This window comes from Episyrphus balteatus, chromosome 1 (genome assembly GCF_945859705.1).
Source record: "Episyrphus balteatus chromosome 1, idEpiBalt1.1, whole genome shotgun sequence".
Taxonomy (NCBI): domain Eukaryota; kingdom Metazoa; phylum Arthropoda; class Insecta; order Diptera; family Syrphidae; genus Episyrphus; species Episyrphus balteatus.
The window spans coordinates 117,702,166-117,846,344 of NC_079134.1; the positions used below are offsets into that span (position 1 = coordinate 117,702,166).

Consider the following 144,179-nt stretch of genomic DNA (forward strand, 5'->3'; position numbering starts at 1 on the left):
TTTTGTTGATAGGCAAAGAAGGAAAGGCTCATACTGTCGGTGAGGATTTGATATTACCGGCAGCAAAAGTATTGGTGGCAACAATGCTAGGTGAGAAAGAGTCACGAAATTTAGACTTAGTTTCTCTGTCGAATGATACCGTGAAGAGAAGAATTGTTGATATGTCCTGCGATCTCAAGACACAGCTTATAGAAATAAAATGCACGACTGGGTCGCACGAACTTGCTCTTAGTGTTAAAGTTTCTTAAATTTTTAAGACTTTTTATATAGAAATTTGAAAAAAAAATAAAATTCGTTTTAAAAAAAAATAAAATAAAATCTGAAATCAAATTGCCCTCCAAAACAAGTATGCAGTTTTGATTGATAGGTATATTAAGGTGCATATAAATTATTTTTTGGAAAACAGTTTTAAAATAAAATTGGTATGCCATTTTGTAGAAATTACTAATCAAAATCTAAAAACAAAATTAAAAAAAAATTCAATATCCCGTTTTCGAAAATTTGATTTTTCAAAAAAAAAAATATTCAAATTTTTTCTAAAAATCCAAAAATTTTTTTTTGGAAATTTAATTTTTGGTTTATATTTAAATTACATAAATGCTTCTTCACAAAGAGTTTCGTTGAAATCGAATAAGCAGTTTCGGAGATAATCGGATTTGAAAAAAAACGGCATGTACCGCTAATAAAGATTTTCAAAAACAAATTTTTTCATTGAAAGATAGATACTAACACTTGAATTTTTTAAACAAAATCGTTGGAGCCGTTTTCGAGATATTTCAATTTTACTAAAATCTGTATATGACCCTCTGGAGAGTCGCCAAATAACGCTACATACCAAGTTTGACATTAATCGGTCCATCAGTTTAGGCTGTAGCTCCTTATACAGACTGACTGACTTCCGGGACCCACTTTTTTGGCATTGTCTATCATCGTAATGTCATGGAAAAATGTTATCTCAACTTTTTTTTTTTGGACGAATGCATAACTTGATATAATAGTACCTATATCGCAAGTAAAAATAAAGGTGAGTTCCTATTTTGCTCTGAAAGCACTGACATATCAAACAATGCCAATCTGATGACGTTTGTGCGGTACGAATTTCAAAACTCTATTCATGATGATGATTTCTTGTTTTGTCTGCCTCCTCCTGACCATACGACCGAAGAAGCAATTTTTAATTTTTGAAATGAATTTATAACATCAAATGAGATAAACGGGAAAAAATGTGTAGGGGTTTACACTGGATGGCAGTGTTGCCACTTTGCCAGAGAATTTTAGAGGCAAGGAGCCGAATTTTATAAACCAAAAATCGCCAATTTCAAAAATTGTTCATAAAAACTCATATAGCTATGTTTATCATTTTTTTTTCCAACTTCAAATTAACTTAGATTTATGATAATATATAAACAAAAAAGAAATAATTACACTGTGCAAGTCGAAATTCTTGACAGGTTCGCGAATAACTGTTTCGCCCTATTTCGGACCCGAGAAATCCATTGGCATCATTAGTTTTTCGATTTATCGGTACGACTTCGAACAAAATTTAGTTTGAAAGTTTTTTCAATTATTTTGAGAGTTTCCCACTGTTTTTAGTCATTTTTAAACCAAAAACAATATTTATATTGCTAATAATTCTGCTCAAACGTTATTTGCCACCAGTAGAAAGAAATTATAAACAATTTTGAACAATTTATTTGAAAATTTAGTGATTTTTTTTTGAAAAAATTAAAAAAAAATCGAAATTTTTTACATTGTTTATCGTTTTTTCGCTGGTTTGTTCTCTTTTGCACAAATACATTGCATGTTTTCCATTTAAAAATAATTTAACTGTTAATTTAGTGTTGGTTAAACTTCGACAGTCTATCGATAGCATCGATAACAAAAAAAAATATCGATTATATCGATACTTCACAAAATTATCGATAGTTTCAATACTTCCAAATTATTTTACCACAAGGCTACCGAAATTCTATATCAGATTAAATATATTTTTTAATATTTTATAAACAGTATTTTCAAAAACTATTTCTATTTAAGTTTGATAAAGTATTTTCTCAATATATAATACAGTAAATAATTAATCAAATATGTATATACATAATGGCTATATGGCTATTACAATACTTTGTATTAAATTTATCAGACTTCAAGTCTTTCTTTTTTATTTGATATAAAACGAAACCCTTAATTTTTAATTAATTTAATTAAATATTCAACCTAAAAAGAAGTGGACTTGACCTATTATTATTCTGTATGTCTCATATGAATGAAAATGGAAGTATGTACATTCACAATTGCGCTTTACAGCAAGACGTCAGATTCTACTTAGAAGAAGTTTAGTTCTACTTCGAAGACTTTTAAGGAGTAATCATAATAAAATATAAATAATAGAGTTCTTTTATTATAAACGTTTTTAATTTTAAAGGAGCCAAAAATCGCCAAATTGAAAACTTAAGGAGCCAAATTTTGATAAATCGGAAATCAGAATTTAAAGGAGCCGGAGAAAACTGGAAGGAGCCGATTTGGCTATAAATAGCCGGTCCTGGCAACACTGCTGGATGGTGCAAGAGCAATGTCTGGATGTAAGAGTAGTCTACGCGCTTTTGTTAAAAATGTTTCACCCGAATCTACATGGCAACACTGTTGCATTATATCGAGAGGCATTGGTGGCAAAACGAATACCAGCTGAATTAAAAGTAGTTCTCGATGAAGTTGTGAAAATTATCAATTTTATAAAGTCAAGGCCGCTAAACCACCGTATCTTTAATAAAATATGTAATGATATGGCATATGGTGAGCATCCACAGTCAGCTATTTCTCCATACTGAGGTTCGTTGGCTATCTCGAGGAAAAATTCTAAAACGATTTTTCGAGCTTCGAGAAGAAATTCGCATGTTTTTCCTCAAAGAAAGTAATATGTTATTTAATTGCCCGACAATTTTAATGATTTTACGTGGTGCGCACAAGTTGCATATCTTTGTGATGTTTTTGGCTATTTAAATGAGCTAAACATGGATTTGCAAAACTCAAAAAATACAGTAGGTAACTGTATACCAATTTGAAGACAAAATCGAATCAACATTTACAAAAATTGAAATGTGGCAAAGACGATTTGAAAAAACGGATTATTCATCGTTTGCAACACTGAATGAATTTTTAACAACTGCCGACTATATTTTATCAGAAACAATTTTTCAAAGATTTCTCAAACATTTCACGGAATTGAAAAAAAGTTTTAGAGAATACTTCCCAATATCAGCAAATTATGGATTCAAAATCCATTTTCAGTTGACTTGAGTGAAATAAGCGGTTTATCAGCCCTAGAAGAGAACCAGCTTATTGATATTTCTTGCGATTCAGCCCTACAACTTTTATTTAAAAACATCAGTCTTTTTAATTCTGGATAAGTGCTAGGAAGCAATATCCTTTAATATCCGAAAGAGCTATGAAAGTATTAATTCCCTTTTCATCGTCATATTTATGTGAAAAAGCCTTATCAACTCTGGTTTATACGAAAAATAAATATAGAAATAAGTTAGATGTAGAACCTGATTTAAGAATTCAATTATTTTCTTTTGACCCAAACATATGTACCTAAATAATTTGGGAGCAAAAAAACAGCACCAGCAGCCCTCGCATTGATTGTATTACTTACTCCTTACATACTTTTGTACTTTCAACATTTCAATAAAAGATATTTTTATGAAAACAACATGTTTTCAACTTTCTGGGTGTAACGTTAATTTAAAGATTATACATATATAATTATACATTAAATATTTTCTTAAGAGGGGTCCGCCGAGTGATAAATTCGTTGCTAGGGGTCCGTACACTCTTAAATGTTGAGAACCGTTGCACAACGGGCCCAAAGGACCATTTGCGTCTCAAAAATAGTTTTTATTAAATTTTAATTTTTGGTAATTTCTTTACGGAAATGAATCAAGGGAAAGTCAATCTACATATATGTTTTCATTGAAATTTGATTTTTAAAATGAGTTTCTCTATTAAAAAATTGTATCTGAAGTCTCCACTTGAAAATACTTTGTTTGAGTAACAAAATAAAGCAAATCTTCACTATACGTTTTCAAAACTATATTTGAATAAATTATAGCTGCGTTCCTTTGGAAATATTTATCTACTTTTTAGTACTTAAAACTACTTTGATCTACTTTGCTATACTGAAAAAGTAGTTCAAAGCAGCTTTAAGTACTAAAAAGTAGATAAATATTTCCAAAGGAACGCAGCTTATATAAGCTTTTCACAATTTTGTTCTTTGGTTTATGTACTAAAAGATACAAAAAGAATTGGCTGCTTTTATCTGCTTTTCTTTGATAGAGAACGATATATCTGTCGAAAGACATAGTTCTATTGATCGCACTGTCAAGATTGATGTCTTTCTTCAGGCTTTGGGGGAATGACAGAGCATCAGGCCTTAGGTATATTCAGAATGTGATTTTGTGTTAATTTAGCCTACTCACATTAGTTGGAAAACTCGTGATATTTAACCCCTCGGAAACCATATTAAGCCGCGATTTAAAGCTGCCAGACTTTTAAATTCGTTATTAAAACGCATAAGGCTATAAAACTGCATACTCACATTTTGGTTATACCTCCACTCCCAAAATTTGCTGTGGGCTCTTAGACTTAGTATATGCACCCGAAATTGAAGATATTTGTACTATTAGAAAAAGTCTAAGGTAGCAGAAAAATGTTACAATTTAATATTGTTAATGTTGAAAAAAATTTCATCTATGGAAAAAGTTACATAAAGATTTAATTTACTGATTTTGATTTTACTCGAAGATTTTCAAAAGAGCCGGTTAAAGTATTTAATTAAGAAGGATTTTGGTGAAAATTGACAGCAAGTTTTTTTTTTTTGTGATTTATTTTTTTGCTCTTTTCTCAAAAGCGTAGTTTTTCGACTATTTCACTTTGCCTTACAAACGACTTTATTTAAAATGAGTATAATCAATATTTTTCTTATAATTTTTCAATAAAATAGCTTTAATTTCAAATAACGTAACACAAACAAACTACATTGAAATGTATTTTAACTTTATTTTATACTCATAAAAATAATTAAGTAATTTTAAGACACGAAAGGAAGGCCTTTATAAAATTAAGAAACCAGTTTTATCTTATTTTGCAAAATTTGAGAAAATAATCTTTTAAGGTACAAAAGTTACAGAATTTTGAGACGTTCTAGCCTAGTCAAAATCATATTTTTTTTAGCTTTGAATAAACGTTTAATACTTAAATAAAAATATTAGCTAAAAAAACAGTGTGTCAAATAATTTATTAAACATTTCAGGTAATATGTTCCTAATTTGAGTTCATTATTTTCAGACTCGAAGAAATGACAGATTTTTGGAACGCCATAGTCGAGCCAAAATTGTACTTTTCGAACTTTGCCTAACTTTTCAAAGCTCAAAAATAATTTGCATTTAAAAAAAACTACGCTCAATGATTTCTGATACATTAAAGATTATATGTTCCAAATTTGGTTTAATTATTTCAGGAGACAAAAAAGTTACAGATATTTTTAAATACCCAAATCAAGCGAAAATCGTACTTTTTGAACTTTGACTAATTTTTAAAAGCTTAAAATCAATTTTAATTTCAAAAAAAATGAAGTTGAATGATTCGTTATATATCAAAGGCATTATATTCCAAATTTGAAGCAATTATTAGTCCAGTAAATAAAGGAGTTTTACCCTACAAAAGGTCCGGTAGTTCTAAATTTTTGATATGTTGTTAGGTATGGTTAGTAGATAGAAAAACCAAATTTCCACAACCACGCCCCCTTCGCCCCCTTCAGCATCACCGAAAAACCATAGAAATCTGGCACTTTTTTCACTTTTATGCCCATAACTTTCTTCTGGTGCATTTTATTGAAAAAAAGTTGTTGGTAGACTTGTAGAAAACATAATTTCCTACGAAAATGACCTAGGTAGTATTTTTATACATCCAAAAACAACGAAGTTATGAAGCTTCCAAAAACATGTAAAATTTCGGATTTTGCAATATTTTCAGTTTCTTGTCACTTAACAGTGCTATAACTCTTTAACAATTGACTTTTACGCAAAAGTCTTCATAATCAATCTTATAGACAATTTAATTACCTAAAATAAAATGTAACCCACTTTGATTTTGTGAATCAAATAACCGAGTTAGGGCTAAAATAGTAAAAAAGTATTTTTGGTAGTTTTAGAAAATTTTTTAATTATCCATTAAATGAAGGATTTGAATCCCACAAAAAGTCGGGTGGTTCTTATTCTATATTTAATCAGGTTCTAATGGTAGATTGAAAAAAAAATTCATAGCCACGCCCCCTCCGCCCCCTTAACCATACCCCAAAAACCAATTCTGCATTTTTTCAGTTTTATGCCCATAGCTTCCTTCTGGTCATTTAAATGTGAAAAATTAATGTGCAAAATTGTAGAACACAAAATTTTCTACAACTTGCACATCCAATATCCACCAAACTAAGAATTTTCAAAAAAAAGTTACAATTTCCGTTTTTCTTTATTTTCAGTTTCTTACCTGTTTACAGCGCTATAACTTCCCAATTTTTAATTTTTAGCCAAAAATCCTTTTGTAGGGAATTCATTTGCATAACTTTATTATTTTGATAAGAACCAGGTAATAGTAAGTGTTTTTATTTAATAAAAGTCGTATTTCTTAATAACCTAGTTTAATATCTCATGCGCTTATAAAGCGGTGGGCTATGAGTGGACGAAGGTAAAAGAATTGCGTTATGAGGGGAAGGGGTAGCAGGTGGGGAAATATAGAAGTAATAGGTGGAGTTGAAGATGGTGAATTATGAGAAAAGTTGGCTTCGTTGAATTTTTCTTCAAATTGATCGATGATATCTGATCTTCTTCGTCGACATCTTCATAAAAAATTCAAGTGGACGATTTTGACAGGATTGTCCACAGCAAAAATTACAGAATGTGGAACATTTAAGTCCCTCTTTCCTGCATCTGCCAGCTCCCATGCATCTAGGCACATAGGTATTTGCATGACACAGCTTTCATCAATTTTTGGGGAGCAGGATCTTGCACAGTTTTAATGGGTTGCAATACGTGGCATCCTCTCGTCCAGCCCCATTTCAGAGGTTTTTCTCAATACCCATCCACGCCATGATCTGGTGATAAGTCCGGAGGAAATGAAAGTGTGCTGGATCTGTTGTACGCGGTAGTTTGCACAAATTAAGTTAGTTGAACTGCTCATAAATTTGAAATATCGAAGAGAGCTTAGAGATATGACTACTGTCCTCTCCATATAAAGCCAACAAGATATGTTCTTCCGCCTCCGATACTTTCTGATCTCTGGCATTTGGGTCCTTAGCTTCTCTGCAGCTTCAAGAGCAGAGGGGTTTTTGAAACATTTTGCAAAATTTGTTTTTTTCCGAAAACAAAGATGTTTGAGGTGGTGTCACATTCACTTATGGCATGAATGAGACGTTCTCCATAGAATTGAATGTGAAAAATGGAGAATTCATCAGATAAATTGATCCTCCCAGGTTTTCGAAGGTACATACACGTTCTCTGCCCTAGGTATAGTAAGTCGATGTCTTCCTCAAAAATCTTTGAAACTCTATGGTACCTGCTTTAGATACTAATTCTGGCGCAACTGGAAGAAAGCATCCTTACGTTCGAGTTGAATCAGGGGTGGTTGTGGTTGCATGATAGTAGAAACTTAAAGTAGCTGCGCCTCGTGGTGATTTGATGAAAAGCCAAGGGATGTAATCATATAAATGAGAAGCTCAGGACCTTCCTATACATATACACTTATTCTTGTTTGAAGGGGGAAAGGAAGGATCGGGGACGAGCAGCAGCTTTAACAGCATGGGATAAGGCCAAACATTTCCTTTTCCATTTATCCAAAGGGCCACTCTTATTCTTCAGTATTACAGTTTCAAAAAATAGAGGATGGGTAAGGGTACTCATCTGTATTGTAAACTTTAGACCGAATGACTTCCAAAACTGTGCCTGCGGCTGCTTTGACTACTCTCAACCTTTTAACCTTCTCCATACTTCTTAGGCAAACAGGATTTGACTGTTTTATTATCCATTTTATAATCACCCGTATTGTGATTTACAACTGTCAATCGATTGTTGATAAATACTGTAATTTTGGGTTTTTAAACCAAAATTATAGGAAAACTGGTCAACTGGAATTTTGTAATTAGATTTCTTTATAACGACTAGGACCATTCTCTGCTTTCAAAACTTTTTTTAATTAAGTAATAAGATATTAAAATTAAATTTGTATCAACTTCCGATTGATAGTTGTATATTAGGGTGGTCCTTATTTTACTCTTTTTCGAAAATTGAGTGCGACGCCCCCTAGATTGGTTCCAAATCAGGAAAAAAAATACCCTATTTTTTTTTAAATTTTTATCTCTGACCCTTCCTGGCCCTATTTTGATAAGAAGTTACTATAGCAAGGGCGATATTCTGTGTCCAGTGTTGGGTAAATGGCGGATTTTTGATATAAACTTCTTAATTAAATATGGTCAGGAAGGGTTAGGAATACAAATTTGAAAAAATTAGGGCTTTTTTTTCCTGATTTGGAACCACTCTAGGGGACGTCCCCAATTTTTTGTTCCTAAGGACCACCCTGTTGTATATAGCAATAAAGCTGAACCTCCTTCAATCGTACTTGTCAACTCATCAACTCATATATGAAACTTCATAAAACTGAAAAAAATGCAGAATTGGTTTTTGGAGTATGGTTAAGGGGGCGGAGGGGGCGTGGCTATGAATTTTTTTTTCAATCTACCATTAGAACCTGATTAAATATAGAATAAGAACCACCCGACTTTTTGTGGGATTCAAATCCTTCATTTAATGGATAATTAAAAAATTTTCTAAAACTATCAAAAATACTTTTTTACTATTTTAGCCCTAACTCGGTTATTTGATTCACAAAATCAAAGTGGGTTACATTTTATTTTAGGTAATTAAATTGTCTATAAGATTGATTATGAAGACTTTTGCGTAAAAGTCAATTGTTAAAGAGTTATAGCACTGTTAAGTGACAAGAAACTGAAAATATTGCAAAATCCGAAATTTTACATGTTTTTGGAAGCTTCATAACTTCGTTGTTTTTGGATGTATAAAAATACTACCAAGGTCATTTTCATAGGAAATTATGTTTTCTACAAGTCTACCAACAACTTTTTTTCAGTAAAATGCACCAGAAGAAAGTTATGGGCATAAAAGTGAAAAAAGTGCCAGATTTCTATGGTTTTTCGGTGATGCTGAAGGGGGCGGAGGGGGCGTGGTTGTGGAAATTTGGTTTTTCTATCTACTAACCATACCTAACAACATATCAAAAATTTAGAACTACCGGACCTTTTGTAGGGTAACCCCCTTTTTTTTAGCTTCATTTATTGGACTATATCACAAAAGACAACAAAGTTACAGATTTTTGAGACGCCTAAGGCCATATGGGCCCACTGTGCGTTGGTCTAGGGAATCACCCAAAACTATTAACAAACAAAAGGATATGTTTTTCGACTATTTTCATTCATAAACCTATGCTAAAACGTGGTCTACCTTTATAGTGTTATTTAAGCTTGTTTATCTTTTAAAAAAAATCAGCACTTTACAACTTCTAAAAACGCAAATTCAGTTCTGAAAGTGTAAAAAATTAATAACAAAAAGTCAGATTTCTTAAGAAATATATTTTTATTTCCGTTATTTATGGAACATTCTCAACAATGTAATACCATTTTGAAAAGAAAATTGCCGAAATTTCGTAGTACATTTTTTTTTCACTACGGTTCTTTGAATTAGGGTCTTGTAAAATTTTTGTTTACTTAGTTGGGCAAAAAAGTGAAATTTGCTTTAAAACTGATGCAGCTCAGTTAAAATTTTGTATTGCACTTGTTAGCAGGGTTATTCAAGGTTCCCTAGCCAAAGAAAAAATTGAGAAAACTTAAGATTTGTAGTCACGGCACATGAACTACCGTCACAGGTTGACCATTTTTTCGAATGCCTATAACTCCCAAAATATATGGCTGCGATTTTTTATTTTTTTTTACCGACTTCCAAAAAAGAGGAAGTATTCAATTTGTCTGTATTCTTTTTTTTTTTTTGTTTGTTACCTCATAACTTTGGACTAAGTGAACCAATTTTGATAATTCTTTTTTGTATTAGAAAGCTGGTGTCTGCAATTTAGACTTCGTCCAGTTATTGCTGTAGAAACTATGAGAAAAACCATAAAACCCAGTTTTGATCCATGGAAGTCGGTTTTGTTTTTTTTTTGATAAAAATGATTATTCTGATAACAGTCACCACCTAACCTATCTACCGTTTTTATATTATATTTATTTCTACTTCTACCGTAGGATTCATAAAATTTTAATAGTTTTTTTTATTGCTTGTTTTCACAAAAGCCTAAATGAGAAAATTTCTCAAATTACTTAAAAACTGTTTTCACTACAAAAAATATCGTTTTGACTATCAAGCTAGTATCAGAGCTCTAATTTAAATTTCACAATCCCTTACCGCAACCTGAATATATGTAGAAATTAAAAAAATTAAAAAAATATTTTTTTAAGTTTAATTTGTGCTTTATTTTTACCAATAACTTTATCTTACAAATTTAGACGTATTGGGGAATAAACGTAGATAGGGCTTTAAGGTATTTTAAAAGAAAAATTTTAAAAGCCCTATCTACACCGATTTATTTATTTTGAATAAAATAAAATTTAAAAAACCAATGATACATACATTTTAGTTAAGAATACGTATTCATTTATTCATAAAAATAATTCAGTCAAATAAGGGTTTAACCTCGAAATGAATGTTAGTAGAAATTTTTTTTGCTCAATATCTTCCTTTTGCTATTCTATAACATATCTCAAAAGTCTAGAATAATCTCATGTCCGCTTGTCGCAATTTCAAGGTCAAATCGCGAAATGGAGATTTTCAAAATTAGCAAAAATAGGCTATGGTATTTTTACACATATGATACATGATTTCAAGGTATTTTGTAATGCTGATTCCAAAAAATCTAAAATCAAGACAATCTGACGTCTGAAAACTTACTGCCGAAAAACCCTTAAAAGTTATGGTAGATGAACCAAATTTTGCATGAAGATTTTAGAATCCATCATTATTAAAAATCAAAACAATCCATTACAAAAAATATATATACCTACGAAATAATGGTATTTTTTGATGGAGGGGCACATTTTAGGATATGCACTAAAGAAGATTCTTGTTCATCTTAGGAATAAGTGCTAATAGGCTAATTTTTTCATTTTAATCTTTGTTTGGATATTCTTTAACTACCCTCAAAAATCTAAAAAATCTCATGTCCGCAAGTCCTAATTTTCTTGGTTTGAAAATAAGGTGCAGATTTTAAAAAATTGAAAAACTATACTTCAGATATTTGTGTCAGATCAACATGAATAAGGTGCATTACTTTTCAGGGATGGTCATGTTGACTTGTTTGTGAGTTTTGTTGGAATAAGTGTTAAAAAATACCTTTAAATCATGTCGCTTATGTTGGTATACATATAAAAATTTAAACTTTTCTTATTAATTTTTTAAAATCTGCACCTTATTTTCAAACCAAGAAAATTATTTTTTTTAAATTTTTGAGGGTAGTTAAAGAATATCCAAACAAAGATTAAAATGAAAAAATTAGCCTATTTATTATTATTATATTATTCCTAAGATGAACAAGAATCTTCTTTAGTGCATATCCTAAAATTTGCCCCTCCATAAAAAAATACCATTATTTCGTAGGTATATATATTTTTTTGTAATGAATTGTTTTGATTTTTAATAATGATGGATTCTAAAATCTTCATGAAAAATTTGGTTCATCTACCATAACTTTTAAGGGTTTTTCGGCAGTAAGTAAAATACCTTGAAATCATGTATCATATGTGTAATAATACCATAGCCTATTTTTGCTAATTTTGAAAATCTCCATTTCGCGATTTGACCTTGAAATCGCGACAAGCAGACATGAGATTTTTCTACACTTTTGAGATATGTTATAGAATGGCAAAAGGAAGATATTGAGAAAAAAAAATTTCTATTAACATTCATTCCGAGATTTACCCCTTTTTTCTCCTTATTTGACTGTATTAAAATATTTTTATAACAGTTTATACTTAAAACTAGTCTAAATTTGCTTCAACCTCGGTGACAGGAAGAAAATTTTTCTATTTTCAGGAAACAACTGGAAAAGATTTGTTTCAATAAAATTTTTTCGTTCAAGAGATATTTCTCTTGGCTGAGTGCGAACATGATGATGGTTGAACAAAACCTGACTTTATGTATTGACTTTTTATAATGTTTAGTTCTATGAACTCAGTATCGAATTATTTCTTGTAAAATAAGTAGTTAATTCTTCTCTCAACTTTTAAGCACGTAATATCGTGCAAATATGGTCTTGGTGTCATTATATTGATTTTGTAAATAGAGACGCAATCAGGCCAGTCGTAAAAATCAGATGATATTTCCTTTACCATAACCTTGCCAAAATTAGATGTTTGTACACATTCAAAAAAATCATGAAAAGTTGTAAAAATCGAACCAAAATAGTTTTTTTTTTTTTGTAAGAGACCTTGCCAATTTATGATTGTTACTTGCTTTTTTTCTTAACGTTAAGATTTTAAATGTATGTGAACTATTTTAATGTGCAATTTGACAAGGTCTCTTAAGAATGCATGTTGTTTTTGAAAACCTGCTTAATATCTTACCTGTTGTTGTTGTAATTGGTGTTGTAATTGTAATTTCTTTAACATTTTCTGTTGAAGCTGAAGATTGTGATTTTTAAAACCTGGCTACTTAGAGAAAAACCGTTGAAATTAAAAAAAATTAAATTTGTAAATTTGCTACTTAGAGAAAAACCGCTGAAAATTTAAAAACCGACTTGAAAGACATATTGCTTTGAAATTCTGTATTGTTAATTTTAAAGGAAAAATTACACTATAAAATTCATAAAAAGCCCTAACTGTCACATAGGGCTTTTCAAAAAAAATGTCTTTGGTCTATTTTGTCCAAGCAGTTGTTTATAAAAAGCCCTATGTGGTAGTTAGGGCTTTTTAAAATTTTTGTCTTCATGATTTGTACTTAGGGCTTTTAGAAATTTGAATTTTCTGGCTTATTTGAAGACCTAGGCTAAAAAAAACAAATAAGAATAAATCAGAACTCCAAATATGCAATAAAATCAAAATCGAGAATTTTGTAGTTAGGGCCTTTACGAGATTATGGGCAGTATAATTGAAAGTGGTTTGAGTCACATTTTGCTTGATTTTCAAAAAAATATCAATTTTTTTAATCAAACGTAGATACATAATTTTAAAAAAGAGTAAAAAGAAGAAACAAAATATCAAAAAGAGGGATTTTTGAAACTTTTTAAAAAGTGGAGGGAAAGTGGATTGGATGAAAAAAAGAGGAAAAACGCCTCTTTAGAGGTGCAGATGCAGAGGTAACTCTGCCTAAGTATGCATCTCATTTACTTTACAGTACAACGGTCATTCAGAAGGGGAACCCACGGAGCAGCATTTTTATTCTGAAAAAATAAATAAAATTCTTGTAATCACTCAAAACATATTAATTCACAACCTAAGAATTTACGGGTTGGGGTCAAAATTCTTTTGTCAAAATTCTGCTTTCAAAATTCTGCTTCACAAAATTCTGCTTTCAAAATTCTGCTTTTCAAAATTCTGTTTTTCAAAATTCTGTTTTTCAAAATTCTGCTTTTCAAAATTCTGTTTTTCAAAATTCTGCAAAAAATTAAAAAAGGGTTTGAAAAATGTTAAAAAGCGCGCGCTTTTTAACATTTTTTTCGAAAGAAAGTCAGTCTATGCATTTTAAAAAATATTTCCGACACTTAAACAAAAAAAAATTAGGAAAGTACCTATGTTGAATTACATTAATGAGGTGTATTTTACTTTAGTCAGCACATATGCTATAAAAAAAAACAGAATTGGCAGAATTTTTTTGTTTAAGTATAATGCTGGCAGAATTTTGAAAAGCAGAATTTTAAAAAGCAGAATTTTGAAAAGCAGAATAGAAAAAAAGCAGAATTTTGAAAAACAGAATTTTCGTTAAAAAAGCAGAATTTTGAAAAGCAGAATTTTGAAGCCAGAATTTTGACCCGATCCCGAATTTACCTATAATTAGCAGTTAAATTTGTTATTTTTACCTTTAAAAATGAAATTCCCTTGGATGCCATTTGTTATGAAATCTCTGCGAAGATGTGGCTTGTTTTATCGAGTACGAATTTTCATAGACTCTGCAGCCACAACCCGCACAGAGAGTCTTTCGGTTCTGGCATCCTTTTTATCTCTTGTGGGTTATATTTTATTCAGGTTAATATGTATTGATATGTTTTTAATTAATTAATTTATACAATAAGTTAGAGAATTTTAAAATATTTTATTCGTGTTAATCCTCAGAACCGTTATCGGAATCAGATTTTTGGACGTTTAGACGCCTCATTTTATTTGGTCATTCGCATTCAGGCATAGTTGGAGCTGAACTTTGGAAATAATTCCCTTACTGGTTACTGGTAATCGGACATAAATCTGTAATTTAAATAATAAAATAATTAATTAAGTACAATTGGTTAACTTTAGTTCCTTTGGCAAAAAAATTACTCCAACATCCAAAAAATTTAATAATGTCGAAACCTTGCGAACAAAGAAAATAAAAATCCCAGAACAAATGAAGTACAATCGTGGCTTCTAGGCCAATTGGAACTTTATTTTTTTTGTTTCGATGAGCCACTTACTCTCTTGTCTTGTGTTATGAACCGAATCCTATTAAAATGGTTTAATAACTGTCATCGTGTGATGAAGAAGCAAATGTCAACCCATCATTAAACAAAAACAAGCATGATTGAATTTTATAATGCAAGTAAAGGTGATGTGGATAAACATTTTATATAATATAATAATAATATCGACATTTATTATACAAATATCATGCTTGCCATGTTTGAGGCATTATTTTAATAAACGGCTTAAGGTATAAGACATTTATCTGATTAGCTGAAAATTTTAAAGTTGAATTTTAATCAAATGAAAACAAACTTTAAAATCTCTCCCAGATCTTAGTTAAACATAACCAATAAACAGATGGACAGTACTTGATCATATTATCATATAAAGATTAATTAATTATCAGAATTGTACCCTGAATTTATTTTGGATTGTTAAGACCCCTAATTTTTTATTGGGTACTTCACATTCAGGCATATTTGGTGCTGAACGCTTTGTTGCTGTGCGTCCGCTAACAATACCCTTACTGGTACTAGGACCATTGATATCAGTGTCTTTAGAACTTTTGTTCCAGCGGATTTCTTTGCTGTTTATCATTGATGCTTTCTCATACTTTGATATGTTTCCAATCTAATTAAGCTTTTGAAAAGGGATGTATAATGTATTATGCTCAATCAGCCAAAAACATGTCTTCCGGTTCCTGAAGAGAAAAAGCTGTGGTTTATGTCAATACAAAAAAATACGCATAACAAGGAGTTCTTGCAAATATGCAAACTTCCGAATTGCGAACATACTGTTGATTTTTGCCTAGGTTAAACCGAGTATATTCAATTTTTGTTTATTTCAATGTTTATTTGGATGTTTATTTTATTTTTTATTTTTAATAATAGTTCCTTACCTCATCCCATACGATTTTCTTTTTTTTTGTCATTTTAAATACCTACCTACAAAAAATCTGATCTATGGAAAAAACAGGATATTTTTTTTAACATCAAAACAGATCATACATTAGGTCTGTTTGGGTACTGCCTAAAACAGAAATATTTCAACTTTTTTCAACATTTCCAGCCCAATTCCTGTTTGGGTACTCTGAAATTGTGCATTTTTTCACAAAAAAGATGGCCGCGAGAGAGAAAAAAATTTCCCCTTCGTGCGAATTTCTGCCCCAAAAATTTCTTCCGACAAAAATCTGAAATCTGTCAAAAGGTAGTGCTTTCTCTTTTTTTCTTATTTGGTCTTGTCGCACAACAAAAATAAAACAAACTACAAACATGGCAGTGTGGCTTTGTGCTGTGTTTTTATTTTTATTTATCGCGTTTTAGTGGTGTAATAATCAAATTAAATAAGTGTATTTATGAAAAAAAATAATAAAAAAGTGTTTCAAAAATAATACCTACAAAGTTGTTTTAAATTTTTTTTCTTTATTTATTTTTTTCAATTGGTGTTGTGGTTTACATTTGTTGTTGCTAAAAAAAAGCAGAAAATTTTGTCAAAAAGTGTTTGGGTACTTTTGCTCAATTTTTTTTTCTCTGAGAGGATTTCATCCCCACTCCTCAAAATTTGACAGGTTTCATATTTTTGTCCAAAAAGAACCCAAACAGACCTATTATTAACAAAAAATATCAAACAAAAACAAGTCATTCAAAGAAAAAAATAAACAAACAAATCAAGTTTAAAAATTTTTTGGGAAGAAAAATGTATGCATTTCGAACGAAAGAATTAAAAACGAGTAATAAGTGTGGAACTATAAACATATTTTACATAGTAACAACCTGAAGAAAAACCAATTTTGGAATGAAAACTCAAACGTCATGACTCATGAATATAGAATTCCAACCAGCCAGCGACGCCTTTTTCATATGGTAAAGTTTCATATTATTATATTATTAGAACCGTGATTGCATATAGTTATTCATATTCGGCTATTTAAGGGGAAGTTATAAGGAAATGGAACAACCTAAAATAATATTTTAACACTGAAAGCCAAAAACTTTTCAAGACTCAAAGAAGTGGAGCTAGGAAATTTGGGGTATAGTAAGTTTAAAAATAAACAGAATTTTTTACAATCGATTGTAGATCAAATACCTTCAGTAAAGATGTTTAATAAACCTTTGAACTGCATTAAATCCTGTTCACTAAGTATTCATATGCGATATACCTACATTAGTAGACCCATTAGTACAGCCCATTTAGTAGGTAAGTATACGACTTTAAATAACAAGATCCAAATTGTCAGGATTCGAGTGACAGAGTTAGTTTTCTTGCAAAGCTAATCCTAAAACTTTATATTGATGTTTCGACAGGATTAAACAAACAATTTTTTTTCTTCCTTACTAGGGTGATGGCACTAGTAGTCAGCCCTTTAACTTTTTTTTGTGTTCAACTAGGCCTTAAAAATATAATATTAAATTGTTGAATATAGTATGTTAATTATATGATTAGTTCATATGTGCGGATTATAAAATTCTATACATATTCACGAATTTTCTATTCAAAACAAATTACAAACCATTATATAGATTTAAGTGTGATTTTGGAGTAGTCAACTCGGGGGAGTTTCTGATTTCGGCCACTTTAGTATCCAGTAGTCAGCCCCAACTTGTAAATTAATTTGTATATGTACCTAATACAAATGGTAATCATTGTTAAAAGTATCAACAAGTCTTTCTTTCGGAATTAAATGAATTATAAAGAAATATTAAGTAAAAGAGGAACTTTTATTTCAGTCAAATCTTATTCAAGAGATAAATAATCTACTAACCAATGTAACATTGGAATAAGTTATAGTCATAAAATTAAAAATAAGTATAAAAATAAATCAATAAAAAGTACCAAGGTATTTAAGTATGTAAAAAAGATACTTAGGTACATATCTACAAGTTAATAAAACAAAATAAAATAAATTTCATAATGTATGCTTTAAAATATAGTTGACATGGTCAGGTGCGACTTGTGGCCATCGACGAGGAACAATACTGGTCGTTTTATATTTTTTTCTGTAAACCATCCATCAAAACTATTGGCTACATACGCGAAGAATGTTTCTGACCGAATTTTACCACTTTCGGATCTACCAAGAATCCATTAATCCATTTCTTCCAAATATGCCCTCAGATCCCGGAACCACTTCCTGAACGACTCTTCTGTCACTACAGCCCGACCTTTTTTTTTTTACTTCAGATTCATTGATGTAGTAAGCTTAGAACAAGCTTTTATCTACGATCAGATAATTACGAACAAATTTACAAGTTATAAAATTACTAGCTGACCCGGCGGACTTCGTTCCGCCATTTCTTGTATTTATTTCTAATTTTCGACTCTGTAATTAGTTAATTTTCAAATGAGAAAGAGGATCAAAATTTGAAAAGTTCATAAAATGAGTTTAAAAATGTTAACTTTTGAACTTTTAGCAAAAGTGCCTATGCAAAATACTTAGGCATGCGCATAAATAAAACCTATATTTTCTATTAGTTTGAGATTTTTTGCAGGCTTTTCAAAATTCAAAAAAAATTAAAAAAATGAAGTGCCTATGAAAAAAATCCGTTTGAGACACCTAATTTTTTTTTAAGTATCGTTCCAATGGTGTAACTCTTATTTCTGTAAAAAAATTTCCCTACCTGTAATAAGACTTTTGTCGAAGGTCTACCACATGTTTTCACTGCAAAATACCCTTCACAACTTAATTTTGAATTTTTTTAGAATTTTTTCAATTCGTTTTTCAACCTAAAAATAAATTTATCTGTCATTAAAAAAAAAATTCAACTCTTCTTCTTTACCGTTTAGAAAATAGCCTCTTTTTTTAATATCGTGTAACCCCTTTTTACCCTATAAAATCATTAATTTTTTAGCCTTAAGCCTTCTACTGTTATTCCCCTTTGATAAAAAAAAAAATAAGGAAAATAAGTCAGCCGGTTTTGCCGGTTTATATACCTATAAGATAGCAAGACCCCCGACCGATTCGCAGGGCGTTAAAAAACTTTTTAAATTTGTATATGTATGTATTTTATTGATTATTTTTTACTCTAATGCTTTTTTATAAACTATATTTTTGGTTTTTCCTTGGTTGGTCGTATAAATGAATAAGGCTGATGGCTTACCAACACGTGAACAACCAACATAAAGTTGACCATGGGAGAAAACTGGATGTTCCAAATGTATACCACAGATTTCAAGGGTTTTGAGATTTATTTACGGTCATACCAAAAGCAACACGAACAGGCAACTGCAAACGCTTAAATTCAAAAGACAAATCAGATGGAATCATTGGTATTCGTGGTATTAAAACATGTTCTCCCTTAAATTTAACAGTTAAAATTGTTGCTTCTATAAGATTATTCATTAAACGTTTCACTACCAATCTGGTGCCATTGCATAATCTTGGATGATTAAGATTTCTTACCATAATAATTGGATTACCAACTTTTAATTGCAAATAATGTGGCGGAATTCCTGGTAGATCCAATGAATTTAAAAATTCAATTGGATAGTTTACGACTTCATCCGGATTCGTGACGGTATCGATAGATTTGTAAGTTACAATTTCACCTGGTATTTTGTTCAGAATTTCCTCATTGATACTAACAACATCCTTATTTGTACATGCCAATATACATCTTTGACTTAACCAATCATAGTTTTGATAGTTATTTACAATATTAGGAAACACACTTTGTATTAACGCAGCATTCGATTCTGATAACGAACAAAAATTATTTGGGAATGTTATTTGACCATCAATATCAAGAGGCAGTTCACCATTTTCAATAATTGCTTGGAAAATTCTGCCGCTCTTGGATCATTTTGCAATAACACTCTTACATTTTCGTTGAGAGAAAGTGTTTTCACATACTTCCACAATGTTGAAGATTTCAAGCTAGCATTTAATTCGTCAGCAGCAGTAGATCGAGGAATAACCAGGAGTGTTTGCCTGAAATCTCCAGCAAATAACACCAATGCACCACCAAAAAGACGATTATTACCTCTCAAATCTTGTAATGTACGATTGAATGCTTCTAAAGATTTTTTGTGCGCCATGGTACATTCGTCCCAGATAATAAGTTTACACTGCTGCAATACTTTTGCCATTCCGGATCTCTTTGAAATGTTACATGTTGGCAATTCCAAAATATGAACATTTAAAGGCAATTTTAGAGCCGAATGAGCTGTTCGACCACCATCCAATAATGTTGCTGCAATTCCAGACGATGCAAGCGCTAACGCTATGTCTTTATTCATTCTCACAGCAGCCAAAAACAATGATAGTAAAAATGTTTTACCGGTTCCACCAGGAGCATCCAAAAAATAAAATCCACCATTTCCGGCACTAACTTCGTCCATGATTTTAAAGTAAGCTTCATTTTTTTTTTCATTCAATAATGGAACATTTCTTTGAACATATTAATCTAATGTATTTGCATCATAATTTCGTTCACGATCTAAATCCAAATTGAAAGTGCCATGCATTGCACGGTCAGGTGAAATCATACCTACTTGTGATAGAAGTTTATTTGACATTGCTAAACACAAATCTTCAATCATAATTAATGCTTCGTTATGAATTTCTGGTGTAAAATCCAATTGTGGATTCATTCTTAGACGACGAACTGTATGTAAAATATCTTCTGACAAATGATCACAATGATTTGCCCATAGCTCTCGTGGATTCGACGGACTACATGCAGATATTATAATTGCAAATAAAGTACGCATTTGATATTTATTTGCCTCAAGAGCCGCATCTTGTAATGTATTATTCCAATGTTGGTCATCTTCCAGTAAAATTAAACGCCGGCATGCTTCACGATATGTAGGGCATAAATACCCATCAACTGTTCGTAAATCTGCAAAAGATGTTGGCCCACGAACATTTATTAATAGTAAACGCAAAAAATAACATTCCTCAGTATTTGGATGGACCGTATAAATGCGGCCAATAGCATCCGTTTGAAATATATCAATGTGACCATCAACTCGATTTCCTTGTTTACGTTTTTTAAAATTTGTATTTGATGCTTTGCCAGGTATAATATTGAGGAACCTCTGAATATAATAATGTTCTTGCAAATTGATCAGATGAACTTAAATTAAAAAATGCGGTTAAAGTTGTTTCGGGTGGGCTTTCTGGTCTTACTTCCGCATTTTCAGGAGTGTAATAGACTCGTTGCCCATTTTCAAGATGGACAGACAAATGAAGAATAGTTGGATGCCTATCATGAATCGGAAATGAAAAAATATACCATACTGCTTCATTACTACTAATATATCTGCCCATTTGATATTGAGTAATTTCATTATTTTTGTTCTGATTTGGAACACCAAAAACGGCCATATCGCTTCCCTTGTTTATACAGGGTGTCCGGTAGAAAATGGATAAACCTGAAATGGCTGATAGGTGCACATATGACTGCTCTGAAACCGAAAAGAATAAAAATCTATCTCAACCAGTTCATAAAATATTAGCTTTTTTTCGTTCAGTGTATTTTTAATTTCATCACTTCACCTTTTCGTTCACCACAACCACGAATGAAAGAATTTTATCATTTTTTTTTTTTTTAATTTTCTACAATAATTGGATCATTGGATAAGCAGTTTAAAAATTTCTTAACTATTGCACTTTTTCTTAAAAAAAAAATTGAAATTTGATTTTCTATGCAAAATGTGGAAAAAAATATTTTTTGAAAATTTTTAAACACCTGTGGTATAAAAAAATGTATAGGAATGTAGGTGGCCAACTTTTTTTAAAAATATGCGCATCTAATGTAAATTGCAAAATAGTTATCGTTTTTGTCCAATCTGGAGTAGTTAGACGGTTATTGGTACCAATATGCGAAAAGGGAGTATTGATTTAATAAATGAATTTTACTGTAATATCTTACGGTTAATCACACCACAGCCACAAATGAATGAATTTCATGGTTTTTTTTCTTCAAAGAGTAGATTTGACCAAAGAATTTTTAAATCCGACAAATCTTTGTCTTGAACTCTACTTGGCCTTAACTTGACCTTAAAGTTTATAAGAAAAAAAAAAAAAAAAAACAAAACTTAAAACGAGGTAATTTTTTGTGTTTATTTTAAAGCAAATGCTCAAATTGTTTTTCACCTGCTCTGATGCAGGATCTGCATCTGCGGATAAAAGATCTCTTAATAGATCTCGTATAATGTTGACCACTTATTTCCATAGCTGCTGCCTCTACACAACTACGCAACTCTTCCAATGACCTGATAGGTTTTTTGTAGACAATTTTTTTTATACAGCCCCAATAAAAGAAATCGAGGACATTTAGGTCCGGTGATCGTGGGGGCCATAAAATTGGTCCCAGGCGGCCTATCCATCTGCCTGGGTATCTTGTATTTAGGAATTGTCGCACAGACAACGCATAGTGGGCAGGGCACCCATCATTTTGGAGCCAATATGCTTCCCGTATTTCTTGAGGAACTTCTTCCATTAATATTGGCAGATCATTTTGAAGGAACTCCAAATATCTTTGAGCGGTTAAGTTTCCGGGAAGTTCAAAAGGGCCAATAATTTGTCCATTTATTATCCCAGTCCAATAATTTAACTTAAATTAAAACTGGGATCTATCTTCCCTTATCATATGCGGGTTTTGTAGGGACCAACTATGCAGATTGTGTAAATTGGTGTAGCCATCATTTTTAAATGTGGACTCATCACTCCACAAAATTTTATTAAAAAACTGGGAGTCTTCATCTATCTTCGCCAACATTTGTCGGCAAAGGTTAGCCTTGAAATGAAGTCCCTTGGCTGCAGAGTTTGGACGCGTGTTAGATGATAAGGGTGAAAGCGGTGATTCTTCAAAATATCGTGTGCAGTCGATTTTGGGATACCAGTCCGTCGTGCAATTTCCCTCACGGACACTGAAGAATCTTCCTTTATCTCATCGAGCACGATGTCCTCGATTCCTTCCCGAGGAGTTCTTCCAATCCCAGATCCTCCTACACCATTTCCAGGAAATCTTCACTCTGCGAAGCAATTGTGCACCCTTATAAATACCAGAGATACCCAAAGGAGATGGGAAACTTTCGTACGTTTTACCCCCCAAAACCCATTTGTTTATTTCGTGTTGTTGTAATCTCTTTTGTATTCGTGAATAAATGTGAAAAACACACATAGTGTAGCCACGGTGTTTTTACGCACACCTAAGCAAAAATCTACGATTTTTCACGTATACTTAGCCAAAAATGTATATTTTTTCACGCATACTTATCCAAAAATGTCTAAAGCAGCTTGTAGGCAAACCCGTATGACGTCAGAAGTTTCTCATCTCTTTTGGGTATCTCTGATAAATACTCTATAGTCTGGGTGACGCAGATTGGGATAACGCTCCCTATAGATAGCTGCAGCTTGGTTTGAATTGCCCCTACATTCACCATAAATAAAATGCATATTTGCATATTCTTGAGCGCTGTATCGAATGCGGGGCATTTTTTCACGTAGAAAAAAAAATCCGGAAAAAGTCACAATAATCCAAAATTATTCAAATCTTCAAAACTTTTTTTTTCGTAAGGTTCCCGTAAGGTTTCGTGGTAAGGTTCCCTTTAAAATAACAATTTACAATAAATTTAAAGCAAAATTGAAAAAAAAAAACTTACGCTTTAATGCTTCCTCAGGGTCTCAGAATTGAACAATGGTCAAATAAAAATTATCAACCAAAGCTAATTTATTGTTATAAAAAAGTAACAAATTAACTATAGCAACCAAGAAATGAAGGGCTTTTTAAAGCGAAATTGAAAAGTAATGAATTGTGTTTGAAAATACTGCAAGTTGTTTTTCATTTTTATTGTTTTTCAAAAACTTGCATGGTCCTCTGGGTTGAAAATCTGGATTTATGCCAGCCAACATTATAAGCAAATAATGCATTTTTAGATGTACCCAAAGGTGCTATGTTCGTGTTCACTCGACTTATTTTGAAAATATGATTTTAAGTTCAATTAACTGTTTCTGAGCATTGCTACCAATTATTTCGTACTCACTCTGAATAGTAACAAAATTATAGCATTTTGAAATCTACATTAAGCACGAATATTTTTCAATAACTAAAGTTTCTATAGACATTTGTTTTACCAGACATGCTTAAACTTAACAAATAAAAAAATATTTCTTACTTTGCATTAAAAAAAAAATGTTAAATGATTTCTTTTATAACCAATATTCAATAGGTATGATATTTTTTTTTATGGTAATGTATCGTTGCAATTATTGGTAGATATAACTTAAGAAAAAACGAATGAAATTCATTCATTTGTGGCTGTGGTGTGATTAACCGTAAGATATTACAGTAAAATTCATTTATTAAATCAATACTCCCTTTTCGCATATTGGTACCAATAACCGTCTAACTACTCCAGATTGGACAAAAACGATAACTATTTTGCAATTCACATTAGATGCGCATATTTTTAAAAAAGTTGGCCACCTACATTCCTATACGTTTTTTTTATACCACAGGTGTTTAAAAATTTTCAAAAAATATTTTTTTCCACATTTTGCATAGAAAATCAAATTTCAATTTTTTTTTTTAAGAAAAAGTGCAATAGTTAAGAAATTTTTAAACTGCTTATCCAATGATCCAATTATTGTAGAAAATTAAAAAAAAAAAAAAAATGATAAAATTCTTTCATTCGTGGTTGTGGTGAACGAAAAGGTTAAGTGATGAAATTAAAAATACACTGAACGAAAAAAAGCTAATATTTTATGAACTGGTTGAGATAGATTTTTTTCTTTTCGGTTTCAGAGCAGTCATATGTGCACCTATCAGCCATTTCAGGTTTATCTATTTTCTACCGGACACCCTGTATATTTACAAATATATTTTATAGATTTTACAGAATTACAAATTTCAACATTTATATGCGCCTTAAATGTTTTAGACAACAGAGGCGAATATGGTACAATCCAATGATTATCAATTTCGATTTCTTGATTATTAACTCTCAAACGAAATGATTTTCCACTGTCATTTATTGCGCGACGACGATATAATAGATAACAGTCATGACCAGTGATTGTTTGTTGAACCAATTCTTTAGGAAATCGCTTAGAACATTTGCCATCAATCATTTACTGTGATTGAGGGTTTAACCACATGGTCCATGGATCATGTTCTTAGTCACATTTTCAAACAATTCAGGGTCAAGGGTTTTATCCGGAATTTCAGCAGATACAATAATATCAATTTGATCTGTTGTGATTTTTGTGACAAACCATATCAAAATATGGGCATGAGGCAAACCTCTCTTTTGCCATTCAATAGAGTACATCCAGCAACGAACACCACCAAAAACTTTATGTTTAACGATCTTAGCTTTTGTCTAAACACACGCGCTGTTATATCATGTCGATCACAATCGGTCTTTGCCCTAAAAGCAAATGGTCTCTTATTTCTTTCCATTGCGGATTGCAAGTATATGTTATAAATAAATCTGGCCGACCATCACGTCGTACATAAGTCATACCATCCTGGGCGTATTCATGCATGTGACGTGGGCTACCGATGTGTGATGATGGCAAAATAACTAATTGGCCAATATCATTTAAATTTCCATCATTGTGGACAGCATCACGTAAATGAATATATTCTTCACGGCGCAATTTTTGCTGATTAAATCTGAGGTAATTTAAACCAAAGATTATAGAATATTCTATAATCTTTGCTATAATCTTTGGAATTAGTTTGAGTCGCATTTAACAAATTCACATCGAGTTCTAGTGGTTAGATGTCAAACAATTCAGCTACGAAAAAAAATATAATTATTCCAAGACTGGAATAATAATTTTCATAAGAAATAAGTTATTTACCAAGCGAAGATATATAAGATATATCTTGAGTTGAAGTAGATGGTTCGATATTTATTTCATCAACATGTGCATTGGATGTTGATGCAACAGTTTCTTCAGCACTCGCATTGCTCCTTCCCTTCTTCAGCTCTACAATCAATAAATACTCGTACAAAAGCCGTTTTTTATTGGTAACTCAGTACATAGCTCAGTAAAATTTTACACGGGAAACAACAACAAAAGATTTTTATTTGTTCGTTTAAAGAGAACATTTTTTTCTGAACTCATAAATTTTTGACCCTTCAAAAATAAGGATTATTAATAAATAAATAAAAATAATCAATTTTTGTTGTTTACAGCATAAAATGTTTACTTTGTAAACATACTGAGTACCAATAAAACACGGCTAAAATAATCAAGAAAGAAATTACATTTGAATAACTTTACCTTCTACTTCTCTGAGTAGAGAATCTCTTTCTTCAATCAAGTTATTAACAATACCCTTCATTTTTTATTTAAGAGCATGAACTTTTTCTTTAATCATTATTTGCCTCTTCGTTATTCATCTACAAAAAATTTCATTTTAAAGCAATTAGAATAACAGAATAAAATAAAAAATAATATAATAATAATTTTTTCTCTATTTATTCAAACAAAAAAAAAGCACTTAGGTATTTGGTTATGTTATTATTTCTATTCACTACAAAAAAAATCCTATTTTTGCCTGGTTATAAAAATCAAAAAGAAATTAAATTTGGTCATGTTGTTTTCATTTCGACACACCCACAGACACAAGAATTTGGTTAGGTTTAACGTTTGGTGCCTATTCGAACATTCACTTTTAGTTGTATAGGTATGTACTTTTTTTTTACTGAGAAAATTAAAAAAAAAATGCACAACTGCACTCACTTTTATCACGGCCAACTAAATAATCAAACACGAAAAATCAAGGAATTATAATATAAACGAAGCGTCAAAAAACGAATTAATTCAACCGGTTTACTGTCCTAAAAAAAGTTTCGTTTTCTTTTTTTCTTGTGCCTTAGGGTAAAGGCACCAGTATCCGGACAGTGTTAGTATCCGGACACTGTGATTTTTTTGCGATTAATAGGTAAATCATCCTAATAAATTCGAATATAACCACAAATATACTTTCTCTGATGTATTTCACATATAAATGCAAAGTTTCAAGCAGATAACCTGAATGGTTTAAGAGATATACTTAAGTTAAGTGTCCGACATCAGGGGTGAGGTTGTGAAAATGATTTTTTGTAAGAAAAAAAAAAAAAATAGTGGAAGCATTTGCAAAAACTAAGAAAATTGAGACCTGTTCATTAATTTTATTATAAAAAAAAATTGTTAGTTTTGAGTAAATATGATACATTTTGATAATTAATTAAAAAAATAGTCAAAAAGTTTTTATTTTATTATAATTTTTAGTGTCCGGAAACTAAAACTAAAAATTAAGACTTTTTTTACTTCCCGGACACAGTGTCCGGATACTGAAAATATGAGGTAAAAGGAAAAATCGCTTTTTTAGGCTTTTAAATTGTAGTTTGGAACTTATTTTGGGTTTTAATGCAAGAGAATTACATTTTTCTCTCAATGCTTCAGTATTCGGACAGGGTTACCTAAGTTTAAATATGTGTGTCCGGGTACTGAAAAACGAAATTCAGTTTCCGGACACAATTGTTTTTAATGAAATTTTAAGTGTTTTTGTGCCTTTAAACTTACTATCTTATGAGGAATGAATTCAGAAAACATATCAAAGACCATAAAGGATACAAGGATTTATATAAATCCAATTCTAGCTTTGAGAGAAGCTGAAAACATTGGTTGGCAAGGAACAGCAGTTTTTAGACAAGAAAGCATTATAAAATGGTTTGAATAGCTCTAAAATTATTTGAAAAGTATTGGCCAGGAACATATTTCCATTTATGATTCAAGTAAATACTAAATGGCGATAAAACCAGGGATAACTTTACTTCTGGTATATTTGATCATAATATAGTTAAATATATTAGAAATTAGTTAAATGTACCAGAAATAAAGTTAAATATACCAGCGAAACCTTTTTTGATTATGTTACAAACTGCGGACACAAACGTAGCTTGATGACAAAGTGGACAAAAGTCACATTTAACACTAAAGTTGAGTGAATTTTGTTCCAAAAATCTAATTATTTTGTACGCATTGCCACCGAAAACAACCCACATTATCATGTCGGCTGATGTAAGTGTCTTTAAACCCCCCTTATCTGATTGGGTGATAACAGTTCATGATTAAGATGCAAAAAATGTATTCCAAGCGCTCCCAAACTGAATTTTTTACCACTTCTAAATAAGAACCATCGTTTTAACATAAATGTACTAATAAATGTATAATTATTGTTTTAACAACAAGTTTACTAAGAAAAGTGGATTGTTACCCTAATTGAATCATTTATTTGCAAAACATGATAAGTCCATGATTTTTCTTTTGATATGCGTAGCAAAATTTATAAAAAATATATTCTGTAGGACTCTTGCCTAGCTACAAAATACCGTTTCGTTTTTAATTTTTGGAGCGATAGTTCAAAAGATAAAAAATAAAAACGCTGTTGGACTTATCATACTTTGAAAATAAACGGATGTGAAATTACATTTAAAATGGATATACAATTTTGCTTTTAGCCCCAGTCTATCAAACAATTGTATTAGAGATTAAAATACAATGTCCGGAGTCCGGACAACTTATTTAACTTTAAAGTAGCTCTAAACTTAAGATTTTCAATCATTAGTCGAATATAGCATTTCCACAAAAAGAAGCTGTTGTTTATTTTCAAAAGATGATAAGTCCGGGACTTATTCTGTTTTTGATACTAAAAAAATATTTCGCGTAGCTGTAAAATCGGATACAGATGGAGTAGATACTTCATATTTTGAAGACAGACGTGGTTATCCCTGGAGTACAAATTTAGTCAAAAAAACGAATTTTGAAAAAAAGTGGACTTATCATGTTTTGAAAATAAATGATTCAATTATAAGAACTATTTTTCGTTTGTTTTTAAACTGAAATGAATTATTATTAACTCTTTTTACAAATATAAGCTGTAAGTGTGTCCTTGTTGTTAATTGCTTAGTGATAACTTTTATTAAAAACAATTCTAACCTTTAGAAGTACATACCAAACTATTTTTTTTTTCAACTAATAATTGTTTTAGTAAATTTTTTGTATATTAAAGTTTCAAAAACAAAGATTTTTTATTTCATAAAAACGAAAAAAGAACCATAATTTCATACAAAGTTATCGTGTCCGGATAATAAAATAAATTTGTCCGGAAACTAAATTTTGCGTCCGGACACTAGTGCAAATCGAACTGCTTTTATTATTTTTATTTTTAAATATCATAATGTTTTATTTTAAAATTATGTAAATGTAGCATTATTGCAAAAATGCCAAACTTTAAGAAACTACCAAAATATTTGCTACAGCTTGAATAGCAATAAAACTATTCGACGTCAAAGTTCAAAAGTACCTTAACTGTCTGGATACTAGTGCCTTTACCCGTTTCAGCACAAAACAGATTTCACGAACAGGTTCGAAGGATTGTGATAAGACTGGGTGTCAAAAAACAATGAACTCAAATCCACCCCTATTGCGATCGTGTAAATATTAATTGATAGGGGTAGGCATGGTAGGTGTCAGTTGTTATCATAAGAACTTTTTTTTATCGATTTGTATATATGTAGGTGTACCAAACGTTGTCTTTGAAAAAAAAAAAAAAAACAAAAAAAAAAAAAGATCGGTTGTTTAACTTAACGTGATGAAGTCATATGCAAATAGGTTGTGTGCTTTAGATAAAAAAATATGATTTTAAAAGTTATTTGAAAGAAAAAAAAGTATTCGGCTTTAATGGGCTTCGAACCTCGGACCTCAAGTGCAAAAGACAACATTCCACCGCCTAACCAACTCGGCTATTGACTGGATACACAGTACTTCGTCTTAAGTTAGTTTTGGGTTCATATGGCTTGGTCTTTAAGATGAAATTGCAATCTATACCACAATCTTGAATCGATATACATTTTTATATGTGTGTGATTCTGAATAATTTGAAACGTAAAAATGCAAAAAATACAATAAAAAAAATTATTAAAAAAGCCTTATGCCTATCTCTTCTTAAGAATAATATCATATTCAAATCTACTCGTTACGTAAGAGGTATTCTAAAAAATATAAAAAGTACATAGCTTGATATTTAAGCCAGTGGCGTATTGAGGGGGGGGGCTCAGGGGGCTCAAGCCCCCCCAAGCCTTCAAGATCATGTTTTTATTTAGCTGATTTCATCATAATGTACATGATTAACAGAAACTTGTTCGTAAATCTTAGAGATTTAGAGGCAGCACAGATGCTAGAGCCCCCTCCAATTTCTGAAATGGCTGTTTGGGTTTGTTTGAGTAAGAGCCTTAGCTGACGATGAGGATTGTGATAATTTTTTTTTCCGGATTTCAGCCCAATTCCGAATTCTTTAGATAATTTTTTTAGTATTTTGACGTCCAATTACATCACAATTTTTGTAATTTTTGTATTTGATCAAATATTTACTTTTTTTTAATAATATTTTTCTCAAAGATATTGGAAATAGAAATTTTTGATATCTCAAAATCTAAGTGGTCAACAGGTTTCTTTAAGAAAATTGCAGTATTGTGCTTCCGATTTGGATTAAAGAGCAACATAATACGAAAAAGCATATAGATTTCGGATTAAACATCAAAAAGAATTTCATTTAAAATTAGTTTTTGTGACTTTCACGTTCTGCATTTCACTTTTTGCGTATTCACTTGCCGAAAGTGAAATAGGTGTTCCGCATTTTTTCACTCATGAGATTTTTTTTAGATTTTTGAGGGTAGTTAAAGAATATCCAAACAAAGATTAAAATGAAAAAATTAGCCTATTAGCACTTATTCCTAAGATGAACAAGAATCTTCTTTAATGCATATCCTAAAATTTGCCCCTTCATCAAAAAATACCATTATTTCGTAGGTATATATATTTTTTGTAATGGATTGTTTTGATTTTTAATAATGATGGATTCTAAAATTTTCATGCAAAATTTGGTTCATCTACCATAACTTTTAAGGGTTTTTCGGCAGTAAGTTTGCAACTGTTATAATAATATGAGTTGACAGATGAAAAACAGGTATAACTTTTTCCAGAGACGTCAGATTGACTTGATTTTAGATTTTTTGGAATCAGCATTAAAAAATACCTTGAAATCATGTATCATATGTGTATATAATACCATAGCCTATTTTTGCTAATTTTGAAAATCTCCATTTCGCGATTTGACCTTGAAATCGCGACAAGCGGACATGAGATTTTTATAGACTTTTGAGATATGTTATAGAATGGCAAAAGGAAGATATTGAGCAAAAAAAATTTCTACTAACATTCATTCCGAGATTTACCCCTTTTTTCTCCTTATTTGACTGTATTATATATATTTCAAATGTATTACAAGATTGTAGTAACTCAAAATAAAATTTCTCGCTGTATCAGCGAAAAACTGTTTTTACAAACTGTTCCAAAATAAGAAAAAATATTTTTTTTATCAAGTTCATTTATAAAAGTAATGCAATCAGGTTTTTAGCAATTAGCCGAAATATTAGTTATTGTGTATAATATGGGTGAAATCTCAAGCAAAAAAAAATTGAGTTACAACAGTATTGTAATACTAATGCCAATGCGTTATGCAAGCTGGTTGTTCTACCTAATAAATCTGTAATTTAATGAAATAAGTTAGTTGTTTTCCATGTCTATATTTTTTTTTTTAGTAAAATATTTTTAGCCAAACAAAATAGGATTTGCTTTATGAAAATTATACTTTGTATAAGAATTCAATTGATTTATTGGTAAAATTTGATTTCATATAATAAAAAAAGCTTTTAAGATAAGTGACCTAAAATAATGATAAATTCATTTTTAACCCTAGAAAGCTAACCTTCCTGCACTACCATGAAAAGCTAATCATTCGACTTTTTGACGAACATTTAAAAACTTTTTTTTTTAGTAAGTTAATACTTTTTATTCAATATTATAGTATTTATATATAAAAGGGGATATAAATAAAAAGAAATTAAAGTTAAAATAAATATTTACTTCATTTTGTAATACTAAAATCACATTTTTCATAGCACATGTTTTTTTGAGATCAAAAAGGCACTTTCATTCTAAGAATAAGTAAGAAACTATTGTTAACAAAAAACATAAACATTTTTCTTCAGTATTATAAAAATAAACTATAAAAATAAAAAAAATTAAATATCTTCGGCGCAACCTGGGCAGAAATCAATAGTATGTTCACCACAAATTGGAAGTTTGCATTTTTCGCAAGAGTTCTTTGTCATGCGTCTTTTCTTGTAGTGGCATAAGCCACAGCTCTTTCTCTTCTTTGTTGGATTGTTTTCAGGAACGCGAGGACTCCCAGAATAAGATGGTTCAGAAAGTTGACCTTCTTGTTGACCTTCTACCCGTTGTTGGTCGCTTAAGCCCAACACATCCCGTATTATTTCCTTTAATTTTCGTGTCATTGTTGTTGTTTCTAGATTTTTAAGCCATGGTTCTACAAGCTGCTCGTGCAATTGCATCATGTAGCTTCTTCGAGATAATGGTTTAGCTTCCGAAACTCCGATATTGTGATAGTAAATTATGTATGAGTTAACTGCAGCTATATTGATAATGTCATAAAATATGGCCATCGGCCATATTTGTTTCCGATTACATGACATGTTGGAACACATTTTGTCGAATGTATCGACACCACCTTTTGTTGAATTGTAAAATTCAATCATCGTTGGTTTTCTTGACGACGCGACGGGTTGACATTGGCATATTCGTCACACGATGACAGCAAATAAACCATTTTACTGGGCTTTGGTTTATATGATAAGAGAGTAAGTTGTCCATCAAAACAAAACATAGAAGTTCCGATTGGCCTGCTACGGTTGTTTCTCATTTGTTCGGGGATTTCCCTTTTGTTGGCTCTTAAGGTTCCGACAATAGTCAATTTGTATGGTTGCTGCAGTAATTGTTTTGCCAAAGGAACTGTAGTAAACCAATTATCAGTGGTTACGTTCCTGTTAGAACCATGAATACTGCGAGTAATTTCCTTTACAATGTACTCCGCCAGAGGCATGCCTTTTGTGTTTGTTCCTTTCCCAAGATAAGGAATGGCATCAACCATGTATCTGGTCCCACTATCACACATCATTTCGATTTTTAGACCGTACTTGGCCGGTTTATTGGGAATGTACATTTTAAATTTGCATCGACCGCGGAATGCAAGCAATTGTTCATCAATGGTTAGGTAGCTTCCAGGGATGTAATAAGACCGACATTGTACCATCAATAAGTCCCATATTTTTCGGATAGGTGTAAATGGATCCGTCCGTATGGTTTGTACTCTCAATTCCCTGTCATCAAACCTTAGGCACCTTATTAGAAAGTCAAATCTTTCTCGACTCATACAAGCAAGGAAGCGATTTTCACAAAAAGCTGTGTTGAATAGCTTGTCGGTTGTTAAGTGGTTGTCCTTCAAAGCTGCTGTTAACAACAAAACACCAAAGAGAGCATTCAGCTCTTGCATACAAAAATCTTTAGTGGTTGCGGATTTTTTGTCATAATTTTGTTTCTTGATAGAAATTTCAAAATTCGTCCATTTTAAAATTTCTTCGCAAATTTCCTTTGTGATGAACGATTCAAAAATATCGACAGGATTTGTTTAATTTCTCATTGAACGGGCTGGTCCTCTAGCCATTCTGACAATATTTATTACGGAGGTTCGAGAAGATGTTTGTCAATTCCTCGTAGCCCAAATGTGACCGTTCTTGCCTCGAATTTTAGACTGCGCCAGATTAACAATAGAGTTGGAGACTGCAGAATTCTCTTCTTCATCTTCAACGTCAGTAGCTTCGTCTTGAACATCGCTTTGTACGTCGTCTGTCAACAAACCATTCTCACTTTCACTATCAGAAAACTCACCATTTGACAAATTTTCATCATCCTCAGGAACAATTCTCTCATCAGCAACAAACGACATCGCAGCCATTATTCAAAAATGAGCGTACTACATAAAAACAAAACAAAAAAAGAAACACAAATCAGCACAAACTAAATTTGTAAAAGTTACACATAAGATAAACATTCGTCAAAATGACGAGTACACTGCGTATTATAAGTCCTGTTCCATTGGAGGTGGTAGTTTACTCGTGAGTAGAAATCTAGTACAACAACTACACATTCCTATCTCCTCGAGTAGAAGATCATGTGTTAATTCTAGTACTAGATCTACTCATGAGTAAACTGCCACCTCCAATGGAACTGGGCTATAGTAAACAATAACACTTACAAGATAAACACATCCACCACGCGAGAGAAACCACCGGCGACTGAGTTGGCGCGAAAGCACAATTATGTAAGTCAAACAGTAAGAAAGGGAAAGAGAAATATTTGATCGATGTGTGCCATTTTGACGAAGGTTAGCTTTCTAGGGTTTTAAATAGTTATCTACGGGTGTTTCAAAAAAAAAAATTGTTTGATTTTCTCGGAACCAGGGGCCTAATTCCGCAAGAGTGAATTCTTCTGTGTACACGAAAAAACGTGTATAAATTGTCTTGGGAACAAGGCACAAAAAACTCAGAGCAAAACTCACTCTTGTGGCATTGGGCTCTGAAAATTTGAGCCCTTAATATTAATGTTAAGTACTTCCGCATCGCACTTTTTTATTTCTAGAGATAAAACCATTGAATTTTTTCCACTTCGCCCACAGGAGGGCTTGAGGTGCAGCGTGCAGCCGCGTCGTTATCATTTACTAAAGTCAAATTTGCGTCACCAATGGGCGGTTAAGTAGACTGTTTTATCGGTCGATATTTGACTTAGAAGAAGAAGAGAGAAAAGATAAAAACATAATTCTTTTTTAAACATTTTTTTAACGAACAAAAATATGTTTACCTGCCATATTTGTATAAAACAATCAAACCTTTTAGTACAGAAAGGATATGCAATCCCTCCCCCCCTCCCTAAAAGTTGCCCTTGTTGTACCACTTTAGTAATTCTCCTCACGATTGTAAAGCCCATCAAAATCATAAGATATGACGTCTGATACAATAAAACTGAGAATCGAAAAGACTCCGCTCGAATAGGATTAGTTATTCTAATCATATTTCTACCTACATACACAAATATATGTATGTACATAAGTACAAGGGAGTGATTATTTTATCGAAAGTAAAAAAACAACTGAACAAAAAAAAAATCGATCATGATCTGTAAAATAAAGTCAATAAAACTTCATTGACATTTTACCTACGCTCTCATATACATATATGTACCTCTTGGTATTCGTGTAACTAAAAGAAAAAATATTATTATTTATGTATATTCAAGTGTCAATATAAGCTTAAAATATTTTGTAGATGTGAAATCGACAAATCGACTACTACTCCATGGAGAATGAACAAGCGCAAAGGTCAAAATCAAATAATCACTTGGCCACGCCCTTTCGGGTGGAGCTACGAGAGAATCAGAGTTCATGACTGGGTATTTATTTCCCTTTGAGTTAAATAAGGACTACTGTTTGGGAATAAATAGGAATGTACTATACAGTTATATACACACCTCTTCCCGCCACCATCAGTGTCCTTTGGAAATTTTCGACTTTTCTGCTTTTGAAAACTTGTTTTTTTCATTTTCGTTTTTGTTTTTTGTTTTTTTTTTAGGTTAGGAACGATGATGATGACTTTTTGTGGTCTAATTGATTGTGATTATACCTAGATAGGTAAACGTAAATATACTTTGTAATGCTTATGATTTTTAACTGTATATAAAGGTTGCTATGTAGATAGTAGAAGAAGGTAAATAACACCTACCTACATTAAAGCTTAGAATATTTAAATAACTCCTATTTATTTATAATAATGAACTATAAAAATAAGAATGACAATTCGTGAAAAAATGTTGAAACTGACATATACAATGCTCCATAAAGGTACCTATTTCTCCTACAGTTTTAAAATTTATTTAGACCTGTTTTTAAATGGCAAAAACTTTGCTAGAAGGAATTTTTGAGTTGTAATTTATTAAAACCCACTTACATACATATGTATATGTACGTGTAAATATTATAGGTATGATAATAAGTAGAATGTCCTCTAACATCTATATATAACCTCCATACCTATAAACTCTTACGTCTCACCTACCAACCTTTACCTACCTATTTCTTCACCTCAAGCTTAATGTATAAGGACCTACCTACGGTCCTTTACCATAATTAAATCAAAAATAGAAGTTAACTCAGATAGTTATTATCCAACAAAATAATGACGAACCCTGATTCAAGAATAGATTCCAACGACCCACCCACCCACTCTCCCAGTTTTCATCAGAACTAATGCAGAGTTTTGAACTCTTAACTTTTATTTACGAACAAAAAAAAAGTAGCAAGCACAAATCTAAATAATCGAAACAGGTAGATAAACTTACTCTCACACGTTTACAAGTTTTATAAACAACACAGAAGAATAGAATTTTGGGACACAACCTATATACAAAACTCCTGATGCTATACTATGGTAGGTATTCCTTGTATGAAGAATAACGACGACGATGTCATCTCTGTATGTGAGGAAGAACATCATGCCGTTTTGATATTTATTGGAGGCTGCGGCTTATGTGGCAAAAGTAAAAGCACAAGATTTCAAGTCAAGAACGACGAATCAAAGCATAGGAAATAATATGAAAAATCTCTACAATAGGAAGACGCCATCATCGAGCTACCATCAGCAAAACGAGAAAACGTTACGGTAACGGTACTTGTGTAGAAAGAGAACAGTAAGTGCTGCTGTTGCCGTTGATATTTTGATAATGTAGTGGTGGTGTGGCTGTGTGGCTTTGCTTTTTCAACCCTTAATATTATTGGAGTGAACAGTACATGGATTGTATAGGTATATTTTATTTTTGTCCTTGTTTTATGATAAATCGCACTTGATATGTCGTTTAAAGGATACCAACCATAGCATACCTACCTGAATCATTCGAAAGTGAAAAGTTAAACATTTCTGTGTTATCCGTGTTATCTGTATGTGATTCCGGGTTTCCCGCGAAACAAGACATCATAATTGCGTTCGATTTCCTGCTTTTAGGACACAAAAGTCAAGATTAATCCGAGTTGTTTTTTTATATAGTACCATTTTGTTATTTGTTTATAACATCAACACCAATTACCTTATATTTACGGAATGGCTTCTGATACCAATGCAGTTATTCGATCTGAATCCCAAGGTCTGTTTAAATTTAAAAAAAAAATAATAAATGAAAATTAAATAGTGGATATATTGATTGCTATTTAAAGTGGTTAAAGTGCAAATTAACGTAATAAAGGAATATGAAATATCTGCAGTCATAACGTAGCAAAATAAGTATACATATCTATATTTTTAAGGTATTCCTAGGTACCTACCCAGTTCCAACCTATCTACAAACCCGAAATCATCAAAGCGGATTTTTAAACGTATTTTTTTGACCGTAAGAAACATTAAAAATTTAAATAAATGACAAAAATTTCATACAAAATAAAAATTCATGTGGCTAAGTGAAAAACTCAATACCAACTCTAAAATATTACTAGCTACCTATGTCATACCTTTTGTGTGTAAATGTCTAATAAATCAGATTTCAACGAATCGAATTTGTAAACTGGAATTTTAGTAATAATTTATGCTGTGAAGTGACATCTTTTCTAACCTAAAAAAAATTCAAAGATAAAGAGAAAAGGTCCGAGAGTTCTAGAAGAAAGCATCGATAATCTTCTTCCTTTCGCTTAAATTTTTTTGTTTGGAGGCTTACCTACTGTGTCTAACTTTTGAGGACTGAGGTTTTTGTTTAATCATTTTTGTATTAGCTTAGTTATTTCTTACCAATTTTAGATTTTGGCAGATTTTTTCACGTTGTCTTAAAAAAGAATCAAGAAGTAAGCAAAATTTAATTTATCTTCTCCAATATTTCGTTAAGTCTACCAGCCCTATGATGGTAGCCGATCGGAAGAAAATTTTATCCGATTTGTACGAATTTTTCAATTTTCATATGATTTTAACCCTTCCGACAGTAAAATCGGACAGATGTACGAAAAAAAATCTTATGTGCGTTGAAAATTTAAAATACATGCGATGCTATGCAGTGAACTGTCAAAATATTTGAGACGCGTTGTGCTTTATGCTATTTTTTCTTTCCGATTCTTCCCGATAGAAAATTAAACGTGAAAAATTATCCGAAAAATATAAAAACCAAAAAAATTGGAATAATTTCTCTCCTCAAATTCGGGTACCGTGAATACAAAAATATTCCGATCGGAACTTTTCTCCGATCGGATATTTTTCCGATCGGCTACCATCATAGGTCTGTACATAAATTAAACAAAAGATCCGTCGGCAAAACGTAGTGTTTATTTTAAAAAGGTTTTATTTTGCGGGGACGCATATGACTCAATCAACTATTTACAGCAGGAATATTTTCATAGGATATCTTCCAAAAACAAAACTCTTTCTACTTCTTCGATGTCCATTGGGATTATGTGCTCAGCCAGGATTATCATTCGCGATGTCTTTGTTATCTTCCTCATCAGTTGATTAGGGTGGTTAGCGACGTTTCGCACAAGTTTCTTTGCAGATTGCAGAAAATACACTTATCAAAATATTCGCTTCCTCGTGAAGTCGCTCGTTGCTCCAGTATTTTGCCGGCGTAGGTCGAAGTATTTTTCACTCTAAAATTTAAGTTACCGAAAGGCTTTCATGCAAGGTGTGCTTTTTTGGGAACCGAGCGAGAGTGTAGATTGAACCTAAGGAATTCATTAAAGTTAATTCCTAAATACTAGGCGTTGCGTTTGGATGTGAATTTAGTTCCATCTGGATGTGTCAGTGTGATGCTCCTACTGCTTGCAGCCGAATACTTGCTTCGTCGTCCTGTTCGCCTAAAGCACATTAGTTCCGATTAAGATGAGTTGATCGGGATACCCAATTGACTGTAGAATTTACATAGATTTCGGAAGTGAGCTTCAACTTTTCGGGCAGCTATCGTTGATGAGAAAGAATTACAGTACATGCACTGAAACGAAAAGGGCACCTTAAGATAAGACAATTCCTACCTTAAATCGCACCCTCTTAAAACAATACAATTTTCGCTTAAGTTGAATACGCTTAAATTCTGTGAAATTTATGTGGACTTCAATTCCTTTTAGTGTGAATTATTTTCATCTTAAAAAAACGAAAAAAAAAAAAAAAATTAAAAATTGTAGTCAAACTTAAGCTTTAATTGCATTTCAAACAGTGAGAAAGGCTGATATAACAGTTGTAGGTTCGATACGCAGTGGCTAACAGTTTTTTGTTTTTATTAAAATGTTTTCACATAAAAATAAAATGATTTTCCGCTTAAATTAAGTGGATTTCTTTTGAATTTGCGCATTCAAGAAAATAAGAATATTTGTTCGCTTAATTTAAGACGTTAGTCATCTTGGCAAGAAAACCATGCTGAAATGCGCTTAATACTTTATTTAATGTGGAGTCCACTGGATTTTAGGTGGCCTTTTTTCTCCGTGTAAGAGAATCATCGGCGGCGGCGTAAAGCAGATTCTCGCCCTCTCTTGCAGGCTGTTGGTCGGATATCAGGATGCTATAGAGAGGATGAGCTCAAGTTTTGTTCTTTGATCAACTCTAACTCTTATGCATTTCATTTTTTATTTGCGATCCTCCACTTGAACAAAAAAGTTCCTGGAAGAAAAATAATTTGTTTAAGTGGTATGCTAAAAGAAAGCAAAGTAAATAAAGTTAATGGATAAAGACTACTATCGATACGCTGTAAAATGCTTTCTCGACATCCAAAAAGCATGCGACGGTAACTTGATAGTTGTTTAAAGTAAAGCTGATGTGATGTTTTATAGAAACTTCGTGAGCAGATGCATTATAGTAGGGACTCAGCGTTACCGCTAAGCGACTTTAGTCGCTATTAGCGACCTTTTTGAAACCTTAGCGACCAAGCGACGACTTTTTATTCAAAGCGACCTTTTCACCAATTTCGTTTTCTAAAAATTGTATTTCTTTTTTACCTCTCAACATTTAGAGCTTCAAATTCTTTTTTCGTTCTGAACGTATTCTGAGCTTGTTCAGAGCGCGATCGATGGACTCAGAATAAGTTATTTTATTCTGAGTCCATAGATCGCTCTCTGAGCAGACCGAGTTGAATGCTGAACAAGCATTTAGGAAAAAAATTTCAAACAAATAAAATAATGGTACAAGAGTACGGTCTAGTTTTTTTATTTTAATTTAAAAAAAATTATTTAAGGGCTTGAGAAGATAAAAAAGATTGATATTTTTGCTTTTTGTGATGAAAACTGATTGGGTTCAAAAAATTCTAGCTCTTTTTGTAGATGTCGTGCAGACATGGTTGATATGAATATTTACAGCTTTCAGATGGTATAAAATTTATATAACAAAATGGATTTTTTACATTTTCTTTAAAAAAAAGATTAAACTTTTTAATGGCGTAATTTTTTTTTGTAAGTTTTTCATATAAAAAATTGATATTATGAGAAAAGAAAAAAAAGGTATTTGATTTAACTTTTTTCTTGTAAATTATGATAGGATTCAAAAAGTTATTCCGTTTTTCCACAAATCAAACAGTTATACACATATATGTTAGGTCTTAATCTTTAGTTTAAGTACTTTACTAAAGATTTATTATAATTATAATTTTTTTACAACAAAAGTTGGCAAATAAATAATTTTTAGATCATTATTTTAACAAAAGCACACGACCTGTTTTCTTATGACGTTATCACTTAAAATCATCGTCCGTAAACTGGCTTTACAGACAACCACTTTTTAGTTTCTAATTTTGTTATATTTTTTGTTCATGACAACTTGTGTTTATTTGTCTATGTAAAAACATATGAAAACGGTTTAGCGACCTTTTTTTTTCTTATATAGCGACTTTTTCGACAAAAAAGCGACTTTTTGTCAATTTTTTAGATTAGCGGCCTTTTTTTCTGAAAGCGACTTTTTTAGCGACCTTTCAAAAATTTTCAACGGTAACGCTGATGTAGGGTTTCCAGAGCATCTCTTTTAAAGAGAACATGTTCTCTTTTTCAACGCTGATCTTTTTTACACTCTCTTTTTTCATAAAATTCTTTTTTTGTTCTCTATTTTTCAAATGTCCTCTTTTTAGTCTGTTTTTTTTTTTTGCCTCAAAAGTTTGAAGTTGTCAAAAGTTGATTTATTTAATATTTTCTTTTTCTGTACGGATCTTTGATCGTTCTCTTTTTCTTTAAACTACATTTTTTGGTATTTCAAACTTAAATAAATATTAATTGCTTGTATCAAAATTTTATCTCTGCGATCTTAAGATTATAGAATGCTTATCTTGAATATCTGGGAAAATATAGAAATCCGAAATCTTGCACCCGATTCTTGCAGTTTTCCATTTCTGTTGGAAGTAGCTGTTGTTGGTGCAGCTGTTGAGGATGATGGCTGGGAGGGTCATGTCCTTACTGTTTGCTGGAGCCTTTGAAATATTGTGATTTTGTTTAAAAAAACGGTAATTCCAGCCTGGAATCGATCTTTGCAAAAAATATATCTACAGTAAAACCCGGATAAGTACTTCACCTTAAATGCTCCGTTTTGATAGGCACTAAAGCGGGTTAGGTACTTACAAGAACCCGCTTAATTGCTCATAGGCACTTATCTCATTATTTATTCAATAATAAAAAATAACATGTTTGATAACTAAAAAAATTATCTTCACAAACAAAATTTACTTTGAAAGTTTAAAATAGCTAACAAGTTAGTTTCTACCTTTAGTAAAATTTTTGAAGCGCTATAGCAAACGAAGTTTTTCTTATTGTTGAAACTTGTTTCAAATGTGTACTTAAAAGAAATTTCTGCATCTAAATTCAATTATAAGTATTTGAAATAGCAGGTAATTAAGCGGGGAAGGTAGTTAAGCGAAAGGTACTTAAGAGATGAGTTGTATATGAAAAAATCCTTAAAATTTTGGTTCTAAAAAAACAAAGGTACTTATGCGGGTTAGGCACTTATCCGGGTTTTACTGTAATGATGTCTCGGTAACAAGCTTAACGCATCAATCGACTCAGGGGCGTAGCTACCGCTATATCAGCTGAACCCATGAAACAGGGCCCCCGAGATATAGGGGTAGGGTTACCATTCGTCGCTCTTTTGGGGGGACTATCCCCCATTTACATCTCAAGAACTAATTTGTCCCCCATAACTGAACGGGGACGCAACGTCCTCCTTTTTTAAGCATCCGTAATTTATTTTAATTTTATAGCAATATTTTTTCTTCGTAAGAACATTTTCCAGTTCTGAATAAATCAAATTTTCTCAGCTGGATCAGGGTTGCAAAATATAATTTTTTTTTAATGCATTTGTTTTCCAGCATACAAAATTATACGAATTCCCGAGTAAAAATGGAATTCCGCTGAACCACGTCTGCACGACTTTTTTCCGCCGCACCATTATCAGAAATTTATAACCGTCCGCACCATCTTAAAATTTTCTTAGATAACAACCTCACCTCGTCCGGACCATTTCTTTTTGAAAAAATGAAAAAATATGAAAATATGAAAATATGAAAAATTTCGCGGACGTGGTGCTACGGTCAAGAATTTTTTTTTTTTTTTTTTTTTTAAATTCGATTTCTATTTTTACTCGGATTCAAATTATGTTAATGGACAAACCACAGTTTAATATTGACTTGATTTTTCGAAAAATGTTCAAGTCATCTTTGTAAATAAAAAATATAGGCCCAACATTTCAAACGATTTAGTAAACTATTTAGTTTTCTTATTTAAATATAACTTTTAAAGGAGATGGGGCGTTTTTGGGCCATGAGCGTACATTAATGAGACTAGTCTCAAAATGAAGCTGGAGGTTAGTATATTCAATCTATGAATTTTTTTTCAAATCGTAAGTCAGGTTCTTGAGATACAAGGCTCCAAAGTTCGTTCTTGTAACCCTTATTTGACACTTTTATATGCAAATATCATGAGAACTACAAGAGGTATATGGATGTTTTTGATGTCAAATGAAAGGTGGTTTTAGTGCCTTTTTAACAATATAAAATACATATTACACAAAACAAAGAAACGGCGAACAAATAAAAAAATTAAAATATTATTTTAAAAAATCGATTTTTGTTGCGGTATAGGACTGGTTCAACCTTGTACCTTGAACCACATATGTAAAAATACGTAAAAATAGCCACATCCATGCATGAACCGAAGTTGACCCGTAGCTAATCCGCCAAAATCGGTGGGTTAAATTACTGATCCGAGGCTGAACCACGTTTGTACAACTGGTCCTTTTTTGTCCAAATTATGTTAGAGAGACACAAAAACTTTAATTTATTGTGATGAACTCTGGGCTACACTTTGTTTACATAAACTAGATTACAAAATACGTACTAAAGAAGATTTCCGATAAATCCACTTTTATCTCTGTTTTAGTTTAAAATATAGTTCTTGGAGCTTTTTGAAACTATAATAAACTGATAAGTTCTTTGAAATTAATGAAAATGGAATTAAATACAATAAACCAATGTTCTAATAAAATTTTCTATAAGTGATCTCCCAAGTTTTTTTTGAAAAGTGTATTAAACAATTGGTTTTCCCCACATAACATAACACAAATAAACAAGCTTCTAAACCGGTTCTAACCGCATTCTAAAAAATTAAAACAATTTTATAACTACACATGCGTACGTGTCGATTACAAGCATATTTAATTTGAAAATAAATGCCATTAATGTCGAACATGAATCGATTTTTTCAAATTAATATTCTACTTTTATTTATTTTTTCGCCGTTTCTTTGTTTTGTGTAATATGTATTTTATATTGTTTAAAAGGTTAGTACCTTTACTAGCACTTAACAACCTTTCATTTGACATCAAAAACATCAATATACCTCTTGTAGTTCTCATGATATTTGCATATAAAAGGGACAAATAAGGGTTATCAGAACGAACTTTGGAGCCTTGTATCTCAAGAACCTGACTTACGATTTGAAAAAAAAATTCATAGATTGAATATACTAACCTCCAGCTTCATTTTGAGACTAGTCTCATTAATGTACGCTCATGGCCCAAGTCCCATATAATTTTGCCCCATCTCCTTTACAACTCGTTTAAGAAAACAATAAAAACACCAAAACCTGTTATGGCATTATCTTATCTTTGATGAATATATGGATAGATATCAATCAATTTTAAACGAACACAGACAAGTTTACAATCTGCAATAGTACAAATCTTACACTCATAAGATTTTGTTTTATTTTAAATCTAATTCATAGCCTTTAGTCAAGGTTAAAATTATGAATTAATATTTCTCAGTAAAATTTTGTGTTTAACTTTTTACAAATACTCGATACATATCCTGTATGTATCTGTGACCAATAAAAGTCCAACAAGTATTTTGTTTAACTTAAAACCATAAAAGGATTTGACAGAGTCCAGGAGAGGGGGATTGAAGCTGAAGGCCCCTAAAAAGCTAGCTACTCCGCTGGTTCGACTGCTTGAGTGTGGCAAGGGAACTTCTGCAAAAATATTAAATTATCCCTTGAAGAATTCATATTTGATATTTCTGTTACATATTTGTTTATTTCGGTTATTTTTTCCTTCGACTGATCTATTAAGTCATAATAAAATTAGATGCGTAGATGCATATAATTGTAGTTGAGGAAGTTGAAACTCACGACCTGGATTCCCTTTTTTCAGTTGTCTGGCCTTTATTAATTTTCGGAGAACAACGAACAAGCTCAGATATCTCTTATACGATACTATACTGTGCATCATAGCTAGCAACAAATTTTCTGGGTGAACGAAGAATGAATTTCTTTCAATAGTTTTTATAACAATATTATATAACAATACAATGACCTTTTAAGAGTTTTCGAAATTTTAATCGGACCATGTTTACATGATGGCATTGTTTTTATGTATGCGAAACCAGGTTGGTGAGTAGAATTTTACAATTAATATGACAATTTCTTAGAGGTTGGTTGTACGAAGGATTTTGTGTAAACATACAACCGAGGAATCTCCTTTCCAGAAGTTAGCCATCGGAAATGTGCCGGTTTTCCTGTAACCTTGCTAACTAAAGCGAGCAATATTGAACCTCTAGTTCATAAAACCTCTAACATCAGCAAAAATTCAGACATTTTCGACGCATGATTACTGAGATATTTTAAATTGGCCATGGGAGGACAATTTTTTTTGAAATAAAAATTATTTTGATTTTATTTAATTTGAATTATTTTTTCACTATCTTGCAAGCCTCCGTAGAGAGTAGACGTTCATTCATTGAGCTGAAGATTTTAATATTAATTTTTAAACTAGCAATGACAACACTTGTAAATTCTCAACGAGGAGCCCCTAAATTACACTAGCACATTTGATGTAAGAATTTTTGATCTGTGTTTAAAGAGTCAAGATCCAAATTCGGAAGTTCTGCATAATACTGCTTCAAAATTCACCACGTTGAAGTTTAAGAACTTTTGAATTTTAAAACTTTAATTCATGTTTTTACACAGGAAGGAAGGCCGATGCCTAAATATTTTTCTAACAATACAATGACGCCGCGCCGCTTACTTCTAACGATATTTCCTGCGTTTCCCAAACCAATTGATAGCTATACGATGTACTCTCAATCTGGTTCCCATATACAAGTAATATAAGATATAATATGTTGTTCAGTCGTGATATGGTGTCAGTCTTGGCCAATATTTTATATTTACGTTTCGTAGAATTTTCACTCAATATTCTGTGCCAGTCTCAGTTCGATAGTTTTTTGTTTTTAGTTTATAAATCTGACATGCTTTTCTTGTCGAGTGTATTGCGTATAAAATATTCGCGAAATTGGACCTATAAAACCTTGTTTTGTGCTACCACAGGCATTATTGACATATGGTATAAAAGAAGGAGGTATTATCACGCGAAGAAAATTTGTATTGAGATCTATCACATGAAAGAAAAAAAGATTATTGAAATTGTTGTTAAAAAAAATTTTCTTGTAAATTGTTGTTGCTTTTTAATTTCTTTTCTTATACCATGTTATTGACATGCCTTAGTTTGAATTTTCGACCTTCATGTCATACTTTCTCAAGTGCTTTCTTAAACACAACCGAACAAATTTGTGTATCCAAGAGCTTTCTAAATAACATTGTTGATTCTTTTATTCTCTGTTATTGGGCAACGTCATGTGATTGTCAAAAACTGCTGTCATTGCGTTGACGGGTACGATGACACTCGACACACATTTTTGGGTCAACGCATTCACTTTTTTCGATGACCATGTAATCTCTATGTCAATGTCATTGGGACGCGTTGGCAGGGTTTTAGGACTGGGTGTCATCGCAATGACAATGTCCCAGCGTTGACGGGGCAGAATTTAATACCGTGTCATCGTTTCAGATTGACATTGTTTTTTTTTTTATAGAAATTAGTGATGACAGTTGGATTGGGAACATCTTTTGTAGGGAGGGCGATTGTTTGAAAGGTGTACCGTCGTGGAGGGAGGGGGTTCTCATTTCACCTTTTTGTTTTTTTCTTTTCTCAAAAAATAACTTTTTTGTATGGCCATGGCATCCATGTTGGATGCAAAAACTTTTTTTTTACAAAAACCATTTGTATATTCTAAGCAACATTTAAGACCATAACCATTATCTAACATTAGTTGCGGCGTTCTTATCCTATAAGCGTTTAAAGGTAGAAATATTGATTTTTTTTTAGAAGTTTTACATTTATATTCGTTCAACAATGTTGTCAGTGTTCATTTGGCTTTTATCTTAAAAGTGCATTGCGTACATATCGAAATATTAACATTTCAAATTTTCGTTTATTTTTTCTATAAGAGCTTTTTTCCAATCTCATTTTCTCCGCTTTTTGACGCATTGATGCAATAGTGTCAATCGTGTGATAGTCAATGTTTTATGCATTGACACTGAACGATGACCGTGAGATGACAGAGAGAATATGGATTTTTGTGACGTCAGAGAGTCAACGCGTTGACCGATTTCGTTGACCGTGTAATCATAGCTTTAAGCTCATAATCATACACTTTTTCTAATTTTTTTTTGCTTATATAAATTAAATGGCTCGTAGAATCAAATAAAACTTAAATATTTGTCATATCTCTTCCAAGTTTTTTTTTTTAAGCGAGCTTTGAAGTGACCGATCTCTCATATGAAAAAATGTTAATTGTCTGAAAATCCCTACCACGCATAAAAGAAAACATGAGTTCTTTTTTGACAACTCTTCGCAACAAATTTGATCAGTTGTAATGTTAAAAAAATAAATTACAAATGGAATAGGTCAAAATGGGTGGCAAGGTGGAGGGGGGGTTGTTGTCGCATGTTGAACTTTTTATACACTTGTTTCTCCTAAAATCAAAAAAAGTAGAAAGAAAACTATTAACATATTAGTCCATTGAAATGTTACAAACATTTGACCGAACCTTGCATTTTGGGTAGGACAAGATTTTTTTGTAGAAAAAAAGCTATGGCCCTTCAAAGAATTTTTTCTTGAAAATGTACATCTATTTTCAAGTATAAGTTTCTTATTTGCAATTTTACAGAAAAAAGTACCTTAATCAAAATTGTAGAGAAATAAATTATCTACAAAATCGTTTTAGACATTTTTTTTGTGGGACTTACAGTTCGCAAGATATCGATAAAAAACAGTTTACACCCCTTTTTCCAAGATGGCGGCCAAATAGGGGGCTTTCAACCCCGAAAACTGGAGTGTATACTCACATTAACCTCCCCTACAGATCAAAACAAAAAAATCTTGTCTTACCCAAAATGCAAGGTTAATGTAACATTTCAATGGACTATATCATATAATTAAACGGCGAGCATGGTTTTTGTGGGACGCGTAGATGTGCAGAATCACTTTTTTTTACTTTTTTTTTAACCGAAATAACGAAATTAAACAAATTAAAATTCGATACAAAATAAAAAAAAAAAAAAACAAAAACAAAAACAACTGGAAAATCTATTGGAAAATTTCCAATCGACTGGAATGAAATGTCATTCATGACTGAATGAATGAACGAAAGCATTCAGCGAAAATAAAAAAACATTAAGGTGGTTTCACATTGGTGTGTTGTTTTAACTATGGTTAACTTTCATTGTTTTAGTAATCTAAGCTCAGAAGTAAGATGTTTGTTTTATTACCATGAATTTTTTTGTTAAAATTGAATTCTATTAAAATCAAATCTATTACTAAGGTCCAATCTTTTGTAAACACTTTTGATACCAATGAAGTCTATCTTCGTCCTTTTCTCTCTTGAAAGGACATAAGAATTTGTCAGCAATTACATGAAGCCTCAAGAGGCGCGACTCTTTTTAAACATAATGAGTGCAAAAGAGAAAAAAGATGAAAGAAAAAATTATCCGACCGGAGAGTCGTGGGTCGTGAGTCCGAGACTCTTTTTTGACGTTTCTTTTTCCACTTTTTCTTTTTTCAACATTCCCTCACATTTCTTTTTGCTTCTTGGTGCAATACAACAACAACAAATTTTAATTCAAAAGATAAATGTCAAATTTGAGTCCTTGACTCAAGAGGCATCGTGTAATAGTACACGCCTCACAGAATGATTACACACCCGACAAACAATTTTGGTTCTATAAAGCTTTACAGATGCAATTGTTGCTTCTTTAAAGCATTATAGAAGAAAAATTGTTAGTACACGGAGAAAACATAACGCCAGGGATAACTTTACTTCTAGTATATTTAATCAGAATAAAGTTGAATATACCAGAAATAATGTTAAATATACCAGAAGCATAGTCATCCCTGCCTTATTTTTTCTCTGTGTAGGGCAGCCACACAAAAAAATATAATGTTCTGACCTGGGATTGCGACTAAATTTTTCATATAGTTTTTGGGTCGCTGAAACCGAATCCGAAGTCCGTTTTCCTCCATCATGTCAGGTTTTCGAGATAACCTCATAAAATGTCACGAAAACAAAAAATTTGTTTCTCTGATCTGGATGTGCGAATATGTTAATCATATAGTTTTTGGATCACTGAATCCAGATTCGAAGTCAATTTTGCCCTATCACGTCAGGTTTCTGGAATATCCTCAAAAAAATGTCAAAACCAAAAAAACAAAAGTTTTTATCTGGGGTTGCGACTAAATTTTTCATATAGTTTTTGGGTCGCTGAAACCAAATCCGAAGTCTATTTTGGCGTATCACGTCAGGTTTTTGAAATATTCTCAAAAAATGTCAGATTTTTTGAGTTTAGACATTTTTTGAGGATATTTCAAAAACCTGACGTGATACACCAAAATAGACTTCGGATCTCAAAAACCTGACGTGATACGGAAAAATAGAGTTCGAATTCGGTTTTAGCAACCCAAAAACTACATGAAAAACTTAGACGCAACCCCAGATAAGAAATTTAGTTTTTTTGGTTTTGACATTTTTTTGAGGATATCTCAGAAACCTGACGTGATAGGGCAAAATTGACTTCGAATCTGGATTCAACGGTCCAAAAACTATATGCTCAACATATTCGCACTTCCAGATCAGAGAAAAATTTTTTTTGTTTTCGTGACATTTTTTGAGGTTATCTCGAAAACCTGACGTGATGGGGCAAAATGGACTCCGGATTCGGTTTCAGCGACCCAAAAACTGAAAAACTATATGAAAAACTTAGTCGCGACCCAAAAACTGAAAAACTATATGAAAAACTTAGTCGCAACCCCAGGTCAGAACTTTTATTTTTTTTTTGTGGCTGTGTATCAAAAGAAAATTCGAAAAAAGAGTCAAGCCTCTTGAGGCTTCATGTAATAGCTGACTTTGACAGTTCCTTTACCATTTTACCAAGTTTTCACTTTTAGACGTTTACATTTTTGAATAAAAGTCACTAATATTTTATCGCCGCATGGCAAAGCGTTTTTCTTATGAGGTTCAGGGAAAACTAACAAAAACGTCTTTTTTCTTCCTTATACCTTCCAGCAGCAAGCTTATTTTTTGGTTTAAAAAACAATTTTTGTAGTTTTTCCAAAAAAAAAAAAATAGCGCTAGAAAGAAATACAAATTTTTTACTTTTGTAAATTTCCCACTTTTTCACTTTCTAGGCCATTGTGGTTATACCTTTAACAAATTGTTTTTATACAGAAAAAAAATATAGTTTCCGCATATTTTGTTTTAATTTTCTAGCCCGAAAAACCATACTTTTGTACTTTTTCACTTTTTGAGCCAATGTAGTTAAAAGCCACTTTATGCAAAAAGTCAATAAGTCAACATTTTCAAACTCATTTTGTGATAGTTTTTTCGACCAAAAAATTAAAAATAATGATGCAGAAAGCTTATTTTTTGGTCTAAAAACAATTTTTGTAGTTTTTTTCAAAAACAAATGGAGCTTCAAAGAAATAAATTTTTTTAACTTATTTGTAAATTTCCCACTTTTTCACTTTTTACGTCATTGTAGTTAAGCCTTAAGGCTTTAAAAGTATAACTACAACGGCAACTTTTTGCGAAAAGTCAAAAAGTGATAGATTTCAAACTCATTTTATGACAGTTTTTACGACGACAAAATAAAAAATAATGATGCAAAAAGCTTATTTTTTGGTTTCCAAAAAAATTTTTGGTAGTTTTTTCCAAAAATTTTTTTAAAAACAAATATTGCTAGAAAGAAATAAAAAAAATTTAATTTTGTAAATTTCCCACTTTTTCACTTTTTAGATCATTGTAGTTATGGCTTTAACATGAAAAAAACGTTGTTGTGCGACGTTGTTGTGAACGCACCTTTAATAAATGTGAACCTTTCTTTAATCATAAATAAGTATCTGAACGCATTCATTAAAATTTTAATGGAAAACTTACCACAAATATCATTCCAAACTGGAAGCATTGTATATATATTTCTAGAATATATATACAATGATACAATGCTGGAAGTGCGATAAATAACGCCCTCTCCCTTCCGGAAATTTAAACTTCTACAAGCTAAGCTAAGACGAGAACCTACAAAGTATACAATTACAATGATGTGAATCATTGTATATATATTTCCATAGTACTATCATGAAGTAAAACGATCTTAGGAACTCTAGTGGTGACTTGAAAAAGCAGAATTTGTATGAAAAAAACACACTGAGCGCCACCTCAAAAAAGTGGCGACATCAACTAATACTAAATTCGACTTCATGATAGTACTATAGAAATATATATACAATGATGTGAATGACAAATTTGAGTGAAGTTGGTGGAAGTTGAATGATTGAATGATGGAATTTGAATGAATGGAACATGAAACAGGTTGAATTGAATCGGAAAATGCAAGGTGCAAACACAATGCATTAAGGCGATTACACTTTGCATTTTCTTTTTCGATACTTTGTTTACGTAGTGGAGTGCAGTTAAAACGTAGTTCAACAATATCTAAATCAGGTTTAAAAAATATCAAAAAGTAGGTAGGTATATTATATATACATGTGTATTTTGTCTTCAAAAAGTGTACTTAATCGCAACAACAAATACTATACAAAATAATGAAACTATTTTGATATAATTGTGTTTAAAGTTGTTGAAAATAAAAAAAAATAAAGAAATTGGCGCTCGAATTTCAAGGGCGGGGTCGGCTAGTCTGAATTTAAGAGGAAACAACAAGAAACTCCAAAACTTCTTGTTCAATTGCACTTTTTGACGTGATAACGTCTTATAAATCTATGAACCATTTTTTCCCGTTTCACTTAAAATTTTTAGCAGTGCGGCAAAAATTTCAATTAAAAATAAACTATTAGAGAAACAAAAATCTTCTAAAGCTTATTTGAAAGATATCAACCTAAAGTTGAATACAAATGAAGGATTTTTAAACATTTTGTCATTTAATAGGGTAAATAGGGGTAAAAAGGGTTGCCAGATATATTTTGACGAAACTAGTAATCGAGATGTAAAATCCCGGACTTTCCCGGACAAATAAGGACACAAAAAAGAGTACAAAACTAGGACAAAAGGAATGCATAGTTTTATAAAAACAAAAAAAAGCCGAACAATCTTTTCAAAATTTAACTAAAAATCACATCTTTAACCCTTGTTCCCGTAGCATTTTTTCTTATTTTTTTCACAAAAAAAAAAAAAAATAAAAGTAAAAATTTTAGCTAATACATATTACAATAGTTGGAATGTAGTTACAGTAAAAAAAATTTAAAATTCCATTAAAATCCAATTGCTCAAAATTTTAAACGATTTAGAGCCAATTTTTCAATCTTCTGATAAAAGGTCAGTTAACTGTTCGACGAATAAAGTTATTAGGCTCATAAACAATCAGATAAAAACATTGAATTTTTTAATCAAGAATAATTTATTCTACAGAATAAAGCTAGAACTACATCGAAACACAAAGTGAAAAAAAGTTTAAAAAGTAAAAAAAAGTACAAAAAAAACAAAAACAAATTCATTGATGTGACATTTAAAAATTTAAATTATTTGAAAAATAGGAAACTTTTTTTACTTTTTTTCACTTTGTGTTTCTATGTAGTTCAGGCTTAACAAAAAAAAAATTGTCAAATTCAAAAATATTTAAAATTAAACGTCATTTTTATTCATGATTGTTTTTGTTTTCTTGTGTTCCACTGTATTTTTTTCAAAATTCTTTTAAAACAGCTTTGACAACTGACACAATATTTTTGTTGAGTTTATTCCTTAGAATAATTTTTATTCGTCTCTGAAAGAAGCAGATAGTTTTGTTCTTAGGAATAAGCTATATCTGCTTGTTGAAAAATTGATTTTTTCTCTATTTTTTCTAAATGACTGTTTAACTGACTATTGAAAAATTGGCCCTTAGTTAAATGCTAATAGAATTTTTAGTAAGATACTATTTAAGTTAAGAAATGGTCTTTTTGACTTAGCAACTTACTTAAGCGGCCTTATATTTTTTAAAACGTTTAAAATTTTGCTACTTGAGTCTTACAATAAGGTACCTACTGTAATAGATAATAAAATTTAAATAAATTATTAAAATAAATTTTTGTTGGTCAGATAATTCACTAACCAGTACCTCATACGCACATTTTTGAGTTTTGATTATATTGGAACAGAACACAAAAAAGAATTGAGCAGATAATAGACCAAAATAAAAACGCCTCGCTTTTAATGAACTCGATTCGTTTTTTGAATAAGGAATGAATTAAGAGTAGCATAAAAAAAGTGAGATTTTTAAAGGTTTCAAAAGAGTACAATCCCGGACGATTGATAAAAACTATCCCGGACGTCCCCCACACAGCCAAAAAAGAGTACATGTCCGGGAAAACCCGGACGCATGGCAACCCCGTAAAACAAAATTGAAAAAAGTGACTATTTTCTAAACGCGACGCACGTTGTAAAAAGTTGATTTTATTTAATCGATAGATAGATTTATTTTAAGGCTGGCAATAGTATTGAAACAATTCTAAAAAATTTCAAAACCAAGTAATAAATGGTTTTTTAAAACTAAAACATGAGGTAGACCTTTGACAAAGTAGTGATTATAGGTAGGGTAAATTTTTTTTCCGAAAATTTAAAAACGTCATTCGAAAGATAATAATAAATAAAATGCACGACTGGGTCGCACGAACTTGCTCTTAGAGTTCAAGTTGCTTATATTGTAAAGACTTTTATATAGAAATTTGGGAAATGTAGGTATATAAAAACAAAACAAAAAAATATTGAAAAAAATATACCTAAAATTCGTTTTTTTTTTTAGTCCAAAAATTATTTTTTTCGAAATTTTATTTTTGACTTATATAAAAATTATATAAATGCTTCTTCACAAACAGTTTCGTTGAAATCGAATAAGCAGTTTCGGAGCAAATCGGATTTAAAAAAAACGGTTCTATGGCAGGCACCGTTAATAATGGTTTTCGAACAAATTTTTTTTCATTAGAAGATAGACCTTATCTTAAAACTTAGGTACTATTTAATTAGTTCCAAAAATTCCTCTGGGGAGTTGCCAAATAACGCTACATACCAAGTTTGACATTAATCGGTCCATCCGTTTAGGCTGTAGCTTCGTATACAGACAGACAGACGGACAGACAGACAGACTTCCAAAACCCACTTTTTTGGCATTCTCTACCATCGTAATGTCATGGAAAAATGTTATCTCAACTTTTTTTTTTGTACGAATGCATAACTTGATATATAGTACATACCTATATCGGAAGTAAAAAGTTAGGGGTCTATTATGGATTTTTTTTAAAGTCTTTGCGTTTCGAAATATGAATTTTTGAAAAACACCTACTCTTTCTTGGGTTTTTTTTTATTTTTTTGAATTTTTCGTAGTGTTAAAAAATCTCAAACTTAAAGAACATGTAGTCTATAACATGTTCTTTCTTTTGATCTAAAGCAGATAAAAATTTAATTTAACTTTGAGCATGCTGATAGTATTACGTTTCATTTGATATATCACACATGACTGTACATTTACTAAAAGCTACACAATGTTAAATTAAAAAACTTCAGAAATACCTCAAAACACCTGTGGAGCTCTGCTCTTAAACAATAGATATAGTTTTTGTGTAAAACCAATACCGTTTCGGAAGAGTTTTGTAACAAACAGAGAATTTTGAATGTGCCGGAAAGGGTTAAGTTTCGATTTTCCGATAATTTCAAGGCCAAATTCGTTTTTCAACCAAGTAAAGTGTCCCTTACTACCTATATACCAGTTGCAAATCAAAATTACCCTTTTCCAAAAATATTATAACAATTTCTTTATTATTCATACTTAACTTTTTCTAAAAGCTAATAGTTTTTTCAAACGAGTCATGAATTAATCAAATAACTATTTGACAAAATCACCCGACATTGTTGACCGATAGTCTGAGCAGAGCAAATTTATAGTAAGTAACATGTAACATAAATAAAACAACCCTTCATTTTTGCAGAGAAGGGATACATATCTCCAGAATCCGTTGCGATAAACTAATTAATATAATTGATATTTAAATATCCGCATACCAAAAAGTAGCATATGATGTAAATCCTCATGAAATCGTAAGCCAGTGTGTCGCTCCAAATGTTACCCTAACAAAATAAAATTATTCCCTGAACAGATGAGGGTTAAGTGCATCAAAAAATCACTACAATCAAATTAGGGTGTGATGAGCAAACAATTGTCCCAAGGGCATAATACCGGTGTTGGACTGGTGCGGTATGGTGTGAGGATTTGGTTATAATTTAATAGAATGCATAAATAAAAATTTGTAAACACCGCAAAAATGAAAATGAAACCAAAGATAAGGTTTTATTGACCTTACAGTAGGTATTTTTAGAGATACTGCACGATTGTTAAGCAATTTGAATTTAATACCCCTAAGAAAAATCTTTATAAATACCTACCGTCTTGATAATTTTTTTGTAAATTTTTTCGCAGATAATCGGAGCTCACCTGGAATGTGCTATTCCCCACATAGTCGATTAGCTGCATGGGCGAATCAGGGTGTTTCGCCATCTGGAATTGAATCTAATGGTGCAACAGTTTGTAGAAAGGGGCAAAATTTAGGTCTAATCTGTGTAGTCTGCGGTGATACAAGCTCAGGGAAACACTACGGAATTTTAGCCTGCAATGGATGCTCTGGATTTTTTAAAAGAAGCGTTAGAAGGAAATTAATTTATAGGTGAGTATATTTAAATAGCCTTAAAAATTGTTTTCGAAAAAAATGAAATCAGTTTTAAAAATTATTTTAGGTAATTAACATCAAATGGTATATTTTCAAATTTTGTGGGGTGATTTTGAATGCATTGCCAAATAAAATAATAAATATTGTTTAAATGCGCAGAACCATATAAAGGGTAGCAGTTGTTTACAAAAATTACAAAAAAATAAAGGTCATGGAGAGTACTTGCGTTGCTGGATTTGAAAAATTATTTAAAGGACTTACTTGCCATTGAGTGGGATTAGGCGAATAAGTCAAACCTTTTAAAATGGCACACCCGAAATCATGGCCTCAATGGTGTCGTGTCTCCGGCATGCCGGCATCAGATGTGCACATTTGAAATTCAAATTATTCTTGATATTTAACATAAAGAAGTAATGGATAACGAAATTACAATTTATAACATTATTCAATTTTTTTTGTCTGCTTCGGGTTTAAGCAAAATGTATCTATACATATAAATGAGTTGGAGAAGTAAAGAATTTTTATAATGCATTAGCTAGCATTATCCAAAAACGGTTTGGAATCGTTTTTGATTTCAGTAAGTAGACGAATTAATTGGGGGATATTACACACATTACAAACGTTATAGTCTAAGAGCTCACTGCGAATTTTGGGATGAGTGAACGCATAAAATGATTGGAAAAAGATTTTTGACTAGTATGTACCTAAAGGCCCCAACCCATAGAATCCGTTGCGTCCGTTCCGTCAATCCATCCGTTGAAGTTGAAGGATGGGACAGAAAGGAGTGACCCATAGAATACGTCGTATGACGGATTTCTTTTTGAACAGCTCACTTCAAATTCCAAAGTGTTTTCGATATTTTATCGCTGAATGTGCACTGAGGAAGTTCTGATGGAAGAAATTTTTAACTATTATTGTTGTTCTTTTTTTTAATAAAATAAATGCACGACTAGATTTCCTGTAGGTACTTGCTCTTCAGTTAAAAACAATTTTTTATAACAAATTATGAGTTGTAGGTATAACTTTGGCATAGTAAAATTGAACTCTACAACAGAATTTGAGTATTTAATTGATATAATTTATTATATATATCATTAAATGTTACTTTTATTAAATTTTCTTCACAAATATACAATTAAAGTTCACAATTCATAAAATCGGAGAAGAAAAGAACACAGTTCTTAGTTCTGAAATTCCCCGGTGTGCACTCAGAAACAGAAAATCGAACTGATCTATTGTTGACAACCAATGTCAAAGGATACGACGGATGAAAAAGTAGAAAGTTGGGCTACTTCTTCCGTCGAATCCGTCCGTCTCCGTCCGATCCGTCGCTTATGGGTCGCTTCCCATAATAACGTGTGTATTTTATCGAGCTGTCAGTTGAAAACTTCGACGGAACGGACGCAACGGATTCTATGGGTTGGGCCCTTAAGATCTAAGTTGTACAAATGTTATAGTCCCAACCTCTCCGGCTAGGACCTTGATAAAAGTAGGTTGTTTTTTTGGCTTCTCGGTAGGGTGTTCATTAAAAAATTCTAAGAAAAAAAGAGAACAAAAATGAGATCATTCAATTTCCAAAGAAAAACGAGCAAGCAAACAAATTTGTTTGTCAATGTAACATTAAGAAATAGAAATTTGTAAGACACAGGATCAAAAAGGGCTTTCTTTCATAATGATAAAAAAGTAACTTTTTCAAAAAAAAAAAACCCACCCGTCTTCACATTCAGTCAGTGTGTAAATGTTGTTCATGGCTGTAACTAGTGTCCAACCAAAGCTTCGGCTTCGGCCGAATTCGGCCAAAAAAACAACATTCGGCCAAGCCTTCGGCTTGGGCCATTTTAGGCCGAAGCCGAAGAATCTGTTTATTATATCGCGCATTTTACTAGGCGCCGGAAAAAATTTCAATTTTTGAAATTTTTGAATACTTAGGTATTCAAAAATTTCAAAACACATGTGTGCCATCATAAATGAATAAATAAAAATAATATTTTTATCCAATTGGAAAGGAGAATTCTTGACTTTTTTCAACCTTAGGCTTCAGCTTAGGCCGAAGATTTTCTTTTAGCCTAATAATTCGGCTTAGGCTTCGGCTTCGGCTGAAAATCGACCTTCGGACACTAGCTGTAACCATCGACGAAAAAGTAAATTTAAACCCAAACCTGTCATCCACCCAATATCTAACCGTGAGTGGAGTGGTGTGGAGGAGGGTATATATCTAGGTACCTTGAACAAAATAAATTAAGTAGTCTGCCACGGCCTTTTACCAGTCAACATTAAGGGCCCAACCCATAGAATCCGTCGCGTGCGTTAGGTCGAAGTTTTCAACTGACAACCCGATAAAATACACACGTTCTTATGAGAATCGACCCATACATGACGGACTCAACTAATGCGTTTTATGGGTCGGTTCTCATAAGAACGTGTTTATTTTATAAAGCTGTCAGTTAAATCCGTCGACGTAACGGATGCGACGGATTGTATGGGTTGGGCCCTTTAGCCCTGTTCCTTTGGGAGGTGGCAAAGTACTACTAGTATTACTAGCGATTTTCAATGGAACGCTTTTTCAACGAATTCAATACAAATCGTATCTACTCGGGAAGAAGAGCATTAGTAGATGATAGTACTAAATTATCCAAAACATTTAAAGCTGAAACACAATCACGCTTTGCCGTCGATTTTGACAACTGCCAAAAGTTCAACCATACGAAATCTGTATAACCTCCCACAATGACGCTTTTCTTACGTACGCTTTTTTTGACAAACGTAAGGAAACGTAAGAAAGCGAGCAAAAGTTCAACCAGACTGAACTTTTGCTCGCTTTCTGACATTTATCAGACATAGTTACAGTCACCCACATTATTATTGCGCCAAATGTGAATAAAAAAAAATAAATTATTGCAAGCCTAGGTGTCTTTTTTAATTTCTCTATATAGATTTTGCACAAAAAAACGACATCGAAATATTTTTAATCAAAATAATTTACGTATTAAAAACAAAAATAATTTAATGATGTTGTAGACCGAGTTTTATTGTTAAAAACAATTTATTTTGATTAGTTTTGTTTTTATAACTATAGGATTAAAGAATAAACAAATTTCTATGGATTTTTTAAACACATTAATATCCTTTTTCATTTTTCCACAATTAAATCAAGATAAAGACTTGGCCCAATAATTTTGTGAGTGACTGGTGTTTTTTTTTATTTGACAGCAGATTTTATGTTGCAATCAGCTGTTCAAAGTCAAAGTGACAGAAGCGCGCTTTGAGGATTTCTCAACGTAACACAACGAAGCGACGCCCTAAAGCGTGATTGTGTTTCAGCTTTTACTATTAGTAGACTACCACTTCCAATGGAACGGGGCTATTTTGTGTCGAAACTTTGTCAGCCGAGTTTTTACAATCAGTATTAAAAAGGTCGACTTCACACCGCAGAGGTAAAATTATGAAAATATAAACAAAACAAATTTATTGAAAAGAAAATAAATTAATTGAAATAAATAAAAGTTCAGTTTGAAAAAGAAAGAACAGAAAAAGATCCGTGGGGAAAAAGAAGGTGTAAAAAAGATCGCAACCAAAAAAGAGAACATGTTTTTTTTTAAAGAGATTCGATGGACAGTGGACACCCTACTACTCGGACATCAACATTTATCAAAGATTTATTTATATCAACACATCAAGTCAGTGATGCCAGATTTAGGGATTTTTTACGTTTTTCTGGATTTTTTTTACCCTAAAAAAGGGAAAAAACGGCGTTGTTTTTTGCCGTCCGCTGCAGAACCAATTTTTGCAGCCCCTAATTATTTATTTCTGGTGCATTTAGATATTTCACCAGAGTTAAACAAATTCATATGAACAGCAGCAAGAATGAACTGTCAAATTAATTTACATTTTTTCTATTAAGGTTTTTGCGTTTATAAAGATTTCTCCCAAAAACTTGCTATCGTAAAATTAGAAATATATGACAGCATTAGTATTCATTTTTTTCCGAACACAAAATATACATTTCTAAATTGAAAAAATGTCAACATCCTACTTTAATGTCCCAAGAGATCGATATTGACTTAAGTCGGATGTAGTCGACCAAATGTGACCGCATTAAATTAAGTAAATCACATCCCTATTGAGTGTGTGTGGCAAAAAGGAGGAAAAGAAAACAAGTGCCTGCCATGCGGATATACTTTGAACGTCAACTTTCCCCTAAAATAAACCGATACATGATACACCTCGTCTCTTTTCTAACCCAATACGGCATTCAATCATTTTATTCATTCACACTTTTGTTATCTTTTTCCTCTGCCTTCACGTTCCATCTCTGGCAATAACCCAAACCCACCCACTAACTTTATTCCGATAGAATGTGGCTTGGCTGCTACTGCCTTAAATGGGGGTGGATTTTTGTACCATCAACATCAAGCAGACAAAAAGAGAAGCATAGAAATTATAGGGCGCCCTTCTATAGGCTATAGCCTTGCTTCCTTGTGTGTCTATTTCTATTGCCATTCCTAGAGCATGGTAGATTAAATAAGATTTGTGCCTCTGAAATGCCCATAGTTAAGCTGGTGACTGAGGCAGATGGGTATAAAAAGTAAAACACCAGCATAGCACATGGAATTGGAGTGCATTGCTTCCAAGATCCGATGTACTTTGCTGCGGATGATTTTGAGTGGAATTAATTTCGCACGACAAAACTTCAATCGTTATTCGATTAAATATCAAGCACAACAATAAGCGACCTAAAATAGAACTTCAATTGCTGACCCGAGAGAGTGCTTCTTTGAATATGGAATTATCTCGTAAAACCAAAATAAAGGCTTTCCCCCGTATGCATAATACGCGATGGCAACTGTTACTATTTTGTTGGCCATAATTTAATAAAATTGATTTGACTCAGAAGACCTACTTCAAATAAATTTATCCTTTTCGTTTTGCTTTAGATGTGTGTCTTCTTATTTTTACATTTACAAAACAGTATATTATATTATAAGTCTATTAAGTTTCTCTTTTCTAATTGAATTTACAGATGTCAAGCTGGAACAGGTCGATGTGTTGTAGACAAAGCCCACAGAAATCAGTGTCAGGCTTGTCGACTGAGAAAGTGCCTTCAAATGGGAATGAATAAAGATGGTAAGACATTCGAATGCTTAACATATTAGCTTCAAAATATTAAAAAAAAATATATAATTACTTACCTACCTTATGTACTCAGTAGATAATAATTAAGATTTTAACTTAATAAGGTTCCATGACAAAAAATTAAAAAAAAAAAATGGCCCTCGTAATTCTGTCTGTCTATATGGAAAAGGAGATTCACTTAAACGCATGTGTCGATTTACTCCTACATCGATAGATTTAACGTACTTTAAAGAGGTGTTTTATTCTAAAAAGCTTTTTGTTTAGTATAAAATAGCTCTACTAAACCGTCGCACAGTGTGGCCAATGGTATCAAAAGCTGGCAAAAATAGCTATTTTCAAATTGTACCGAACTGCCAAATACAAATTTACTTTAATAAAGGGATTAATAAGCTACACAAAACCGGTTTTTATTCCACGGTTTAAGTCTAACGCGGTGAGTAACTACACTTTAAAATGTCGCCATTGACGAAATTATTCGTTATTTACCTTTTTCTAGCTCCCGTCTGTGTTTCAAGTTTTAAGTGCTATTTCGTTAAATCAAAAGATAAAAATTTGAAATAAATATGGAATTACAAGCAAAAGGGAAGCTTTCGATTCTCATTCCTCTTTTGAATTATGAGTGTCTAGTTTGTTTGAAAAAATTATTCGAATTCGGTGTCTTTAAAATCATTCGTTTTTTGTGTGCGTCATAGAAACTCGTTAAGAAAAAGTTCACAAAGGTGTGAAGTGGCGCTTTGTTTTTGGTGTCCCTTTATTTTTGAGAGTGTCGTCTTTCGTGTCAATTAAAAAAGTGGTGCCCATGTTTGCCCCTTTTTGAGTAAACACTATGTGAAGTTATCTAAAAATAACGATTTTTTTGTATATATTTCTCAGATTCCGGAAGTACTGACAATACAGTTCAACAGAATTTTACTTTTCTGAAAGTGTTAGAAATTCTGAACTCGTATCCATTGTCAGAATTATTCTATTAGCCAAAACTGAAAGTGTGTACGGTTAGCATTGTGGCTAAAAATTTAAGGAAATAGTGTTGATCTACACAATGGAGACGCAGGCGCAGCTTGAGATATCTCATACATGAAAAAAGATCGGAAAATTTGAAACGGTTCTCTGAAGAAGATGACCGCGTCAAACTATGCTTAAAGAAATTACCACACTTTTTTACCATAACCTCATAAACATTCAAAATAACGTGTTTTTTTGCATTTTATAACTATAATATTTCAAAAAACGGAAGCTAATAGAATATTTCTTTCGTGGATTCGATTCGCATCCCTAAATCTTTCAGAAAAGTATGTTTTGGTTCTTCGGACAAAAAAAGTTGAATTTTGTTGACCAGTGTATTTTTTCATTAAGAAGATTTTGTTATGACTAAACCGTTGAGTCAGGTCTAAAATCTATTTTTAAGAATAATCTTATTTAAAAAAAAAACAGTAAAATCTAAGTATTGAACAAATAAATAACAATTTTCTTTCTCAAACAACTTCAAAGTTAAAGGTAACAGATACTTATGTCCTTATAATGTGCGTTTTTGATAATTTTTCATAGAATCACAAAAGTTGTCTCAGTTTTGTGCTTTAATGTAGTATTTTTACCCATAACAAACTTAGAAACGAAGAAAAATAATTTTTGCCAACTTTTCCTACCATCGGCCACACTGTGCGTCGCGTGAATTGAAAATCAAGTCCCGGCGGAAACTAAAATAAATTAAAAATTCTTATCAAAATTCAGAATAAAAAATGATAAAACCCAAAAAACTTACAACTCGAATTAATCTACATATTTATCGATATTTCGGATATTTTAGGGATAAATATCTTCAGAACGACTTTAAGCGTAAATAATAATTTTACAATGGTTTTTCAAACAGGAAATCTTTTTTCCTCCATACATACATAAGTATATTATTTTCGTGTAGGAATTATACTTTTAGATTAAGTATACATTTGTATTTTAAACGTTATGTCAGAAAAACTGAAAAATTGGTGCGCTTACTTTGAAAGTATAGTAGAAAACGCTTCTAAGCATCTTCTTATCAGATTCCATCAACATAATTTATAAATCAAAGACTGTAATAAAAAATCAAAGGGCTCTTATTTTCTAGCTAGTTGTCGCAATTAGGATTTGAGGTTGGCACTCCTTTTGACCTAGTTGAGTGACAAGTCCATTCCATTATTCTTGTAAAATAGCTAAAAAAGCTATATTTTCGGCTTTACATGACCATATAGTGCCACTGTCTGATGTTTTTCAGAACTCCAACATATGTGCCCATGATTATGAAAGTGGACTAAGTCAGTTTTTGCATTGTTTGAAGAAAAACTTACATAATAATTTTCTTATAACGATTTAATTATATTTCTTTCATGAAATCACTAGAGGAGCAATAAAGAAGTTTATTAACTGCGATTTCGCTTTCAAATAAACTTTACCCCTTAAATAATAGTTATTTTTAGGCTAGATTTGATGCCATTTTTGAGAGTGACTTAGTCCACTTTCATAATTAAGGGCACATATAGCGACTCCTTGAGCAGTAAATACGAATCCATTAGTAGACCTACGATCGTCAACGTTAGCTGTCCAATCAGCATTGGTGTATGTTATTTTGCTTTCATTGGAACTCAAGCTTCATTTTAGATGTATCAGGTATACATCAAAGTATACAGCTTTGATCAAGATGGTTTTTTTTTATTTAACTTTTAACGTTAGCTGGTTTTATTTTCCTCGTGATCCAGATCAGATCATTGTTTTTATTAGCCTTAAAACAAAAGCAGGATTTTATTTTGTTATTGTTTCGCAAATAATTACTATGATCTAATCTTTATCTCTAGGAAAATAAAACACAGCTATTATATGCACGAATCGTGCTTAGATCTTTCTATTCCAAATCATTTGTCCAGTTCTTGGTTCCAGACCCTACTCGACTGCTTTAGTCTATACAAGGCCTTTTTAAAACAACATACCACCGATTGCTTTACATTTGTGTTCCATATAAATCTATTCTGAAAAACTTCTTTGAGGAAAATCCATCTGTTCCACCTTGATTAAATCGAGCTGCAATTGGGAAAAGATGTCGCTGATATCTGTGTCGGACAACACGAGTTTGTGTCCTCGTACTCGTAGTCAACCCCCAAAAAAATTAGGTCGTGCTCAAAATAACTTTTAATACTATTTCTTTTTTGTTTTGGAGGCTATGGATTGTTTGAATTTTCGCAATGGACGACCAAATATTCAAATATTTTATCACTTTACCATCGACCTATGTGCTATGTTACATTTTTTAAAATATGATTTGAATTTATATATTTCTATTCTTTGACATTTTCCCAGCTTGCAAAACCATTTTTATTTGAAAAAAAATCAAATGTTCTTGTCGCTGGAAGAAGTTTGAAGTGAATTTTCCAAATTTTTCATTTTGTGTGACTGGTTTGTTTCTTATGCAAAAATGTGGTTATTTTTTCTGTTATTATTTTTTTTTTTTTGTCTTTCAATACATAAAAGTGAACACAATAAAAAAAAACTATAATTGGATTTTTTCCAGTGAAGATTTTGTGTTGTTTATATTTGTTTATTTTTGTCAAAGATTAATAAAGAACTTTAATATTATAACTTATTAGATAATTCAATACAAATTTAACTAGAATGAGAGACAGAAGTTTCTTTATTTCTTTAAGCCTTATAAATACCAATCGAAGAGTGTGTAATTGACAATTGACATGTATAAAAATAGGGCTGACATTTCTACCACTTGAATATGTTTTTATCTTAAGTGAACTAATTTAAATACAAAAGTAAATATAATTTAAAAATAGCTTTATTTTATTATTATTTGAAAAGATGTAACTACCTACACATGACATATACAAATAATGTCATTTATCTACTTACACATGATGCAAAGTGTCCTGCCGAGTTAGGCAACAAGGAGAGTTTTGGAACTGAGTTTGTAATTTCTTTTTCTTAGGTGTAGGTATCAACTTTGAACTTCAAACATCGACGTCGCAAATAAGTATATATGTATATGTAGGTTTGTACATAAATACATAAATGTTCGTAAGAAAATAAGTCTTAAAGCAATTTTTAACAAATATTCAGCTGTGAGTTATACATTAGAGTGGGCCGAAAAACACTTTTTTTCGAATTTCAAATCGCAATAGCGCGGAAAAGTTGCGAATGGTGATGACTAATAAGGGTTTAAAAAATAATCAAAATCAGTTCATATCTTCCGGTCGCGCATCGGCTCTGAAGTATGAAAAAATTTTTAAAAAATGGTAATTTTACAAAAAAAAAATTACCACCCTAACATATTATTTTTTGAACATTATAGCTTTAGAAAACTTTCATGTCAGCTAAATATTAAGCAGAAAAAAAAATTGGCTCAAATTAGTAAAGGACTTCGGTGGCACATGTGTTTCAAAATTTGTCAAAAATGGCAAAAATCATATTTTTGCGATATTTTTTTCCTTTTTATAAACTATTTTTAAAATTATTATTTTTACCAAATAAGAATAAAAAATGAAGTTGACACAATCAGTGAAAGCCGTGAAGTCGCTGAATATATAACAATCTTTCGGTCAAGTACGCTTTGGCTATTTATTATTCTCTTTGCCGCACAGTGGTGCCTTTGGTGCTTTTTTGGCTTCAAAAATCATTTTCACGGCCATTTCTTGATGAAAAGTCTTGAAATTTAGAACAATGAAGTATATAAGTATAAGATATACGAAAAAGCTACCAACTTTTTTTTTACTCAAAATGGTGGTCCCAAAATGGCGATCAGAATAAGCATTTATAGAATCTTCTTTTGCGAAACTGTTTATAAGCTAAAAATTTTGCTAATTGATGAAAAACAGATGTTCGACTTTTGAATTAGGTACAACTGTTCATATTCAATGAAAAAAAATTCAAACATTGTTGAAACAAAGTTCAAAAAGTGTCAAAGTAGTAAACCGCACTTTTGACCTTTTTTTTGTGCTATTTTTTGATTTTTTGCTTATAAAGCTCAATTTTTGATATCTTCCTTATTTATTTTCATAAAAAATTGACTATTTTGGCTTTATATAATTCCCAACTATGTTTAAAAGTAGATATTAAGAAAGATAAAAAATGAAAAGATAAAAAAACTGTGCTAACTTCAAAAGAAAACAAAAAACAGCACAAAAAAAAGGTCAAAAGTGCGGTTTACTACTTTGACACTTTTTGAACTTTGTTTCAACAATGTTTGAATTTTTTTTCATTGAATATGAACAGTTGTACCTAATTCAAAAGTCGAACATCTGTTTTTCATCAATTAGCAAAATTTTTAGCTTATAAACAGTTTCGCAAAAGAAGATTCTATAAATGCTTATTCTGATCGCCATTTTGGGACCACCATTTTGAGTAAAAAAAAAGTTGGTAGCTTTTTCGTATATCTTATACTTATATACTTCATTGTTCTAAATTTCAAGACTTTTCATCAAGAAATGGCCGTGAAAATGATTTTTGGAGCCAAAAAAGCACCAAAGGCACCACTGTGCGGCAAAGAGAATAATAAATAGCCAAAGCGTACTTGACCGAAAGATTGTTATATATTCAGCGACTTCACGGCTTTCACTGATTGTGTCAACTTCATTTTTTATTCTTATTTGGTAAAAATAATAATTTTAAAAATAGTTTATAAAAAGGAAAAAAATATCGCAAAAATATGATTTTTGCCATTTTTGACAAATTTTGAAACACATGTGCCACCGAAGTCCTTTACTAATTTGAGCCAATTTTTTTTTCTGCTTAATATTTAGCTGACATGAAAGTTTTCTAAAGCTATAATGTTCAAAAAATAATATGTTAGGGTGGTAATTTTTTTTTTGTAAAATTACCATTTTTTAAAAATTTTTTCATACTTCAGAGCCGATGCGCGACCGGAAGATATGAACTGATTTTGATTATTTTTTAAACCCTTATTAGTCATCACCATTCGCAACTTTTCCGCGCTATTGCGATTTGAAATTCGAAAAAAAGTGTTTTTCAGCCCACTCTATTATACATATCGCGACCTTAGAACAAAAAGGTTCTAACCGACAATTTTGAAAAAAAAATGAGTTATATAGGGTGTCCCAAAAGTTAACGTAGAAACGAAAACGGTAGATAGGGTAGGTGGTGACAGTTATCAGAAAAATAATAAAAAAAATCGCAGCCATATATTTTGTGAGTTATGGGCATTTGAAAAAAAGTCAAAAAAATGGTCACCCCGTGACTGTTTTTCATGTGCCGTGACTACAAATCTTAATTTTCCTCCCTTTTTTTTATTTGTTAAGGAACCTTGAATAACCCTGCTACCAAATGCATACAAAAATTTTAACTCAGCTGCATCAGTTTTAAAGCAAATATTACTTTATTGGCCAACTACGTACTAAAAAAACTTACATGACTCTAATTCAATGAACCGTAGTGTAAAAAAAAAATGCACTACGATGTTTCTGCAAGTTACCTTAAAAGTTGGTGTGTTCAATTCTCTTTTCAAAATGGTATAACATTGTTGAGAATATTCCATAAATAAACGAGATAAAATTTATTTTCTTAAGAAACCCGACTTTTTTATTAGGTCATTTTTCCATATTATTTAAGTTTTTGTATTCTGAAAGGTTTTTACACTACGTCGTTGAAAATGTTGCTCAAGATTTAAACAACTCTTTGTTGAGTAATGCCATGGAGGGAGACTGTGAATTTCTTGTTGATAGTAGAAACACTCGGAAAAGATTGATAAACCAAAAAAAAATGGAAAAGAAATGTTCGAAAAGCAAATTGTCAGGCCGGAAAAGGGTATCTTAGTTCTAGGGGAAAAAACGTTAGTAAAAAAGAGATAAAAAATACAAAGGACTGTTTCTCCAAGTGCAAATTCTATTGCGAAAATCTTGTCTCTCAATCAGAGCGTGAAGAAATGTTCAAGGCCTTTTACTCTTTAGATCAAAAAGGTAAAGCTTATTTCATCCTTAAATGTACGACCAGAACTGAAACTTTTCGAAAAACAAATAAGTCTGAGCAGTCGCGAAGGAATTTTACGTTTGGGTATTTTATGGACTTGTGCGCAAAACCAACCAAAACGGCTTACAAACTTGCACCCTATAAGCCGTTTTGGTTGGGAACTTTTTCCATATCGCAAAAGCCAGTGTACAATGCCCACAAACGTAAAAATGAGCTGACTGGTATTGCTAAAAAAAGTACACGTGGTTTAACATAAAAAAAAAGAATACCAGAAAACAAAGTTTTAGAAGTCAAGGCTCATATAAATTCATTTCCTAAAGTTGAGTCCCACTATTCTCGAGCCAAAACGCCAAAGATGTACTTAGATTCCAACCTTAACATAACAAAAATGTACAATCTTTATAAGGATCAGACTGAAAATCCTGTTAAAGAATGTTTTTACCGGACAATCTTCAATACAAACTTCAACTTTTCGTCGATCAAAATCTGATCGATGTGGTAAGTGTGAAACCTATTGCGTTGCAACAAGAGAAAACGAATTAACAGATTTAATGAAATCTGAAATGGAAGTAGGTACACCTGAAGCTTAAAGCTGATATGAGAGAACAAAAAGCATTGGATAAAAGTTTAGATATTTCTATTATTACATTCGATCTCGAGACTGTGTTAACTTGTATACGAGCAGAAATCGGGCCTATGTTCTATAATTCAAAATTAAATGTTTATAACCTTACTGCACATCTCTCAACAACAAAACAAATTTACTGCGAATTATGGTCCGAATATACAGGTGGTAGAAGTGGCAACGATATTGCTTCGGCATTATATAAAATTTAAGAAAGAATTTGCGAAGAACATGATTTTAAAAATTTATTACTTGGAGTGACTCTTGCGTTCCTGCAACACTTTTTAAAAACACATAGACTTGAAAGCATCACATTGAAGTACTCATTGCCAGGACATTCAGTTCTGCAAGAAGTCAGATCGAAAAATATCTTTCAGTTAATGAATATTTTTCACCTATTGGGCTTTTAAGTCATTTAAAACGCGTGAATGTTCAAAAACCTTTTATAATAATACAAATGAAACCAAGCGATTTTAAGGATTTTGGCAAGTATTAAAAAACATGTTTTGAATACAAGAAAATTCCGTTTTCTTCACTCAAAATGTTGAAGCTTTCTAAATCTAAAAATGAAGTTCAGTATTCATTTCACTATGACATACAAAACATGGTACAAGTTTCTATCAGGGGAAGAGCTACAAGAGCTCGAAAAAGAAAATCTGAATCAGACGTTGGACTTCAAGTTGGATTTCATGTTTTATTGATAAATCTTATGGTTTTTAAGTAACTAAAGTGTAAATTTTAATAAATATTCCAAAATTGTAAACAATGATAAAAAAATTTTCGAATTCAAGTTTTTTCATTTTTTGCATTTTACGAGAACATGTACTATAGTATACATGTGATAGGAAATAAGGGTTTGAAGACTAATAGTTCTGATGAGTGCAGAACAGCATATTCCGCCACAAATGTTTTAGTTATAATGGTCCAAGTTATTGCAGTGGAAAGAAACACCCTCTTGCATACTATTTTGTTCGATCCTCTTGTCCTCGTGGCAAGCTGAAGATACTTTTGTTTACGTGCATTGACTCTCTTCAGAAAAGTAAATTCATCCCTTTGCATTTAGTAACTGACCAATAAGCAAATTTTCGGCACCTTCATGGAGAACTTGGTATCAATACAAGCAAGCCATATTTCGAGTTTGGACGGGAAGAGACGGAGACACAGAGAAACAAAAAAGTTTTTGTTTTTACGATGCATGTTCCCCATCTTATTTAAAGTGCCAGAAATTGTCTTTCTTCAATACTTTAAGTGGATCCATAATAGCAACGTGGGAGGATATCAAAAGTTATCATAGGATAGATTCAAGTTTAGCTTTACGTTTAGCCCCTGAGCCGACCGCTCAGCACATATGTATAGAACCGTCCAAGTTTAAAAAAAAGGAAGTTCGTTACGCCACCCAGGTTTTGAGCAATACTGTATCTTCTGCGCTTTTCATCCACTACTCCTGGGGAAGGCTCTAAAACTATGAATGGCACTGCAAAACTAAATCTATTCTTCAACAATTTGTTTGACTTTTTCAATTCCTCCTTTCGCTCTTATAGATGTGGGAAGACCTAAAATAATGAAACTTAAGTTATCTCTGTTTCCATTTTCCAAAAGCTTTGGGGTCTTAGGTACTTAAAAGTCGTGCAATCAGGAAATTGTGAGGAATTGAGTTAAAAGAAAAGACAATTTTGTTAACCAGAGCTTAGATAGACAGGTTTTGTGGGTCATCAAATGAAGATCCTATATTAAGCGTTTCAGTAATTTAAACGATGAAAATTTAAGTAATTTCCTCAAATAAAATAGATATGCTTATGTCTGTGGTTGGCTGTTCCGAAAATGCTACGAAAGCGACAATTGCGAATTGCCATTGGCCACTTTCAATAACGTTGATCCCTCAATGCGCTTAATTTTTATAGGTTTCAAGCTGTCGATAACTGCCAACTTCGTGAGCCACCAACAAACTTCACGCAATACGTTAGAGTTTAGAAGAACAATTTTGCAATATATTCTCGTTTTTTAATAGAGTGTAGATAATTTTATATTCAATCCATCTAAAAGAAATGGAAAATGAATTACTTGAGGGGATGATTTAAGATAATTATTACCTTATCTGCTTCCAAAGACAAATCGCTTTATTTATATTCGAAACGCTTATCTCCTTCGTCTTCCGAACGGAGATATTATAGGAATCATATCGTCAACAAGATCGGGATTAGAACTGAATATTTCCGTAAGGTATATTTTTTGATGTAGAAAGATGAAGTTAATGTCTTTATGGTTGTTTGACGATTTTAAGCTTTGGCAGCTTCAACTAGCTATATCCACAATATATAGATAGCACTTTGCTGTTCTCCACCAATTTGCATTATCATCGAGAGGTTTTTGTTCTTTTTCTCTAATTGAGTTTATTGAATTTTGTTTCTCAAGATAAATCCTTATTTTGAACTCAAATTCTGGAAGTAAATAAAAAAAAATCGAACTGTCAAATATCAAAAAGAAACTCACCTCATTACTTTGTTGTTGCTTTTTCGCATATATTCAGACTTATCCCTTCTCTACCCGACAACCTGTTGGGCCTTATGAAATAAATTTAATTTGATATTTTGTTTTGACCTGTAAGCCAAAATAAAAACAGAAACACAATCACGCTTTGGCAGACGCTTCGTTGCGTTACGTTGAGAAATCCTCAAAGCGAGCTTCTGTCAGAATTACTAGCAGCTGATTGAAATATTCCATCTGTTGTCAAAAAACATTCAATTTTAAATTTCAAAAAATTAAAGACAATAATAAAAGAAATAAATAAAATGGAAAATAGGATTGAAAAAGCGAAAAAAATAATCAAGATAGCCAAATTAAGCTGTGTCGCTTATTTAGCTTATTTGGCATATTGCGAGAAAGAAGAGAACGATAAAATTCATTCGGAGAGAAGATGGAAGGTCCGAGAGCTGAACCTGAGTTGGGATACAAAAGGATTTTTTGTGACAAACTTTCAACAAATGAAAGATAACCCGGAGCAATTTTTCAAAATAACACGGAACCCTTGTGGAACCTGGAACCCTTAGAAAAGAGTTCTTGGAGGAAGCCAATACAACCGAAAGCAGAATTTGCAGAGTCCTCCTTTGGAAAAAAAATTGTATCGGGAGAAATGAACTTCCCTCCCCCAAAATTACTGCCAAACTCAAACTTTAACTGCCACCATTACATGGTGGGTGACGCAGCTTTTTCGTTAAATAAAGCCATACCTTATGCGTCCATATCCCGGAAAACTTCTGTTATCTTTATTGCTCTAAATTAGCAAGCTCTTTGTTTATCTCCTTCAATATTTTCACCTAGACCTGCAACATTGAGGAACTGCATTCTCCTGGCTATGTTGATCATAAACTCCTCGTCAATATGTCTTGGAGTTGTGGGAATTGACGAGGGAGTGGCCAGTTCCATTACTGTTTTTTGGATGTTTCCCAAAAAACTGTTAAACCACTTCTGCTCCGCTGCCGCTTTCGGGAGTTTTTTGGAGTAGGATTTCGGTCAAACTCGTCTCCAAAAAAGCCTCCTTCCCCCCACAATCGAGATTGCGGATCTGGGGTCTCCGGCGGCGAGCAAAAGTTTCCGGTTTGTCTATAAAAGAAAAAGTTATGAACAAAATCAAATAATAACTTTAAATACATAACTGAAACAACAAAAAATTAAAATAAATAAATGCAGGAATGTAGATAAATGTAATTAATGTTGTGTTTAATATTACCTAGTCTCCCCAACTCCTTAGCGATTCCATCCCAAGTCGTGTTCCTCTGGTTTATATTTTTGTATTCCTTTAATTTTGTTTTATAAAGGAACTCTTTTTCCTTTATAAGGGCAATCAGTTGTTCCTCAAAAATCTATAAAACAAAACATTTTAAATAATTTATAATTTGTATACCAAATAAATATATTTTTCTTACCACATTTTCCATATTTACAAATTGCATTAACTGTTTGAAATTCAATTGAAATAATGATGACAAACGTCAGAAAGCGCGCAAAAGTTCAACCAAGTTGAACTTTTTTTGACAGATGGTGGCTTCTTTACGTTTCCTTACGTTTCTAAATTTATTGCAGTACATTTTTTATTATGTACCATTCCCTCTTGTTCCTAAGGGCAACGAACGTTCATTAAAGCTTTGCATTTTCATAACTTATCTTATAGAATTTTAATCTTCTTCTCAACATCTAAATTCTTGTAGTCATGGTTCAAAAAAAGAAGAGACTTGGTCTGTAAAAACTTCTTCCAATCCAAATTGTTTTTGTTTCTTTGATCGGTAATTGCAATGTAAGAGTGGTGAAAATGACCTTCCAAAGAACTAATTTTGTTCAAGTGGATCGTAAATGTTTCAACTGGCTCAACGCCAGGGTTCGGACTTTACTTCGATCGAAGTAGATTTACTTCGATTTTGGGAAATAAATAAAATCTACTTCCCTACTTCTCTTTTTCAGGATCTACTTCTATTTCTTGATTGAAAAATATTTTTCAAATAATAAATTTAGAGAAAGGGATTTAACTTCAATTTTAAATCTGGTCGAGGCATTGAGAAATAAAGCTCAACTGAAATCTCAAATGATGAATGGAGGTCAATTATTCTTCGAATTCAAGATATAAATAAAGTTTATCAAAGTAATTTTGACTGATTTTGGAGAATTCCTGATCAAAAATTTGTTAGATTATGCTGAATTAACCGTTTTACCCCAAAGCACAGTTACAACCACTAGATGAGAAAGGTTTTTTGGAAAAGATCATAATAAAAAAAAGTAAAGAAAAATAATTTTGTTGAAAAATAATTTTTTTAGAATAAATTTTTGTAAATAAATGTTCTGAAAGTTTAATTTTGAAATCTACTTCCGAAATTTGGGATCTACTTCACTTTTTTTTCAAATTTGCTTCGAAATTTTGAAACTGAAGTCCGAACCCTGCTCAACGCCTTTTTGACACAAATTTGTTGTGTGTACTGCTGCACAAGAAATACTCTTTTCAACCTCTTCAAAATGATTGACCGATGACAGGGCATTCGCAGCATTTTCGGTAACTACTGCAAGACAAATCTATCATATTTATGCGTTCCTATAGCTTTCGAATTTCAAAATTAAAAAACAAATGTCTGATATTTTAAAATGAACTAGGTACTGCCAAAGAAAAAATATTCCGAAACAAGACGAACGAATATTATTCTACAAGGAACAACTGAGAAAAAAAAATATTTCTTTTGTTCTTCAACAAATATTATTTATCAGTTGGATGAGCAGTAGGTAAATAACGTACTCTGCATAGTAAAGTAAAGTCAGTCATTTGTGGTTGATATTGAAGGGGGTGCAAACTCTAAAAAGCAAAAAAAAAAAGAAATAGAAATAAGTTGTCAATAACATTAAATTCTTCAACATTTAGGGAGCGTGCAATATCTGTTTACGTTCAGGTAAATTTACAAAGAAATACCAGATTCACCTATTTACTCATGTGAAAAGAAGAGCATTTAACAATTTAAACAAAAGAACACGCGCCTGCATATTACCATTCCGCACGAATTATTGACCACAATAAAAATGTTTTGATGGTTATAAATATGTAAAAGGTAGAGTTTTGATATGTCGAATGGAAAGGATTCAGTATCTGAGGGGAGTGAGACGGTACATTTTTGCATGGGAACTTGATGATAATTATGAATTACAAGTATTTATTTTGATGAAAAATGTCAGTACACATTTGATGCCAATACAAACAAAACTGATTATGACATTCTAATCTAGTTTTAAAACAAAAAAAGGTGGATTCTTTGCCCATTCTGAAAGTATAGAGACTGACATAGACATGAACACTGACTTTCACCCTACTACATGGTCCAAAATAGCACAGAGAAGAAAGTTTATTAAGCTGAAATGTTTGTGTTGGTTTGGCGCATCAGGATTTAGGAGAATATTCTTTCTAACTTTCTAAAAAAATCTGTTTTTTACTCCAAAAAATGAAATATATGTAAATTTAGCGGAAAGGTAACTTAACAGCATTTTTTGGAAGAGGACTTATAGTATAGCTTAAACAATAACCCATCATAAAGTGAAATTTTGTTTGTGTACTAGTTTTGATTAAAGTGTTTTATTTTACCTCAATGTTTCGATAAAATTAGAATATTTCGGAATAAATTCTATTTGTGACGGTCTTTGAAAAATCCGAACCAGGTTTTCACCTGCAAATACCTACGTCTGAAATATGTGCTGGCGGACAGAAGTTATCGCTGGTGATTACTAGTGTTAGGTGACTCATTTTATTTGCAGTCATGGATTGAATTACAGAATATTTGTTGATTTTTCGTGTTTATTATCGCCATAACATAACGGGCAATCTAGGGCTCTCCTGCGCAAATTAAGACCTCCTGAGTAGTTGTTACATCAAATGTGACCTCTGGCGATATTTTTTTTCTAAAACGTCGTACTCTTTCCGAATTTTTGTTTGCTGACAGTCAGATATAGCCGTCGAATATAATTGGAAAATTTTCTCAAAATTTTTCGTACGCATCAGACGTATTTCTGGCAGATGAGGTCAAATGTTTCGATTCGATCCCAAACAACTTTGTGAAGAAGGAATCCACCGTCGATTATTATGTGATGGTGTCTGTAACTTGGTTGTTAATATTCTGTAAAACCTCCGAGGGCATTGTATAGTAATGACTTTGTTCCTTTTCGCATTCCTCCTTCGGTGAACAAGGACAATGGGAACAAAGCAAGCTCGTATTCCAGAAAGTTTTTTTGGTTAGTCTTTGAATTCTTCGCAATGCACATTCTTTGGGAAAGTAACAGTGGATTGATTGGAACTGGTGACGCCTCGATTTCATATGCATTCATTGCGTGAAAAACGGAAGAAAACGGTAATATTGTATGCCGTTGGACCTTGGTTTTAAATGGCATTCAATATTGAATGCTTTTATAAATTTACGCTTTTCACTCCGTTGATATCAGCGGCAGTCATTTCTGAAAAAAAACTCTAAAAACAATAATTCTAGCCATCAATTTTTAGCTTTATTGTTTTTCAATAAAAAGTTATCACTTAATACTGCATTATCTGCCCCTTACATGTATCTGATTGGTTGGTAGTCTTTGTACCTATCTCTACTTTAAGGATGACAAAACCAGTTAAACAGGTTCGTTTCACTACTGAAAACAAATAAAAAGGAAAAATGCAAAACATTGCTTTCAACCCTTACATCTTTCAAAGAATGATATCTACTTTTCCCTTTTTTTAATAAAGACAGTAATAATGGTATGTATTTTGAATAATATGCTTCTAATCCATACTTTACAATACAACAATCACACCTTTTGAAGTGTGCACTTTCTCCAAATGACTGTTGAGCAATTATGTTTATTCACTTGTTAAAGCGTAAGTGTGCGGTGGTTCTATTTAGATATTTAAATATATTTTCACACGAATTGTGCTATAAACAAAAGGTACCTTCCTACCTTCTTTTCCATGGATCTATAACTCTAGCCCTTTGTTCAGCTTTGCATATGCCACTCCATTAAACACCAAACCACGCACTGCGTTAAACCAAAGACTTCAAAATGTTGCCGATGACGGACACGTGTCAATTTGCAAACTTGTTAACAAACTAACAAAATCTCCACGTGTATTCTTCTATGATAACTCAAAACCAAATATACAAAGAGATAATTAATATAGGTGGGTTGTCCTTTTCCATTGCAGCCGTACAGAATGAACGCCAGCCTAGAAACACAGCCACTATTCGACCAGAAGCACTGCGGGATATGGAGCATGGACGTGCTTTAAGGGAAGCTGCTGTAGCCGTCGGCGTTTTTGGGTAATGCCGTCAATATTGAAATGGGAAAATGAGAAAAATTCAAATTATCACGCAACTTAATTTATTTACAGTCCTCCAGTACTGCTTACGCCTCCTTGTTATGGTCCAGCCTTGCTTTCTCCACCATGTATGTATTTAAGCCGATAAAAATTATGTCATTTGTCATGTTGAAATATTTGTTTGTATTCTTTAAGCTTTGACTGGTATGCCTACATCTAGATTGCTACATCACCCACAAGTTCCGAACTCGATGCAATTGTCAAATAATTTGTCACATCATGCTTCAAGTTTTGGTTTTAACAACAACAACAATAATAATAACAACACCAATAACAATAATAATAATGTAGTAAATAATAATAGCAGTAAGTCATGTGATTTAACAAATATTGCTATTACTTCAACAAACTCGAGCAATAATTCAACATCGCCTAATTTACCTTCTATAGAAGCTGGTAAAAAAATTTTGCTTGTGTGAATTTATGTTAATTTAATTAATTAAACTTTATTATTTATTTTCTTTTTTTTTTAAAGGAGGAGGAGGTGAAGTCAATCAAACCAATGGGAGTGCGTCATCTATCAGTTCCATTAGCCCTTTGCCAGAAAATGATAACGATGGTAAATTTTTTTTCATTACTTATTGAAAATATCGACCAACGAACCGATTTGAAATATTTTTATGAGAAAAGCTTTAATATCTGATGTTTAACATAAGCGTGCCAACGATCAAATTGAAGCTGATATAACAATGATGGCTTTTGTGCCTTTGACTTAAACAGAAAAAATTCTAATTAATTTAATTTTGTTTTGTCGCTCTGCAATTCATACAAATTTGTGTTCATTTCTGAGGTCCGAACATTTTTGATAGCCGAATATCCCACACAAAATATGTTCTTTCATTTTGTTGGCTTAAATCCAAATTAGGATCTTACATTAAAAATTGTAAAACAGTTTTATTTTTTCTTTTATTGCTCCTCGAAGACTGTATGTATATTTTAATGCAATGTTGCATATTTTAAACCCCGCCACTTCAACTATACAGAATTCAGGCTTATTTTTTAGGAGTCTATAAAAAGAGGTTGGTATAGTTGTTGTTCCCAAAGAACAGAAATAATGTCATTGCAGTAAACGAGAAAAAAGTCTTCTTAACTCATCATCATGGTTTAAAGGGTAATAACAAGTTGAATAGCATTTATATAGGGAGCCCACTACTTATTTTGACACCGAACTGGAAATCTAAAATACTTTAAATATGGCGCACTTTTCCACCAATTCGTGGGTTTCCTCCGCTGGCGCTGTTTAATAAATGTAAGATCTCAGCACATACATCAGAAGCGATTGTTTTTGCAATTTTTTCGCATTTTGTTTATTAAACAAAACTCAAAGAAAATTTCAACGATGAAAATTCTTTCATAAATTAATTATAAAAGAGAGGGTTGATTTTTTTAGACGGAATACATTGAATGGGAGAGCGAGATAGTATTTAAATGTTGATACCAACAAGGAAAATAAAAAAAAAATAAATTTCTCTTCGAGTTAAGAATTAATTTTTTTTTCTCAATTTATTCGCAGAAACTGATATTAGGTTAAAATAATAATTTTAATAGAAACAGTTTTAGCTATATGTGTGACAAATATATGAACAAAATTGTGTGAAAATGAATTTCAACCCTCAAATCGTCGATGGGTCCACTCCATAACATAACAACGAAGAAATCCTTTGCAACATTTCAAAAAGTTCTTATAATGAGTGGGAAGGAGAGAGTTAATTTTAAATACATTTCTTAAGTGCGAAGGCCCGAGATGTAGGTAAGTTGAATAGGAATAAATGAAAACAAAAAGGATCGTTTTGCCATGTGAATATAGATATTTTTTTTTACAACTGGAGTGCTTCGCACAAGCAGAGTGTTGCCACAAGCTGAAATGAAAAGTCGCTAGGCCAATCCCTAAAAGTCCCTAGATTGGCTGAAATTCTGGAGACAAAAAGTCGCCAGAAATCGCTAGAAAAAAAATGTAAAATAAAGCTCAACAAAAATTAATTTTTGAATAACTTTATTTTTGTTTTCAAAAATTCAAAGTTATTTAACAAACAAACTTAAGGCTAGAGTAACAAATAAAGGTAAAACAAAAAATAATTCAGTCTCATTGTTAATAGATATTTAGATATCTAGATAGTTCTTAAATCTTTTGGAATAAAATACTTTGTTATCACTTATTGATCGATCTTTTACAGCTCTTAACGCATTTTGAACTGACACCAATTGCGTTTTTTCTAAAGCAATTTAATTGCTTGGAACCCTTTTTTTTTATCTCTTTTATCAACTTAATTGTGCTGTTATATAATAAAAATAGTATTTACGTTTCACAACTCAGAAAAATGCTTGGCTTCGCTAGAAATAATCTAGCTACATCAAAATATTTTTTGTCGCGGAAGAAGTTGAAATGTCGCTAAATCTAGCGACAAAGTTGCTAGAATGGCATCCCTGCAAGCAGGCAAGCAGGGCGACCGACGACGGACGACGAGATGGCTAGTTTTAAGGAATGATGAAAAAAAAAGAAGAAAAAATACTTTTGCAAGTGACTTGAGTTGAGTAGGTATGTACATTAGGGTGTCCGTTATTTCCCAAAGTGATGTTTTCGGGGGTGACACCCCCCAGATCGAAAGTTTAGGGCCTAAATAAGGGGAAATTAACAAAAAAAAAATGTTTGGAGGTCATTAACCCGTGCCTCTAAGGTCGTACTTTCCCCATACAAATTTGTATGGGACATTTTTAACTCATAAATAAAATTTTTTTTCTCTCGAGTTAAATCATCTATTTTTAAAATGTTTGTTGATTCTGGTTGGAAAATAGTTCCTTTAAAAGATTACATTCAAAATTCCCCGTCAAAAAAATTTTTTATATTTTATTTCGGTTTTTGAAATTATTAGCTGTTTTCGTAGTTTTTGCTTTCACCTATCAAATAATTTTAAATGCAGTTTTATTGGTTTTTAATTCTTTTCAAATATTGCATTCAAAAATTTGTGTATAAATCAAAAATTTTAATTTTTTTAAATTTTTATTTGAAATTTTTGCCGTTTTTATACGTTTAAATTTATTTTTCTCGAACTACAAAAGATATGTTTACAATATTTTTATTGAATTTTGTTTAAAAATTATTTACCTAAAAAATGACACCAAAAAAGTTGCAAACAAGAAAGGGTAAAGTATTTAATAATATTTATTTATTATAAAAACGGCAAAAATTTCCAAAAAAATTTTAAAAAATTAAAATTTTTGATTTATACACAAATTTTTGAATGCGATATTTGAAAATAATAAAAAACCAATAAAACTGCATTTAAAATTATGTGATAGGTGAAAGCAAAAGCAACGAAAATAAAACAACAGCTAATAATTTCAACAACCGAAATAAAATATAAAAAAAATTTTTAACGGGAAATTTTGAATGTAATCTTTTAAAGGAACTATTTTCCAACCAGAATCAACAAACATTTTAAAAATAGTTGATTTAACTCGAGAGAAAAAAAATTTTATGTATGAGTTTAAAATTTCCCATACAAATTTGTATGGGGAAAGTATGACCTTAGAGGCACGGGTTAATGACCTCCAAAAAATTTGTTTTTGCTAAATTCCCCGTATTTGGGCCTTAAACTTTCGATCTGGGGGGTGTCACCCCCGAAAACATCACTTTGGGAAATAACGGACACCCTAATACATATATGTGTACCTAAATAGAAGCAGGTTGATAAGTTAATTTGGGGTTTACAATTTTACATATTATGTAGGTAGGTAGGATTTTTTTTCCTTTGCGAAGGCAATAGTCCTTGTAAATTGTAGTTCATTTTATTTTGGAAATTTGAAGAGTCTAATGTGTTAATTTTCTCTATAAGCTCTCCCATATTGTTTAATGTTCTTTCCATTAAAAGAGTATTTTTTGTAATTTACAAACATCGTTCAATTTTTCCTTAACCAACCTGAAAACACGACCATCCACAACTATGTAAATCCAAAACAGCGTGATCGTTTTTCTTCTTTCGCATACCTACAATTTTATTCCGATCTAGAATTTTTATTCTGGCTTCCAAAATAAAATTAATTTTCTGTCGGCCGGCTGTGTGTGTTTTATAAACACGGCTTATCAAGAGCTATTAAAAAAATTTGATAATATGGATACCCAAAGCCGAATTTGTGCTATTGTTTTTGATGAAATCCCAATAAGAAAAAAAAATCGCATACAAAAAAATCAAATAGGGAAACAAGTTTGTGTTTTTATGCTACGGGGCCTTGTTTCTAATTCTAAAAGTGTATTTTCAATTATTTTTTTAGCGAAACAAATATTACAGGAATTACCTTAGAAAAGATTTTAACAAAAAATCTCAATATATCTAAGGATTTTGGTTTAAATGTAAAAGCCACGTGACCAAGGTCCAAATAACAGGAAATGTTTGGGGTTATTGGGCATCACGAATGAGAAGCCTTATTTTTATTTTGATGAAAGTCAGTATTTGCTTACAATATTCCACATATCATTAAAAGTTTCAGGAACACTTTAATAAAGTCGAATTTAGATACTCCTGATGGAATCCTTAGCTTTGTACCAATCAAGCGTCTTTATGAGATGGAAAAATTTATTACAACAAAAATCTGTCCAAAGCTAACTCAAAAACACATCGAACCTAATAATTCTTTTGAAAAGATGCGCGTAGTATATGCTGCCCAAGTTTTTAGTAGGACCACTGCAGCGGCTTTACTGACGGCAGTGGAAACAAGAAATTTTGAGGAAAGAGAAAAATGCACAGTGAAGTCAACCGCAAAATGCATTGAAAGGATTGACAAAATGTTCGATTGCATGAATAGTGGCAGTCTATCATAAAAATTTTTATAAGTCGGCATTGAAAATGAATAACCACTTACTTACGAGTATAAAAGAATTTATTGGATATGTCCAAGAAATTGAAGTGGTTAGGAAAGTCTTTTGGATTGATGGTTTAGAGCAAACGTAAGGGGAACTTTATTAATGGCTCAGCAAATTTGCGAAGAAAATGAAAACGTTGATTTCTTGCTAACCAAAAGATTTATTCAAGAGATTATAGAAAATTTGTTTTCTCAAATAAGAGCAAAGGGTGGAAACACCAAAAATACTTCAGTTCACGAAATAAATTTTCTTGTGGCTAAAATAATGACAACAAATTTGTGCTGTTTCACAAGACTTGGAAATTGCATAGAAGACGAAGAAAATATGCTAGCTGTCACATCATTGGCTGAATCTACAAACAACGAAGTAAATGAAGAAAATATAGAAAAGGAAATGCACACACATGAAAATTCTTCTGAACTTTCACAAGTAGGTACTAGATGATTGCTATGAAAAGATAGTTGTTGAAATACAAGCAGAAATTAGTTCAGATTCTCATATTCCGACTGAAATAAAAAATTGATTCATAACTCGAAGAGAAATGTATTTTTTTTTCTTTTCTATACTATCTCGCTCTCTCCCATTCAATGTATTCCGTCTAAAAAAATCAACCCTCTCTTTTCTACTTCATTTATGAAAGAATTTTAAAATGTTGCTAAACAATTTAATTCTTAGACACGCATGTTAGGACCCATCGCGAATTTTCATCGTTGAAATTTTCTGGCACAGAATTTTGTTCTACGTGCGACATCTTTACTTGTTATATGATTTTTGTTGATACTCTTTCATTCATTTGATGCTATTAAAGTATTATTACGGGAACGTATCCGTAACTTGAAGTATCTTCTAAAATGTCAAATGTTATGACGATATCATCGTATTGCTCAGGAAGTTGGTTTTAACGGAGAAAGTTTGCTCTAATTTTCCACTCACATTCACATTTTCGAGATATCGGCTTGCAATATCTGCATCGTGATCAATCCAGATTTGTACCGATAGTTTAATATGATTTATATTGGCTTACAACTTACATAATTATAAGGATATCTGTATCAAAATTAAGAAGTAATGTAGAAACAAAGGAGTATTCTTTCATTTAGCAGGCACAAAATACTGCTTTTGTATCCGCTTCATCATGCTAGAATGTTGGAGTTGTCTCATTTACTTTACATATAAAATTGCGTTCGTATTCACATTTTAACTATATTTACCTCCACTTCCGAAATTTGCTGTCGGCTCTAAGACTAAATAGAAATTATTACTTAATTTTTGTTTGAGTAATTTATTTAAGAATAGGCATTTTAATTTTTTATTTCAAACCAATTTTCATATTTCACCTGGTTTAAATTTGTATTAATTTTCCAACAGATGATTCTATAGATGTCACAAACGATGAAGATTCAATAGACAGAAAGAATGTATCACTAAAAATATCTCCAATTGCTCAATTCACATCTGCGTCACTGTACGGCCATCCACAAGAAACTATTTATGAAACCAGCGCTAGACTGCTATTTATGGCAGTAAAATGGGCTAAGAATTTACCTAGTTTTGCCAGTTTAGCTTTTCGGGATCAGGTAAATTATAATCAATAATATTTCTGTATGTTTGTTTTTTAAAGAAGATATATTTTCACTACCGCAGGTTATTCTGTTAGAAGAATGCTGGGCTGAGCTTTTTCTTTTAAATGCAATTCAATGGTGTCTTCCGCTAGATTCGACTGGCTGCTCCTTGTTTTCTGTGACGGAACACTGCAATAATAATTCATTTAACTGTTCACTTAAAGGCGAGGTAAGATTGTCTTCTGTTTCTTTTTTTTTTTATTTTAGGTGTGTTTTTTCATACGACCGGGCTTAGCTGGACAAAAACAAAAACGCAACGGGGCTTAACTAGTAAAATTGGCAGCTCATATTAACTGTTCCGATTTTTTACCAGAACGACTTCGAAAATGTTGCCCCGATTCCAAAAGGCAATAAAAGTTCTTCAAGAAAATCTCTGCCAAAAAGCAAATAACGTCATCGCCAGCTCTTATCCGAATCCGGGTTCAGGTGGTCAAAACGACTCACTATACCGTGATTCGCTTAAGTGGAGCGGGCAAGAAATGGTATAGCAGATTCCTGAGGCAATGTTTGTATCGGGAAGAAGCCAAGAAAAAGATAGAGGGGGGAAAACTAGCAAGTTCAAGCGAACCTCCCAAAAGCTAAGACCAGGGTAGAGAGCAGCCAAATAACTCCACCTAAGAGGCAAGAAGTCTAAAAGCCCAGGACAAATGCAACTGTCGAAACAGGACCTACTACCTTCAAGGCAGGTGCTGAAGCACTGGGCTTAAGCTATGCAAGTGTGGCGACTGGAGTTAAGGTTGCGGTCCTACGTAAGGACTTTCCTCAGGCATCTCTCAGTGCAGACGAATTGTCAACACTGGAAGAGGCGATGATTGAGGAGGTATAATTGGGATGGACACACAAGCTTAAGTTCAATGGACTGCATTATAGAACAGGCTTCCTTGTGGTTGACTGCGTAGCAGATTGCCTAAAACAAAAAGCCTCAGAATTGCAAAATTTGAAAGGTTCTTGGGGGACGATATCCCCAAAATGCAGCATATCACTGTGTTCCTTCCAAAAAGCAGTGGGCAGGAGGACAGGAAGTCATTGGCTCTTATCCAAGCCAAAAATGAAGGACTGGCAGTCCAGGCCTGGAGGGTGCTTAAAAGCACGGCAGAAGGAAAGGGGCAGCTTCTGGTGATCAGCATTGATGACAAGTCGGCCGAGGCTATAGTGAAGGCTCAACATGAACTTCATTATTAATTCGGCAAAATTGGTGTATCAGGCCTAAAGAAACCATCAGAACCTACTACCTTGCATAAGCCTGAAAACCTAGCACCCGAAGGGACCCAAGAGCTAATAATGTCAGATGCTCCAATTCCTAAAAGCATCATACGTCCTACCCAATTTCCCACTACAAATTCCGCTCAACCCAATATACCAAATGAAATGGTCCCCATCTATTAAACAAAAAAATGAACAGACGCAAGATCACTAAGCTAGCCTAAAAATAACCTCCACCACGCAAAAGTGGCATCAGCCGTCCTGGTAATAATGTTTGCAAAGGAGAATTTGGAACTAGCACAGGTGAAATGAATGGGATTCAAGCTAAACTGTAACAAGAGAATGGGAATTTAATTTTCTCAAAATTGCAAATTTCATTCTCTTCACCATTGCGCAAGTTATGCTTAGAAAAAAAAATCTAATAATGCTTGAGAAAACAGAAATAGTGATTTTCAGATGTTTAAAGCATTTGCCAACATAAACAAGAACAAAATTGTGTCGCTTCTCAAACAAGGTGGCTTTCATATGAGTCTATTGTCAACCGAATTTTGGAACAATGGGATGCTTTAAAAATTTATTTTGTTTCTTGCTGTCTAGAAGACGAATATGAAAATGCCGAAATTCTCGCTGAAACTTTAAAAAACCACAGCATAAAATTATACTTTCTATTTCTTTGGTACAATATAAAAACTAAAAATGCCTTCAAGGTAAAATACATAAATTAATATATTAATATTGAAGACATATCGTTTCTTGTAGAAAGATTTTAATTCAATTTAATCCATACCAACAAAAATGAAAATATTATTTCGGAATATAAGACTCTTTTATTTTCATATTCATTACTGGACAATTTAAATAAGAATGATATAGAAGAGTTTTGGATGGAAATATTTGCAAGGAAACTTATGACTTTTCCATAAAGGATAAAGCTCTGCAACTATAGAGCGATTGTTTTCAGAGCTTCAATTAAAAAATAAAAGGCTCATTAATTTGATATGGGAACGGTTTTCCTTCGAAAATCTCCATCGGTACTTAATTATAGGGAAAGAATGCCAGCCAAATTCCCTTAGTAATAAATTTAGGGACACTTGGGCATATTTTCGAAAAGAAGGAAATGTTCTTGAATGTTCATATTAATATTTCCGATAGCCTCTATGATTAACAGAATTACTATAAGTTATTTTAAATTGTTGCGCATTCTTCACAGTAAAATACTGTTAAGTTAAAGACTGTTTTTTTATTTAAATACTGTATACAAAATGATTTTTACTTTCAGATTGCTGCGGATATTCGTACCTTAAATGATACCTTTTGTAAATATAAAGCAGTTTTTGTAGATCCAGCCGAATTTGCTTGTCTAAAAGCCATCGTTCTATTTCGACCCGAGACCAGAGGACTCAAAGATCCAACTCAAATTGAAAACCTTCAAGATCAAGCACATGTAAGTTAAACCATTACCTATGCCATTTAAATTGCAAGTTATTGAATTTTATTATTGTTTGTAGGTTATGTTAGCCCAACACTCTAGAACACAATTTGCTGCACAAATAGCTCGCTTTGGCAGACTCCTCCTGATGCTGCCTTTATTGAAAATGGTGAACTCACACAAAATAGAATCTATATTTTTCCAAAAAACAATTGGTAATACGCCTATGGAAAAAGTATTATGTGATATGTATAAAAATTAAGCTCGTTTTACAAAAATTTTTTGTTACTTTGTAAGATAATTTACTCTTAATAAATTAATTTTATTAAATTTTTAATTTGTTTGTGTCAAGTTTATTGGTAAGTTTGAAAAGGATAATAAACAACAACGGTCCAAATATCCACCATGAACAGTAAATTTATTACTAAAAAGTTTGTTACATCGTCAACTATTACACTATTACAACTATTCGAGACCTGAATCTTTTTTCTTTTATTTGAGTTTCATGCTGCATAAATGAGGCACAGTTACATGCTTATTATTCATACTTATGGATTTTTGTGGAATCAACTAAAATGAACTAAATATAGTTGATCAATTGTGCGCAGATGGCAGATGGTTTTTGATCTGATGGACACGGGCAGTAGTGGAGACGAAGCAATAGCTCAGAAAACGTTAGCTTGTGCAGGGATGCATCCATGGGCACAATGAAGAAACGAAAAATGTGCCATGGAGAAGATTGAGAACTTGGCTCATTCAATTTTTTTAACGAAAGAACTGCTCCTGAACGACAGGGCATCTTTTCTTAATTATGGATAAGAAAACTTTCAAAATGCTGTTGTCAATGGTTGAAAAGAGCATAGCTTAGCAAAACACAGTTGGGCGAGACGCTATTTCACCAGCTAAAAAGTTGGCGGCTATTAAAATACTGACTACCTAACAAGATTGTCGAAAGTGCTTTGAAGTTTTCATCTGCTCATGTCTTTCATGGGCAGTACAGGGAACATAATGTCTGGAAGCGGCTTGGAGGAATTGTTTCGTCAAATCTTCGCTGAAAACTGTGTGGATCACATCATGTCTGGCCGTGCTTAATCAAGGGCTGTCAGAGGTCACATTTTAGCCCACGTTTCCTTGGCAAAATTGGTATTCGAAAAGACTGATCTCACCGATAGTGAACGTGACACGTGATGACATGGATGATTTTATAATTAGTTTGGAAAAGGACGTTATTAACTCCCAAGACTATGCTCCAGTGTTCACTGCTATCGTTAATAAATTTAACAACACATTACGGAAAATTGAAAGTATGGGACCGACATGCAAACTCTAGGTTCAATATTACCGGATGGTAACACTCATTAAACAACTAATCGAAGCTGAACGATCAGGAAATTGGGTCCTTCACCTTAACACAATTCAGAAAATGCTTCCTTACTTTCATGCTAGTGGTCACTTTTTACATGCCAAATCCACCCACCTCTATTTACAAAAATAGAGAATTTGATTTCCTTCAAAACAACACACAAATTTTTTTACGATAAACGGAAACCGAGAAAATCACAAAAACGCGTTTTTTAAATGACGGCCAAACCACACGTTTTTGGACAAAAAACAATTATTTTTATGTTTGTCTCATCATATGAAATATCAAATTCAAATCCTTTCCAAAAATTCTCAGGTGACCCATTTCCAACTCCTTGCTTCCTGTATTAATTATAAAAATTAAAAATAATGTGGATACAGTTGTAGCGGCCTACGACAAAAGACAGTTCCAGGAAAATTTTCGATTAACCAGAGTTGCATTCGAGTTGATTCTCCAAGAAACAAAAATGTCAGGCAGAGATCGTGTCGGTAGGAAACAGGTTTCAAATTCTATAGTCAGTATGTATATCTTTATCGCCTCAAGATTCTTTTTTAGTTTAAGATGAAATTTTAGTACTTGCGTATACCTTTGCATGGAGTTAAAAACTTTGAATGTGTTGCTTCCAAATGTACCTACCATAAATACTTGAGTTTTCCAAAAAGCTGTCTAAATTAGGACATTTCAAATTAGAAATTGAAATTGATGGTCTGTTACTTTCCCAAAGCCTGAAGAAGCATACAAAAAACTTAATGATAGCATCGACACATACAAAAAAAATTGTATGAACGAAGAACCAAACTCACCCAATTCTGAATCTAAATGGAAATGCACCTCGCATCGCAACTTGTTGTATGTGCCGACATAATTAATAAAACCAAAACTTTATATCTATTCTACTTTTCCTCTTTTAACTAATTAATGTTAACTTACAATTATTTATTATTATCCAAGATGTTTTTGGATAATAATGCTCTCCCATGATTTTGTATGAATTTTTTTCGTTGACTATTGGGAGATTGGGACGTAATTGTATTCCATTGTAATCGATTCTAAAATAAAATTGCAGACATGTACCTACTTCAAAAAAAAAGTTCTCTTGAAAATTCATACAAACCTAAATGAAAATGGAGCAAAAAAAAAAGAAAAAAATTAAAAATAACTAAACGTATGTAATTTTAAAAATTTAAACAAAAAAAAAACAAAAAACGAGCCAAAATGTTGAAATACCTATAAAAAGTTCGAACAGAGAACAAACGAAAGGTAACCAAAAAAATTTAAACAATAGGTGTGTTTTTTACCGACTTTCAAAAAGGAGGAGGTATTAATTCGTCTGTATTTTTTTTTTTTGTTTGTTACCTCATAACTTTTGAGAGAGTGAAACAATTTTGATAATTCTTTTTGTATTGGAAAGCTGGTGGCTGCAGTGTAGCCCATTTCAATTTCGTTCAGTTAAGGCGATGTTCTGTTTTTGTTTATTTCTTCTATTTTTTTTTGTTTCACTGGTGTATCATTGTATATATTACAATAGGTGTGTTTTTTATTACCACCGGTCTTAACTGGACAAAAAAAAACGCCTCGGGGCTTAACCTGAAATTTTGGCAGCACTGTATATTGAATGTTCCGAAAACAGCGACACAACACAAATTTAGAGTTATCATATTTTTCGCTTTCACGTTTTCTTGTATTTTTCGTGTATGTTTTACAAAGATATACAAGAATGAATGCTAGCAAAAATAGTTTAATACATTTTATCATTCCAAACGTCAGTTTTTACGTTTGTAAGTAAATTCTAAACAATTTATGAAATAGTTAGTTTGGTAGCACCGATTTAAAACTGTTCAAAAACTTAAGCCCAGAGAAATCTCCGGGCTAAACAACTAAGCCCAAGGGGCTAAAGTGTTGTTGCATTTAACACGTAAATTGCTTAGCCCAGACTGCGTTTTTTTTGTCCAGTTAAGACCGGTTGTAATAAAAAACACACCTAATGGGTGTATGGTGAAAACTGAAAAGGCTCCATCTCCATTGATACCTTGCTATCAAGTTGAAATGTAGATGGGGTGGAAAGTTATTCACCATGTGGAAACATTTCCTTGAAAAATAAAAAACAATATTAACAATGGGTTCGTGTATTGACTTTTAGTACATAGCAGGGTCGAGTATTCGATTCACACAAACTGTCCTAAATTATGGATATTCCATGTACATATATAATAGAATAATATAATAGAATAATAATATAATAATGTGAACTACATGAACTCCTCAAATGGAAGCAAATTTTGAAGATGGTAAGGCCTCAAGTTTTAAAATCGCTTCCAAGAGGGAAAAGGTCACATTCCTATCTTGTGGATACGGCTTTTCCTTCTTTAAATTTACCAAAATCAACAATAATAACAAAGGCAAAAAACCAGGTAAGAAAGAGTGGGCGGTATAAAAATGCCGCAGTCGAAAATCAAGTATGTTTTTCCATACACCTCTTTCTCTTCTTTTTACGATAGTTGGCCGTACCTGTAAAAGAAAAGTGTTTTTATACATTTTGATTCGCATAAGATGTGATTGTTTTTAAAAATTAGTTTTTTAAAAACGAGCCAATGAATTTTTGTTGGAGGGTTAATAAGTAGGTACCTAATGTCTTAAGAATGGCATACCAAACTTTATTTTTTAAATCCTTTGAAAATTTTATAATATCGGATACATAAATCAAAAGAAGGGGTTTGTGTATGGCTTTTTCATATCAGCAGTGATGGTGCCTGTGAAATCAATTTATATATGAAAGGTTTTGAATGAACAACAACAATAATAAGTTTTGTGTGTTACCACCAAGTTCATAGGTTGGAGTTATAGCCTATGATGTGTTGGTAACACACACAACTTGTTGTTCATTCAAAACCTTCAATATACATCAATCAACTATCGAATTAACATAAATTTAACAATTTTTGTATGAAAGTAATGAATATCTATAACTTTTTGGTAAGACAAAATTGCGTAGTTAATAATATGTACATCTTTATTTTCAATCAAAGCTGTATTTAATTTTAATACTTTAAAACAAAGTTGTTAAAAGCTCTGAAGCAAAAAGTCATCACAAATATATAAATTGTTGGATTCGAATGTCCATGTAGTTCAAAGCGTTTGATTTTTCATTTATGAACAGTTTAATAAGAATTCAAAACCTACATAAACGTTCTGAACAAAAAAAAGGTAGAAGATACTATTCAAATTCTTTTTTATGTGAAATAAAATAAATTTAATTTGTGCAACAAAAGTTTATCTATACCATTTTCATACATTTTGAGATTCTAGTTTTGAATAAATCCAAAAATAAAAATTTGTTTACTAGTTTCTTACTGTTCTGTTCACAAAAAGATCTTCTTTAACATACCTTGTGGCTTCATTTCCTTTAAAACTGCTTGCATAAGTTGAAGCTATTTTTTTTGGCCAATCCGGATACTTATTTTTGGCGTATGTAAAAATTCCGTAAGAAATGCTTCCGGTTATTCTTAGTCTCCTCTCTTGAAGCCATTCAAAAGATGACTGACTAAGGGCCGGTTTGTTCACACTCGATTATCTTTTAATCAAGGATTATTCCATAGAAAAATCCTTGATTAAAAGATAATCGAGTGTGAACAAACCGGCCCTTAGCGTTTGTTTACATATTTGAATCGCTTCTTCCTTTGTTTTTTTTGAATTTTGTTTCGAAAATTATTTTGTCAGTTTCGTTTTTAAGAGAATTTTTCATTTGGAACTCAAAAGCTTTCATTTTCCGTGAAAATCATCTCGAAGAAACCGTCTATGCCAGTGTCTTCTTCTTCGACAGTGGGTTGATTCGTGGAAGATGAAGACCTATAAGTCCTTTTCATCCGACCGAACTCGGAATTTGGGAAAGCTAAAAAAAATAGTATTCATGTATTTATTAATTGTCAAAAATAAATGTTAGAAGCTTGAAATTAAATTTTAAAATGGAACAATTGAAAAGAACAATAATTTTAAGTAAAAGATCTGCTTATGACTGAAAAATAAACTATTTAAATAATAGTAAGCGTACCTTCAAGCCTCACGGCCAGAATTTGTTTAAGTCATCTCATCGTGACTTCATCGTCATATGTGTTGACCTTTTTCAGAACGTGACACATATCGACCACTTTAACTCCGCCAAGCCCTGCGACCATATCCCTTCTAGACGGAGAGATGGATGCAAGTTTTCGGACTCACTCGGGAAATGGAATTTTTTTTCATGAAATTGTTGGATGGGGGTGGGATAAGCAAATGCCAAATTGGCAGAAAGCAGACTGGATGGAATAAGCGTGGGTGGGGGTTCAAACTTGCATTTTTTTTTGGAAAAAAAACTTTCTCGGAAATGGGTAAAAAGTGGTGAAGGTGGTTGAAGAAGGTGTTAAAGTGACAGTTCCAAAATGGCAGAAAGCTAAGTGGATGGAAAAGGGGTGGCAGAAGGGCGCAAAGTGGTAAATTTTTTTTTGAAATTTACTGACTCGGAAATGGCTGCCATTTTGCAAGCGTGTTCCTGATGGTATGTAGTTTCTAAATTCAAAATGGCAGAAAGCAGACTGGATGGGTTATATTTTTTTTCAATTTTTTACTTCGGAGAGTGCCAAAAAAAAACTTTTATTTTAAAAAAATATTTAAAAACAACGGCAACACCTACAATCTTGTATTATAACTTTTTTTTAAGCCAAAACCCTATTATTTAATTATCTTTTCAAATAATGTCGTTTTCGTGAAAAGTTTTTGAAAAACAAATTTTTAAACTCAAAATTTTAACTTTTTTTTAATTTTTTTTTTTTACTTTAATTTTTTCTTTAATTTTACACGATCAAGCTTTGTTTTTGGTAATTTAATTTAATTATCTAGCTAATTTTCAACCAATTGTTGAAAACAAAATGCTAAAATGTCGTACAGTTTTTGAAATAATTAATTTTTAAACTCAAAATTTTTAACTTTTTTTAAATTTTTTTTCTTATTTTAATTTTATTTTTTATTTTACGATTTCAAACACTGCTTCTGGTAACTAAAATCAATTTTGTAATTAATTTTAAATCAACTACTGAAAACCAGAAGCTAAAATGTCGTACAGTTTTTGAAATAATTAATTTTTAAACTCAAAATTTTTAACTTTTTTTAAATTTTTTTTCTTATTTTAATTTTATTTTTTATTTTACGATTTCAAACACTGCTTCTGGTAACTAAAATCAATTTTGTAATTAATTTTAAATCAACTACTGAAAACCAGAAGCTAAAATGTCGTACAGTTTTTGAAATAATTAATTTTTAAACTCAAAATTTTTAACTTTTTTTAAATTTTTTTTCTTATTTTAATTTTGTTTTTTATTTTACGATTTCAAACATTGCTTTTGGTAACTAAAATCAATTTCGTAATCAATTTTAAATCAACTACTGAAAACCAGAAGCTAAAATGTCGTACAGTTTTTGAAATAATTAATTTTTAACTTTTTTTTAATTTTTTTTCTTATTTTAATTTTATTTTTTATTTTACGATTTCAAACATTGCTTTTGGTAACTAAAATCAATTTCGTAATCAATTTTAAATCAACTACTGAAAACCAGAAGCTAAAATGTCGTACAGTTTTTGAAATAATCAATTTTTTTAATTTTTTCCCATTTTAATTTTTTTTTTAATTTTACGATAAATCAAACACTGCTTTTCGTAATTTAATTCAATTTCCTAATCAATAAAGTCGTTATTCATTAAATTAAATGTTTCCTGTAAAAACTCTCCTTATTATAAAAAAAAATTTAAATATTGAACAAAAGATAATAAGTTTTGAAAAAAACATCTAACAAAAAACGGTCTTGCCCCAACATTTGGGTAAGACCGCCCAATCAAATTGTGTTGCTAGAAAGATAGTTTCTTTTGTTTTTATTGCAGTCTATATGCAATAATAACACAATTATGCTATATTTTCATTAGTTCTCACTCCAGCACAAGCTGTACCATTTGGTACACATTTTGCACTTAATCCAACAATATTTTGGATGGGATCTAGAAAACAGTTGCAAATAGAAGGTACAAATACAGTCTGCAAAGTCCTCTTCCTGAGAATCATCACTTACATTTTTAGCAGTCGCTTAGCTTTTTGGAAGATTTAACGGTGTACAACTTTACTAACTTTCAATTTCGCCCATGGGCGGTCTTGCCCCATTCATATCATATCTGATGTTCTGGGTTATTATTTTTGTATTTATCTTTATGACTCTTTCTTTCGCAGAGAATACTTTTGAATATTCACTTTCTATTATAAAAAAGGAAAACTTAAAAATTTAATTTTTTCAGTGTTAAAAATACAACTGGCTTTTCACATGAACGATAATAATTTGATAAAAAATCACAAAATTTACCGTAACTCTTCGGCGTGTCAAGTGAACTTGCTAAAACTTACAGAGGTGATCGATCACACTAAAAGGCACCTATATTATATTGCAAGTGTTGCCAATTTTACTTTTTTTATACAACATAGTACAAAAACGGTCTTGCCCCCACTTCTCCTATATATTATTCTATTTTAAATAAATCAATTAATATTAAAATACTTCATAAACAAAATAATAATTAAAAAAAAATTATTGCATACTTGTAATATTATAATATGTATATGTTATAATATGTAATTCATAATTTTTGCGTACTTTTATAGGAATTGTTCTAGTTCCAATTCTGGGTTTTTAGGTTTAAAAAATGTTTAAAAATAGTATGCATCTACTAATGAGGTAAACTTTTATGGTTTATTTAAGAAAATAGAACAAACTTTATTAAAAATATAACTTCAATGGCGAATGAGCAGAAAAATGTCACTTTAAAATAATTTGAAACTTAAAAATCGTCCCCTATAAAATTTTCTTTTTGTGACTTTTTGTGAACAATTTTGCCTTACGCCGACGATATGGTTTTCCGTAATTGATTTAAAATTGATTACAAAATTGAATTTAATTACCAAAAGCAATGTTTGAAATCGTAAAATAAAAAATAAAATTAAAATAAGAAAAAAAATTTAAAAAAAGTTAAAAATTTCAGTCTCATTTATTAGATTTCACTAAACAGCTCTAAATAGCTTCATAGTTATACAATGCATAAGGTTTTATGTAGCCTTTATGCAACGTTACATAAATTTTCATTTATAAAACATTTTCCTATCCATTATAGTCATGCTAGGTTTGTGTCCAAATAAGTACTAAAACTGGAAAATTAGTATTTTTAATAACGACAAACAACTCCATCTGTCGATGAAATAACTCCATCTGCTCCGAAAATAAACAAAAAATTAAAACAAAACAAAAAAAAAAGAAAAACGTGAGCGAAAGTTCTCGATGTCATACCTATGAGGAAGAAAATCTCTAAAAAAAACAACACATTTCCTCATTTGTTTCACTAGATAACAAATTTTTCACATGCAAATATTTGTAATCCAAAAAAAGTACACCAATAAAAAAGATATACATAGGTACATCGAACATGAATCAATTTCTATGGAAAAAAAACAACACACAAAATGAAAAAGAATAGAGAATACACCACAAAAGTTAGTTAGGAAAAAATTTCAAAAAAAGCACAATTTCTTATTTTTTGTTTTTATTCATTTCAAATTAATCAAATCAAATGCCAAAAATGAGTTCTTCAATTAAAAGAAAAATATACAAATGATTGCTGTTTTTTTTTCTTTTTTTGATGTGATTTTCAAATGACATTTGAGTAAAAAATATTCTTATTCAGGCTCTAAACAACCTTAAAACGCGTTTAGCTTATACAACTTCTATGCAACGTTGCATAAATTTTATAAATAGCAATTTTCTGTTTAAAAACATTATAAAGGGTGTATAGTGTTATGCACTATCTATACTACGTTTATAAATTAGGCTGTTTGAGTTTAAAAATTAATTATTTCAAAAACTGTACGACATTTTAGCTTCTGGTTTTCAGTAGTTGATTTAAAATTAATTACAAAATTGATTTTAGTTACCAGAAGCAGTGTTTGAAATCGTAAAATAAAAAATAAAATTAAAATAAGAAAAAAAATTTAAAAAAAGTTAAAAATTTTGAGTTTAAAAATTAATTATTTCAAAAACTGTACGACATTTTAGCTTCTGGTTTTCAGTAGTTGATTTAAAATTAATTACAAAATTGATTTTAGTTACCAGAAGCAGTGTTTGAAATCGTAAAATAAAAAATAAAATTAAAATAAGAAAAAAAATTTAAAAAAAGTTAAAAATTTTGAGTTTAAAAATTAATTATTTCAAAAACTGTACGACATTTTAGCATTTTGTTTTCAATTGGTTGAAAATTAGCTAGATAATTAAATTAAATTACCAAAAACAAAGCTTGATCGTGTAAAATTAAAGAAAAAATTAAAGTAAAAAAAAAAATTAAAAAAAAAGTTAAAATTTTGAGTTTAAAAATTTGTTTTTCAAAAACTTTTCACGAAAACGACATTATTTGAAAAGATAATTAAATAATAGGGTTTTGGCTTAAAAAAAAGTTATAATACAAGATTGTAGGTGTTGCCGTTGTTTTTAAATATATTTTTTTAAAATAAAAGTTTTTTTTTGGCACTCTCCGAAGTAAAAAATTGAAAAAAAATATAACCCATCCAGTCTGCTTTCTGCCATTTTGAATTTAGAAACTACATACCATCAGGAACACGCTTGCAAAATGGCAGCCATTTCCGAGTCAGTAAATTTCAAAAAAAAATTTACCACTTTGCGCCCTTCTGCCACCCCTTTTCCATCCACTTAGCTTTCTGCCATTTTGGAACTGTCACTTTAACACCTTCTTCAACCACCTTCACCACTTTTTACCCATTTCCGAGAAAGTTTTTTTTCCAAAAAAAAATGCAAGTTTGAACCCCCACCCACGCTTATTCCATCCAGTCTGCTTTCTGCCAATTTGGCATTTGCTTATCCCACCCCCATCCAACAATTTCATGAAAAAAAATTCCATTTCCCGAGTGAGTCCGAAAACTTGCAGCCATCTCTTAGACTATTCCTACTTTGCCCCACTTCTACTGCAGCTCTGTTGAGCTTAGTTCGTACAAATAGGGATTTCTATAAGAAAAGTAAACATGATTTGGTTTATAAAATTGAATATGGCTTGCTCTTACCTTTGGATAGAAATTAAACAAGCGGCAATGTGTTTACATTTCTCTCCAGTCCCTGCTTTGCACGAACATCCACACTTTCATTTGGAACTCTCTTCTTTGATGTTTTCAATGAAAACTTCATGTAGCCGTTCAACGACGTGAGACGCTTGGAACACGTAACCAACTATTTTTTGTTTCGTTGCGCCCAACGAATGGATCCATCCTGCGTCAGGTATGTTTTCACCCTCACGAAGAGGGCGTACGGTGTTTTCAAAATAGTTCATGATTTGGTGGATTTGAACTTAAAAAAAGTGCCATGTAAAATTATTTTGTATTGCTTTTAATAGCTGCGTTCCTTTGGAAATATTTATCTACTTTTTAGTACTTAAGCCTGAACTACATCAAAACACAAAATCAAAAAAGTACAAAAAAGTAAACACGATGTTTTTTCTTCTTCCCCCTAGTAGCTTGTTTGTATATCTCCCATTCATTTTAAAAAAGTATTCGATTCAAAAAGCTCGAACAAGACCAAGCTTTCAATTTTCACAAATTTTTAAAAACAAATACACTCAAACAATATTTTATATCCTTTCCGTAAGGTAGCTCTTCGATCACATAGTTCCTGTCATTTTGCGAAAAAAAAGCTCTTTTGATAAATAATTAAAATTTCAAATACAGTCGATTCCTTATAAGTCGTACTTCCTTCAGGTCAAATTTTCCTCTAACTCAAATTTTTTTACCGTTTTTAATGAAACCGACTGCAGCAAAAAGATTAAATAGATTCCTCTTAGTCAAATTTCCCTCTAACTCGAACCAATTTTCGTGTCCTGGGACGATTCGACTAAGATGGAGTTGACTGTAATTTGTTTACTTTTTCAATTTTTTTTTATTTGAAATTTAAAACTTCAAAAACAAAAGAGCTTTTTTTATTATTTTTTTCCAATAGATGTCAGGTAAATATACATGTGATTTTTAGATTTTGTGTTTTGATGTAGTTCAGGCTTTAAAGCTGCTTTGAACTACTTTTTCAATATAGCAAAAGTAGTTTTAAGTACTAAAAAGTAGATTAAATATTTCCAAAGGAACGCAGCTAATTTTAAAATCAAAAGGAAATTTTCTTTCAAAACAAATGCCTGTTTCTTTTTCCTTGTAAAAGGGGCTGTTTGTTTACATTTTTGAACTACAAAATTGAACATTATATCCCTGACTTTTCACATATGTATGTTACACTTGTTTTCAAAACATACACATTTAATTTAACTATTGACATTTTAAAACATGTTATTATTCATATTAAGTTACTTTATAAAAAAATAAATTTTTTCTAACTTTGTTTTTTCTTATGGGGACTACGGAATACACGGGCTGTCAAAAAAAAAATTAATATCACTTTCGGGTTGCAGTACTTCACCACCAGGTGCGTTGCCAAGTCCCAATAGATTATAGAAACTAGTATATGCGTTTTAATTTAAACTGAACTTAAAAGAAGCAAAACAAATAAGGTAATAAATAAAATTTATATTTATATTACAACACTATTGATTTTATTTGACAACCATGTATTTCTTGGCAATTGGTATAACTGCATCTAGCAATCAAAGTAGGTAAGTAACTCAAAAAGTGGTCAGAGCGAGGTTGATTTTGTATCACAAAAAAAGAACCAACGATTTTACATGTGCAAAGGGTTTGCTTCAAATAACTTGAAAAACGAGGGATTTTAATTTATTTAAATCTCGCGTGGGTGAAGAAAATTAATCGACCGCAGATCGCGTTGACGTTTTTGTTGTTCTATTTTCCCAAAAAGTGAATAGTTTTCAAGGTTGTCTTTTCATGTTGTTTCATTCAGTTTGTGTCAAGTTTTTCACATTTTCCGCCATGACGTCTTTTTTGTGGTTTTGTCTATTCTCAAAGGATTAAGGCTTAACTTTTAAAATTAGAGCCAAAAACTTTTGTCACTCTAGTGGCGACAAAATTGCCTAAATCATTTATAACAAATGTAGTTTCGGAACAAAAAAAAATATCAGACCTAAGCCCAAAAGTATAGCCAACACTCCTAACTAAAAAAATTACAAACTAAGAATTATTAAATAATATTTTTTTATAACTTTTACAAGCCAAAAAAAAGAAACCCTGAAAATATGATTTTCTTCAAACTCGTTTTTCTCAAAACGAAATTTTTGGGGTTAGGCCGTTTTGGCGCTGAGCGCCTCATATATACTTGTCAATTCCAACACAAACGGAATGGAGTAGAATATCGAAAGATTTTTATACGATGTGGAATATGCCCATTGGGCATTGCCCAATTGTTTGGGAGCCATTGATGGAAAACATATCAATATAACCTGTCCAGCAAACTCCGGACCGGATCGATGTTTTATAATTACAAGGGGACATATTCCATTTGTGATGCTAACTACACATTTACTGGAATTGACCTTGGTGCATATGGTTCCCAAAGTTATGGTGGTGTTCTATGGCACTCCGATTTTGGAAAGAAACTTTTTAAGGGGAATTTGGGAGTGCCGGAAGACAGTACTCTACCACATTCAGGTGTGAAGTTTCCGCATTATTTTGTTGGAGATGCAGGATTTCCATTAAAAAAATTTTTAATGCGCCCGTACCCAGGTATAAATTACGAATTCTTTTACATTATGCTATTAATTATTTGTCGTATAATTTAGGTGACCATTTACCATTTGACCGGGAAAATTTAAATAAACGCCTTTCAAGAGCCAGGCGTGTAATTGAAAATGCCTTTGGGATTTTGGTGTCACGGTGGAGAATACTTCTAAACCCGCTTCAAATGAGTCCGGAATCCGTGGAAAAAATTGTTAAAGCAGCAGTTTTACTGCATAATTTTATTAAAATGCACGATGCCACCTATATACTGCCTGACTATGTTGACAGGTATGAAGGGGAAGAAGTTGTCAATGGTCGTGGCGAAGTGATGTTGATCCGTTGGAAAGGCCAAGAAAAATTTTCTCAAATAACGCATCAAAGGATTCGTTCAAATTGAGAGACCAACTGAAAGAATATCTTTTAAATTATGTTATTTGAAATTTAAATATGTATATGTAAAAGTAAAGAGTAAAAAATAGAAGTTTAACAATAGTTTAAATTATTTTTATTAGGTTAATTATCAGCATTTGGGTTTAACAATCTTAAAATACTTTTCTAAATTTAACAGCCTTTGTTTTTTTTAGTTATTATTAATTAGGTACATTTACAGTAATATTTGATACATTTTTTCTACTAAGACAATAACAGACATAGTTTTTGAACATATTTTCCAAATTTAAATTAATGTTTATAAGCCGTAATCTCGTTGAAGACAATGTTGAGCAGCTCAATTTTAAGATCGTCTTGGCGCCGCTCTGGCAATTGCAACAAATACCCAATCGAGAACTTTAAAAAAATCAGCATTACGGCTCACATTTTCCTCTCTCTCTGCCCTCTCCGTTCTCACAGAAATGATATTTTGAACAGTTCCCATCAAAGCCACTGATGCTCCACTGCCTCGCTTCCTGACTTCGGCTTGCAATACAATTCTTTGAGAAACCGATCTCTCAAAGACCTCCATCTTTTAATGCAGACCTCTTATGAAAAATGATAAAGCATAATATAAAATTTGTAATTCTATTTAAAAGCATGATATATATATATGTATATATTTTACCTTCGGTGTATACAGCAGTTGCCACTGCTATCCGTATCCATGCTTTTTCCTTCAAGAGCTTGTTCCTGTATGAAGGAAGGTATTTGTTATACAAACATGGATGGTCTTTGATGGCTTCGATCAATGCTTCTTCAAACATCTAAACAAAAATATTTGTTTTTATTTATAAAAAGTTAATCAAATTCTACTCACCTTAAAAAATTGTTGAAAAATATATTTATGTGCAAACCACAATAATTGTTTAATGACAACGTAAACATAAACAATAAACAATAGGTGTGTTCGTTGATAGTGCGTTCCATTATGCATCGTTCTTTTTTTTTCATCGTAAAATATGAATATATATATATATTTATATTTTTTTCTCGCTACCGCAATTTTTGTAAAAAAGAGCACTTTTCTGCATCATTTGTCTTAATTTTCCGGTCAGAAAAACTATCCAAAAATGGGTTTGAAAATTTTGTTAACGAAATCTTGAACAAAATTAAATTTGTTTTGTTTTTGCTCCAAAAGTTATTTTATGATGTTTTTTCTTAAATTTTTTGATTTGTACTTTTATTATTTTTACTTTGCTATAATATCCGATGTTATTTTTTCGTTAAAATGTTCGCTGTTGACTCTAGAGACTTCAAAATTTTTCGTTTCACTTCAGCTTAGTACAAGGCTTTACGTTTAAATTTGCACAAGCTCTTCATATAATATATTCTTAAAACAAAAGGTTTAAATATTTTTGTTTTAACATTTTAAGGGTATTCATGGCGAATTCACATATCTAACTAAATTCAGAAATAAAATAGGGAGTTAAATGTTATTTTTATTACAATTAATTCACTAATGAATACTGTAAGTTCAAATCGGATGAAACGCTGGGAAATCGCCATCCAGATTTAGTTCTTCCGCAAAAATTTCCTGAATCACTGCTTCCACCGCGTCAATTTCTTCGGCAATGACACATCCTTTGGCTCACATTGGTTGCGGGATGGCACCCCAAAGTCTCTTGCCAAAGAATTACCGGACAAGGCTTGATTATTGAAGTCAAGAATTGCTATTGTGGCTTTCTCGTTGTCGGAAAATATTTTTTGTCTGTTGGGTCCTCCGCCTGTGCCATTGGAATGCATTTTGTTTCCACGCATTTTGCGTTTCAGGTTATATTTATAATCTTTCCACACCTTTAAGAAAAAATAAAAAAAAAAAAAATACAAACGTAGACAAGAAGGTACCAATGTAATAAATCTTATTTATTCTACAATGAACTTACATTTTTCCATCCGTCGACAGTTCTTACAGGTGGTCCTCATAAATTAAACTTGTCCGCCAAGTTGCTCCAAAGTATTTTTGACCTTGCTTTAGTTTGGCTGTTAGCAAAATAATTTTTAGCCATGTTGATTTCCATAAAACCAACCATTAATTTTATTTGTTCCGTGTTCCGTCCTTGTTGCTGGCCTATTAATGAAATGAAATAATTTAAATATTGATTTTCCTCATAAATTTATTATTTATAATTTTATTTACACTAGCCTACCCAGCCCTCGAAATTCGAGTGCCAATTTCTTTATTTTTTTTTTTATTTGCAACAATTTTGAACACAATAATACCAAAATAGTTTCTTTATTTTTTATAGTATTTGTTGTTGTTTTCTTACGATTAACTACACTTTTTACACAGGAATATATAATATACCTATTTTTTAATATATTTTAAGCCTGATTTAGATATTGTTGAACTACGTTTTAACTACGCTCAACTACGTAAAAAAAGTATCGAAAAAGAAAATGCAAAGTGTAATCTCCTTAAGGTCATTGTGTTTGCACCTTGCATTTCAATTCAATTCAACCTGTTCGTTCAAATTCCATCCGTCAATCATTCAACCTCCACCAACTTCACTCAAATTTGTCATTCACACCATTTTTTTTTTTCATTTAGCTTGTAGGAACATAAAAACAGACCGAGTTCTTTTTGCGATTGTGTATGTGTATTTTGACAACAATTTTAACACGTACGTCAATCTGAAATCAAAACAACTTCTGCAAAATAAAACCAGAGATTCCTTTGATCAGTAATTTTGTTTATTTTCTTCGGTAATATAAATTCAATTAAATTAAAATCAATAGGAAATTGCAGATATTATTAAGATCTGAGTGAAGATGAAGTAGAAAGTTAATTATTTTGGCCGTATGCTGTCGTTTTACAGAGACAAAATATCCTGAAGACAATCACGGGAAGAAAAGTCACAGTAATTTGACTTTTTCACAATAACTATGCCAGGAAAAAATATATTTTGATCGCAAATGGTTTTTTTTTATTTATTTTATATTTTTCCGCAATAAAAAAACGATATTCAATTAGAATTTACTCTTTATTTGAATTTGGTGTTCTCAAATTAACAATACGAAGAAAACTTTCAGCTTGACGTTTGAGAAATGTCAAATCTTCCAGGAAAATTTTAATGAATGCGTTCAGACACTTAATAATGATTAAAGATATGTTCACATTTATTAAAGGTATGTTCAGGTGTAGATCTTCATAATATACAGTAGTAAAAAGGTAATCCGTGGTACTATGTGGTGAGAAGCGACATTTTTTAATCAAACAAATCAATTCTTAAGGCATTACCACGACAACTGCGTCGCACAACAACGTTTTTTTTATGTTAAAACCATAACTACAATGACCTAAAGAGTGAAAAAGTGGGAAATTTACAAAATTAAATTTTTTTTTTATTTCTTTCTAGCAATATTTGTTTTTTTTTTTTTTTAATTTTTGGAAAAAACTACCAAACATTTTTTTTGAAACCAAAAAATAAGCTTTTTGCATCATTATTTTTTATTTTGTCGTCGTAAAAACTGTCATAAAATGAGTTTGAATCTATCACTTTTTGACTTTTTGCAAAAAGTTGCCGTTGTAGTTATACTTTTAAAGCCTTGAGGCTTAACTACAATGACCTAAAAAGTGAAAAAGTGGGAAATTTACAAAAGTAAAAAAAAATTATTTCTTTTCAAGCTCCATTTGTTTTTGGAAAAAACTACAAAAATTGTTTTTTAAACCAAAAAATAAGCTTTCTGCATCATTATTTTTAATTTTTTGGTCAAAAAAACTATCACAAAATGAGTTTGAAAATGTTTACTTATTGACTTTTTGCATTAAGTGGCTTTTAACTACATTGGCTCAAAAAGTGAAAAAGTACAAAAGTGACAATTTTCAAACGCATTTTTGTATGGTTCTTCGGGCTAGAAAATTAAAACAAAAAATGCGAAAACCATATTTTTTTTGTATAAAAACAATTTGTTAAAGGCATAACTACAATGGCCTAAAAAGTGAAAAAGTGGGAAATTTACAAAATTAAAAAATTTTTATTTCTTTCTAGCGCTATTTTTTTTAGAAAAAAACTACAAAAATTGTTTTTTTAAACCAAAAAATAAGGTTTCTGCATCAATATTTTTAATTTTGTGATGGGAAAAACTGTCACAAAATGAGTTCGAAAATGTTCACTTTTTGACTTTTTGCAAAAAGTGGCCGTTGTAGTTATACCTTAACTCTTTTTTACAAAATTTTCAAATTCATTTTTTGACAGTTTTTCTTACCTTAAAATCAAAAATAATGATGCAAAAAGCTTATTTTTTGCTTTAATAAACAAAAACAAATAGCGCTAGAAAGAAATAAAAAAAATTTAATTTTGTAAATTTCCCTTTTTTTCACTTTTTAGGTTATTGGTAATTTTTTCTCTGATCTGGATATGCGAATATGTAAATCATATAGTTTTTGGATCACTGAATCCAGATTCGAAGTCAATTTTGCCCTATCACGTCAGGTTTCTGAGATATCATCAAAAAAATGTCAAAACCAAAAAAACTAAATTTCTTATTTGGGGTTGCGTCTAAGTTTTTCATATAGTTTTTGGGTTGCTAAAACCGAATTCGAACTCTATTTTTCCGTATCATGTCAGGTTTTTGAGATATCCTCAAAAAAAAGTCCGATAAGAACTTTTTTTTGAGTTTAAACATTTTTTGAGGATATTTTAAAAACCTGACGTGATACGCCAAAATAGACTTCGGATTCGGTTTCAGCGACCCAAAAACTATATGAAAAATTTAGTCGCAACCCCAGGTAAAAACTTTTGTTTTTTTGGTTTTGACATTTTTTTGAGGATATCCCAAACCTGACGTGATAGGGCGAAATTGACTTCGAATCTGGATTCAGTGATCCAAAAACTATATGATTAACATATTCGCACATCCAGATCAGAGAAACAAATTTTTTGTTTTCGTGACATTTTATGAGGTTATCTCGAAAACCTGACGTGATGGAGCAAAACGGAATTCGGATTCGGTTTCAGCGACCCAAAAACTATTAGAAAAATTTAGTCGCAATCTCAGGTCAGAACTTTTATATTTTTTTGTGTGGCTGCCCTACTAACAATTTTGCTTCTATAATGCTTTAAAGAAGCAACAATTGCATCTGTAAAGCTTTATAGAAAAAAAATTGTTTGTCGGGTGTGTAATCATTCTGTGAGGCGCGTACTATTACACGATGCCTCTTGAGTCAAGGACTCAAATTTGACATTTATCTTTTGAATTAAAATTTGTTGTTGTTGTATTGCACCAAGAAGCAAAAAGAAATGTGAGGGAATGTTGAAAAAAGAAAAAGTGGAAAAAGAAACGTCAAAAAAGAGTCTCGGACTCACGACTCTCCGGTCGGATAATTTTTTCTTTCATCTTTTTTCTCTTTTGCACTCATTATGTTTAAAAAGAGTCGCGCCTCTTGAGGCTTCATGTAATTGCTGACAAATTCTTATGTTCTCTCAAGAGAGAAAAGGACGAAAATAGATGTCATTGGTATCAAAAGTGTTTACAAAAGTAATAGACTTGATTTTAATAGAATTCGATTTTAACAAAAAAATTCATGGTAATAAAACAAACATCTTACTTTCTAAACTTAGATAACTAAAACAATGAAAGTTAACCATAGTTTACGTGCGATCTTAAAACAACGCACCAATGTGAACCCACCTTAATGTTCTTTGATTTTCGCTGAATGCTTTCATTCATTCATTCATTCAGTCATGAATGACATTTCATTCCAGTCGATTGGAAATTTTCCAATAGAATTCCAGTTGTTTTTGTTTTTGTTTTGTTTTTGTTTTTATTTTGTATCGAATTTTAATTTGTTTAATTTAGTTATTTCGGTTAATAAAAAGTAAAAAAAAATGTGATTCTGCACATCTACGCGTCATTCTCTTTCGTTCCGTGTATAATTTATGCCCCTTCGGTTTTTGGGGGCCCGGTAATTTGTACCACAAAAACTATGCTCGCCGTTTAATTATATGATTCTTGGAGTTCCAGACATTTTAACCGGCAGACACAATTATATTTTGACAGCTTAACGAATACGAAAGTTGAACGATAGGTAATTGTCAGTCGTAATGACTAACGAGTATCGTAAAATTCTAACGATATTCGTTGAACACAATCGCATTTCAACGATAACGAAGTAATTTCAACGATAATCGTTTTACAAAATAGAGCCCCTGCGAAGCGGGCGAGGGTTTCTCTAGTAGTTATTAAAATAATAATGTTGAAACCAGAGGTATCTCTGGTTGAAACATTCGTAATTTATAGGTATCCACTATCCACCTAGGTACGGGCGGGCTATTCCTTCGAAACTGTTTATTTTAACCTCCAGAAGCAAGCTCATTATCACCGTTCAGAAGATAGGTGAGCATTCCAATTTTCAATATGTTTGAAATTTTTTTCCCTTTGCGATGAGTGAATGAAAGAACAAATCGTCCTTATTCTCGTTGGTAATAATACTTCCCACCTTTTTCTTTAAATATTCTTGGACGAATTCTATCGAGTCGTCATTATGGTGTTTTCCATTGAAAACTTTTGTTTCTTCGATGGAGGTGTTCAACTTGCTATTTATAGAGGAAACAAAAAGTTTTCATCAACAGATGGACTGATGGTGGGAATAGGGGACTCGTCAACATCAACGTCTAGGTCTACTGCCAAACATTCTGTCAAAAATTGTTTTTGGTGCTAGCAAAAAAAAAAAGAAAAAAATATGTGACCATTTCGTTGCAAGTACCAGAGCCCTATTGCACTTACGACTTTTCACTTGCAATTTATCAACTTTCCAAAGCTCATTGCTGCAACGAAAACTAATATTTTTGGTAAGTTGAAAAATAGTACCTAAGTGAAAAGATGTTGGTGCAATAGTAAACGTAAACTAAAGCCCAACATGAGTATTTACGTGACCTAATTATATAAACTAGCCTACCCAGCCCTCGAAATTCGAGTGCCAATTTCTTTATTTTTTTTTTTATTTGCAACAATTTTGAACACAATAATACCAAAATAGTTTCTTTATTTTTTATAGTATTTGTTGTTGTTTTCTTACGATTAACTACACTTTTTACACAGGAATATATAATATACCTATTTTTTAATATATTTTAAGCCTGATTTAGATATTGTTGAACTAAGTTTTAACTACGCTCAACTACGTAAAAAAAGTATCGAAAAAGAAAATGCAAAGTGTAATCTCCTTAAGGTCATTGTGTTTGCACCTTGCATTTCAATTCAATTCAACCTGTTCGTTCAAATTCCATCCGTCAATCATTCAACCTCCACCAACTTCACTCAAATTTGTCATTCACACCATTTTTTTTTTTTCATTTAGCTTGTAGGAACATAAAAACAGACCGAGTTCTTTTTGCGATTGTGTATGTGTATTTTGACAACAATTTTAACACGTACGTCAATCTGAAATCAAAACAACTTCTGCAAAATAAAACCAGAGATTCCTTTGATCAGTAATTTTGTTTATTTTCTTCGGTAATATAAATTCAATTAAATTAAAATCAATAGGAAATTGCAGATATTATTAAGATCTGAGTGAAGATGAAGTAGAAAGTTAATTATTTTGGCCGTATGCTGTCGTTTTACAGAGACAAAATATCCTGAAGACAATCACGGGAAGAAAAGTCACAGTAATTTGACTTTTTCACAATAACTATGCCAGGAAAAAATATATTTTGATCGCAAATGGTTTTTTTTTATTTATTTTATATTTTTCCGCAATAAAAAAACGATATTCAATTAGAATTTACTCTTTATTTGAATTTGGTGTTCTCAAATTAACAATACGAAGAAAACTTTCAGCTTGACGTTTGAGAAATGTCAAATCTTCCAGGAAAATTTTAATGAATGCGTTCAGACACTTAATAATGATTAAAGATATGTTCACATTTATTAAAGGTATGTTCAGGTGTAGATCTTCATAATATACAGTAGTAAAAAGGTAATCCGTGGTACTATGTGGTGAGAAGCGACATTTTTTAATCAAACAAATCAATTCTTAAGGCATTACCACGACAACTGCGTCGCACAACAACGTTTTTTTTATGTTAAAACCATAACTACAATGACCTAAAGAGTGAAAAAGTGGGAAATTTACAAAATTAAATTTTTTTTTTATTTCTTTCTAGCAATATTTGTTTTTTTTTTTTTTTAATTTTTGGAAAAAACTACCAAACATTTTTTTTGAAACCAAAAAATAAGCTTTTTGCATCATTATTTTTTATTTTGTCGTCGTAAAAACTGTCATAAAATGAGTTTGAATCTATCACTTTTTGACTTTTTGCAAAAAGTTGCCGTTGTAGTTATACTTTTAAAGCCTTGAGGCTTAACTACAATGACCTAAAAAGTGAAAAAGTGGGAAATTTACAAAAGTAAAAAAAAATTATTTCTTTTCAAGCTCCATTTGTTTTTGGAAAAAACTACAAAAATTGTTTTTTAAACCAAAAAATAAGCTTTCTGCATCATTATTTTTAATTTTTTGGTCAAAAAAACTATCACAAAATGAGTTTGAAAATGTTTACTTATTGACTTTTTGCATTAAGTGGCTTTTAACTACATTGGCTCAAAAAGTGAAAAAGTACAAAAGTGACAATTTTCAAACGCATTTTTGTATGGTTCTTCGGGCTAGAAAATTAAAACAAAAAATGCGAAAACCATATTTTTTTTGTATAAAAACAATTTGTTAAAGGCATAACTACAATGGCCTAAAAAGTGAAAAAGTGGGAAATTTACAAAATTAAAAAATTTTTATTTCTTTCTAGCGCTATTTTTTTTAGAAAAAAACTACAAAAATTGTTTTTTTAAACCAAAAAATAAGGTTTCTGCATCAATATTTTTAATTTTGTGATGGGAAAAACTGTCACAAAATGAGTTCGAAAATGTTCACTTTTTGACTTTTTGCAAAAAGTGGCCGTTGTAGTTATACCTTAACTCTTTTTTACAAAATTTTCAAATTCATTTTTTGACAGTTTTTCTTACCTTAAAATCAAAAATAATGATGCAAAAAGCTTATTTTTTGCTTTAATAAACAAAAACAAATAGCGCTAGAAAGAAATAAAAAAAATTTAATTTTGTAAATTTCCCTTTTTTTCACTTTTTAGGTTATTGGTAATTTTTTCTCTGATCTGGATATGCGAATATGTAAATCATATAGTTTTTGGATCACTGAATCCAGATTCGAAGTCAATTTTGCCCTATCACGTCAGGTTTCTGAGATATCATCAAAAAAATGTCAAAACCAAAAAAACTAAATTTCTTATTTGGGGTTGCGTCTAAGTTTTTCATATAGTTTTTGGGTTGCTAAAACCGAATTCGAACTCTATTTTTCCGTATCATGTCAGGTTTTTGAGATATCCTCAAAAAAAAGTCCGATAAGAACTTTTTTTTGAGTTTAAACATTTTTTGAGGATATTTTAAAAACCTGACGTGATACGCCAAAATAGACTTCGGATTCGGTTTCAGCGACCCAAAAACTATATGAAAAATTTAGTCGCAACCCCAGGTAAAAACTTTTGTTTTTTTGGTTTTGACATTTTTTTGAGGATATCCCAAACCTGACGTGATAGGGCGAAATTGACTTCGAATCTGGATTCAGTGATCCAAAAACTATATGATTAACATATTCGCACATCCAGATCAGAGAAACAAATTTTTTGTTTTCGTGACATTTTATGAGGTTATCTCGAAAACCTGACGTGATGGAGCAAAACGGAATTCGGATTCGGTTTCAGCGACCCAAAAACTATTAGAAAAATTTAGTCGCAATCTCAGGTCAGAACTTTTATATTTTTTTGTGTGGCTGCCCTACTAACAATTTTGCTTCTATAATGCTTTAAAGAAGCAACAATTGCATCTGTAAAGCTTTATAGAAAAAAAATTGTTTGTCGGGTGTGTAATCATTCTGTGAGGCGCGTACTATTACACGATGCCTCTTGAGTCAAGGACTCAAATTTGACATTTATCTTTTGAATTAAAATTTGTTGTTGTTGTATTGCACCAAGAAGCAAAAAGAAATGTGAGGGAATGTTGAAAAAAGAAAAAGTGGAAAAAGAAACGTCAAAAAAGAGTCTCGGACTCACGACTCTCCGGTCGGATAATTTTTTCTTTCATCTTTTTTCTCTTTTGCACTCATTATGTTTAAAAAGAGTCGCGCCTCTTGAGGCTTCATGTAATTGCTGACAAATTCTTATGTTCTCTCAAGAGAGAAAAGGACGAAAATAGATGTCATTGGTATCAAAAGTGTTTACAAAAGTAATAGACTTGATTTTAATAGAATTCGATTTTAACAAAAAAATTCATGGTAATAAAACAAACATCTTACTTTCTAAACTTAGATAACTAAAACAATGAAAGTTAACCATAGTTTACGTGCGATCTTAAAACAACGCACCAATGTGAACCCACCTTAATGTTCTTTGATTTTCGCTGAATGCTTTCATTCATTCATTCATTCAGTCATGAATGACATTTCATTCCAGTCGATTGGAAATTTTCCAATAGAATTCCAGTTGTTTTTGTTTTTGTTTTGTTTTTGTTTTTATTTTGTATCGAATTTTAATTTGTTTAATTTAGTTATTTCGGTTAATAAAAAGTAAAAAAAAATGTGATTCTGCACATCTACGCGTCATTCTCTTTCGTTCCGTGTATAATTTATGCCCCTTCGGTTTTTGGGGGCCCGGTAATTTGTACCACAAAAACTATGCTCGCCGTTTAATTATATGATACATATATTCTTACATTCTTGGTTTCATGTGCTCCCAGTTTTTGAAATATTACCGTTATAAAAACAAAACTTTTTTTGCATTTTCTAACCGTAATATTTCAAAACGGAGACAAATAAAAATTTTCTTAGTTTAGATTCGAGCTCAGCACCCTTAAAACCTTCAAAAAAGAATTTAAATATCGGTAGGTCCTACAAAAAATTGTTTCTGAAACTTATTTGCAGAAAAGATGGTCTGCATATCAAATTGAAAAAAAAAGTAAAAAAAAAAAACATTTTAGATAAGGTTGGTGCGATGTGTTTTTTTATTTGAACTAAATTGTTATGTTATACTAGATGGCACCTGTCAATAGAAGAAAAATTGAGAAAATGAAGAAAAAGCCCGGTCTACGGCACTACATTTATTCCCCAGCAATAAAAAAAATGTGACTTGTAAACGAGTTGAGATCCCATCTTCAAACTTGATATATTGTAACCGTATTGTATAGGTAGCATTAACACTAAAGAAAACATAATATAAAAATGGTCTAAGATTCTCAAAACTTAAAATGAATTGCTTATTTTCCGGTTATTTTCTACAAAAAATTTGTTTTTTGCACGAATTCCGCGAACTAAAATTTGTATATTTTCTAAACGACTGGGTATCCCACTCTGAAACTTGGCACATAGTTCCTAAATTGTATACGCTTAATTTAAATGGCCTTTTTAATTGGCAATCTGGAAGCAAAAAAAAAGCAATCTAAATGCGTTCAATTGCTCAATACTGACAGTTCTGATTCTGAAAAAAAGAGAATTTCTCTTCTGGTTTTAAAAACAGAATCAGAAGCAGAATCACTCACACATTCATAGATTTAAATGTCAGATGTCACACTTGACCAAAAAACAAATGAAATTTGGCGCGAATACACATTTCAAACTCAACCAATACCTACATTTACACCAAACTTCAGATTCTTCGGAATAAAAAAAACTGTTCAATTGGGATTCCGAATCGAAGAACAATTCCGGATTTACATTAATTTTTCAAAACAGTTTTCCAAAACTTTAGAAGCGAATAACTCCACTGTCTGGCCTTAAAATTCAAAATTTTTCCAGATGTATTGTTTGAATCGATTGAGGAATATGTATACCAAATATGAACAAATTTGATGACGTGAAATGCCCCAACCTGTCATCTGTTTACCACAGATATTTTTTTTTTTTTCAAGAAAAAAATTTTTTTCTTCACCACTTATTTTTTTTTATCAAAAAGTACTGTATACTTGCGGTGACCATATTTCTGGAAGCGAAACCAGGGACAGATAAAAAATTCGTTGCATCGTTTTGAAAATATTGATTTTTCAATAAAAAATTTATTTTTTTTTAAATGAGTTTTCATAATTTTTTAATTATTTTGATATCAAGTATCAAGATTTCCTAAACGATTTTATGGGAGCGTTTTTTTTTTTAAATCATTTAAGTCGAAATAAAAAAAAAAATGGTTTTATAATAATGTCTGTTAATAACTTCTAAGAAAATATTTTTTTAATCCAAATCGGGAGAGCTGTTTTTTAACATTATAATGTTATTTTAAAAGATTTTGAAATTGTATGATCTTTAACACAACTTTTAACATTTCCTTAAAAGTTTTGAAACTAATAATTTGATTTTTGTAAATTGGCGATCTATGACCTTTCCTGGATCCTAGGAAGTGGCGTAACCAGAAAAAATTTTGGAGGGGGCTGAAAATTTTTTAAATACCTAATATTTGAGAGGATAACTGTACGAAAAATTTGTCTTTATTTTTAATTCCTCTTTGATCGACAGTGAAGCGCTGTTCTGTGGTACTATGTAAAATAGTTTAGTAGCATTTTACTGCTCTCGACAGCTTCGGACTACTGTCTCCTCCTTTCATATTCAAAGTAGTGTTTTTTCAAAGTTCTTGTATCCCAAACATTTTACACAAACAGCAAGGTTTTGTTTTGAGTCATTCTTAAAAAAACGCTTTATTTCGTTTTGGAATTGAGGACTTTGTCATTTGTGCTGAATTAAAACTGTTTACAGATTTATTCCTATCACGTCTAGTTTTTCTACTCACCACAATTTTCGATGTTCCGCAATTCGACCAAAAGTGAATTAAAACCACTTTTCAATTTTAATGAAAAAAGTAGCAGAATTTAAAAGAAAAACTAAGACGATACATTTTGCAAGACAAATTAAATAAGTGAAATGCAGAACTTGGGTGATATTATTGCAAATTTTAAAAGAATAATGAATTAGGTAAAGTGTAAAGCTAATGAGCCTGCAAACACAGATGCAGTGCGTCATTTCCAGTGTACCCATCTAACCAAAAAAGTGATGAATTATGATATTTCATGCCTCATGTGTTTTATGTATTTTGTATTAAATCAACAATCTGTAAACATTACAAAACAATAAAAATATATTAGTTTTGATAATATAATTGCACATTCATTAAAAAAGCACCAAATTCACGAACAGAAACAAAGTGAATTGAATTCGATCAGAAAATCTAAATGAGTGAAAAAATGCAGAACACCTGATTTCACTTTCAGCAAGTTAATGTACAAAATGCAGAACGTGAAACTCTTAAATATATCCGAAATATATATTCTTTCGTAATATGTTGCTTTTTTAATCCAAATAAACGCAAACTGGAATTTGCTTAAAGAAACCATTCGTTATGTTGACCACTAAGATTTTGAGATATCAAAAACTTCTATTTCCAATATCTTTGAGAAAAATGTTATTTTGAAAAAAAAGGAAATATACTTAAGACGATCAAATACGGCGTTTTGAGATTGCATTAAAAATTTTGCAAAATTTAACGGTGATGTAATTTGACGTCAAAGGTCAAATATTATTTTATTAAATTAAAATCCGAACAAAATGTACCCCAACCCTGAACGTCAGCTAAGGCTCTTTCTTATTGAAATAAACAAAAAAAGCCGTTTCAGAATTTGGAGGGGGCTTAAGCATCTGAGCTGCCCCTTAAACTCTAAGATTTACGAACAAGTTTCAGTTAATCATGTTCATTATATTGAAATCAGCTAAATAATAACATGATCTTGAAGGCTTGGGGGGGGGGGGCTTGAGCCCTCCCCCCTCAATACGCCACTGTCCGTTACGATACTCTACTGCACTAATTATTCCCATCTTATGCCTTGATATGAACACGTCCACCCAAACCCCTTTAACTTTTCTTTTTTTTTAAGCTTGGTTTTTAATATAGTTTTTTTTTTTAATTTTTTTAACATTAATGTGGGCCTTAGGGCCCAGTCTTAATACAACACAAAACAAGAACCACAAAAAAAAAGGTTAAATTAGTCTAGGCTAGTTTAAGTGAGAATTAATTAGTTTATTAGTATTATCACTCTTATAGACCAGTGCCAATAATTTTTAAAAATAAAAAAATTATTAGCAGCATATGAGTGGTGGGAAAATTTAGGATAAATGGTATATGACAGGGGAAAAATAAATTTCCCAAAAAAAAATTGGGGGAAAGGGGGTGGGTGGGCGAAAAAGTGGGGCGGGTGTCAAAAATCATCGTTTTTTACGATTTCTGTCAAAATTAGACGTCCTATCGAAAAAAGTCAAATGCAAAAGTTGTAGGTAGTATAAATGTCTACAACTTTTACTCAAACAATTTTTTTCTATAACCTCAAAAATATTGAAAAAAATGCAAAAATACAATTTTTTGATTTTTTATTTTTATCTTTTACAAAAATAGTTGGATTTTAACAAAACTTGGTTAAAAATTACTTTGTTATGTTTTCTATCTATTAAAAATGTTTTTTTAGCAAAAAATTAATTTTTGGATTTTTGACGAATTTAATTTGAAAAAATAGCTTATTTTTCAATCAAAAAAGTTACCGAAAAAATTTTTGGTTTTTGAAAAGTTTGGAATATAATTATTTAGCTTAAAACCGTTTTTTAAAGATTGTGTGGAAAACCTATACTTTTGTTTTAGAAAATATTGAGAAAAATTGAAAAAAAAACAAAAAAATTATTTTAAAGATTGATTTTTCCGTAAATGACAGTAATATTGGCGAGAAATAATTTTCCATAGAAACCAAATTATACTTTTCTAATGGTCATTGAACTTTTTAATTTGAACCAAGCACTAGAATAGCTCTAACGTGCAAAGTTTTTGAGATATTGAATTTTGAACGTCCCAAACACTATTTTTCTGATTTTTGGCATGGTAATATGTCAAAAACGTGATGTGATAGAATTTTTCTGACTTCAGATTCGAGCTCAGCGCACAAAAAACCATTAGAAAAATATACTTTGATTTCTATAAAAAAACTTTTTGACTAGTGAAATCGAACAGGGCAGAAAAAATCGGTGCCGTTCCAAGTGTCAATGAAAGCAGAAACACAATCACGCTTTGCCGTCGATTTTGACAACTGCCAAAAGTTCAACCATATGAAATCTGTATAAACTTCCACAATGACGCTTTTCTTACGTACGCTTTTTTTGACAAACGTAAGGAAACGTAAGAAAGCGAGCAAAAGTTCAACCAGACTGAACTTTTGCTCGCTTTCTGACATTTATCAGACATAGTTACAGTCACCCACATGTGAACAAAAAAAATAAATTATTGCAAACCTAGGTGTGTTTTTTAATTTCTCTATATAGATTATGCACAAACAAACGACATCGAGATATTTTAAATCAAAACAATTTATGTATTAAAAATAACAATAATTTAATGATGTGGTAGACTGAGTTTTATTGTTAGTTCTCTTTAAAAGAGAATTTATTTTGCAGTGGCGTAGCTAGCCCTTTGGGGGCCCTGTATCCAAATTTTTTTGGGGGCCCTTCCATCTCAGACTTATAGCCCCGGAGAAATAGATTTTTTCAAGGAAAAAATTTGTAACAGGCTAATTTTTTGTATACAGCTTGGTGTTAGGGTATTTTACAATCTGTGGAAAGTCCTGAAGTTTCGTCTGTCCTATAGTCCCATTATAAGGAATCAAAGGTCACAGCATTTTTTATTTTTAAAACGGTAGGTTTTAGACAAAAATTATGTTCCGCAAAATTGTAGCTGAGATTATTTAACAAAAAAATGCTGTATAAAGTTTTCTTGTATCACGCACCGTTTAGAAATTATATCACTCCAAACTCTCATATGTTTTTCTTGATATTTTACATTTGTTATTTTAATCAAATTACATGGGATAGTTTCACATGTTGTTATTTCTAAACGGTAGGTGATACAGAGAAAACTTTATAAGACAATTTTTTATAAAATAACCTCAATTTTGTAGAACGTAATTTTTGTCTAAAACTTACAGTTTTTTGAAATAAAAAATGTAGTGAGCTTTGACCCCTTATAACGGGACTAGCAGACAAAGGAAACTTCAGGACTTTTCACAAATTGTAAAACATCCTAATACCAAGCTGTATACCAAAAATCAGCCTGCTACAAATCTGTTCCTTTCTTTGAAAATTTTCCATCTACTCTTACTGGGCTATTGGACACAGCTTAACAAGCTTTTTTTTTTAAACTAAAACACTTAGTTCAATAATTTTCATTGCACCAAAACTTTTCAAAGTAGTACTTTCCTTGTCTTTCAGCAAATTCGCTGATTAAATCTTCCATAGCTGAACAAGATCAAGATTTTTCGCTTTTATGGATAAAATCGATAAGTCCGATAACCATCAATGTCCCATAGATGTTATGAGATATTTTTTTATTTTGGCTTGAAAAATGATTTTTCAGCTGTCCTGGTAACCGGAAGGGTCAACAAACCTCAGATAAATTTTAAACAAGAATATACACTTCGATAACCAATAATTTAGCCTTATAAAAAAAACATTTCCCCAGAAATTGAAGCTAGTTAAATGAGAATTTGTTGCATAAAATGTTTTTGTTAATAAAAGTTAGCTCAAAAGACACCCTTCGAAGTCCATAAAATGAGAAATTAAAAAAAATTGTTTTGGTAGAAATTTGAATTTGAGATCCAGATGAAATGCTAAAACATCGATTTTGTAGCTCGGATAGTTTTCTACAAAATCGGGGATGTAAGCGATTAATCTCGGTGTAAAAATTTTTAGAATTTTGAGTTTTTTTTTGTATTATGAAAGCTTACTTTTGAGCTCTAACTTGAATTTATAAAACCTTAAATATTTCAAAAAGATTTGAGCTAAAAATTCGCATCGTAAAAGCTACAATTACTGACAAAAAAAATTAAAAACAGGAGGTTTTTTTCTACCAATTTTGTTGATCCTTGTTTTATTAAATCAACGGAAATAGTTTATCTGCTTCTAATGTGTCGAACACAATATTCAGGTCACGAAGGCACTAAAATCATTGTTGATTTTGACCCATCGAAATATCCAGGCGGCAATAGTAAGCGTTGACTTTAAAATACGATTCCGAATTTGAAATTCTTACTTAATTACTTCTGCCAACTCATGTTATGTTCCTGCTTTTACTTTTAAAAACATGTCTCACTTCCCAAAAGAAAATTCTTTCTTTCTCTTAGTCATTATGTTCATTCTGATTCTGAAGGAGTTTGGAAACAAGATTTATAATTATTTCTCAAACACAATAATCGTAGGTTTGTAAAATGTTACTTACATTATTTTTTTGAGACACAAAAAAATCTATCTCAAAGACACAATGTACAAAAACTGGTTATCAGAAAATTTTTAATACACAATTTTTTGGGGGCCCCTATATCTCGGGGGCCCTGTTACATGGATACAGCGGTAGCTACGCCACTGTTATTTTGATTGGCTTTGCTTTTATCCTCGCAATCGACAGATGAAAGAGATAACCACTACAATTGATATGTATGGGGGATCTCTTCTGTTGTAAATATGGGTGAGAGGAAAATATTGACTACATTTTTGTTCTCTCTTGCACTAATGCAAAATTGCTCAACTATCTAGTTGAAAGTGCGCGCTCTTACATACGATTCAGTACGACACAAACTAAAAATCTGATTTGGCTCAACTGTTTAGATTGTGATAAAACACAAATCGTTAAGTTGATTAAACCAAATACTTTCAGCATGTTCGCAAACAGTTGAGTAACTAAAAGTTGAATGTGCGCGACTAGCCTAATTGTGGGATGCGGCGGACGAAACGGAGGGGAACAGCCCTCGCAACCGCACTCGACAAATGTAAACTTATTAGTCCATTGAAATGTTACATTTAATAACTTTTTTTCTACAACTTTTATTGAAAAAATACTCATGACAGTTTTTAAAGATCATTTAATTTGCAACAATTTGATGTGCTCATTTTGCAGATTGCATTTATAGAAAGCAGCTGGAATGGTTTCACAAAAAAAGGTAACAATTTATTTTCGTACTTTTATACAGGGTGATTAAGGAGCAATGTGCCAAAAAGCTAGAGCGTTTAGATTGGGTCGAGAAAAGAAAAAATTCCCCTCCGTTTAGCGGGGAGGGGCAATTTAAAAAAAATTACTTATTATTCACTTTGGATTAAGATGAATTTTAAATCCGCACTTTTTTAATCCAAGGTGTAAAATTTTTGTTCATATTATTCACTTAAAACATAAATTAAATGCAATATATTCAGTTTATATGGAATGGATTTAAAAAAGCATAAAAGTGACCGTGCTTTTCCATCAAATTTCAAGTTTGTGCGTTTACATTTGTTTGCATGCCCAACGGGAGTTTTCAACTCGTGAGTATTTCTGGGTATCGGAAAGTTATTTTTAAAACTAAAAACAATAAATTTGTGCACTGATTAACTTGTATTGTGTAGGTATTGCTATACCTATACTAGAAAGGCCTACATAATACAAATTTATCAATGAACAAAGTTATTGTTTTTAGTTTTTTTTTTTTAATGACCAGCAAAGATCAAAAACGGAAAAAGAAGCGCAGATATGAGGCGAAAGCGGTCGAAAAGGTTTTCCCAACTGGAAACCGATCCAGGGTCGGACTTGCAAAAAAGGGCCCGATTGGGAAAATTATTTTAGGGCCCGCCGCATCGTTCCTCATAATAAAAAAAAATTATACTCTTAATTATACTCTTTTGTCCCTTCACGATAATTTACGAAACACTTATTTGTTATTCTATAACATTAGAATAACGACGTTAAAATGATGACGTTATCCTTTTTTGTTTATAGTTACAATAATGTATGCTACTTCTTATAAACCAAAAAACAAAACACTTTCTGGATTAACATTTTTTAACCCTTTGCCTTCCAGTGGTTTCGCAGTGAAACCACACTCTTAATGTTTTTTATCTTTTTTTCTAGTTGTTTTAGGGGAGAGTGGGGCCAAATGTAACACTTTTTTCTAAAATCGATGGTTCTCCTACAAATTTGAAAGTGGGTCAACCAGACCTTTTTTAAATTAAAGACCCATGTTTTAGCTCCAAGATCCATCATAAAAATTTAGCAAAACATAACGGTAATGTTGAAAAATAAAGCTTCCAAAAAAAAATCGTGTTGTTTCAACCTACCCCACATACGGGGCAAAGTGTAACACATACCGGGGTAGGTTGTACCAAGAACTAAAAATAAGAGAAAAATACCTTTATTTGTTTATATTTATTTATTTTTAATTAATAACAATAAAAACAAACCTCAGTCATGAAATTTTGGTGCAAATTTGTAAAAAGTGGAGCAAATCCAAGATTTCCATAGAAAATTTGACAGTAGTCTTAAATAAAAGTTATTCGAATTCATAAATTGTTTTATAAGCTTTATGAATTCAAGTGGTGGTTCAAAAATGTGTTTCCAATTTCAAAATAAATACAAATTCAATTACAAGCATTCATATTCAGGGTTGTTAATTATATTAGGTAAACAATTTTTCAGTATAGGTAGGTTTTTACATGGTACAACTTGCCCCGGAAAAATGTTACAACTAGCCCCAGCATGAAATTTGGCACATAAAATCAATTTAAAAAAAAAGCGAAACTGATATAGACATAACATATACAATACATGCAATTTGAGCCAAAACACAGTTGCATATAACAAAAAAACACTTAGCACTCTATCTCTTTCGGGTAAAGAGGTAGACCAAAAATAAAATTAAAAAAAAAAGTTACAAACATGCATTTTTTGGGCACCACTAGTGTAACTTCTCACCCTGTCGTCTAATCTTCATCTGAAGAAAATGTGCCGGTAGATATGCAAAAATTTACCATTTTTCTCCTTTACGCGTTTCTTAATATTGAAATTAACATCGCTTTTTTTAGCTGTTAATTCTTACCCCTGTTACATTTAGCCCCACTCTCCCCTACGATAAAACCAAATGGATTTGTATACACCATAATTAATTTCTTAACGGTAAAAAAATAGTTTTTGTTGTTTAAAGTGCGTTGTAATTGCTAATTTGAGCATTTAGTTTGATCATTCGTGTCATGTGGAGTGATTTTTTCAGACTGCGAATAAATATTATTAATTTGATGTTAATAATGTTGTCTTTTTTTTTTATAAAAAAATAAAGTTTGTGGAAATACATGTTATGTAAACCATTTATCAAACTTTTTCTATGTGGTTTAGCTGTGAAACCAGTAGGAACAACCATTTTTTTTTTTTTGTTTTTAGACAAAGAACAATATTGACATCTTCATCTAGAGGCCATGGATTCGGATAAAATGCAGTTACTCTTTGAAGAAATACCACCGGATAGCGAATCTGAAAGTTTTGGGGAAGAAGAAAGAGATCCAGAAGCAAATACTGTAGAGGTTCTCATGTTAATGTTAGTCATTTGAAGACTAAAGTGCCATACGAAAAAAGGTTTGACAAATGTGATCATATGCCGAAACATAGCTCTGATTGTAGATAGTAGCTTGCTCTAAGCTCACTACATCGGAAATTTCTTAAGTGTTAAATAGCTCATCACGACGTTGTGCACATTGCCAGTTCGGCATCTGAGCCTCACCGTACAAGGTGGTCCTGTTCCAGCTGTGAGGTGGGATTATGCTTGAATAATACAAAAAATATTTTGCAGCATACCACAACTTTTAGACTTAAAACTATATTGTATTTTGAAAATAATAACATATTGCTTTTTTTTCTTTGTTTCCTACTGGTTTCGTCCTGAGACCACTTTTTAAAACAACAATAAAAGATTTAAAAAAATGAATACATTTTTTTTTTACTTAAATCCGTTATTCAAAATGTTCATTCTATCTGAAATTCCAGTTTGTATACAGATATTCGAAAAACTTAGTACCTCCGGGAACAAAGGGTTAAATTATGACTATATAAAAAAAAAAAAACAAAAATTAGCAAAAAAAAATTTTAAAAAATGTGAATTTCAGTTCCTTTTTCGATAAAAAAAATTCAGAGTATGATATTTGACTATTTTTTTGTACTAATCCAGTAACTTGACATTATTATCTTTCGAAACCTAAAAAATTATTTAATGGAATATTTTGTACGAATTTTTAAATATAATATGTTACATAAGAGTAACGGTGAGACTGAAAGGGTTAATGAAATATGAAGTGTGTTAGGCTTAATATGTATATAATATTTAAAGATATTTCAGAAAATAGAAAAAATATCGTAGACTAAAGGAGGTCTGTAAAGAAGAAAAGAAGGGGTCGAATTACGACATACGTTCCTTAACGTATGGTTGCTATGTGTCCCTATCTTTTTCTGCTTATTAAATAGAGACACAAATAGTAAAAACGTGTGATCGTAATCGTGTGCTGTAATTTGACCCCAGATCTTATAGAAACCTTTTCTCTGGCTCATAGCCGTATTTAGGGGGGCGGGTTTTGGGGGTTTAACCCCCCCCGAAATTTTTTTTTCAGAAAATCAAAAGATATAGTATAAAAAAATACCTACAAGTCTAATATTTGCAGTACTTAATGGTTTGTTTTTGTATTTTAGTAATTTAACAGCTATTAAATTAACATTTTTCAGTGACAAAAGTCGTCCAACAATTAAAATATCAATTTTGATATTTTATCATATCATTTTGACATTTTTTAATTTCAGGTGGGATAGTGAAAATTTCACTTAGACAATTAAAATATCATTTTGACATTTTTTTAAGTTTAAGTGGATAGTGAACATTTCACTTTGACAATTAAAATATCAATGTTGACTAGATTTTACGTTTTAGTTTATTATAATGAAATTTCCTTTTCATTTTTATTATTTTAAGAATTTTCTTTCTTTTTTCAAAACATTACTGAAAGAGAATATTCTTTACAAAATAATGGTGATATTATTTTTTTTTTATTATAGGTGATATACCTAATTGTTTTGTTATTTTCTCCCAAATTATGTGAAGTTAAATCTTAGTGCCGATCAAATTTTCTCAGTAAATCATACATTTTACTTCGAAAAAACACAAATCGCCTTTAAATTAGTACACATTAATAATTTTTTATTTAATATTTTTCAATAATTTGGAATGAGAAATTGATATGAAAAAATGATAATAAAATTTAAAAAAAAATTTCCAAAATGTGACATTTAAATATCATTCTGATAATAAAAATGTTGTTTTAACATTTTAAATATCATAAAACACATTATATAGAGCATTTTTGGCTGATATTTAAAAAATGTTAATTTGATATTTAAAAAATGTTAAATTGATATTGGTTTTTTTTTTCGGTGTATCTGAAAATCTCCCTAAAAGTCTTTACCAATTTCGTATCGTTAAATAAGCTGTCGATGAAGTTTTTATAAGGAAAACTAACAATTTTGTGGTTCATTACAACGTTTCGTAAGGGATTTTCAAAAAACTAGTTTTTACCTCTTTGATCATTTCCTAAAGCACTATGTAAACACCTTAAAATGTTTTTTTAAGAACCCTTTAAATAACAAGTATTTATCGAATCCGAAGATAAAAATATTCGATCACATCTCGTTTTTGAAATATTACCGTTAAATCTATTTAAGACTTTCCGACATCTTATCCTTTTATTTCAGAGAGTAAAATGTTTCGTTATATTTTTAGCTTTCTATTTATCAAATTGTTTCAAATTAGAAAATTAGCTCATGCCAAACAACTTAGATTATTTAAAATTTTTAATTTTAAGTATTCCCGATTTAATTTAGAACTAAATTGATATAATAGAATATTTCAATTTTTTGCTACAAAATTTTAGTGGGAGAAAAATTTCATTTTTCAATGTTTTTATATATAAAATTGTGCGAAATAATTTTTTGTATAAAGTCTAATAATGGTTCAAATTTATTTCTTCAAAAAAATTTTCTTGCTCGCTAACGCTCGCAATTTATATCAAACGACTTATCACTCCTTGTACCAATTTAAACTAGAAATGCCGCCGAATATTCGGCCATTTTATATTCGGTACATTCTTAAATTCTTCTACGGTAAGCAGAGCTATTTTAAACTTTTAACTATGAATTTCTCTCCTAAAAAATACTTAAAAAGGCAAGTTTTTCGCTCTGACACAGTTCTAATGACCATTTTTTTTAGCGGAATTAAGAATCGACTGCAGTTACATATAAGGCGTGTTTTTTCTACAACTCAGTAGCTACTCATTTTTTTATTTTATTCGAAAAACAATAAAGGCTTGGCCACACCGAAGGGTACATGCGGTAGCGGTACGGGTAATTGTATGAAAAAAATTCCACATCTGAACGTTGATATGTCAGTTTGAAATTTATTTCATACAATTACCCGTACCGCTCCCGCATGTACCCTCCGGTGTGGCCAAGCCTTAAAAAGAAATACTTACTTGTGTAATTTTTATTATTGTTTTGCGAATAAAATCAAAAATGAGTAGCAACTGAGTAATAGAAAAAACAAGCCTATAGTTGATAAAAAAGTTTTGTGAATCTTAAAAAAAAAATTAGTTCGGTCTGAGGTAACCCCCACCGAAATGAAATCCTAGCTACGGCTATGCTCTGGCTTCGGATTCAAGTTCAGCACACCGAAAATCTTCAGATATATGTATATAGTTTGGCCTCGCCAGCAAAGTTTAATTTTGTTAACCAGTGTAATCAACTTACCTTTAGAAATAATTTAACTTCATTATAAACATAAAACAGATGGCATTTTTTAACACGATGAAATGATAAACCAACACGTTCCTTTAGGATGCTAATCTAAAATTGAGAATAATTAAATCAAACGCCATGTTTATTACTGTTACTCTTCCTTTGACTAGAAGTATATATTTTTTAAATTTATTTTTCTATTGCTCCTGTAGTGGTGTTGGTCTTGGAGTTGGTGATAATGTGGTGTTGATGTTGGTGTTGGTGTAAATGTTGGAGTTGATGTTAATGTTGTTGTTATTTGTTGGTGTTGTTGTTTCTATTGCTCCTGTAGTGGTGTTGGTCTTGGAGTTGGTGTTGGTATTGGTGTTGGCGATGATGTTTGTGTTGATGTCGGTGTTGGTGTTGGGGTTGATGTTGGTGTTGGTCTTGATGTTGTTGTTGGTGTCAGTGTTGGTGTTATTGTTGGTGTTGATATTAATGTTGATATTGATGTTGGTGCTTATGTTAGGGTTGGTATGGATGTTGGTGATGTTAAGGTGTTGGTGTTGATGTTGGGGTTAATGTTGTTGTTATTTGTTGGTTGTTGTTTCTATTGCTGTTGTATTGGTTTTGGTCTTGGGATTGATGTTGGTTGTTGTTTGCGTTAGTTTGGGAGTTGAAGCTGTTTTGTTGTTGTTAGTATCGTTATTGGTGTTTATGTTGCAGTTGATAGTGTTTTTGGATTGGTGAAGATGGTAGAATGGTTAATAATATTTCAAAAATTGACTAGCCAACCAACCTTTTTTGTAAGAGAGAAGACGTATTTGCTAAACTATTAATGACAAGGTCGTAAAAATTGTTATCTTCATCTCTAATCAAGTCTGATTCTGTATTCAATATAATTAAAGAATCTAATAGCTCTTGAGTGATTGCAGTCTGGTCTTTATTCGTTTAAGCGCAGAAAAACACCTCTCGCATGTCACTTGCGTGAATTATATTGTAAGGATATCGCAATATGCTGTAAACAAGTTTGAGTATGTACTAATGTGCATATTATATCGCGATAAAAGCTTACATGCGCATGGAATGCAATTTCGACAGCTACTATCGGACTCATTCCGGGACAAGCAAATACCGGTGTTTTGCCCCCCTCCTTCTTCGTCGATAAGCTAGTTATCAGCGCTCATTTGTTGGATTTCATTATCATTTGCTCCTCTTCATTGTCTAAAACTTAGCCCTCGATTTCATCCTCCTCTTCTTCATCACTTGGAGAATCCCTGTGCTCTTGTCTAGGGGAAAGGTCTTCATCCCACATCGTTTTTGAGATCTCCTTGAAACTTTTTACAAAGGATTCTAGTTCTTTGCTTAGGGTATCTCGGTCAACTCCAGAAATCGAGGCAATGGCTTTCAAGGATTCTTTGGGAATGCCATGTTTGTTTATATCACCAAAGTTTTGTGGATCAAGACAAGCAGCATCCTTCATTAAGCCCTCGTTGCATTTAAACTTTTCTTCAATTTTCACAAGCATAATATTTATGATAACTTTATAAACTGTGATTGAATACATTCTTTTCGAGTCACTAGTTAGCAGTCCCACCTCGTCTTCACATAGCTCATCATGTTTTCTGGGTTTTTTTGAGGTTCTCCGTAAAGGAAATGATGTTTGGACCTCGTCGTCAATGCCCTCAGATAGAACCATCTTTTGAACATCCATGGCAAAGGCCCTTGCAGAATTAAAAACATCTTCAAATGAATCCAATTGCTCTCTCAAAGTATCCTCCAAAGCCTTAACGAGTCCCCAGGCTTTCGAATAATCCATATTTGGAGTCTGCAAGTATTGGCTGAGAGGGGTTGAGAGTTCAAAAATGCTTTTAAAAACATAGGCAGTAAGAATGGTATCAAACTTTAAGAAGGAGTCTTTTAAAGCTCTAGCTTGAAAAGATACCTTCGGCTCAAACTCTTTGCTAAATGTATGGCATTTAGAGTCTTGATCAAGGCCTTGTCCTTGGCCCACCATCTAGTTTTTTAAATACTTTGTAATCGCCTTAGTTTGTCCCTGCCAGCTGTCAATTCTGCAATTTGCTCAACCCACACAGATGTCCGCTTAAATGACTCGTGTATGAACACGCTTGTCGTCTCGAGAAGACCGAACAAGTTCTTTGCCTCTGTACAGCCCGACGTCGCACCTCCCAGCACAAGGTTTAGTACATGGGCATTACAATGGGTGAAGATCAACTTCGGTACTTCTTCTTTTAACTTAGCTTGAAGGCCAATATATCGCCCTGCCATATTGCCAGCACCATCAAATGAAACGCTTATAAGATTCTTCAAATCTAAACCCAAGTTCTCCAGTTCAGAGATAACTAGAAGTTTATACGCTTCGCCTGTGGATTGTCGAACTGGGACCATGCTAATTGCGCGTTCTTGCGGACTTCCATTTTTCACGTACAGCACGCAAATTACCGCTTGGTCAACCACTCCCACATCCTAACAGGAATTAACGTTCAAGCTAAACGACTTTGATTCTTTAATTTCTCTGACAATTTCCCCTTTCACTTCGTTCGCACATATTTTAATTAGTTTATTAATGGTAGTTTTAGAGAGCAAAGTTACTAAGCTACCTCTTCCCTTGCCTTTGCCGGAATCTTTCCTTTTCTTTTTTTACTGAGACTTACGCTCTCGGACAGATGGGTTTTTAAAAGGGGATCATACTTTGATAAGCTGTGGGGCCCGGGATCAATTTAAGGGGCCCTTTGGTAAATTAAAAAAATTTATAATTGATGAAAAATAATAAAAATTTTCTTTCATTTTTAAAAATCAGCTGTGGGGCCCGGGATCAGTTTAAGGGGCGGCCGTTTGGTCAATAAAAAATTTATAATTGATACAAAATAATTAAAATTTTCTTTAATATATAAAAATCAGCTGTGGGGCCCGGGATCAGTTGAAGGGGCCCTTTGGTCACTAAAAAACTTTATAATTGATACAAAATAATAAAAATTTTCTTTAATATTTATAAATAAGCTGTGTGGCCCGGGATCAGTTTAAGGGGCCCTTTGGTCATTAAAAAATTTATAATTGATACAAAATAATTAAAATTTTCTTTAATATTTAAAAATCAGCTGTGGGGCCCGGGATCAGTTGAAGGGGCCCTTTGGTCAATAAAAAAATTTATAATTGATACAAAATAATAAAAATTTTCTTTAATATTTATAAATAAGCTGTGGGGCCCGGGATCAGTTTAAGGGACCCTTTGGTCATTAAAAAAATTTATAATTGATGCAAAATAATAAAAATTTTCTTTCATTTTTAAAAATCAGCTGTGGGGCCCGGGATCAGTTTAAGGGGCCGTTTGGTCAATAAAAAATTTATAAATTGATACAAAATAATTAAAATTTTCTTTAATATATAAAAATCTGCTGTGTGGCCCGGGATCAGTTTAAGGGGCCCTTTGGTCATTAAAAAATTTATAATTGATACAAAATAATTAAAATTTTCTTTAATATTTAAAAATCAGCTGTGGGGCCCGGGATCAGTTGAAGGGGCCCTTTGGTCAATAAAAAAATTTATAATTGATACAAAATAATAAAAATTTTCTTTAATATTTATAAATAAGCTGTGGGGCCCGGGATCAGTTTAAGGGACCCTTTGGTCATTAAAAAAATTTATAATTGATGCAAAATAATAAAAATTTTCTTTCATTTTTAAAAATCAGCTGTGGGGCCCGGGATCAGTTTAAGGGGCCCTTTGGTCATTAAAAAAATTTATACTTGATACAAAATAATAAAAATTTTCTTTCATTTTTTAAAATCAGCTGTGGAGCCGGGGATCAGTTGAAGGGGCCCTTTGGTCATTAAAAAAAATTATAATTGATACAAAATAATAAAAATTTTCTTTAATATTTAAAAATCAGCTGTGGGGCCCGGGATCAGTGGAAAGGGCCCTTTTGTCATTTAAAAATTTTATGACTGACACAAAATAATAAAAATTCTCTTTAAAATTTTAAAAACTAGAAATCAGCTGTGGAGCCCGGGATCAGTTTAAGTGGCCCTTTGGTCATTAAAAAATTTTTAATTGATACAAAATAATAAGAATTTTTTTTAATATTTTAAAGTTGAAGGGGCCCTTTTGTCATTTAAAAATTTTATAACTGATACAAAATAATAAAAATTCTGTTTAATATTTTAACGCAATTTAAAAAAAAATAAAAATCAGCTGTTGGGCCCGGAACCGGTTGAAGGGGGTCCTTTGGTCATCAATAAATTTTATAATTGATACAAAATAACAAAAATTCTCGTTTTTGTTTCAGCATAATTTTGTAAAATTAAAAGTCTGCCTTAGGACCCGGAGTCAGTTAGAATTAGAAGGTACCATTGAGCAATAAAAACGTTACATTTTATAATTAGAGCAAATTTGTTTGTTACAGGGCCCTGGATGGGTTGAGGGGCTTTTTAAATGATCAATACATTTATTATGTTTTCATCCTATGTAAAAATCATACAGTAAAAATAACTTTGAAATTATCCTTGGGCCCCTAGATGGGTTCACGCCCATTTTAGTACTCAAGTAGTGAGTTATCTACGATAACCTTGATTTTATTTCACTCTATAAAATTGTCTGTTGTTTTTTTTTTTATTGTGAAACAAGTATTCAAAAAGTTTGTTTTATTGTTTTATTTTATTTCTTAAGCGTAAAACTGTTTTTTTTTACATCGATTAAAAAAAATTCCAACAGCAGGGGCCCGGATGGCATTCGCCAGCCTTTTTGTATAGCCAGTCCGACCCTGAACCGATCTACTGTTGTCATTGGTGTTGTCTTCAAACGTAAACAGCATGGAGACAAACCGAATGACAACAAAGGGGAGGTCGGTGGGATGGGAGTCTATTTGTGTCACTTTTAATGCTTCACCTGGTGTTGTGGTAGGTGAATCTTTTTTATATATATAATAACTCTCATTTTGAATTCTAAGCAGCAAAGAACTAAGAAGGAACTTCAAGAGCGAACTGGAAACATAAAGAAGGACCTCTAGAAACTATAATCCAATTCCAACGGGAATCCGTCTTAGCGACTGGCGGCGACCACCTTGCACCTCACAAGCCACCGAAAATATCATTTCAGCTGACTGAAATGGGCAAAAAGTATGCTGTATCGCTGCAAATAAAGTTGGCTGGCCTTGAGCCACATGACAGCGACAAGATTCATTCATCATATGATGCAGTCCTCCAAGTTCCCGACAATGCGCCCGTGGAGGAGTATGTGCCAAAATTGAATGTTGGGGAATCAAAGACTACCAAACCCACCAATGCCACCAAACCCAAGCCTACTAACCCCACTAAGGGCGAATTTCTTCACTGGAAGTTCAACATAACTTGGGGATTTTTACTTTCAACTTGAGAATTCGGTTTTGTTCACTCAAAGTTGACGTTTTCAACTTTCAGTTTTAAACTCGAGAGCTTACAAACTTTTGATTTTCATAACTTCCCGAAAAAGTAGAAGTTAATGTCGAATTCCTTTCAATTGAAAAATCGAATTTTCGGCGATCTCGAAGCGAATTTTTTCTGAAAATCATGTTCCATAGAAAAAAAATTCGCCTCAAGCGAAGCAGAATTCGAATTTGTTTAATCCCTCTTTTTTGAGAGGTTTACACGGATTTGCACACACACTTGGAACATTTGACATTTCTCAAACGTCAAGCTGAAAGTTTTCTTCGTGTTATTTGTTTATTTGAGAACACCAACTTCAAATAAAGAGTAAATTTTAATTGAATATCGTATTTTTATTGCGGAAAAATATGAAATAAATAAAAAAAAACAATGTGCGATCAAAATATATTTTTTCCTGGCATAGTTCTTGTGAAAAAGTCAAATTACTGTGACTTTTCTTCTCGTAATTGTCGTCAGAAAATTTTTTCTCTGTAAAACCACAGCATACGGCCAAAATAATAACCTTCTATTTCATCTTCACTCAGATCTTAATAATAACTGCAATTTCCCTTTGATTCTGATTAAAATAAATCTATATTACCGAAGAAAATAAACAAAATTATTGATCAAAGGAATCTCTGGTTTTATTTTGCAGAAATTGTTTTGGTTTCAGCTTGACGTTCGTGTAAAAATTGTTGTCAAATGACACACATACAATCGCAAAAAGAATTCGGTCTGTTTTCATGTTCCTTTTTAAGACCAAAAATTCGATTTTTTTTAGGCGATTCAAAAAATTTAAAGGAATTCGACATAAGAAGAAAAATTAACAATAATGTACCGAAGAAATTATTTTTGGGAAAATTCGGCATATATTCATCTTCAAGCAGCGAAGATGAAAAAAGTCTGCAAATTGAGAGACGGGAATATAAAATGTTCCAACGTATTCAATTAGACACGTGGGATAAGCGTGACTTTATGCATTGTTTACGTCTCTAAAAACGGACAACAATGGTGGTGCTAGAAGAAATAAAAGATTCCTTGCCGTGTCCCGTGTGATGAGAGGAGGTAAAATATTCTCGTTTTGGTTCTCGTTTGGTTGGTTGGTTTAAGTACGACCTAATCGCATTAAGGTATTATGTGCTCGGATCTTTTCAACCAGGAATTGCGGATTTTGCAGAGGTGTATTACAAGTGTACACGTTGTGTTGGAACGTGTGTCCAGAGCTCTTGCCGAACTTTCCCCACGCTATATTCATATGCCCCAAACTGGGACACAAACTTTTGGAGATCCCAATGTAAAAGCTGAGGTTGGTGTCTGAGAAATTGAGGAAATTTTCATAGACTATGAAAGTCTCCATCCCCGTCGTCGACCGTTATCAGCGAGGATATTGTTATAAATCAAATCCTTCTTTTTAATTAATAAAGTGTTCGTGGCTTCCTGCTCAAAAATCTGTTGGTTTCGTGTTTTCTTTATTTAAATTTATGTTTTGATTGTTGTTGTTGTCTATATTTAACAACTTATCCAAACTGATTGTAATTGTACTCCGGTTTTTAACCTTCAAGAATTAATTATTCCAAGTGCAGTACCAGGCTCATCGGCTTCCATGTCGAAAAAATTTATGCTCCATACTCTATACGGAAGCAAGTAGTAAAACCAGGAACAAGTGGATAGACCCAAGACATGACTGATGGTTCCAACCCAACTAACATTTTTTCTTCCATAAGGTAAAAGTTTTCGTTTTTCTTGGAGTTATTATTTCTATAGGACTTGTATTGAGTTTTTGCATCGAAGATTCAAATTGTCAAAGCAATAATTTCTTAAACGGCTTCTTTAAAAACCATTCGAAGTTGAATTAAATGTTCTATACAAGCATAAATGTTAAACTTTCGTTAAAATTTCAATAAGACCATGTGAAATTCGATTATAAAAGCACGAGAAATAAAAGCCAATAAATAACTTTTCATAACAGGCTCTACCAAAGAGTTTGTACTAGGCCCGCTTATAAAAACCTTGAAGAAGGTTTATATTTTTATTCAAATCCGAAAACGCTCAGTTTCCATAAGTCATTTTTAGTTAACTCTAAAAGAAGAATAACTTAAAGCAAATGCGTAAAAATCATCTATTTTTATAATTTCATCTCAGTGAAATAAGTCAACTAACTTTTTTTTGTACAAGTCCTGTAAAAACAATCCCCTTAATATCATATTTTTTTTTATTTTGTCACGCTAGTATTTATATCTCTGCGAATAAAAAGGTTATCCTTGTTACTTAGTAGAAGTTATTGTAAGAACAATAATCTTGATACATACAAAGTTTTGTTTACATCTGTCAGATGCATGTGCTAAGAATCATTAGCTTCGCCTTCGACAAATTTCACTTAGCGAAATTATGTATAAACTATAATATCGTTTTCATAAGTCATTTGAACACAAGCCTGACACAAGCATATATACTTCTGTGCAGTGTGACATAATGCGCGAGAAGCATTCACCTCTTTTAGTTTTTTTCATCGAAGTTATGTAACCAAATTTTATTTCTTAAAGCCCTGATAACACAAGCATAAATTTTGTGTACTTTCAGGCGAAAAGCATTTATTTCGATAAGTTAATCTAGGCGAAATGATTACATCTTATTTTGTTTCTATTAAAGTACTGCACCCAAAAATTCATAAGCTTAACGATTGATATTTGTTTTGAGATTAAATTTCAATTTTTTCATTGTTGGTAATAATTTCACTTTTTAAAAAAATCTATAAAATTCTATATTGAAAATGAGCTCGTGGAAAAAATTAAAATGTTCTGGAACTTATAAGAGAGCAGTACGTAAAGAAAGTGAAGCAATATTGCAAAGGGCAATTAGAATATCAAAAAAAATAAATAAATCAAATGGCCTCGCATAATCAAAAAATCCCAATATTAACATAATTTCACAAGAAGTGCTAGAACCCATTCAATTTGAGCATAGTGATGTAAACCATTCTGATAATTTATTAGGTAACTTTTCCAATTTTTCACATTTTTTTATTACAAAATTTATATATTATAAATGTCGGACGATGTGCTTCAAATTATCTGCAAATTTAATTTATTATATGTATTTGTATTTATAATGCAAACACATACATATATGCATAAATTTGAATTTCAGATATGAAAAAATAAAATCCGGATACAAAAACATGCAGTCGCGAGATTTGAACTGACTACATCTTGCACCAAGAACAAGAACTTTTCAAAGCACCAACATTATAAACGAAGTTTACGGCGGTGAACTTGAAATAAAAGTTATTTTAATGTATACCGTACATTTGTGTCTTAACTAATATTTCAATATAGAGAGATGTTTAATTAAATATTTTAAGTCTTCAAATTGAATGCAAAATAATGCAGTACGTACAAGCGATTCAAAGTCAAATGTCGTTTCCAAGAGTTATATATGCATAAAATACAAATTTTCGACTTTGACCTTGAATAACTTTTGACACTGTAGCGATTCGCGTATGGACTTACAGGTAAGTAATCTGTGTGACAATATAAAGCAAATTGCAATTAAAAATCTTCACTTTTCATTTTTTACAGCAAATGTATATTTTGCCTGGGTAAATTTAATGCACATCCTCTCAATATTGACACTGATGTACCTATACCTTATACATAAAAATAACTTTTATTTCAAGTTCACCGCCTTTAATTTCATTTATGTGTGGTGTTTTATTTCAAGAGTTCGTGGTACAAAATGAAGCCTTCAAATCCGCTAGGGTTTTATATCTGAATTTTATTTTATCTAATTAATTAATTAGTTTTTTTAATTTTTATCCATACATTTTTCTAATTTACTGATTTTGTTTAAGATGATATTGATATTGACAATGACAATATCATTGGAAACAATTCCAATTTTAACCAATTTGAAAACGCCGACAATGAAGAATGGTTGGCATATGAAAGCGAATTTGAAAAAAACAGTCGATTCCGTTCTCATTCGATATTCGATTAATATTAATATGGACGGTTTGCCTCTGTTTAACAGTTCAAGGATTGAGTTTTGGCCAATTCTTTTTAATATCACGGAAATGCCCAAGCTCCCAGCCATGGTCATTGGCATTTATAGTGGAGTAGGAAAATGTTCTGACTTGGAATCTTTCCTACTCCCTTTTGTAAATGAACTCAGGGCTGCTATGGATAATGGAGTTCGCGTAAACTCCCATAAAATAACTGTGGTCCTTCGCAGCATAATATGTGATTCTCCAGCACGTGCATATATAAAAGGCAAGTGTATAATCAAAATTCTTTTTTTTTTATTTTTTTAAGAAAATTTTAAACCCTAATATAAATAACCATATTTTGTTGCAGGAGTTGCAAACTTCAACGCACAACATGGGTGCCAAAAATGTACCACTATTGGGGAATATAGTTATATCACCAACACAAATATATTCCCCAGAACTATTTGTGAGCAAAGAACCAATATCAAGTTTAGGGAAAAAAAGTATGGATCCCACCACAAGACTGATTCTCCGCTACTGCAACTCAACATAGACATGATCCAACAATTCCCAGTTGGTGATGCTTTACACCTCCTTCACCTTGGGTTGATGAAACGCCTCCTGTTTGGGTGGAGGGATGGTACTTTTCGCCAATCAAATACAAAATGGAGAGCCCAAACTACGAACGAAGTCTCTGAATACCTTGTTCAGTGCAAGATGCCGGCAGAATTCCATCGAGCTGTTCGTGGTTTGGATTGTCTGTCCCATTGGAAAGGAACAGAGTACAGAACATTCCTCCACTGCATTGTAATAAATATCCTACAAAAACATCTACCATTGGAAGCTTACAACCATTTTCTGTTAGTTTTTTGCGCCGTAACTATTTTATCGTCCAGGCAATACTTTAAATTTTTGTCACTAGCACGCTCAATGATACTTCAATATATTGAAGTGTTTGCCGAAATTTACGGTGAACATCACATGACAAGCAATGTGCACAATTTATCGCACTTGGTGGACGAGGTGGAACGGTTTGGAATATTGGATTCCTTCAGCGCATATCCATTCGAAAATGCTTTGGGAAAAATAAAACGATTGCTCCGAAACGGTAATCATCCCCTGCCTCAAGTTGCCAAACGGATACTCGAGGATTTTAATTGCAACATTTCACCTGATATACATCCAGATACAACGATCCCAAAATGTCCAGCTTTCAGCAAGAAAAATAACGGAGATAATGTCCCTCAAACTTATCAAACTTATGAATACGATTTTTTTTCGAAAGTCCAACTAACACAATTTTGCTTATCAACTGATCCAGCCAACTGTTGGTTCTTAACATCAACAAATGAAATTGTTAAAATAACTAACATAATTTTGGAAAAAAGTCTACATAAAATAAAATTTTGCTGCAACAAGGTTGTTAAAAAGAATAATTTCTTTATAATGCCAGTAGAGTCAAAGCATTTAAACATATATTCGGCAGACTTCAGTAACGACCTCAACAACAAAAATCCACAAATTTTTGAAGAAAATGATGTTAAATTCAAGCTAGTTTGCTTGCCCAGTGAAAAAAAAAACATGTTTTTATACCTTTGTTACACACAGTTTAAAATTAAATTTATTTCATTCTTATCTGTTACAGTAAATAAAAAATAAAGATTAAAAAATAAATAAAGAGTTTTAAGAAAAAATAAAATAATTTGTATTCAATTTGTACTTTTATTTCAGACTCTTGCTATTTGGAGACACATATGACAGCTTTCAACACTTAAAAAATAAATAATAAATGTTTACATTAATATATAAGTAGTTTGACATACACAAGCTAAAAAAAATCTTTTAAACTAATGAAAACAACAACAAAGAAAGTTATAAATGCAAAAAACAAACCCTTTCCTGCAAATCGGTAATTCTGAATTAATATTGGTAACACCATTTTCAGGATATATCAAAATTTTTACTTTGAAACTTGATCAATACAAATATAATCAAACAAATTAAGAAACTCACCTTATATGACGCTGCCATTATTGATATCAGAATCTGTATCTTGGCCAGATTCTGATGATTTTAAATTGTCTTGGCTGTTTTCAACATCAATTGAAAAAGAGTCACTATCTGGAGCCTGGATGGATTGTGTTTTTCGTTTCTTTGGCATGCTGCCAAAATGTCTTACTGTTGACATTCTTTTTGTTTTATTTTGGGTTAATGTGATTTCATATCGTCTTTTTGAATTGTTTATAATTTAAAAAAATTTTTTTTCAAATTCGAATCTGTGTAGGTTGAGTCACATCTTTGAACAAGATGAAAAAATAAATTTAAAAGTTGATGTGAAGCGGCTAAAACTTTCATTTTGTTTCACCCTAGAGTTGCCTGACCATGAAACCAATGTATAATGTATATAACGTCTACTAACTTGTAGCTGACGTTATCGCCAAGAATTCCATTTCCTGGGCCGCAAACGCAATATAAAAAATAATGGGCAAAATTATATTTGAAATATGTAGGCATAAAGAGCAAAACACTTACCAACTCATCAACGAACTCTTTTTTTTCCAATTTCTTTTCGAATTGTACCAGTTCTTCGATGGTGTCAATTGGTTTAAAAGGTTCGATGTCTACATTACTTTCTTTTTGATTTGCACCTTTTGGTTGCTGTCCAAAATGCTTTTCGACCAGCGTGATTAAAAATTCCATTCACTGCTCCAGTTTGGAAATACTCTCTACAATGGACATCAGTACACCGCTGTTTAGAGTTCCATTGTCGATAGCTTCATTTTCATTGGATGTGGGATAGAGGTGGAATGCCCCATCATTTCCAACAACAATTAGCTGCTCCTCCGGTTGACTTTGGGTCGGTTGACGTAGTTGCTGTGTTTGGTGTTGTAGTTGTTGTTGGTGGTCTTGTTGTGGCCTTGTGGGTGGTCTTCTTGTTGATGGTCTTGTTGTTGGTATTGTTGGTATTCATGTTGATGTGGGTGTTGTTCGTATTGATGTTGCTGTTGTGTTTCCTGTTTTTGCTCTTGTCGCTGGTATTCAAAGTTCCATTGCTGAACCGGTTGGGAGTTGGAAAGCGCATATTCCCAAGATTGTTGTTGCGGTTGGGGTTCAATTTCTTTTTTGGTGTTGATCGTTTGAATAATCTGCAACGTTTAAGTGATGTCTTTTACAAATCAATTAAAAACAACAAAAAAAAAAACTTACTTGGTTGTAATTGAACCTATCTTCATCAGAATTTTTAATTTTTTTGGTTGCAGCCAGTCTCTTTTTTGAAGGCCTTGGCGGTGGTGGAATAGGATCCGCATCGCTGGTGTCACTTTTTTCGGCCATAGCTTTGACCTCTGCTAAGGCCTGGCTGTAGGTGGGAATATCTGATCTTTTAAGGATGCAACTATATTCTTTCCAGCCATCTTTAAAGCTCCCTGGTGGCGCTGTGGGGTTTTTCATGGCGGTATCTTTTTTGTTTTTCGGTGGCCACATCAATTTTCCATTGTTTTCCCAAAGCCGAGGGACAGGCGACAACAGTGATTTTCCATTCTCGATGGTTTGAACAATTTTGTAATAATTAAACTCATTCTAGAATTAAAAACTTATTATATAAAATACAAATAAAAAGAAAAACATTACTACTTACCATCGCAGATTATTTTATTAATTTTTTTTTCACAGAGCCGTTGTTCGAATCGAATGTATTTTTTTGTTCAAATGCACTGCTTTTAGGTTTGTTTGTTAAATAACCTTTAGCTTCATGTGGTGAGTTGTGGTGAATTTCAATAAGTCATTACTTACCATTGGAAATTACTGCGGTTTACACGGAGAGTGTTTGCCGTTGAAGACAAACTTTTAACTTTCTGTGGAAACTGTTGCTGTTCCTGACAAACTTTTTTGGTTCGAATGTAACTTCTTTTGGAAAAAAAAATATAGTAGTCGTTCATTTGGGACAAAATAATGTAATAATAGGGTGACCGTTCCCGATTTTCTGAGTCATATGTAAATAGTGTGAATGGCGATGTTTAGCAATTTGGCACATCAAGTGGCGAACTTTTATTAAATTTTTCACAAAAACAAGAAAAATAATAGCCGTGTTTTATTATGGATGAGGATCTAGATCAGGATCAATTTTACACATAAAGACGAGTACATACTTTTGAAGCAAGTCGTGAAGTGAATTCATAAAATTTTTGATTGTGTTTAATTTTCAAATTAATTTTGTTCGAAAAAATGTATAGGGCGAGTTGATACACGAGTGAAAAAGCATTGTATATATATTTCTATAGTACTATCAATCCATGAAAATACTTTAGCAACATCTTTTGGTAGATCTGCACTTAAATTTTCTGCATAAGGTTCAAACATAAAATAAACTAGCGATCCCAGCGGTGGTGACGCAAAATAGAAAATTCTACTTCATGAGAGTACTATAAGAATATATATACAATGGAAAAAGATTCCAGTATATTTTGCAGGTGAACTCTATACTTCACGTCGTGAAGACAAACTCTCCAATTTTTTTTCACCACGAAAAAATATGTATATGGATTCACTTCACGACTTGCTTCATAAGTATGAACTAGGCTTAAATCAATAACAACACGGCGTGACCCTGCTTTCTATCGGTATCATTTTCATTGAATCAGCAACTAGTTCCTATTTTGATAGGTAGATGGCTTTTGTACGTTCGTAGAAAAATAAGAGATGGAGTATGAATTGGATAATAAACGAACATGAGCGAAAAAGAGATGAATATACAAATATGCATCCATATCCAGATCGTTTTATTTTATCTACATATATGGGTCATCGGTCTTAGTAAAACGCAGCTAATGTAATATAACACATATTATTATTAATAATTGAAGATTTAAAAAAAATTGATTTTTCAAAAATAAATAATAAAATAAAATGCAAATGTAGCAGTTGATTAAGGCTTAACTACATTGGTTCAAAAAGTGAAAAAGTAGAAAAGTGAAAATTTTCAAAAGTAGGTACTTTGTTATAGTTGTAAAAAAAAAATATGTTTACTTCTGTATTTTTGCAAAAAGTTTTTGAAAAAGTACAAAATTGGAAATTATTTTTTTTCTCTCTTTGTAAAAAAGAGTATATAAATTGTTTTTTAGGCCAACAAATTAGCTTTCTGCATCATTTGTTTTAATTTTTCAGCCCGAAAAACTATACAACAATGCGTTTGAAAATGTTCACTTTCGTACTTTTTCACTTTCTGAGCCAATGTACATAGTTAAGACTTTAGAATGCTTACGGGTTACGGCCATATTATTCACTAGTTTGAATAGGTACATCTAGATGTAAAATTGTCAAATGTCAAAAATAAATCCAAATCCAAAATAGTTATCCCGATTTTAACTATGAAAATAGTTAAAAAATAGTTAAAAATGACTAAATTTTTCACTGTGTGATAGTGAATAGTATCTATGGACTTGGATTTATTTTTCACATTTCAATTTCTTTACATACAGATGTATTTTTTTAACTTGTGAATAATATGGCCGTTAAACTTTTTATATTGATAAAATAATACATTTTATTTTAACTTTAAGAAAATAAAAAATAAAAAAAAAAACATTTAAACGAAAATATTGTTTTAAAACAAAGTATACGCCATTTGAACAAAGAATTTGTAAAAAAAAAAAACAGAATTTTTAAATCCATTTTTTAAAACATAAATTTAAAGCAAAATATTTTTTCATGTCATGTGGATTATAATATTGTTCATATATGATGATTGGGAACAAAAAAATTAAAAAGTAAAAAAACGAAACAACTTCGAAAAATATACAGATGGTCACCATATTTTTTTGACAGCGATGCTCATTAGAAATCTGATTCGAAGCCGCCTTTACACCCCGCCTCCACAGGAGATATTTTTCTCTAACTCAATGTCTAACATCTACAAGTCTACAACATAACAATTTTTTTTTTCTTGGCTGGGCAAATTTTGTTTGGACATTTTATTTCATATGCCTCGTTCGCCAGAGGATGATGTATGATTTTTTGCGGACAAAATTTATTTTATATGCAGTCAATTTTGTATGAATACTTCTTTTTGTTAATTTTTTTCAATTTATAGATGTACCTATTGCTTGCTTTGTTTTTTTTTGCCTTCTAAAAAATAAACAACCTTTTTTTTATAAAAATCAATTATAATATCTGTTAAATAAATTCAAAATAAATAAATAAATTCAAAAATTATATACCATTTCATGAAATCTCATTCAATTCAACATAAAACATTCAAAAATTCGCAAAATAAACAATTATATTTGGTCGTCCGCTACTACGGAGACAACCTTCCTCATGAGAGGACAAAAAATAATGAAAAAACTACACTTCCATAAGAAAAAAAACACATCTGTCAAATTCGTTGTTAGACATCCGTGTTCAGACAAAATCGAAGACACGATTGTCTAACATTGAATCGTAACAAGAAATGGCGAGCCTTCACAAGACATTTCTTGTTAAGACACGTCAACATGACAAAAATTATCTCCTGTGGAGGCGGCCTGTTATATTTTTCGGTTTCAACTGATTCCAAATTGACACTGTTTGATCATATAGCAGAATAGTTCGAAGTATAAGGTAGCTGACTCGTAACCAGGACGTCCACGGTTCAAATCCCGGAAAACCCATCAAGTAAGTAAAAGTTTTTTCAAATTAAATTATAACATTGATACATATAATTGCAGAAAGAAATAATGAATGGGGAAATAAAAATAAGAAATTAATAATAAAAATTAATAAAAAACATGACTACTTTTTTTTTTCATTTCATTTTGATATACTTCGTTTAGGCTTCCACAAGTCTACGACAGTACTTTTTTAAGGTTTTGTAAGTATTCTTAGAGTTTGAGTCAAAGACATCTCTTGAAATCTACGGCTTCTAAGGGAATGCAAAACCCTGCACTTGGAAATATTATTACCTTCCTCAGAGCTTTCTGATAAAACTAAAAGCCTGCAATAAAAGACTTTTCTAGGAAGCTTATTGCATCTTGTATTTGCTTTTTTTTCTATAAGGCTTTAAAAAAATGTAATGAGTGTCTCCAATCAACTTTTATGTGACTGTTTAAGAGCCTGTCAAGCTTCTCGTTTGGGCCAAAAAGACTTCTCTATGGGCTTATACAAGCATTTTATCTTAATTGGAAATAGCTTCGTTAGTACCTTCAAGAAGTAAAATTGTTAGTTGGGAAGCCGGCAGTGATTTGGCAGTGTATAAAGTACAAGTCATTTAGGTATTTCCATTCTATGATTGCCAGTTGGAGCTGTATTCCATTCTAAACAAAATATAAAACAAATATGTAAGTTGAAAAAAAAAATTGTTTTCGAAAAATATATATTCAATATATATATTGAACTTTCAAATTGGCATCTGATATTGTTTGTACATTGATTGAAAAATATCCATGGCGATTTCGAAAAGCTTCTTCTGTGAATAATAACAAAATCAACAAAAAATAAGTCCTTATATAGGTACATATGTACGATGTCACCATCACCTAGGGAAATTATGTGAACGTGTGTGCAATCTATTGCTCCGATACACCTAGGGAAATTAGCCAATCTGACAAATGATGTCGCTTTTTGCAGCCGTTCCTCATTCGTTCTGGACATGTAAATAACTTCATTCAATTTACGCAAAATTGCATCACATACCACGGGTAAAATATTGGCAAGTGTGGGTTGCGAAATTCCAGCGTAATCGGCTGCAGACAAAGAGACGCAATACAGCCAACAACTTATGTTAAGCTGTAATTTATACTAATGGGAAATTGTATAAATTAAAGCCATACCATACCACTAACATACAACTGACATACTGACGTCTATCACCATCCAAATCCTGCACAACCATGGAACATAGTCGCCAAAATGCTTCTTTAGGGGGGTTCACATTGACCAACTTACCGGACAGACCAGCTGTCATTTGGCCTGATGGTCGGATGGCTTTTTGCGTTCACATTCATCAGACATCACATTTATCATCAGACCTTGGGTGCTTTCATAATTGCATGGTTGCTTTGTTTACATGCGGTCATTTGCGATCAGACTAATGTCAGAAAAACTATATGCGCATGTATTTTACTTTGAGTTTATGAACACTTTTTCTGTTTTGCGTCATCTGTCAAAATTTTGAAATTTCAGTTTTAATTCGTATTTTTAAAGATGGCCGAGACAGTGTTTGCAATCTATAATATATTAAAAAATTGTTGTGAAGGCCATGTTGACCAAAGTAATGGCATTGAATTGTTAAGAAGAATAAACCAAAGACGCCTTCACACAATTGCTTTAATTTTGAAGAGAAGAAATTTAAGGAGATTATTATTTTTTTTTATTCCCATTTTAGAATGACAAAATCATGCTTCAAGGTAAGAGTAGTTTTATAAATATAGAAACAAAGAATCCAATTACATATTCAAGTGCTTACGCAGGAGTTGCTCAAAGAAGTGAAAGCAATCAAGCAACCTAAGCGAAAAGGACGACCAATAGTTAGCATTGAAACTTCATTGTATGTAACCCTGTGGGGTCTCTGCAATCAAAACTGTTACAGGGAACTTTCCGATAGGTTTGATTTGTCCTTGAAAGCAGTACACGGAATAATCATAAAAACATGTTATCTTTTGCTTAAACTGACCAAGAAATACATTCGTTGGCCTACAAGCATTGAAAGTGCTCATATCTCAGAAATGTTTCAAGCTAAAAGTAATCCCGGATTCCCATCGGTTATTGGATGTGTAGATGGTACACACCTGAAGATAAACGCACCTTGCCAGGAGCCGATAAGTTACTACAATCGGAAAGGGTATCATTCCATACTCCTTCAAGTAAATGAATTTAAATAAATTTTTTTTTTAACTAAGACCAATATTTTCAGGCAATCTGCGATAGCAATCTTGTGTTTAGAGATGTGTTTTTCGGGTGGCCTGGAAGCAGTCATGATGCACATGTTTGGAGCAACAGTCCCATCGGACGGGCTCTGAATAGCAGAGACTTAAAACTTCCAAACGATATGCACATACTCGGTGATTCAGCGTACCCGTTAAATACTTACTTGATAACTCCATTTAGAGACAATGGATTCCTATCGGAGCGGGAACGTAAATTCAACTACATACATTCTTCGACCAGAGTTGCAATTGAACAAGCTTTTGGTATTTTAAAATCCAAATTCCGATGCTTGCACCACTTAAAGTTATTAAAATTAAGTAATGCTAAGTATATAGTAATGAGCTGCATTATTTTACATAATTTTATTCGAATAAAAAGCTCTGAAGATGTTGCCGTATTATTTCAAGATGACGTCCAAAGTACAGAACCAGAAATCCAAGAAAATGAAGCAGTTCATGGAAACGTAGACGCCATCACAAAAAGAGATGTTTTGTGTGAATTTCTAATGTCTTAAGAAAATTATTTGTTTTTTGTTAAATACATCGACAGAATAAAAAACACACATTTTTATGAAATAAATAACATAAATAAATTCGTTTTATTTAGTAACAAAAAAAATCAAAACATCCCTTTGGGGGAAAACTAACCATACATGTGTACATACATAAATTCATTTTTTTTTAGTAATTATTATTGGCAGGATTTTGTTTTAAGTCGTTGAGTAAAGGAACCTTTCAACGAATATTCCGCAACAAATCGTGTATATCTTTAAGACGTTCTAACTTGCCTTTCTCAATTTCAAGTTTTTGCCTTTCTAGCTCCAAAAATTCTTGATGGCGCCGCTCATCTTCTTTGTTTTGATTCTTGATGAACTCTAGCAATTTGTCGTCGGGATCTTTACGTCGTCGTTTTGGTTGCCTGCATTGCGGTTCATATGGTGTGTCTCCTTCGTCAAAGTCATAACCTCCTGCTCCTGGATGATCTTCACTAACATCAACCGGAAAGCTTGCACACATATTTTCCTCTGGAGGATTTAAGGAGTGTCTGCAATGGTAGACATTATTGAAAATGTCGTAATATATCCAGGTTGTGGACGATTGCCCCGACGTATCGTTTCGTTTTTTAACCCTCTTAAAGGTTGTAAGAAGATTGTAAAATTTTGTTTTTATATCCTCCGCGCTAAAAGGAAAACTTTCGTCAATGGTTTTAATACTTCTCAGAACAGAGTTCCACAAAATGCTCTTCTTTTTTTTCCTTCGGCAAATTCTTTTTCTATTTCCAGCCTCTTTTCCAACATAAGTTGGATATATTTGTGCTCCCAAACAATTTTATCTTCCATTTTATAAGATTAGAACTATTTTCCAAACATTTCTCTAATGTTTACAAATATTTTACATTATTTACCTGTAGACTCCAAGAAATTCGCGGCTATTTTTGTTATTTTGACTTGAACCTTGAATTTTCAATCAAAATTTTGACAGATATGAGAAATAAAGGAAAGCTGTATCATCTTTCACATCACGTTCTCTCATTCTTTAAGTTTAAATTTATTGCGCATGGGAATTTTTTCATTTGCACATTTGCGCTGCAAATATTTGCGTTTTACATTTATGAACACCTGACATTTGTCATTTGCATTAATGAAAGCTTTGCTTTCGTCAGACTTGCGCAACCATGCATTTATGAAAGCACCCCTCATTTCAGAGCCTAAATTCTTTTGTTTTTTTTTTGCTATCCTTGTTTGATCGTCTTGTTTTGAGTGGACATAAATTATAAATCTAGAAAATCGTAAATAAAGTTCCTACTACCTGATTTCGAAGATGGTGGATGTTCTGGTTGCAGCCCTTGTCGTGGACAAAATAATAGAAGAAATGGAGCAGGAAAATAAGAACAAAAAGAAAAACGAATTTGGGTTAAAAAATGGGTGCAAAAAAAAACTAAGTGGTCATCTTCCCATTTAGTAACAGACCTGCAATTGACCCGTCTTGAAGACTACATGAACTATTTAAGGATGAGTGGAGATACGTATGATGAGTTGTTGACCAAAGTTAAGCCATTTATTGAAAGGCAAAACACTTTTATGCGAGATTCAATATCTCCCCGCTTTTTGGCAACAGGACGCAGCTACTCCGATATGCGATTCTCTACATTCATCGCAAAGTCAACTTTAAGCTTAATAATTATTCGTAAAGTCTTAAAACATTTTATTGTAGTAAGTACCTAAATCCAAAAAAATAAATCCAAATCCATAATATGTGGGTGATAACATAAAATAATTGGTATCTTCGACAGATTTTTGATCTTGATTAACATTTTTGCAGACCCTAGGAGGATTATTGAAAAATAAAGTGCATTTAAAATGCACTTTACTCCGTAAGGATGAAACCCAGACAATACATACTGTTGCCATTAGATACTTAAAGTATGCGTTTTCAAGAGCAGTGTTTAGCCAGAAGGGAACAATTAAACCATCTTGAACTTTACTTTGTCATCTAAAAAGAAAAAGCAATGATGTGGTTACGTTTTTCACTAGAGTCTGCAATAATTTCGCTTACAAATCAAAGAAATAAATACTTAATTTGAATTTGTATTTTATTTGTATCGAAATTGAATTAAAAAAAGGGTGATAATTTTGTAGACCGGGTGGCGGCTGCAGAAACTCTCAACTCATCGAGTTAAACAAAAATTCACTTTTGTAGTAAAAGATGACTCTGAGTAACTTCGAAAACCAGAGGTCTTCCCGTCCGCATCCTGGCAGGATTGGCGTAGCAGGGTGAAATCGGGTGCATTTTTTAGGCACCCTTCAACTCATCGAGCTAAAGAAAAAAATTACCATGGTGGTCTTAGACTCAATTAGTGTATCACAAAGCCACAGGTCTTCCTTTCGGTAACCTGGCAGGAGTGGCGGTAGGGTAGGGTTGCCAGATATATTTTGACGAAACTAGTAATCGAGATGCAAAATCCCGGACTTTCCCGGACAAAAAAAATACAAAACTAGGACAAAAAAAAATGCATAACTTTATAAAAAAAAATAACCGAACAATCCTATTAAAATTTAACTAAAAATCACATTTTTAACCATTTTTTTCTTATTTTTTCACAAATAAAAAAATAAATAAAAAACTCTGAGACAAAGTTTGGCCTTCTCGGTACAGTATTATAATAAACATTTGAGCTATAATACTACAAAAGTTGCAATGCAATTCCAGTTAAAAAAATTTTAAAATTCCATTGAAAACCAATTGCGCAAAATTTTAAACGATTTAGTTAAATGCAAATAAAATTTTTAGTAAGTTACTAAGTTAAGAAATGGTCTTTTTGACTTAGCAACTTACTTAAGTGGCTTTAGATTTTCCTTAATCGTTTAAAATTTTGCCATATTGTATATTTTTGAGTTTTGATTATATTGGAACAGAATACAAAACAGAATTGAGCAGATAGTAAACCAAAATAAAAACGCCTCGAACTCGATTCGTTTTTTTAATAATAAGGGTCAATTTTTCAATAGTCGGTTAAACCTCAGAGCTTATTCCTAGGAATAAAAGTTTTTTTTTTATATTGACATGTATTCTTATGATAGTCTAACTGAAGATTAAAAAATTAGGGCTAAGGCCCAATTTATTCACTCTCCATTATATTAAAAGTCTCCATTAAAAATTAAAAAACTGTCAAATCGCATACAAATTTTAAAATTTCCCCTTTTTAATGACGGTTTTAAATTTAATGGAGAGTGAATAAATTGGGCCTAAATGAATTAAGAGTAGCAT

General features: G+C 31.7%; 4 protein-coding genes across 5 annotated transcripts; 2 read left to right on the forward strand and 2 right to left on the reverse strand.

Moving 5' to 3' along the window:
* Positions 1-32,382: 32,382 nt before the first annotated feature.
* On the reverse strand, positions 32,383-34,530 carry LOC129910320 (piggyBac transposable element-derived protein 4). The gene has a single exon (XM_055987658.1). It carries the CDS (start codon positions 33,178-33,180, stop codon positions 32,383-32,385), a length of 798 nt encoding a protein of 265 aa, XP_055843633.1. The 5' UTR covers positions 33,181-34,530.
* A 1,780-nt stretch (positions 34,531-36,310) lies between these two features.
* On the forward strand, positions 36,311-85,304 carry LOC129920994 (photoreceptor-specific nuclear receptor). 2 transcript variants are annotated; one of them, XM_056002589.1, is made up of 11 exons: positions 36,311-36,875; positions 55,021-55,264; positions 60,288-60,391; positions 75,682-75,796; positions 75,868-75,923; positions 75,991-76,251; positions 76,331-76,414; positions 82,082-82,290; positions 82,358-82,504; positions 84,818-84,982; positions 85,047-85,304. In XM_056002589.1, exons 1-11 carry the CDS (start codon positions 36,833-36,835, stop codon positions 85,227-85,229), a joined length of 1,611 nt encoding a protein of 536 aa, XP_055858564.1. In that variant the 5' UTR covers positions 36,311-36,832; the 3' UTR covers positions 85,230-85,304. The 2 variants fall into 2 exon arrangements, with proteins under 2 accessions (XP_055858564.1, XP_055858565.1); XM_056002590.1 differs by lacking the exon at positions 36,311-36,875 and adding an exon at positions 54,762-54,888.
* Positions 85,305-134,342: 49,038 nt separating this feature from the next.
* On the reverse strand, positions 134,343-134,961 carry LOC129910330 (putative uncharacterized protein DDB_G0268364). Its single transcript, XM_055987670.1, has 2 exons — positions 134,719-134,961; positions 134,343-134,657 (listed from the first exon to the last, which is right to left on the reverse strand). The coding sequence occupies exons 1-2, from the start codon at positions 134,959-134,961 to the stop codon at positions 134,343-134,345; spliced, it is 558 nt and encodes a 185-aa protein (XP_055843645.1).
* Positions 134,962-139,871: 4,910 nt separating this feature from the next.
* Positions 139,872-141,483, forward strand: LOC129910340 (putative nuclease HARBI1). The gene is made up of 3 exons (XM_055987682.1): positions 139,872-139,892; positions 139,956-140,348; positions 140,399-141,483. Exons 1-3 carry the CDS (start codon positions 139,872-139,874, stop codon positions 140,924-140,926), a joined length of 942 nt encoding a protein of 313 aa, XP_055843657.1. The 3' UTR covers positions 140,927-141,483.
* The last annotated feature ends 2,696 nt before the right edge of the window (positions 141,484-144,179 follow it).

Bases quoted from the DNA above. Each gene is read 5' to 3' on its own strand.
- LOC129920994 (XM_056002589.1), top strand. From the start codon at position 36,833: ATGGCTTCTGATACCAATGCAGTTATTCGATCTGAATCCCAAG. The intron at 76,252-76,330 runs GTAAAAAAATTT...TTTTTTTTAAAG, and splicing joins TTTACCTTCTATAGAAGCTG to GAGGAGGAGGTGAAGTCAAT. The intron at 84,983-85,046 runs GTAAGTTAAACC...TATTGTTTGTAG, and splicing joins ACCTTCAAGATCAAGCACAT to GTTATGTTAGCCCAACACTC.
- LOC129910340 (XM_055987682.1), top strand. From the start codon at position 139,872: ATGACAAAATCATGCTTCAAG. The intron at 139,893-139,955 runs GTAAGAGTAGTT...GTGCTTACGCAG, and splicing joins TGACAAAATCATGCTTCAAG to GAGTTGCTCAAAGAAGTGAA. The intron at 140,349-140,398 runs GTAAATGAATTT...CAATATTTTCAG, and splicing joins ATCATTCCATACTCCTTCAA to GCAATCTGCGATAGCAATCT.
- LOC129910320 (XM_055987658.1), bottom strand. From the start codon at position 33,180: ATGCAAGAGCTGAATGCTCTCTTTGGTGTTTTGTTGTTAACAGCAGCT.
- LOC129910330 (XM_055987670.1), bottom strand. From the start codon at position 134,961: ATGAAAAACCCCACAGCGCCACCAGGGAGCTTTAAAGATGGCTGGAAA. The intron at 134,658-134,718 runs GTAAGTTTTTTT...TAAACGTTGCAG, and splicing joins ATAGGTTCAATTACAACCAA to ATTATTCAAACGATCAACAC.